Raw genomic sequence first — 143,837 nt, 5'->3', positions numbered from 1 at the left:
GCAAGAGATGCAGGAAACGTGGGTTCACTCCCTGGGTCGGGAAGATGCCCTGGAGAAGGGAAAGGCTACCCGCTCCAGTATTCTGGCCTGGAGAATCCCATAAACAGAGGAACCTCATGGGCTATAGTCCATGGGGTCACAAAGAGTAGGACACAACCGAGTGACTGGGCATGCACGCATGATCTAGAGCAGAACCTGTGTCCAGCACTTGTTGAGGTGTAGGGGGTGGTTTGCGCAGAGCAGGTGATTGTATTTAATGAGGTCTGATGATCTCTGTAGCCTAGAATTTCTAGGAACCCCAGATTCTGTGAACACAGTATAGTGGACATTGGTCTTCAGATTTGTGCATCATGCTGGAAACTAAAAAAGCTGCTTGTTTGGAGGTGACATCGAAGACTTCTAATGTCTGTGGTGGGGTCTGGATGGCTGTGATACTGAAGATGGCATTTGGGCTGCACTGGTGTGGGGGAACTCACTGAGCTTTACTTAGGGGATTTGGTTCAAACTCTGAGTATCTCTCTTTCCAGCTCTGTTATTTTTCCGGGCTTCACTTTCTCCGTCTCTGACACAGGACTGAGTTATTTGCAAGTCCTTTGCTCTGCCTACTTTAGAAAGTTGCACAAGCCCAAATTAAGCCCAGATGAAGGGCTTTGAAAGGTCAGTAGCGCTGTCTAAGTACACAAGGTGCAATGATTGTGATTGGTATTGACATTAAAAGGCTGTTTTTGGTCACAGGTTGTACAAACCAGTGCTTGACAGATGCTGTTCCCCTAGTGCTCCCAGGAGTCTTGTTACTGGAAGATTTTCCACGGACTGCAGTTCTCCTTCAAAATTTTGTTTTGAAACCAGAGAGCCAGTGAGGAGCCTTGGTTGATCCTGAACGTGAGCTGAACAACTCAACTAGCTGAGTTTGGGGCAGGCCCTTTATCTAGGCCTGGACCTTTGTGGAACCTGGGAAGAGATGCTCTTTTGGTCCCTAACCCAGCTTGCCACAGTTGATCAAATGTGAAAATTGCAGTTTCCAGACGTCTCTGGACTGAGTTGAGCCAGACTTTCTGCCTTTGTCTTCATTTTTTTGTTTTTTAAATTGAAGTCTAGTTGATTTATAATATTGAGTTAGTTTACATGTGGTGTTAGTTACATGTGGTTAGGTGTACATGTGGTGATTCAGTTATATATGTATATGTATATGTGTGTGTGTGTGTGTGTGTGTGTGTGGTGGTGGTGGTGGTGGTGGTGGTTTAGTTGCTAAATTGTGTCCGATTCTTTGCCATCCCATGGACGGTAGCCTGCCAGGCTCCCCTGTCCACGGGATCTCCCAGGCAAGAATACTGGAGTGGGTTGCCATTTCCTTCTACAGGGGATCTTCCCCACCCAGGGATCAAACCCAGGTCTCGTGCACTGCAGGGGGATTCTTTACTGACTGAGCCACCAGGGAGGCCCATATATATATATATATATATATATATATATATATATATATATATATATATATGTATATGTCTATATGGGCTTCTTCATTATTTTTTTTTTAGATATTTTATTTCTCAGTTCTTTTAAGAAGTCTGTATATTTATTTATGGCTGTACTGGGTCTTTGTTGCTGCAAGCATGCTTTATCAAGTTGAGGTGAGCGGGTGGGGGTGGGGGGGGCAACTCTTCATTGTGGTGCACGGGCTTCTCATTGTGCTGGCTTCTATTTGCGAAGCAAGGGCTCTGGGCATGCAGATTTCAGCACGCTGGCTCAGTAGCTGTGGCTCTTGGGCTCCAGATGTAGGGAGGCAGGAGGGGGAGGGAGGGAAAGAGGAGGAAGATCTTCGCACCCGGAGGCTGCCGAGGACCTTAAGGCCCTGGAGTCCACCCTCTCCCTGTTCCTGTGACCAGTCCTGACACAAGGTTCAGAGAGGTTTATCTTGTCAAGGTCACAGAACAAGTTTGGAGATAGCTGGGTGCAGAACACTGGATTTTCAACTTCTTGGCCTGGGGCTGTTTGCCACCCACAGAGACTGTTGACTGCTGCTTCCTGGAAGCCTCCACAGAGCTGGGGAGTGGGGTGGAGCCTAGACTCATTTGCTTGGACCTGCTTTCCTATCTCAATAGCTGGTTCCTCCCTTTGGTGTTGCTAGATCCTTGTTAGATTAGTTTCTCAGAAGCAGCCATGGGCAGTGACCCGGCTGGCGGCCCTACTTTGAAACGCAGTAGGAAGTTGATTATGGTCTGGAACAAGGGCACTGTGACACCTTCATTTTCTCAAGAGACCCACCACTGCCTGAAACTGCTCCCTTAAAGGCCCTCCTTGGGGGCTACCTTGCTAAGATTCCTCTATTTAAAATGTAAATAACCCTGGGAGCAGCAGCACTTTTCCATCTGACCTGCTTTTGTTGGCAGAGCCAGAGCCGCTCTGATCTCCAGCAGGTCCTGAAAGAGAATTGAACTGGGCGCTGTGAGGGGGTGGGGGTGAGGAGAAGATGGAAGTGACGACGAGGTGTGGGAAACTCCCTTCTTTTACTGCACAGCTCTGGTGAGGGCTGGTGGGCTCTGGGAGCCCAGGCCCTGCCTGGGTGAGGGGCATTGGCCCTTCTTGCCCAGGGATCTTGACCTGACTCCTAGACTGTCTGGGAAGCCTGGGGTGTCCTCACAAATGAGCCCACCTTTGACTCTCCTCGCAGACAGGGAGCAAGGGATTTTGGGGGTGGGCTCCACACCTCACGTGGGGACTACAGGGGGACAAAGGCCCAGCAAGAGGGCCAGCTGATACCTCTGGCCACTTTGGGGGAAAAGAAGGGCTCTTAATGGGTTGGGCTCAGAGCTCTGTGACGGTCATGAGAGGGCTTGGGTGGGGGTGGGGGGTGGGTCTTCGCAAGGGCAGAGGAGGTATCTCTCTTCCTAATGTGATTTCAGGGAAAATCAGAAGAAGCCAGGTGCCCAAATGTATCCTTGAGCCCCCTCACCCTGCCCCCTGCCCTCACTGGCTCTCCTTACTCACCAATGGATCAGCATTTCTTTCAAAAAAGAAAGACCATTAAGAAATTTGTCATGAATATCATAGAAAATCTAGAAATGCATAAAGAAAAAACAAAAACGTCTATAATCCTGTTGCCTATAGACAACAGACTGTAGCCCACCAGGCTCTTTTGTCCATGGGATTTCCCAGGCAAGGATACTGAAGTGAGTTGCTGTTTCCTTCTCCAAGGGATCTTTCCATCCCAGGGATTGAACCTGCATCTCCTGCATTGACGGGTGGATTCTTTACCATTGAGCTACCAAGAAAACCCAACCATCAGGTATTTGTGTCTCTAAATTCTTCTAGGAGAAAATTGTAGGTGATATGGGATCATGGAAAAAGCAAGAGAGTTCCAGAAAAACATCTATTTCTGCTTTATTGATTATGCCAAAGCCTTTGACTGTGTGGATCACAATAAACTGTGGAAACTTCTGAAAGAGATGGGAATACCAGACCACCTAACCTGCCTCTTGAGAAATCTGTATGCAGGTCAGGAAGCAACAGTTAGAACTGGACATGGAACAACAGACTGGTTCCAAATAGGAAAAGGAGTATGTCGAGGCTGTATATTGTCACCCTGCTTATTTAACTTCTATGCAGAGTACATCATGAGAAACGCTGGACTGGAAGAAACACAAGCTGGAATCAAGATTGCCGGGAGAAGTATCAATAACCTCAGATATGCAGATGACACCACCCTTATGGCAGAAAGTGAAGAGGAGCTAAAAAGCCTCTTGATGAAAGTGAAAGAGGAGAGTGAAAAAGCTGGCTTAAAGCTCAACATTCAGAAAACGAAGATCATGGCATCTGGTCCCATCACTTCATGGGAAATAGATGGGGAAACAGTGGAGACAGTGTCAGACTTTATTTTTTGGGCTCCAAAATCACTGCAGATGGTGACTGCAGCCATGAAATTAAAAGATGCTTACTCCTTGGAAGAAAAGTGATGACCAACCTAGATAGCATATTCAAAAGCAGAGACATTGCTTTGCTAACTAAGGTCCGTCTAGTCAAGGCTATGGTTTTTCCAGTAGTCATGTATGGATGTGAGAGTTGGACTGTGAAGAAAGCTGAGTGCCGAAGAATTGATGGTTTTGAACTGTGGTGTTGGAGAAGACTCTTGAGAGTCCCTTGGACTGCAAGGAGATCCAACCAGTCCATTCTGAAGGAGATCAACCCTGGGATATCTTTGGAAGGAATGATGCTGAAGCTGAAACTTCAGTACTTTGGCCACCTCATGTGACCAATGAGTTGACTCATTGGAAAAGACTCTGATGCTGGGAGGGATTGGGGGCAGGAGGAGAAGGGGACAACCGAGAATGAGATGGCTGGATGGCATCATGGACTCAATGGACATGAGTCTGAGTGAATTCTGGAGATGGTGACAGACAGGGAGGCCTGGCGTGCTGCGATTCATGGGGTTGCAAAGAGTCGGACATGACTGAGCGACTGAACTGAACTGAAATGATGAAATATCAGCTAAGTTCAGGCTTTGAAAGTGCATGGCTTGGGTTGGAGTGCTGGCTGGACTATTTATGAGCAGTCAGAGTTTGAACTGGTTATCTCCGTGTTCTGAGGCTCAGTCTCTGCATCTCTCAATGGGACCAGGTTGGGAGGATGAGTGAATATGTGTAAAGTGCTTAGAGCACTACCTGGCACAGAGTAGTTATCAGTTTGTAGCTATGCCAATAACCCATTGTATTCCGAACTAGTGAATAGCTGGGCAACACTTCCTCATGCAGAGAAATAAAAAAGAACCAGCCATCAGATCATCAGGGTGGGGGTGGGGCTGGGGTTGGCTTGCCCTTTTTCCAGTAGTCTCAGTCCATGTGAGATTCAGCTTTCACAGTCAGGGCCTCTAGAGGGTCTTTCTGCGTACTTCTATTCCAGTTCAAGCCTTTGAAAATGAAAATCCTCTGGGGGAAGGAGCTATTTTCACTGAGGTGCTAAGAGTTTATCAGATCTGGGCAGGAAGGGAGGAGACATTCAGTGGCTCAGAGAGGAAAGGAGGGAAAGAGGAAGGGGAAGAGAAAAAAGAGGCACAAGGTGCAGCAAAAGGCAGGAAGGAACACAGGAGATGGCAAGACCAGCCCTTCTGGACCAGACTGCACTGGGTCCCCCCAGCCCCTGACCTGGCTGCTGTCCCACAGGTCTCCCCTGCCTGAGATGAGGCAGGGCCTTGAAAGCCCTCTCTTCCCCTTCTTAGGTAGCAAATAATGAAAGGAGCCTCAGTTTCCTCACTTACAATATAGGAACAATAACCCTTCATTTGCTTGTCGTGAGGTTAAGCGCAATGTTATAATGTATCTGCGGAGCTTGCTAGAATGCCTGGCACAAAACATGACGACTGCATGTGCTCATGAAAAAGAAAACAAAAGGACCTTAATAGACATCTCTCCAAAGAAGACATGTGTGTACTTGTTTGCTCAGTCGCTTCAGTGGTGTCTGACTCTTTGTGATGCTACGGACTGTAGCCCACCAGGCTCCTCTGTCCATGGGATTTTCCAGGCAAGAATACTGGAGTGGGTTGCCATGCCCTTCTCCAGAGGATCTTCAAACCCAGGGCTTGAACCTGTGCCTCTTGTGTCTCCTGCATTGGCAGGTGGGTTCTTTACCACTAGCGCCACCTGGGAAGCCCAAAGAAGACATATGGATAGGTAATTAGGGTAATCAACACATGAGAAGATGCTCAACATCATTAATCATTAGGTAAATGCAAATAAAACTCACAATGAAACAGCATCTCATATCCATCAGAATGGCCATTATTATTATTTGTACCTGCACTGTGTGGCTTGTGGGACCCTAGTTCCCTGACAGGGATTGAGCCTGTGCTCCCTGGAGTGAGAGTGTAGAGTCCACTGGACCACCAGGAAATTCCCTAGGATGCATATTATTTTAAAAAAAAAAGACTCAGAAAATAATGAACGTTGGTGAGGATATGGAGAAAATAGAATCCTTGTGCCCTGATGGTGGGAACGTAAGATGGTGCGGCCGTTGTGGAAAACAGTATGGTGGAACCTCAAAAAGTTAACTACAGAATAGCCATTTGACTCAGCAATTCCTTCTCTGGGTACACACCCCAAAGAAATGAAAGCAGGGACATGAAGAGATACTTGGATATGCATGCTCACAGTAGCCTTGCTCAAAAAAGCTGAAAGGTAGAAGCAGCCAAGTGTCCATGGATGGATGAAGGGATAAACAAAATGTGGTAGAGATATAGAACATTGTTCAGCATCGAAAAAAAATGAAATTCTGATGAAAGCTATAATACAGATGCACCTTGTAGGCATTATGCTAAGTAAAAGAGCCGGTCACAAAAGGACAAATATAGTTTGATTCCACTTTTATGAGGTGTCTTGAGTAGTCAAAAGCACAGAGACAAGGAGTAGAATGATGATGGCTGGAGGGAGTGTGGAAGGGGAATCAGTATTTAATGGGTGCAGAGTTTCAGGCTGGGAAGATGAAGATGCGGAGACAGATGGTGGCAATGGCTGGACAACAGTGTTAATGTACTCAATACCACTGAACTGTATGCTTAGAAGTGATGAAAATGGTAGCTTTGATGCTCTGCATATTTTTCCACAAAAAGTAGCAAGACAAAACCAAACCAAGGAAGTTATATATATATATATACATATATACGTATATGCTACATATATATATAGTAGTATAGTAGTATATATATATATATATACTAGCAATGTTATTATTAATAACTATTACCGTTATATTTCTGAAAGTGGATCCTGTTTACTTTCTTAACTCTTGTCTTTCCTAGCCCAGCGCAGTTCCAGGCTCTACAATAGGAAAGCTTCAAGCAAAACAAACCTTGGAACATTAACTAAAGGAACAAAAACCACTGGTAGTTATAAGATCATCTTCTACTTTTGGTCTTCCTTCCCCATTTCCTTCTTTGGGAAGTCAGGTCCTGGGTCTTAACCCCATTTTATTTCCAGAACCTAGCTCAGTGCCTGCTTACTAGAATTTTCTTCAGTGAAAACATGATAAAGACTATTCCTAGGAAACTTGTCTCTGCTCTCCCACTTACACTCCTAGAAATGCAACTTGAGGCTCCTGACATGGGTTGTATAAAGTCAGCAGAGCAGCTAAGAAGCTAATAAAGGGACTTCTCTGGTGGTCCAGCGGTTAAGACTTGGTGTTTCCAATGCAGGGTGTGCAGGTTCGATCTCCAGTTGGGGAACTAAGGTACCATATACTGTGCAGTGAGGAGGCACCTCCATTCCACAAAAAGCTAATGGAGGGATCAGAGCTATCTCAGTTGATTGTGATAGAACCAGATAGGTGAAAAGTGAAAGCTTTGGGGGCAGAGGAGCCAAGACTTGGTGAGAGAACAGCAAGATTTCATCCCTTTCCAGAAATGCTGAGTCCTTAATCACTAACCAGAAAAACAGACATGTTTTCAATCCTTTCCAGGATTCAAGTTCACTTCCAAAGGAACTGGCTTCATTCCCTCAAGAGGAATAAGAGGCTTTCCTGGCACTTTGTTTTATTCATTGAACATTCCTTTGAAATGTTTTAATTTGGGGGATACACAGTAGCCATTCCTTGGTAGAGCAAGATTTATCTCAGGGTTTGAGAACCAGTAGATGAAAACCCTTGGAGACTGGAATGAAAGCCCTGTTTGATTGTCTGACTTATTTTCACAGAGTATTTGGAACCACTGTGATCCTTTCTCATCTCACAGGCCATGTGATTGGTCTTTGGAGTGAGAGGAAAAAAGGAAGAGGCAGAACTGGGGTGTCCAACCCAGGTGACAAGGGAAGCAGATGATTGCTTATTGCCTCTTTGTCCTTAAGAGAGTCTGGACATGGTTACTGCAACTTTCACTACCATTCTGTGCACACCAGAGTTACCAGTTATATTAGTTAGCATGTGCTGTGTAACAAAAGACTCTAAAACTTAGTAGGTTAAAACAACAGCCATTTATTTAGCTCATGAGACTAGGTGTGACTCCCTGCTTCTCTTATCTGGGCCAGATGTGACTTACAACGCTAGGTTCATGCATCTGTGGTCAGCTGCAGGATGGCTTGGGGGCTGGCTGGTCTTGGGTGGCCTCGGCTGTGCTGGCTCATCTCTGCTTCATGTGGCCTCCCATCCTCCAACAGGGTGACCCAGTCCGGGCTTGTTCCAGTGGCAGTTGTCCAAGACCTCAAGAGAGAGTGTAGAAGTGGACAAGATCCCTTGAAGTTCAGGCTTGGAACTGACAGAATGTCACTTCCACTGCATTTTATTGGTCAGAGTGAGTCACAAAGTCAGCCCAGATCCAAGGAATGGGCAAATTGATTCAAGGAGGGGAATGATGGCAGGCTGGTTTTGCAAACAATCTATCATTCTAACTTTACAAGTTTGCTATTATCTGGGACATCATGTGAATGGGAGAAATAATGAAACAGCACTTAACACAGCGCTTGCCATTAGTCATGCTCATGAAATGTTGGGTAAATAAATAGAAGCAATTTATTAGGCAGAAAAGATAAAAGTAAGAATAAGATGCTGTCCTTGTCCTCAAGAATCTCAGAGCCAAGAAGGAAGACAGATGCATAAACAGATCATTCTGATACAGCGCGGTCAGGGCGGCCTTTAGCAGTGTGGATGGATAATTGCAGACATCAATAAGAGATGGGCTCTCCTCATCCAGCCTGGGAGTAGGGGTGAGATGTAGAGAAGTCAGAGGCAGTAAAGTATAGTGGTTAAGGCCATGGTTTCCAGCCATTTTGCCCAAAGTGAAACCCAGCTCTGAATCGGGGTGTGATATTGGGCAAGTCACTTGACCTCTCTATACTTCTGTTCCCTCATCTTTAACATGCAGATGTTAAAAGCAGTGCTTACCTCATAGTGTTTGCATGAGTATCAAATGAATATTTGAAAAGTACTTATAACAGTGACTATATAATAAGCATTATGTGAGTGTTAGCTATTGTTATCAATTTTTTTTTTTTTTTGATAATGAGTAGGTGTTAGCCATAGGAGAACTTGGGAGAGGTCAGAGCATTCTAGATGTTAGGGGTTTGGTATAACCGTATTGCATTCTCCTCCCCTCTAGATGTAAATCAACTGAGAAAAGAACAGGGATCAGGCAGAGGAAAGGATCAGTTGTATACTGCTAAAGGTGGACTAGCGATCTCAGCTTGGCTTTGAGGATGATGTCATCTTCCTTCTCCTTACTACAAAGCTGGCATACAGTTAGTGTTCAGCAGGTTATTATTTGTGATTCCAAACCTTGAAGGTAACTACTGGATTCTTTCCGCTATAACTGAATTTTGAATCTAATGGAGATCAAATTTCTGAGAACTTTTCTTACTTGCCCCCCAGCTTCCTTTCTCCTTCCCTGCCTCCCTCTACAGAACCTAAATGTGCCTGGCGATTACTTTCAGCCTGCTTTGTAGATAAATGTAACTATATGACCAAGTTCTGGTGGAGGGAGTAGGCTGGGAAGTATTTTCATCTTTCATAAAAGGAGAGAAAGACACATGAAGGGCTCACCCGACCCCAACCTTTCTTACTTTGAAAGCAATAGTATGAGAATGTGATGTCTGGAGCTATAGCAGCCATCTGTGACCATGAGGCAATAACCCAAAGCTACAAAAAAGCCAATAAACTAAGAACGGTTCAGAAGAATAGAAAGAGTCTGTGTCCTTGAGGTCTTTTTGAACTGCTGAGCCATCTCGGGAAGAATGTACCTCCAGGCTTTTTGTCGTGTAAGATAATAATATGTCTTCATCGTTTGTCACTTTTACTTAGCTGTTTTGTTCCTTGCTGTTAAAAGCATTTTTATATAAATCCTCTCATGACAGGAGAAAGGTACATTCTCACTAAGGCTGTTCAAAAGAATGCACTACACACTAAAATGCTCTTCCCAGAAAATGTCCAGCAAGTGTTCTTCCCCCACCCCATGGTGAGTACTCTGAAATGGACACCATTTATTTTGGATTTGTGTGTCTCAATGTATTTTTAAAACCAGTCTCATTTCTTTATAGTTGCACACGTGGGCTTTAGCTCAGCTTAGTTCAATATTTACTTAGCGCCAGTTGTACCAAGCACAGTAATAGCACTGGTGATACCCAAAGAAAAAGAGACCCAGACTCTGCCCGGTCTAGAAGGGAGAACAAACAGATAAACAGTTTCAAAAAAAGGAAATTTCAATGGTGATATGAAAGTTCAAAGGAGGGGAACCAACCACATGATTGGGGAAGAGGATGGAGGTAGTGAATCAAATCAGGAAAGAGAGTATTTATTGAACACTTACTACGGGGTGTATGAAAAATTAAAAAAGTGAGAGTGTTAGTTCCTCATTCGTGTCAGACTCCTTGCATCCCCATGGACTGGAGCCTGCCAGGCTCCTCTGTCCATGGAATTCTCCAGACAAGAATACTGGAGTGGGTAGCCATTCCCTTCCCCAGGGGATCTTCCTGACCTGGGAATTGAACCTGGGTCTCCTGCATAGCAGGCAGATTCTTTACCATCTGATTCACCAGGGAGTATACAGAGTATATGAATATATGACTTGTATCTTGAATTCCTAGTTCTGGAAACCTACATCAGCTCATGAGAACTCCCTTCCTTCCTCATCTTTTCAGCATCATCATAGTAAGCTAGATTAATTTACACCTCCGTAAATGACAGATAGATGAGAGGGTAGCATAGCCAGCCTGGGCACTAATAACATACCTAGGATCACCGTATTAGGGGTTGCTTATTTGCATATAGCCAATCAGAGCAACAGCAACACTCCAGTGAACAGCAACACTCCAGTGAAACCAATCACAGAAAAGGAGCCAGGAACTATGAGCTTTCAGAGCTGGGTGGCATCTGTTGACACTGTACGGCCCACACTGTATACCTCTACATGTCCCTCTCTCACTGGCCTAAGTAACCCTTGAAAGTCTTCTGCCAGAGGCTCTCTTGATGAAAGTGAAAGAGGACAGTGAAAAATTTGACTTAAAGCTCAATACTCAGAAAACTAAGATCATGGCATCTGGTCCCATCACTTCATGGGAAATAGATGGGGAAGCAGTGAAAACAGTGTCAGACTTTATTTTTTGGGCTCCAAAATCACTGCAGATGGTGATTGCAGCCATGAAATTAAAAGACACTTACTCTTTGGAAGGAAAATTATGACCAACCTAGATAGTATATTGAAAAGCAGAGATATTACTTTGCCAATAAAGGTCTGTCTAGTCAAGGCTATGGTTTTTCCAGTGGTCACGTATGGCTGTGAGAGTTGGACTGTGAAGAAAGCTAAGCACCAAAGAATTGATGCTTTTGAATTGTGGTGTTGGAGAAGACTCTTGAGAGTCCCATGGACTGCAAGGAGATCCAACCAGTCCATCCTAAAGGAGATCAGTCCTGGGTGTTCTTTGAAAAGACTGATGCTGAAGCTGAAACTCCAATACTTTGGCCCCTCATTCAAAGAGTTGACTCATTGGAAAAGACCCTGATGCTGGGAGGGATTGGGGGCAGGAGGAGAAGGGGCTGACAGAGGATGAGATGGCTGGATGGCATCACCAACTCGATGGGCGTGAGTTTGAGTGAACACCGGGAGTTGGTGATGGACAGGGAGGCCTGGTGTGCTTGTGATTCATGGGGTTGCAAAGAGTCGGACACGACTGAGCGACTAAACTGAACTGGACTGAACTGGATCATGCTCTGATGAGAACTTTGGGACTGGATATAACAACAGTGATGGCTGAGACAATAGCTGAGGCAAGAGAGAGAACACTCATTTCTACAGGTGAGTGATTCCTGCAGGTACCTTCCTGAACATTCATTTCAGTTCAGTTCAGTCGCTCAGTCGTATCCGACTCTTTGCAACCCCATGAATCGCAGCACACCAGGCCTCCCTGTCCATCACCATCTCCCAGAGTTCACTCAGACTCAGGTCCATCGAGTCTGTGATGCCATCCAGCCATCTCATTCTCGGTTGTCCCCTTCTCCTCCTGCCCCCAATCCCTCCCAGCATCAGAGTCTTTTCCAATGAGTCAACTCTTCACATGAGGTGGCCAAAGTACTGGAGCTTCAGCTTTAGCATCATTCCTTACAAAGAAATCCCAGGGCTGATCTCCTTCAGAATGGACTGGTTGGATCTCCTTGCAGTCCAAGGGACTCTCAAGAGTCTTCTCCAACACCACAGTTCAGAAGCATCAATTCTTCGGCACTCAGCCTTCTTCACAGTCCAACTCTCATATCCATACATGACCACAGGAAAAACCATAGCCTTGACTAGACGGACCTTAGTCGGCAAAGTAATGTCTCTGTTTTTGAATATGCTATCTAGGTTGGTCATCACTTTTCTTCCAAGGAGTAAGCATCTTTTAATTTCATGGCTGCAGTGATTTTGGAGCCCCCCAAAATAAAGTCTGACACTGTTTCTACTGTTTCCCCATCTATTTCCCATGAAGTGATGGGACCAGATGCCATGATCTTCATTTTCTGAATGTTGAGCTTTAAGCCAACTTTTTCACTCTCCTCTTTCACTTTCATCAAGAGGCTTTTTAGCTCCTCTACACTTTCTGCCATAAGGGTGGAGTCATCTGCATATCTGAGGTTATTGATATTTCTCCCAGCAATCTTGATTCCAGCTTGTGTTTCTTCCAGTCCAGCGTTTCTCATGATGTACTCTGCATAGAAGTTAAATAAGCAGGGTGACAATATACAGCCTCGATGTACTCCTTTTCCTATTTGGAACCAGTCTGTTGTTCCATGTCCAGTTCTAACTGTTGCTTCCTGACCTGCATACAGATTTCTCAAGAGGCAGGTTAGGTGGTCTGGTATTCCCTTCTCTTTCAGAACTTTCCACAGTTTATTGTGATCCACACAATCAAAGGCTTTGGCATAATCAATAAAGCAGAAATAGATGTTTTTCTGGAACTCTCTTGCTTTTTCCATGATCCAGCAGATGGGTACTGATAAAACCTTTTATCTCAAAGGAGTAGATGAGTTTGCATTAATGCGAAGGTTTAGTCTAGACAGTTTAGGTAATTTTCTATTGGGAGACTTTTTAATGTTAAATAATCCTCTTTGTGTGTGTAATCTGAAAGATGTCCTCAGACGGGCTTTTAGATATGGCAGAGCCAGTGCAGTGAACAAAGCCCAGCTTGCTGTAGCCTGAAACCCCTGTAGCTCTGACAGGGTACTTGTAAACAGGGACTATGTCAGGTACTCCTAGAATAACATGGATGGAGTTTGCAGGATCCACTGTCTCTGCAACTCTGTTGTCAACAGGCTTCACTCAAGAGGCCAGGATCATAATCAAGGTTGTACTCTTTACAAATCCAGGAAAATACCTTAGAGGACAAGCTCACCTCTGGCCAACACTGTCACATGGGACTTATTTGCAAAAGTGATGGCAAGTTCTCTTTCACTCGCACTGACACTTCTGAAGCTCATCTGGGTATGCTTGAAATTCAGTAATTAGAGTTTCATCTTTTCGGCTAAAGTCAAACAGGCAATCTGTGCTTTGTTAAGTACATTTCTTGGAGAGTGAACTGTTACATTTACGAGTTGCAAAAGTGATGTTCTCATATTCCTGCCTCTCACTGGATGCTCCTGAGCAGCCCAGTATGATGTTTGATGACTATACTTGTTTAATTGATGAGGAAACAGAGGCCCAAACAGAAGCCGAAATCTAAACCCTTAGCTTGAATTTCAAATTTCTATGGGGGATGGGGGCTCTTGGGTCTTACATTGCTCATGTGAAGATCGGACACCATAAAACAGTGGCTGAGACTTCCCTGGCAGTCCAGTTGTTAAGACAGTGCTTCCATCGCAGGGAGCCTGGGTTCAGTCCCTGATCAGGGGATGAAGATCACACATGCTACGCCATGAGGCCAAAAGTAAATTAAAGAAAATAAAGGAAGGGTTATCATTAGTTTAAAAAAAATAATGCAATAGCACAGCTCTCGTGGATGTCATCAGGAGGACCAAATGAAGCATGCTCCTCTTTTGCTTGTTAGTTCTTTTCTTAAAAAATATTTTTATTTATTCATTTGTGGCTGATTGGGTCTTTGTCGTTATCGCGCAGGCTTTTGTCTAGTTGCAGTACAGGGACTTATCGCGGTGGCTTCTCTCACTGCAGCACATGGCTCCAGGGCGCTCAGGCTTCCGCAGTTGTGGTGTGCGGGCTAAAAATAGTTGTAGTTCCCAGTTCTAGAGCACAGGCTCAACAGTTGGGATGCATGGGCAGTTGCCCCTCAGCCTGTGTGATCTTTGTGAATCAGGGATCAAACCAACGCCTCCTGCAGTGGCAGGCAGGTTCTTTATCACTGAGCCACCAGGGAAGCCCCTGCTTGTTGGTGCTTTAGTCACATTTAGCAGGTGGTTCTCGGTAGTTCTGATCTGAGGGGCAGAGGGTTACCAAGATGCATGAGGAGTAACAGCTGCTGCCACAGTCGAAAATAACATCGCCCTTTAATCAAGCCCTTGTTATGCACCAGATGGAAAACACAGTTCAATATGGTCGTGCTGCTGACGAGAAAGCCTGTTGGAAACACACGAAAGCCAGGGGTGAGAACCAGAGTGCGAGTCTCCTGGGTGAAAATACTTCCCTAAAAGCCCTTCCAGCTTAACGAAGGTGTGGAGGGTCTGGTCTGCGTCCTTTCCAGAGAACATCGAGGTAGCTTGATGTTTGAAAGAGCAGGAGGTCAAGCTGAAGCCAGGCCGGGTTCTTCGTCCTGCCCTTTTTGTGGCTCACTATACTCTAATCTGGAGACCGATAGCTACATACAGTCCATTTCTTTAGAAAAAGGACATCGAGACCCTGTAATGAACCACATAGAAAGTGTTTCACAAGTGACTTTCACAAACATGCCCCCTCTTTTTTCACTTTGACAATGTCCCTGTGATGGAATATTATCTCCCATTTTATAGGTCACATGTTTAGTGGCAGACCTGGTCCTCTAACTCCATCTTCTACTCTTTCCATCACATCACTTCTCCCTGGATTCCTCAAGTTCTTTGAGTCCCTGTCCTAGGAGCTGGTCAATGTATTTTTCTCTGCCAGGCAATGTATATTTTAGGCTTTGATGATCATCTGGTCTCTGTTGAAACTACTCAGTTCTGTTTTTATAGCTCAAAAGCAGCCATAGATGTATGTAAATAAATGGGCATGGCCGTGCTCCAAGAAATCTTTATGTGTAGCATTGAAATTTGAATTTCATATAATTTGCAGATATCATAAAGCGTTGTTCTTATTTGATTTTTCCAACCACATAATAATGTGAAGATCAGTCTCAGCTTGTGTGGGTCACAAAAAAAGGTGGTGCGGGCCCCAGCTCTATCTTACTTGTAAAACTGGGGAGTGTGCATACCTCTTTCTTAGATTTTTATGGATTAAATTGGACCAGACAGGGGATACACTTTCGCAGAGGACATCGTTGCTCTTCTGTCCCACTGTCAGAGCATAGGCTTCCCTGGGCTTCCGTTCCTTGGTGGCTCAGACCGCCTGCAATGCAGGAGACCTGGGTTCAATCCGTGGGTTGGGAAGATCCTTGGAGGGGGGCATGGCAACCCACTCCAGTATTTTTGCCTGGAGAATCCCCATGGATAGAGGAGCTTGGCGGGCTACAGTCCATGGGGTCGCAGAGAGTCGGACACGACTGAGCGACTGAACACAAAGAGTGAAGAGCTGGCCACTTGCAGGCCTGGCAGTCTGCAAATTCCTACCAAATTCTTGAGAAAAAGCTCTGACTTCCTGCCTTCTCCTGGGCCTGAGGACATCCACGTCTCCTGGATCGCCCCTGAAACTCTCCGCTCTGCTTCCGTTTTAGCCAAGTTTTTTTTTTTTTTCCCTCTCAGTCCTGGTCATTAGTTAGTCTGTGCCTTGGATCGCCCTGAAGTGAACTAGATTTCTCCTGCCTGTTTCATAAAGATTTTCGTGGGCAGAGACTCGGCCGCTTGGTGGTGCTGTGGGAAAACGTTTCTACTCGTAATGCCACCTGGAAGTTCCTGACAGAGAACTTAAGTTTCAAGGTAGGGACATCAGAATTGGCATTTCTTGGGGGGAGGCAGGGAAAGAGATGTGGTTCATACCTGGGCATGTGTTTTCTGCTTTCGTCCACATTCTGTTAATTTGGGTATTCAGGGCTCTGGATTCTGAGGTTTCAGGAATCCCAAGTCAGACATATGCATTGGAGGGACCAGGGGAAGACATCTGGGGAGACTCCCAGTTCATCTGGATTCCTGGTTGGTTCCCAGATCCCTGCCCCACCCCCCACTTCTGTCTTGTTTAGGGAGGGAATCAGTCTCTCCTCCCCAAACAAAACATGCAGTTCTCTTTGGAGCCATTCAAATGGCCCTTATCTTTCAGCGAGCTGACTTTTTGTGACTTTTATAGAACTGCTGTTTGTGAGATGTGATGTTGCTTGGATACTAGCTGCGGTGGGGCCAAAATACCTGAGTTTGAGCCCCTGGTTCCCCATTTATGAGCTGTGAGAACTTAGATAAGGCACCCAGTCTCTTAACACATCCAGTGAAATGTCGGAAAAATCAAAATCTCTAATCCAAAGGAAAATATCATTATGAGAATGAAAAGAAGCCAGTCGTGTGAAGGCGTTTGGTAGACTGTCAAGCAAGCCCATGGGAGATATTAGAAACTTTCCGAGGGCAGAGGACTCTATTAGATGACTCTTGATCCCCAGTCCTGCCACAAGGACTGCCTCTTATAGGCGCTCAAGGAACACGTGTTGCATGAACGAACGGAAAAACACGGGGATGCCGAGATCGTGAAGGGAAGGGGAGACTGGCAATGTGCCTGGTAAATTAAGGGTTTCAAGAGATGAGGCTGCAGAGGGAGCTGAAGTGGCAGATCCTCGAGAGGAAGTTGGGGCGCGTGCTGCAGGTGCTGGGGAGGTGGCTAACACATCGCTCACCAGCCGGCTGCCTGGGCAGCTTGGCGCCAGGCCACAGGCCATCTGAGGCCCAGGGGACCGCTCTAGAGCAGGTGGGCCAGGAACTTCTGCCGTCACAGGCCTGCTGGTGCCACGCCCGGAATGCCCTTCTCCAGCCTGCGTTCAGTGCCTAAGTCCCTGGTGACCGTAAACATAACGGACACGGGGCCTGACACTGAGCTGCCCTGGGTCTTGGCAGGGCAGGGCTGAGGGACCCGTATCCCAGGGTTAGAAATACAAATAAAAACAAGACAGGTAAATACAGGCAATTATGTAGGCTATCTAGATCCCAAGGCTGTTTTTCCCTGACCTAGGTTTTCTTTCATTTGTTTGTTTGGGACACAATTACTTGGGAAATTGTAATTGCTTTACAAGGTTGTTATAGCTGATGGAATAAATGGAATAAAATGATTAATTAAACAGTCAGATAGCAGCTCCCTTTTTGTCAATGCTTATCACATATAGGTACCATGCTAAACACTTCATAGACATCATCTTATTTAGTCCTATAACATAAGTATTAACTCCATAGGATCACATTGTACAATACTATAAAGTGTGATAATGATATCCATTTTACAGATGAGGGAACTGAGGTTTAATCTTTACTTACTTACTGGGTTCATAGAGCTAGCAGATGAAAGAGCTGGAACTCAAATTATTTATCCATCCATTCATTCATTTCACAAAGAATTATTGAGCATTTATTATATACCAGGTCCTGGGGATTCATGAGCAAGTAATATAGATAAAAATCTCAGCTTTGTCCAACAAACACAACAAATAAGTGAATTGTATAATATTACATGCTTCCCAGGTGGCACTAGTGTTAAAGGACTCACCTGCCAGTGCAGGAGAGGTAAGTGATGTGGGTTCAATCCCTGGGTGGGGAAGATCCCCTGGAGAGGGCACAGAAATCCACTCCAGTATTCTTGCCCGGAAAATCCCCATGGACAGAGAAGCCTGGTGGGCTATAGTTCATAGGGTTGCATAGAGTCAGACACGACTGAAGGGACTTAGCAGGCATGCATCATATTATACACTGGTAAATGCAATAGTGAAGAATAAAGGGGGTAAGGAGCATCACTGAGGGAGTGGGGGAGGAGAGGGTGGGCTGTAGTTTTAAGCAAGATGATCAGGAAAGAGCCCATTGGTAAGGTGACATCTGAGCAAAGAGTTGAGCTGGGTTGTTGAGTTGTGTGGAAGTGGGTCAGAGAGTAGAATTTTAATGCCTTTGAACTTTGCCCATTGGGCAGCTTGAAAAATTGGAGTTCAAGGACAATTTCTATGGATTCACCTTTTTCTTAAGTTCCTTCTTTCTTTCTGGGGCTATGCATTTCCAGAGTAAGAAATAGGAAGGTAAACTAGAAAGAAAGTAAAGGTAGTCACATCCATCCATCCATCATCTTTCCAGTGTTTGTATGGCACTCAGTATAAGTCAGATCTATATTTCTGTTAGAATGAAGATAAAATCTAGCTCTGTACTGTTGGATACAATAGACATGAGCTACATGTAGCTAGTGAGTGCTTGAAATGTGGCTATGTGACTGGGAAACTAAATCATTAATTTCATGCAATTAATTAAAATTCAAAGCAGAAAACCTTGGAACAATGGAAAATCTTTTTTCTGTTAAATACAACTTAATTGTTTTGCTGGATTACATTTCAGTTTAACCATTGGAAACAAAGCTCTGAATTGAGATTTACAGTAAGAGTAAATTATGCAAGGGATTTTTGACATCTTAGCACAAAAAGAAGCTTGTCAAATATCTCATCAATGAGTTTTTTAATATTACAGTCAAGATTACATCTTGATTGCACATTAAAATCACATTTTGAACAGAATAGGTTAAATAAAATATAGGATTAAGATTAATTTCTCAGTTTTTAAACTCATTTTTAATGTGGCTGTTCAGTTCAGTTCAGTCACTCAGTCATGTCCAACTCTTTGCGACCCCATGAATCGCGGCATGCCAGGCCTCCCTGTCTATCACCAACTCCCAGAGTTCACTCAGACTCATGTCCATCAAGTCAGTGATGCCATCCATCCTCTGTCATCCCCTTCTCCTCCTGCCCCCAATCCCTCCCAGCATCAGAGTCTTTTCCAATGAGTCAACTCTTCGCATGAGGTGGCCAAAGTACTGGGGCTTCAGCTTTAATATCATTCCTTCCAAAGAAATCCCAGGGTTGATCTCCTTCAGAATGGACTGGTTGGATCTCCTTGCAGTCCAAGGGACTCTCAAGAGTCTTCTCCAACACCAAGGTTCAGAAGCATCAATTCTCTGGTGCTGTGGCTGTTAGAAAAGTTTAAATGCTATACAGGGACTTCCCTGGTGGTCCAGTGTCTAAGACTCTGTGGTTCGAATGCAGGGGGCCTGGGTTTGATCCTTGGTCAGGGAACTAGATCCTACATGCTGCAACTAAGACCTGGAGCAGCCAAATAAGTAAAGAAAAAGAAATACTAAAAAAAAAAAAAAAAAAAAAAGAAGAAGAAAGAAAGAAAGAAAGAAAAAGCATGAATTAGAAAAAATAAATGCTATCTGTGGCTCACATTATATTTCTGTTGGATGGTGCTGTTCTAGACCTGAATGCCCTGGAGCTTTCAGGAAACTGAGCAGACCTGGGCACACAATTGAGTAACTACAGTACCATGATGTAAGTGCTATAATAGACCCAGGGACTGAGTGCTCTAGGGACAGAGCCTTCTGTTCTATCTAGCACAGGATCAGAGGCAGAGTGACATCTTAGGCTCAGTGTCTGAGGGGAGCTGGAGTTTGTCACCTGGAGGGCAGGAAAGGGGGTGTTCTAGGCACTGGGTACAGCATGTATAAAGGTGGAGAGATATAAAATGGAGTGAGGTATCCCAGAAACAATGGACGTTAAGTGGGAGGAGGTGGTGTGGATATGAATCAGGAGAGGGCTTTTAGGGTCAGACCATCAGGGCAAGGGAAGCAGGCATTACTCAGCCAAAGAAAAATGCATGGCTGGGTACCTGTGAGCCAGCAACCATAACAGACGCTTTCTTCTATAGTAGCTTATTGGTTGAGTCCACACAACTGTGTTGAGTACCTACTATGTGCTAGGCATCATTCTACATGCTGAATATACAGAGGGAACAAGACGAAGTCCCTGCTCTCAAGGACATGCAGATAATAATATCCAGGACAAGGAGAAAAGAGAAGAAACCAAGATCAGAGAAGCTGAGTGACTTGGGTAAAATCACACAGCTGTTGATAGGCAGGGCCAGGATTCTGACCCGGGTCTTTCTGATGCTAACGCCGATATTCTTATTACCCTGTCCAGCTGCCCTGTATGTGAGGCTAAGGAGTTTGAACTTTGTCCTGAAGCCCACAGGAGATAGCAGAGGAGGGAGACAGAGGGTCAGATAGACTTGTGCTTTAGGAAAGACATATGGTGACCATGTGGAGGAAGGATGGCAGAGAGGAGATCACCTAAAGAGCCATAGTCCTTGCTTTGGAGTTCCTGTAGGTGCCTCTCCTTGGCCATCATCAGAGGTACCTCCCCAGATGCCTCCCCTCCCTCCTCAAGCCTATGTTCAGTACAGTGGTTACAAAGAGACTTTTCAAACCCACATCTGATTATGTCACTGCTCTAATCAGAATTGGCCAATGGCTTCCTGCCTGCCTTAGAATAAAACCCAGAACTCTCCCACCACTCCACAAAGCCCTATAGGATTGGGTCCTTTGGTTAACTCTCTGCCTTCAGCTCCTAGTCCTGTCTTCCTATTTCACTCTACTCACAGTGGAATATTCTGCTCTACTCACTGTTTCATCAATAGGCCAAGGATAGTCCTGCCTTGTGGCATTTGCATTTTCTAGACCTTATCACCTGAGAAGGTCCTTCCCTGGATATCCATATTGTTCCTAGAGGCCCACGTGGTCTATTCTCTTGCTTCCCTGGAGGCTTTGCTCAAATGTCACCTTATCAGAAACTCTTTTTCTTACCATCCTCATCATTCTGTACCTCTTTACCTGGTTTTATTCTTCCCGCTAACCCTTAATGGTTATAGGACATATAATACATTTATTTGTCTATCTGTAAACTGATAGGCTGAGCACCAAAAAATTGACGCTATCAGCCTGTGGTGCTGGAGAAAACTCTTGAGAGTCCCTTAGACAGCAAGAAGATCAAACCAGTCAGTCCTACAGGAAATCAACCCTGAATATTCATTGGAAGGACTGATGCTGAAGCTCCAATCCTTTGGCCACCTGATGTGAAGAGCAGACTCATGGGAAAAGACCCTGATGCTGTGAAAAACTGAAGGCAAGAGGAGAAGGGGACAACAGAGGATGAGATGGTTGGATGATATCATTGACTCAGTGGACATGACTTTGAGGAAACTCAGGGAGATAATGACAGAGAAGCCTGGCATGCTGCAGTTCATGGGGTTGCAACCAGTGGGACATAGTGACTGAACAGCAACAACAAAACTGAATTAAAGCAGGGACTTAGTTTTTGTTCACTTCTATATCTGCAGTACCTAGAATCACGATGAGCCCATGGTGAGCATGTAGCTAATGTGACTGAGTGTACTCGCCCGTACAGGGAGTGTATAAGGAATACACTTATAAAGCATAACGAAGGAAAACTCTTTTATTTTTATTTATTAATTATTTTTGCAGGGCTGCCTCTAATATCTTTTTCCAAAAAAGATTTATTTATTTGTTTGTTTGTTTATGGCAGTGCTGGGTCTTCATTGCTGCACGTGGGCTTTTTCTAGTTGCAGCAAACAGGGGCTTTTGATTGAGGTGGCTTCTCTTGTTTCGGAACATGGGCTGTAAGGTGCAGGGTCTTCAGTAGCTGCTGTAGGTGCGCTCAGTCATTGTGGTGCGTTGGCTCAGTTGCTCTTCATTGTGTGGGATCATCCTGGACCAGGGATCAAACCCACGTCCCCTGTGTTGACAGGTGGATCCTTAATCACTAGACCACCAGGGAAACCCTATCTCTAATATCTTGACTTTTAGTTTTTAACTTTTTATTTCACAATGGAGTACTGCAGAGTAACAATGTTGCGATAGTTTCAGGTGGACAGCAAAGAGGCTCAGCCATACATATATATGTATCCATCACCCCCTGGTGGCTCAGCTGGTAAAGAATCCGCGGAAGACCTGGGTTCGATCCCTGGGCTGGGAAGATCCCCTGGAGAAGGGAAGGGCTACCTACTGCAGTATTCTGGCCTGGAAAATTCCATGGACTCTGTAGTCCATGACGTGACAAAGAGTTGGACGCAACTGAGCAAATTTCACTTCACTTCACCCTCCCTGCCAAACCCAGACCATCCATATAACATCATAAAGAGTTCTTTGTAGGTCTACTATACAGTAGATCCTTATTTGTTACACTTTTAAATATAGCAGTGTGTACATGTCAACCCCTAACTCCCTAACTACCCCCTCCTCCCCATCAAGAATTCATTATATCTCCCGAACCTGCCCAGAAATCTCCATTCAACTTCCTTGAAACCCAAAGGCTCTTTCATTGTAGCCAATTAGAGTTATTCCCATGTGACCCCAGCGCGTCTCTGCATGTGACACGTGTACTCTCTCGACTTTTTGGCAGCCACTCTTTCCAGGGTGGTATGGTATTGTTTGCTCCTGCTGGAGGCCTGCCAGCGCTTTCTCTGTTGATGGGGAATTTATCACATTTCAGTTTCTTTTCTCAGTAACAGAACCTTCCAACGAATCCCTGCTGTTGTGTTCCCACAGGAAGCTGCTATCTTATTTTTCAGTATAAAGTTTAGGACAGAGAAAACAAAGCAAACGGAGCTGCTGCCAATCGTCCACTTGCCCCATTCACTTCACACGTGCATGAAGCAGGGAGGAAAAGAAGGAACATGCTGGGGATGTAAAACTGAAATCTCCAAAAGGCGTCGGGAATTGTCAGCCCTTAGGAGCATCTCACCTGATGACAGGATTCCACAGAGAGGTGGAGGTACCTGGCCAAAGTACCGGGGTATGGGACAGGAGAGACATGGGTATGCGTATGGAGAGTATGGGTCAGGAGCCCTGTCTCTTGTCCCACGGGTTGTCCCATTCTCCAGGGATTACCCAAAGGGATGCTCTTCCCAACAGGATTCTTCTGGCCCCTCAATCAGCAAGCAGATGAGAAGAATGGAAAGTAGGATCTCAACCTGGGTTATTTCAGTTGAATACTTGTAATATCCACCGATTCTTTTGATAATTCTTTTCCCTGGTGTCATGTCAGCCCCCTGAAATGGTTGTCCACTATATCCTTGTATACACAAAATGTCATTCCAGTGGGAAGGTGGCCAAAGATAGTAACAGCCAATTTATTGAGTGCTATCTCGTGTCATTTCATGTTGTTCTTAGTGCTTCTTATTTTTTGCATCAACACAGTCAATCCTCAACAGACACCCCTTGTGTTAGGTATTACATCCCCATTTTAAAGATGGGGAAACTGAGAAACAAAGAAGCTGCCCAAGACCACACAGTTTGAAAATGGTAGAGCCAGGACTTGAACTCAGCCAGTTCTGATTCTGAAGCGTATGCTCTTAACCACCATTCTTACTGTTTTTCTAGCCACTTGGCAGGGGAAGAAGCATAGGATTCTGTTTTGATGTACAAGGAAATTTTAGTTTTTAAGCATATCTTCCACTTTTAAATAGCCTGGGATCTCCCAAGAAGTTTGGTGGCTGGAGGTCAGTTGAAAACTGTAAATTGTATTTATTACCCACAGACTGGGTGAGTAAGATGTTCAGCTTCCTGAAGATGAGACCAGGCCTGTCCTGTTACAGTGCATTCTCAGCCCCAGATGTCTGGTATGAAGCGGGAAAAACAAGAAATATTGTTGAATGACTAAACTTGTTTCTTATTAAATCATTTTATGACTACTGAATACTATTCTTGTTTGGATCTTAGATACACGTAATACAAGGAAAATTAGAGGAAAAACTTCCAGTTCTAAATAATAAGCTTTCTCCTTAAATAAGCAAGCGGACAGAGAACATAGAAGTGGCATTTTGGGTTCCAACTATTGAGATTGTTGTTATAATCTCCTATTGTGCTTTTTATATGTAAATATGGTGGTATAGTGGTAAACAATCTGCTGGCAGTGAGGAGATGAAGGTTCCACCCCTGGGTTGGAAGGATTCCCTGGAGGAGAAAAATGGCAATCCACTCCAGTATTCTTGCTGGGAAAATCCCATGGACAGAGGAACCTGGCGAGCTGTGGTCCACAGGGTCACAAAGAGTTGGACATGACTGAGTGACTGAACACACACACAGTATAAACTGTATATATTTGTTAGGATAGTACTAACTGCTGTAACAAAGAAACTTTGTAATCTCAAGGGCTTAACACAGTAGCAGCTTACTTCTCACTCATGTACCAGTCCAGTGTCCTGGCCAGAGGTTGGCTTTATCCTTAAGGTGATGCAGGGACACAGGCTTCTTTTATTTGGTGACCTCACCATCTTCCGGGGCTTTGGAGCCTTCTGCTTACAGCTAGGTCAAGAGGGGAATGCATATCCATTTTTCAACACTCTGCTCTAGAATTAATGCACATCACTTCTGTTCATATGCCATTAGAGATAACCAGTCATATGGCCACACTGGGATGCAAGAGAATTGGGGGACACACATTCCCAGCAGAGCAGCTGTCTGTGAGCTCACCTGCTTGAGAAGCATGAATATTTGGTCGGCAACTAGAAATCTAGGCTTTCCAGGTGACTCAGTGGCAAAAAATCCACCTGCCAATGCAGGAGATACAGGTTCAATCCCTGGTCCAGGAAGATCCCCTGGAGAAGGGAATGCTGGCAACCCACTGAGGTATTCTTGCCTGGGAAATCCCAAGGACAGAGGAGCCTGGAGATGTCACAGAGAGTCAGACACGACTTTGCAACTGAACAACAACTAGAAATCTGCCACTGTGAAGAATAAACACTTCCCTGGGTTGCTTTTTATCATAAGGTGTCTACCAAACAACATACTTAAGTTAGAAATATTACAACCTTTGGTAACTTTCCAAAACCTCATCTAGAAAAATGTAAGACTTAAGTTAACCAAAGCATATGCATTCACGGATTTGAGCTGGGATGTCAGGCAGCTTGGAACAGGGATCAGAGGAAAGCTTGATCACAGACAGCTTAACCTTTTTGAGACTCAGTGTGAACAGCTAAGTGGCAATCATTAATACTCATCTTGCAGTTTCATGATGATTAGAAGAAGTGAAGTGAAGTCACTCAGTCGTGTCCGACTCTTTGTGACCCCATGGACTGTAGCCTACCAGGCTCCTCTGTCCATGGGATTTTCCAAGCAAGAGTACTGGAGTGGATTGCCATTTCCTTCTCCAAGGGATCTTCCCAACCCAGGGATTGAACCCAGGTCTCCTGCAGTATAGACAGACGCTTTACCGTCTGAGCCACCAGGGAAGTCCTCAGTGTGAACAGCTAAGTGGCAATCATTAATGCTCATCTTGCAGTTTCATGATGATTAGAGGTAATACATCTTAGTGAAAGTGAAAGTCACTCAGTAGTATCCAACTCTTTGTGACTCTCCAGGCCAGAATACTGGAGTGGGTAGCCTTTCCCTTTTCCAGGGGATCTTCCCAACCCAGGGATCAAACCCAGGTCTCCCACATTGTGGGCGGATTCTTTACCATCTGAGCCACAAGGGAAGCCCCCAATATATATAAAGGTCCTGGCAGACTGTAGATAGCAGATAAACCATAACTAGCATTATGAGGTCTTCTAAACAGCTATTTCTTAAGAGAGCAAATATTATTTTCTTTTCTTTTAAATTGCCTTGACAATGGAAAGTGTAATAAAAAACAAATCGTGTGCCTTATGAAAATATATGTTGTAGGACAGTGTGGATGTTATGCTTCCAACTGCTAATGTGATAACATTGGTCCCATATCCATAATGAAGCCAGAAATCAGAGTCTAATCAGGCAGTATGACTAACCTGCTTATGATTGCCTGAATTCTAGTAAGAGTCATGAGAAGGTGAAAAATGAATATAATCTTAATAGCCATGATTTACTGAGTATATATATTTCTTAATCCTCACACCAACCCTCTGAGACATACTGTTACCACTGCCAATACCACCTATGTTATTACCATCTCCACTTTGCAGATGAGAGAACAGAAGGGTAGAGAGGGAAAACAATTGTCCAAAATGCTCAATTATGAGTGGTGGAACAGGGATTTGAACCCAGGCAGTCTGACTCTAGAACTCAAGCTCTTAACCAAGGAGCCTGGGGGCTTGTTGAAGGAAACGCTTTATCTATGTGAAAACACTTGAGCACAATGCACGGTAACACTGTGTAAAGTGTGGTTCCAATTATAAATGCGATAGGAATTCAATCTGGAGAGGAACTCCCTGTTCTCGGGCATGACTTTGTGCCAGGCATTGTACTGTTTCCATCCTTCCCGATTAAGGAGAGGTAGAACAGCATATGTGGAAGAACACACGCTTGGGAACTGGACAGGTAGGGTTTAATTCCTGGCGTGGCTATTTACAACCTGTGTAATCTCAGGCCAATTACTTAACCTTTCTGATATGGTTTCCTCAACTGAAAACAGTTTACTGTCATAAAATAGGATCAGCACATGGTAGGTGCTATTTATTCGATACTGATTAAGTCCTAGGCACTGGGGAGGATCACCATCAGCCAGAATAAGTTAGATTATGCTGCTGTAACAAACAGCCGCTAAATCTCCCTGGTTTAACACATATTTAATATTTGCTCACACTACTTTTACAATGCAGGTTACTTGGGCCAGTTCTGCCATCATTACAGAGGCCTAGGCTGGATGAGGGAGGCTCTATCTCTGTACTTCGTGGTTGTTGTGATTGCCAACATTGCATTTTCAGGATTGTCAAGACATGGGCATTTACCCATTGGTCCTTCAAAGTTTCCACCTAAAAGCAATGCACATCATTGCTCTCATTCCATTGGTCTAAGTAACATGGCCACATTTAATTTCAAGAGATGGGGTAGTGGATTCCTACCATATTCATGGGCTTCCCTGGTGGCTTAGATGGTAAAGAATCTGCCTGCAATGTTGGAGACCTCAGTTCTATCCCTGGGTTGGGAAGATCCCCTGGAGGAGGGCATGGCAACCCACTCCAGTATTCTTGCCTGGAGAATCCCATGCCCAGAGGGTCACAAAAAGCTGGATATGACTGAGTGACTAAGCACAGCACACCACGTCCCTGGGAAGGGAAAGACCCAGGGTTAACAGTTTTAATTACCACTGTAGACATGATCCGTTTACCTGTAAAACAGATCCAGTAATCTACACTTCAAGAAAACACCGAAGCTCTGTCATTTGACAAATGTCACACAGCCTAGCCACTGGGAAGCCAGGCTCAACCTGCCTGTTATTTATACTGACTCTCTAATCTACATATGCAAAGTCTACAGATTTTGTATAAAAGCAGAATAGTTGCAGGAGGCAGGCAGGGAGACCCTGCAAGGGTGGAGGACGCGTATGGTGACTAGTGTTACAGGCTATTATTCTGGCACTGCGGAGGGGACTTGCAGGGAGGACGTGCTGTTGCGGGATCCAGGGTAAGGTGATAAGGCATAGACAGGCCTGAAGACAGCAGGAATGCAGAGGGCTGAACCTGAGAGCTGCGGAGTAAGGGCAAGTCCGGCTCACTGGGGAAAAAATGAACCACCAGGCCATCTGCAGAACGCACCAGACATTCCTCACCCCTCACTCTTCCCATCCCAGTCTGGTATACCACACTATTGAAAAAACTCCCGAAGCCGCCTTTTTCTCTTGCTTTCTTCCTTATTTTCCCTTGCTGCTTCTTAGAAGGTGGCAGCCTTGCCACCGTCGTAGGCCTTCCTGCCTGACCCTCGCTTGTGGGGGTGGGGTACTGGGTACCATCTCCAGGATCTGGCCATCTCAGTTAATGGAGAAATACAAACGGTCAAGGGGCCAAGCGGCCTGCCTGTCGCCCCTGGCTTAGCCAGTCTCAGGCCCTGCTCCATCCGAGGTCCCTGGTTTGCCCATCTCCAAACACAGCCTTGGCGGGCAGGGTAGGCGCCCAGCTGCATTCAGGCACCTCTAGCGACCCAAATCTCCTTCTCTCCCAGGCGGGAGTCCTGGATAGTGTCGGAGGGCGGCAGTGCGGCGACCGGCCGCAGATTCAGCCTCGGAGCCTCCCTTCCTCCCCGCCTTCGCCTTTCTCCGGCGAGGGCGCGGGGCCGAGGTCAACGCGCCTCTCGGGGTTTTCAGGGGCGCGCAGCTGCCCCGACCCCGGCCCGGGAGAGCAGCCCTTCGCCAGCCGGGATGGGGGTCTGCGAGGCGGGGGTGGCAGCCTGGGCTGAGCGCTAGGGGGTGCGCACCGCCGCGGGGGAGGGCGAGCCGTGACTCACCGCCTGTAACCCAACACCCGCGCGCCTCCCCTCCCCCAGCCTCTCCCCGTCTCCGGCCTGGCGGCCGCGGCGACACCTAAAAGAAAATGAAGGGGCGCCCGAGCCCGCAGCGCCCCCGGCCGGATCGCCAGCGGGCCCCGGGGGCCCCCGGCTCCGAGCGCTCTCGTCTACCCGGCGCCCGGGCTCGGCGAGCCGCCGCCGTCGCCGCAGCCAGGGCGCAAGCAGGAAGGGAGGCCGCGCGGCCGGAGCCGAAGTCCGAGGAGGCGGCGGCGGCGGCGAGCCCGCGGTAGCGGCGGCGGCGGCGGCGGCGGGCGAGCCGGGGGAGGGGGCGCCCGGGCTGGGAACCCCCCCGTCTCTTTCCCAGCCGAGCGAGGACAAAGCCCCCTGGCCGCCGGCGCGGCCTAGCCGGCGCTGCACAAAGGGCGAGTCGCGACACGCTTCCATCCCCCTCCCAGTTCGGGGTGGCCCCAGGCCCGGGAGGCGGGCGGGAGTTGGGGGGGAGCCCCGGCCGCGCCGCCCCTCGCCCCCCTCCCCGGGGGCCGGCCCGCGCGCCGCCCCCGCCCCCGCGCCCGCCCAGTCTGCGCGTCCTCCCGGGGAGGGGTCTGGGGGCGCGGCGCCCCACATAACACTCCCCCTCCTGCGCTCGGGGCCACCCCTCTCCCCTCCCTCCTGCGAACACCACCGCCTCCCCTGCCACCGCCGCCACCTCGCCCGACGCGCCGCAGCTCGCCGCGGCCGGTGGGCGGTGCGCGGATCGTGCGCGCCCGGGGCGCCAGATGTGCAGTCCCCGCCGCCGCCAGTGACCCAGCCGCAGCCCCGGCGGGAGCCGGCCGCCTACCCGATGCTGCGGGGGCGACCGTGAGCGCGCCCAGCTTTCTCTCGGCTGGGACCCCGACACCGCGAGCGCCGTGCTCGGTCCTGCCCTCTCCGGCCCTGCTCGCCCCGCATTCGGACATGGAGGGGGCCGCTGCGCCCGCGGCCGGCCCGGACTTGGGGCCGGGGGCGCCGGGCTCTCCGCCGGAGGCGGGTGCGATCGCAGCCCCCTCGGCGGCGGGCCCGGAACCCAGGAAGCCGCACGGTGTGAAGCGGCATCACCACAAACACAACTTGAAGCACCGCTACGAGCTGCAGGAGACCCTGGGCAAAGGCACCTACGGCAAAGTCAAGCGGGCCACCGAGAGGTTTTCGGGCCGAGTGGTAAGTTGGGGGGAAACCCGGCGGGCTCGGTCTAGACGCCGCTGGGGACGCAGCGCTCACGCGACGGGGTTTGGGGCGCAGAGGGGGGGGTCTCTGGTCCGAGAGGGGGCTTCTCCGGAACCCCTAGACAGATTCCTCACTCTCACCACCGCCCCCCACCCCCGGCTCCAGCCCCCCGTGGCTCAGGCGTGTCTTTCTCCCGAAACACTTGTTACATCCTGTCTCCGCATATTTTGGGGGTTTTGATCCCAGCAGCAAAGTAGTGTTTATGATTTGCAAACACTTTGCACCATCGGGACCGTTGGGGTCTCCCTCTCGGGCACGCATTCATGCCCTGGAATGCCTTATTGCTGTAACTCCACACAGAGCCACATCCGCAGTTCGGAGCTGGTTCGCCTCGTCCCGTATCCTATAGATGAATGAGACCCCCCGCCCCCCCCTCCCCTGCATCCTTCCAGTCGCTGTCGCCGCGGTGCTGAGGTCGCTGCAAGGGAGGACGGACTCCTGCCTGTTTTGAAGAGAGAAGGTTAGGGAATAGAAGTGAAGGTTCAACCCTCATGCCTGAGGGTTGTGACAGTTTGCTGCTGGTTTCTGGGAGGACTGAAATGCCTAGGGCATGATTAGCCACCCTGAGTTGCAGATTCAATTGCTTTTCAGGCCCCGGCTGCAAGACTGCTGTATTGTGTAAGGGGTCTGACCTAGCCGCCCCACTCTGTGACAGCTGTAACCCTGCCAGGGTCCTAAGGCCGTTTATTCAGCCCCAAGTAACATCTTGAGTGCTTTGGAGTCTTTGCATTGTCCCGACCTTGGCTTGTTGTCATTTTCCTTTCTGCAGAACAGGCCCTTGTAATCCAGGCTGCTTGTGGCTAGAGGGTTGGGTTCAAAGTGACTGACTATTGCAGAAAGATTTTGTGTAGTGTGTGGCAGAAAATTAACATGGTTCTTTGATTTTCAGCATATCAGATGGATTTTAATCGATTGAGGGCCAAAGTCAGGAAGTAATTATGGAACTCCTTGTGGACACTTTTGAGGGGTGTTTGGGGGCCCAGGGTTGCTTATAAACTTAACAAATGATCACAGGGGAAAAGCAAAATGGGCTGCTGAATAAGTAAGTGGTGGGTTGATGTCAGTGTTTTTCTTTTGCACCTGTGCAGTGACAGTTCTGTGGACAAAACCTGGCACCAATCAGAAAGTTCAGCCAGCTCAGTTCTCAAATATTGGTTTATCTGGATGATTCCTTCATTCTAGGCTTCACTCTTTGGGTTGATACAGCTTTATCCCAAATCCTAAAAATTAAAGTCCATTATCGATTAACTGGAAATTTGAGAGAATGTACATAGTATTTTAAAGCTGTCTCCTATCTACAAAATCTATAGCAAGTAGTCGAGAGGGCCGGTGCCATTTTTGTAGATTGAAAATTTTCGAGAGGAGATGCAAAAATGTCCTTTGAGGAGCACACTTGAAGGTCTGTGGAAGAGGAGGCTGAGAAACGTGCGCTTCATTCATGCTTTTTGTCTGAGGTGATATTCCCCAGGCTGGATGTTGAATAAGCAAAACCTAAGCCTAGCTCCTTGCTCATGTTGTCTTAATAGCTGTTGAAGAATCACGCTGGGAAGTTCGAAAGCGGAGTAATGAAAACCAGACGCGGTTGGAGCTGCAGGTTGAGGATGTGAGCTTGTGAGGGGTTGAGTGGTAAGGGTGTGTCTGGGATCTGTGAGGGGCACAGACTCCGGAAGGCTGAGTAGCTTGCCGCCAACTGCAAGAGTGAAAACTTGTCTTATGGCAGACATCTTTCTGAGCTTCACTGGGGCCTCAGGTATTCCCTCTGATAGCTGTCTGATCCACGGACTAGGATAGAGCGAAAGGGATTGATTGCATCAGTAGGCGCGAGCCTGCCTTTCTCTTGTGGTGGGTGTCTTTCTCCCTTTATTTCCAGCAACTCTGAACATTCCTTCGGAATTTAATCGAATGGCCACTAGGGGGCGCCCTGAGAACGGAAGAGGCTCATTTCACAGCAGCAAGCTGTTGAGTCCTGCTCTGTTGTCCAGCCCTCCGTTCAGTTTCCCATTGTGCTACTCATTACAGCTCAATCTCTTGTTTTACTCAAAGATTATGTAAAGATTCTCAATCAGGTAGCAGATCCACATCCAGAAACTGGCAATCCCCAGACTGCTTTCTACCTGATAGATAAGCTTAGGATGTTAGCAAAATCATCTAAGTAGAGGCAGTAAGCAGATGAGAAAATTGAGATTGGGTGAAGGGAAGGCTTCCTTGACTTCGAGTCCGTCCCCCCTCGCCCCCCTCGCGGAGCACACTGCTCACAGATGGTGTCAGAACTTAAGTGAGAAACAGAAATTGTCAGGTGGAAAATTCCCTATGCCTGACTGGACAAAAAATAAAACATACATAAAAGAAAAAATTGGTCAGCAAGTTGTTCTTGCCTGTACAGTGCTTGGTGACTCAGAATCTGTCAAGAGCAGCAAGAAATTTTCATCTGAAGTGTGACTTTGGCGTTTTCTTGTGGTTCCAAGGATACACTGAATATCCACTTGCTTTTGAGGTGCAATTCCAAATTCAGAGCATGTCGTCTCAATTCTGCCTTTTAGGTCTTTGGGTAGAATTGCGAAGTGATGCTTTATTTTCATTTGTACCCAAGCCTTTCTGAGCACTTTCCAAGAGGCGCCGTGCCTTTCAGCTGCTTTGCCAACGCAAGTGGCCCAAGTAGAGTGCTGGGTGTTAGGCTGCCTGAGATGCTATGAAATCAGCACCCTTGAGACAGAGAATTGTTTAAGAATCTTGTGGCTTTTAATTGCACGTCTGGAAGGGCCTTCTGAGTCAAACAGCACACCATGGAGCATCAACATTCTGTGAAAGGCAGTTCGGAAGAGAGAGGTTGCAGAATTAGCAACTTGGAGTCAGCTGGTCCAGCCCTCTAAGTGGTCTAGGCATTCTCCAGGCATCCTTTTCATCCCAAATGTAGTCTTGCTGCTACTGTCTGAGCATGTCTATGAGAAAGGACTCAAAGTGGCTTCTTCCAGAGTTCATAAGCTGCACAAGTGAGGCACTCTGGCAGAAGGACTAAGAGCCCTGGCTTATATTCAAATCCTGACTGACTCCTGACTAGCTTTGTGACTTTGGGGAAGCTATGTAACTTTCAGAAGCCTCCATTTCCTCATCTGTAAAATGGGCTAATATAGTACTACTTCATGAACTAGTTGTGAGAATTGAATAAAATAACCTATGTCAAAGTGAAAGTTGCTCAGTCGTGTCTGACTCTTTGCGACCCCATGGACTATACAGTCCATGAAATTCTCCAGGCCAGAATACTGGAGTGGATAGCTGTTCCCTTCTCCAGGGGATCTTCCCATCCCAGAGATCAAACCCAGGTCTCCCGCATTGCAGGTGGATTCTTTACCAGCTGAGCCACCAGGGAAGCCCTTAGAAAGCCTCAAAAGGGGAAATTAGCAAATTCAGTTACTTTTTTTAGCAGATTTTTTCCCCCCTTCATTTCACTTGGACTTTCATTTAGGTTTTAAGACCATCAGAGAGGCATGATGCATTGGACAATTGACTCACTCAGAGAGAGGTAGGAGAAATAATCAACTTTTCAGATTAATTAGGGAAGTGCACCCATAGGAAGCCAAGACTGTCAGCCAGATTCTGATAGGATCTGAACACATTTCTAAGGCCTTGAATTTGGGCTTTGTTTATTGCACAACTTTCGTTTTGATACAGTTTCGGGCAGGGCTGCAGAGCAACCCCCTGTGTTATAACATGGCATTTTCTTTGAGCCAAGCTCCCTGGACCCTCAGGCTGCACTGAGAACTGCCAAAAAATCCAAGAGCAAAAATAAACAACGTTTTGGGGAGATGTGTTATGCGATCAGCTCACCATCAGCTAAGTTCAAGTCTCTCTCTGCTCCAGGTTATCTCTTGTGAATAGTATGAGGTGTGGTGTGAGCAGGAAGGAGGTCTCTGGGAGGGTCTGACATGGGAATGGCAGGGCTGGTGGGTCAGTTGTGCCTCCAGATAGCTATGATGCCCTGGGATGGGTGATGGAGCATCCTCACCCAGCAGAGGAGCTGATTTGACTAAAAGTGGGTGTTTTAAGCACTGGCCCAAAGTTGTTCATAGCTTGATGCTGGAAAACTGCAGCTCAGGGGTGCAAATTAGTAAGCTGGCCTGCCGAACCAAGGGTGTATGACTGTCATATGCAGGGTGGCTGGGGCACCGTATTGCAGCTAAGGCCCAAACCCAGTTTTAAGGTATAAGGGACCTCGACAGATGTGTAGTCCAAACTTTTCATCCATCCTTGAGGTGAGAAAAATAAGGCACAGAATTGTCAAGTGACTTCTCTGAGGTTGCATAGCTAGTAACTGAGTAGGCTGAGTTTAAAAAACCTGATTCTTTGTTTGGTTTTTCTCCATAACTCATTTAATACATCTTTACTAGAATAAGACATGATCCTTAAAGAGTTTATAATGTAGTAGCAATGATGAAATGTACTTACAAATATTGAACTAATTCTGTTCAGTTCAACAAAGATTTATTACCATCTGCCATATGCTTCTTACCATGTTAAATTCTGGGGCATACACATGGATAAGACCTAAGGAACATATAGTCTGGTGGAAGAGACAAGAGTGAGCAGTTGCTAGGCTATGGGTACCTCTTCTGTACAGGAATTGATTACGTCTGGAGATTTTCAAGTTGAAACATAGCTCATTGAAGATCAGTTAATTAACTTGAGTGCCATGCACCCATTCCCTCAAATGCCACAATTGCTCTTATTACTACCAGCCGAGAGTTTGGGATATGGCAGGCTGTGCTAAGTGCTTTACAGATATTTTCTCATGTCTGATTGTCACCATGACCCTAAGAAGCACGCACTCACCTTAGACCCATTTAACAGATGGGGAAAACAATACTTGGGGAGTTTAAGTAACTTGCCCAGGGTTAAGTAGCAAGGAAGCATCAAACAAGGCTATTTTGAGACCCGCTGCTGCTGGAGACATGGAGAACCTTTTATCTTTGTTGCACAGTGGGTGACCGCCGGATTTGGATGTGGTGTTTTGCTCACGTTCCAGAGAACTAGCCATGGGGAGATGCTTCTCCTGAGAGGTTTCTCATTGTTCAGGAAGGGGATTGGGAGAGGGCCAGGGAATACGGTAGGATTAGGGAGGGCAAGGGCTGTTAAAGATGACCCTTGATTTGTATTTCCAAAGACCAAAATATGGAAGCTTTCAGGCAGAGGGCAGATTCCGGGGTGAGCAGGCCAGATCTCTTGGAATGTGGGCTTCATGCTGGGATGCAGTAGAAGGCAAAGCAGGTAAGATAGGAATAGGGAGGATAATAATAACATTTAATAACAATAAATAATAGCAGCTAATTCTTCTTGAGTGATTATAACGTGCCAGGTCCATTTAACTAATTTAATTCTCATAACAATCCTGTAATCGTCTCATCTTCCAGATGAAGAGGCTGAGCCACAGAGAGGTTTGCTAGCCTGCTGAGGTCACACGCTGCAGCAGAGCCGGGGTCTGGACTCAGGCAGCGTGAATGTGAAGACCGTGGCCAGCTCCCTTCCCCTAAGTGGGCTGAGCTGGGCTCTGATCACAGCGGCGCTCCCAGCCCAGGGGTCTGCAGTGCTGGCTTGGAGCAGGGAGCCAACCTGGAGGTTTTCGCAAGAGCTGAACTATGAGAAGATAAAGATCGGAATGGTGTCAGGGGTGAGGGGGGAGAGAGGTCTGCTTGTTGGGCCACGAGTCTGTTTTAATGAAGCAGGCCCAGGAGTGCTTCTCCTGGGCACACACTGAGTTCTTTGTGCCTTCAGCAGCCTCAGGTTCTGGAATCCTTTGGGGCCCTCTGGAGATCAGCTGGTTCACTTTCCAGCGACAGAAGTGCTCCCTCACCACTCTGGGATGTCTGATCTCACTTCCTCCCAGGAAGCTGCAGGAGATAAGGATTGAGTCAAGGTGTCTCATCTGCTGACAAGCCCCATCCAGCCATCTTGGACCTGCTGTCCATTTCTAGCAGAGTGCCAGGCACATAGGAGGTCCCAGGCAAAAGGCTTGTGGGATGGCACAAAAGGGATTACAAAAGCGAATAACTATTTCAGGAGGTATGGGAGCTGAAGGTCATCACCCCTGACCTCAAAGAGCTTTCTGATTTGTGGGCTTGAAAACACAATGGCTGGAAATGAATGGCGGGTAACATAGCAGCGTCTGCAAAGTCAGGCAGACCCTTCCCTGCTCGAATTCCCATTCAGTCTTGTGCTCGTGGAGAGGAGAGAGCCGTCCTGGCTGTGGCTTCCTGTCCTCAGTGGCTCCGGAGTCAGACAGCCTAAGTCTCATTTGTCTTTCCCACATGAAAGTCCTGGAGCATCTGTAAGTTATGATTTGCGAAGTATCTGCTTTAAAGCTGAATGCATTTATCATCCCACCGGCCCAGACGACACTGTGCAGTGCAGGAATGAGAAGATCCCAGGCCCAGGGCCCAGGAGGGGCCGGGCCAGATGACCCACCCGTGAGTAGAGTCTGGCTGTATTGATAAAATTCTCTGGAAATAGTCCAGAGGCAGCCAGATGTTGACTTCACAGTGAGGCTCTTCTGTAAACTTTTAACTGCATGTTCAACCCGGGGCTGGGCTAAAGATTCCCTGTCGTGAAGACACAGCCTCCACTAGGGTCGGCCCATCTTTCCCTTTCCCTCTGGCAAGGTATATTTCCCGAGGGCTTCCTAAAGTGCCCAGGATGGTGGGGAGTTTCAGAATAGAATATGACAAGTCTTTCTTGCCATGGAGGTACTGGGGACTTAGTTGGGGCGTGTCACGAACACATCTGGAATAACTGAGCACAGCACAAGGGTATGAATGAGAAGGAAGAAATGGCTGTAGAATCAGACAGACTTGGGTTCCTATTCTCCCCTGTAGCTCAGCACCTGGATGATCCTGGGCAAAGTCACATATCCTCTGAGCTTCTGTTTTCTCTTCTAGAAAATGCGGCTGCCAACATCCAACCAAGTGGGATTACCATGAGAAGTAGGACTGGGAGCCTTCCGATGCAGAGCTTGTGCATACGAGGCTCTTGGAAACCAGAGCTAGTGAGAAGTGCAAGCAACGAGCACCTTGGTGGCCTTCTTCTTGCTGGTTGTGGCTGTCCCTGCTTTAAACTCTCGCATGGGTGGCTGGGGACTTAAACTGAATTTGCCACATCCTTCAAGTCCTACCTGGCTGTCCAACTCTTGCTTCCATATCCTCTTGCCTTGGGCCTGTATCGGTTTCCTCCAGAGCTTGTGGCTTTGATGATTTGTCCACACTCTTCCCTTCCTCCCCCATTAGGAGGGAGGCAGGGCCACTGTCTTACCACTGCAGCCTGGCCTGTAGCCAGGCGGTGTAGTAGATGCTCAGTGTGAATGAATGAATGAGTGAATGAATGAAGAAACAGCTGCATGAAGAGTGCACCAGCAGTCCTGAGCGGGGAGGGGTCTGTGGAGGTGAGAGGCAGCAGGGAAGACCCCTTGGGCCCCCATCCTCCCCCTTTTCCGGGTCACCCCTCTCCTTACCACCCTTTGGACAGCTGTGGAGGGTGTCGGCCCAGCATGGCCAGGTGCCTCTCCATCGTAGCTCTGCGCTGAGGCTGCAGGGAGGAGGAAGGGAGCTGATTCCCACCCTTGGCGGCTGCTTCCCGCAGTTCTTTGCTACTCTCAGGCCTCCCTGGTCACTCCCACACTTCCGGGAGCCACCAGCAACCGGCGCCCCCTCACTGCATCCCCCACCCTGTCTGAGAATCCCTGGTGATCAGCTCTGCGAGTAGGCAAGCTTGAGATGCAAAATGCATTTGCAAGATTTTCAGAACATTTTCTCCCTGGGTTGTAAATCAAGTACTTAAAGAATTGTAAACCAGCTGGAGTGCAGAGTTAATGTATGTCTGGAAAAAAACACCGTCATGATTTGCTTTTAAAACTCGAGAAAAGAATTCCACTTGGTTTACTTTCATTAGCGGTATTGAGAGGCAGCCCGAGGTGTTTAGTGGGAGGGTGCTAAGAGGCCGCCATGGTTGGTTCCCTCTTTCCCTGGAAGGGAGCGGAAGGGCGGTGTCCAGACGGCTCAGAGGGCAGCTTGCATCTCTGTGGCCAAAGGGGCAATTCCCCACTGTAAGAAAAGGGAGCTGCTGCTTTGTCAGTGTTTCCTTACGGCCCCATCCTCTCCCGCTGGTGTCATGCTTCCTGTATCGCTAGTTCTTCTGACTCTAAAGCCACAAAGGCAACTGATGGGTGCAGGTTGGAGGGAATCCTTGCTGGCTGTTGCCATTTCATTGTGATTGGGCTCAGTTCATGCATGATTCACCCCAGCTGCCAAGGACACTTGTACCCCCAAAATCCTACAGGAAGGTGGAAGGAAAGTGCACAAAAGGAGTGGTTTTGAGTCTGCCTCTGCAGGCACTGGGGTTTGAGACCCTGCTCGAGCCTCCTGTGTAAATTTGAGACTCAGTTTCTTCATCTGTGAAATGGGGAGTGGTTGTGAGGATCAACAAATTGCCTGTCGAGTTCTTAGAAAAGTGTTTGGCCCATAGAGAAATGTTATCCCTGAAGGAGCCCTCTTCTTGGGAAAGGCAGGACAGGGGCTCAGCCGTCTTTGTACCTCCAGGAGCCTGGGCACGGGACAGCACACAGTGCTGAGTCCCTTTTCTTTACCTATAAATCGAGAGACCAAGACAAAATGCTCAGCAAGGTCCCTGCCAGCTCATAGGAACAGAATCCTGGGATTTGCTGAATGGAACTGATGAAACAGACTTCATTTCCTCTTGCCTGGTTTTTGGCAGGAGGTCTCTTTGTTGCGGGAAAGGGAAGTATCTTCGGCTTTCCAAACCCTTTTAAGATTGTTTGGTGCAGGCTTTGTCAAGTGTAGGGAGAGCCTGCATTTCCTTTCAGCTCGAGGCAGGCATTGCTTTTTAAGCTTGTTTATGAAGTGGGTTCTGGACAACCCATGTGAGTTAGAAAATACTTTCAAAGAAGCTATCAGTTTTCTCATCTATAAAATGGCATGATAGTAAAACCTACTTCCCAGGTTGTCAGGGACTGTGCCAAGAACAGTACCTGACATGTAGCTGGTTGTCAATAATTATAGGCTGTTATTATTCGGGACTCAGAGGAAGGCAGTCTCATGTTCTGCTGGGTTGCTTGACGGGATCTTCACTCATTCCTTGGGTACTTTGAGTTTAGGGGACTTTGCCTTGGAGGCTGCAGGCCTGCGGTTACCTCTGCTCTCTGTTGTGCATTTGGGTGTGCCCTTGCTTTTAGCAGTGATGGGGGCATTCGGCATCCAGGGGACTCCTTCATCTGGGGGACAGGTAGGTGGAGGCAAGACTTCAAGGAGGAGGCCCTCTCCCCACGGAAAGGCATGTTTTTGGCAGCCTCATTAAAAAGGCAGAATAGACGCTCATGGTTACTACTCTCTCATCCTTAAAGATGAAATCATGCCATCAGACTCACCTCTGTGGAGCATTTTATATCCGCCAGGCCTTGGGGTAAGTGTGTTGCCTGCATCATCTCACTGAATTCATGGTCATTCTTAGACCCTCCCTCCTCCCACAAGAAAGATGCTATCACAGCCCCCGTTTTACTGCAGAGGGAACTGAAGCCCCCAGGGATGCGCTGTCTGTAACGACCTGGGGATGATGGCTGGAATGAAACTCACGTGTCTGTCTGAGCTCTCGGCTATGACCCTAGATGGCTTCCAAGAAGTAGAAACAGTTGTCAATTTTCCTTCCGCCTATCCCAGGTCGCACGTTTAAACATATTTGTGCACGTTTTGGCTGAGCTCTTGTTCTGTTCCAGGCACTGTGTAGGCACTGGGGAGGCCGGGGCAAGGGGACAGAGTACAGCCTCTGCCCCAGAGGAACTCAACCAGCTCTGGGTTCTAGAACATACAGCTACCCTTTGTCATTTCTGCATCTCCAGCCTCCCAGCCTTTGTGGCGTACACTTAGCCCTGCTGCCCATCTATTGAAGGAGACCCATTCCCTGTTGTGTGTTTTTTTTCCCCTTTCTCTCCTCTTTTAGAATTTCATCTCTTTGTATCAGATACTTTCATTATACAGCCTTGACTTTCTTGTTATCAATTAGAAGAGATGCCAGCAAACTTTGAGAAGCTCTCAGTGGTCCTTGATGTAACATTCCAGCTTGTCTAGCTCTGGGTAGATTAGAAAGTGAATCTTTCTGCAACTAGCAGAAGCTGTGGGAGGGAAGAGACTGAGCCTTGGGTTGACCTGGTGAGCTCAGAGCCCAGCACGTGGATGTGTTTGAATGGAAAGGCAGGACTGTGATGCACCCGCTCAGGAGAACCTTACTTTGTGTCTTCCTCACAGTTAGTTGATCTCTGTTTCCCAGGGATAATCAAATGGAATGCTCTGGGAGGGAACCAGTGTGTGAGTGGGCATGCTGGCAGCCAGTGGTATCAATCCTGGAGACGGGAGGGATGAAGTGGAAATTTCCACTGATTCGTAGCCACCTTCTTGAATGTGTAGGAAGGTCCTGAGTGGAAGGACGATGCTTCCCCTAATGATCATAATAGCAGGAAACACGCATTGAATGGTGCGTGTGTGCCAGGCACTGTTCTAACCACTTTAGGGGCCTTCTCTCCTTTGAACCTGCATTATTAGTACGTTCGTTTTGCATACCGGGAAGGAAAGTCTTAGAGAAGTCACCTGACTTTCACAGGGTCATGGAGCTGGGCTCTAGGGCTGGGCTGTCTGCCTTCAGGCTCAAGGTGGTAATCGCTGGGCTCCATGGCCTCTCACGGGTGTGGATCCTTGGAATCTTCTGCAACTTCCTGCTTTGGTTCTTCACACACACTTGGGGGCCGGGGGTAGAGTCCCACTGAACCCAGCCAGACTCACTGTTGTCTCCAGGCTTGTGAACATAGCAACTGGAAGAACTTGTTTCTGTGAAGCCAGTTGTTCCATGTCTTACTCCTGGTACCTGGTTCCGTGTCTGGTGCACAAGAAGAAGGCGGTCCATGTCTGTTGAATGGCTGTGGAGTGTTAGGAGTCTGGGGATGTGGTCAGGAAGCTGGGGGGCTGGTTCCTCCATTGCCACCACGTGAGCCGCTTGACCACGGGAGAGTTATGTCCCTTTTTCTGTACTTCTTCAGCTACTTTCTCTGTGAGATGAGAGTTCTAGGATTGATTTGGACTTCCACTCCAGCCCTGTCCAGATTCTGCAATTGGTGAGTCTTCAGGTCTGGTCTCCAAATTGCTTCAAAGTGGGAGTCACTGAATCCTGCGTTGTTGGTCCTCCTTCCCTGGAAGGCGGGCTCTCCCAGGGCTTGGATTTTCACCAATTTTGTTTCCTGGTATAGCCCAAGTGCCTCACACAGTGCCTGGCAAATCAGTATTGTTGACCTGCCTGCGTGCACGCCTGAATGCAGGTATCTCTCTTGCTGATGAAATCTCAGGATATCAAAAATTCTGTCGCTCAAGCCCAAGAAGAAAATTACGGAGCCAAAGTACCATTTTCCAGGAAAAACACCCTCTTTATAAAGCCAAGATACAGCCAAGATGGGGACAGTTTATTATCCCTGCTAGCCAAGGGATTAGGGAGCCAGGCAGGATTCCTCGATTTTTCATCATCTGGTGATGCTTTTTGCAAACCACAAAGAAAACAAAACAAAAACAAAAGCTCTCCCACCCCTCCCCTCCCCACCCCACTGCCTCCTTTAACTTCAAGCCGAAAAGAGCCCTTGCTGCTTGAAACAGCTCATGAAGGAAGAAATTATAACAAATATTTTGCATTTCTCTGGTGGTGGCACAGTCTGAATTCCTTTCAGTCCTACAATGAGTTCTAATTTTATGAAATGTTTGGATTAGCCACCAATTTTCCGGTGGAATTTAGGAGGCTTGTATTCGTACTTATGCTTGAAGCGGAGAAATCTCGTAAAATCCATGCAAGGCCCAGTGGGACGTTGTAGCCAAGGACAAAATGACCGTCAGCGGAATGACGGAATGAGAGAGATCTCTTTGGCAGCTGTGGGCAGGCTTTGGTGGATGATGGTATGATCTTGAACCACGGTCTCTGGGGCTTGGCCGGGCTGCATACCACTTCCAACTGATCATGGCCTATAAAAATTCCAGCCCAAGTACAATGCCTTGTACCTGACCTTGTTCTTTCTATTCCCAGAGCCAGAGAATGTTAGAGCATCTGGTAATTGGGTGAGAGGCATTTGATAACACATGGTGCTTGACCTCCCCCCGCCGACCCCATAGCACTGAGTGCCTTGTGTTATAATTTCCCATTTACTAATCTCTTTCCTCCTCCAGACCTGCACTGTCTCTTGTGGACACATGTGCCTATTAAAATTAACATTCATTACAATGAAATAAAATTAAAACCTTAAGTTCCTTAAGCCACATGGTAAGTGCTGGATAACCCTATGGGGCTAGTGGCAACCATTGGACAGTGTGGGGAAGATAATTTCCATCATCACAGAAAGTTCTAAAGGATGGTATTGCTCTAGAGGCTGAGTTTAATGACAGCATGCTCCATCAGCTACCTCGTTTATTAGCTCCATTCATAGCTCTTGTCACCATCTGTAATTACCTCTAAGCAACCTCATTCATCATCTTTTCTGCATTTCCAGGGTCTAGTACAGTTACCTAGTATATAGTAAGCATGGTGAAGATTTTGAGTAAATGAATGAAGTTGTCTGTCTAATTTAGCATCACTTTGCATGTAGCTGCCATATAGCAGACCTTCAAAACAACTGACTGGATACTTACAGAGTTGTAACCCTTGAGTGGATTCACCTGATACCTGTCCAGCATGTACTGTATGTCAAGCATACTATGTGCAAGGCTCAAAGGCTGTGATGGTGAGCAAATGGACATGACTCTCTAGTTAAGGAACTTAGCCAGTCTAAGGGCTCTTAGATTTGCAGGGACATGGGAGTCTCTGGGTGTGCCTGTTAAAATGCACCATCCTTCACACCCACCCCAGAGAGCTTGGTCCAGCGGGGTAGGGGGAACTTATGGAGACCTGGGAGTCTTCGGCAGTTTAACCAAATACCACAAGGAAGCGTGATGGGGTTGGTCCATGGTGTGGCCTTGGGAAACACAGCAGTGGGAAGCTCTCTGCATTCATCTGAGGATATATCACCCCACTTTCTTCATTCCACGCCTTTTGTGATAACTAGAGCCCCCCTAAATCCCCAGACCTTTATATTGGAGCCATAGTTTGAGATCTCTTTGTCTGTTATTATCCCATGGAGGAATAATAATAATAGCAAACAATTACATAGCAGGAATTGGGTCAGGCAGTAGTCTAAGCTTGTTGAATCACTGACTTAATTCATGGTCCCCCTAGGAGATGCCCAGCATTATCATCCCCATTTTACAGTGGATAAACTGAGGCACAGAAAATCAAGTCACTGGCCCATGTTTATACTACTTATAGGTGGAATTGCAACCCTGAAGTGCTGCGAAGCTTCTGCTGTCAGTCACTGGGCCTTGAGCTGCTGCTCCCCGAAAGTCAAATGTGCCTCTGCATCCTCTTCTGCCAGTTACTCAGAATCAAAGCGCAGGCATATCTATGAAATGCCTGTCTAGGGACTTAACACATGTGGGCCTTAGGAGCTCTGTGGGTCCTCAAGTGCCATCCCTGGCTTCAAGGAGCATAATTCGTTCAGACATTCCCTTGGGCTTAAGATGACCCTGCCCTGTGTGGTGCTGGAAGGTGAAAGAGGCTTGCAGCTCATAGAGGAGACAGAGGCAGGGGCAGGGACCTCCCAAGAAAGTGTTGCCCCCAGGTTAGGTTGTCCTCTGGACAGGAAGAGCAAAGCAAATCTCAACAACTAGGTGTTCCCTCATTTTGCTGCTTGTGACTCCATTCTTTACATAGTTTTGCTGTAGAATATGCCTATTTTGGGGCTTCCCCAGTGGCTCAGCAGTGAAGAATTCGCCTGCAATGCAGGAGCCCACAGGAGACATGGGTTTGATCCCTGGGTGGGGAAGATTCCCTAGAGGAGGACATGGCAACCCACTCTAGTATTTTTTGCCTGGAGAATCCCTTGGACAGAGGAGCCTAGCAGGCTACAGTTCATAGGGTTGAAAAGAGTCAGACATGACTGGAGTGACTTAGCACACAAGCCTATATCACCCAGTAGGGGTTCTGAGTGTGAGTATTTTGTGTGTGTGATGGGGAGGGGGGATTCAGCATAAGGAACGGTGTGCCCTTTCCCTCCACCTAGCAAGGCAGGCAACCCCTTAGAGTTGAGAGATGCCAGAACTCCTGACCCTCTTGGGAGAACCTTGAAGGAAGGAGAATAAAGTGAGCTTGGTAGGATAATCACCCTCCATCATTCCATTTCACAGCGACTCTGTCGTGAAGTGACCATTTTCCTTACTTTGCACTTAGAGAAGTTGATCCTCAGAAAGGGTAATTCATCTGCTCAAGGAAGCAGGGTAGCACCCGAGTTAAAGACTCAGGCACATCTGACCCCACTGTGGGCTCTTCCCCCTACACTGTGGGTTCTCCATCCCACTGAGCATTAGAATAGCCTAGGGCCCTTTTAGAAGCCCTTGAGGGTGGGGCCCAGGCAGCAGCACCATTTTTGAAGAGATGCCTCAGTGCATAGCTGAGTCCATGGTGGAGCCTGTTGACGACAGGGGCCCTAGGGTCTGCACTCCTGAAGGTGTCCCCTCCGTGCCTGGTCACCCTAGGACCTTGCCCGCAGCAAGGCAAGGCCCCTCCCCTGTGTGGCCCCCTTCCTCCAGGGAGGGCTGGCTTGGCCTAAGCCATCCCACTGGACCTGAGCCGGGGACCTTTTGCTCTGTTGCATCAGAGGCTGCCCGTAAATCGGCAGCTGGCTTGTTTTCTTTTTAGGCTTCAATTGTAGCGACCTTTGTGCGTCTGTTTATTTCAGGGAAATAATTCCATCCTGCAAAATCGATTCCCTGAGTGCTACAGAAGTACATTTGGAGGGACTTCTTTTACTGGGGTGACCCGAATTGTCCCCTTTCAAAAGAGGCTACAGCTGTTCCTCGTCTCCCAACCCCCATCTCCCTTTGCCCTCTGACACCGTCCTCTTAACCTCGTATTTGGAAGGTTTTGCTGCAAGATTTTTACTTACACACATTTCTGCATATGGCCTATTTGTTAATAATAATAATTTAAAAAGCAGTTTCATAGCATGTACTGTATGTTGGACAGTATTGGGCATTTTTTATACATTGTCTCATTGCATTTTGCCTTTTCTTGGCAATAATGAGTGTAAACACTTCTGAAATCTGGGGATCTTTATCCTTGAGTGGAGGAAGTTACAGTTGTAGCCTGGCTTGCTGGTGTTTTTTGGAGGATGAGGAGAGGGGCTTCCCTGGTAGCTCAGTTGGTAAAGAATCAACCTGCAATGTAGGAGACCCCAGTTCGATTCCTAGGTTGGGAAGATCTGCTAGAGAAGGGTTAGGGTTCCCACTCCAGTATTCTTGGGCATCCCTGGTGGTTCAGATGGTAAAGAATCTGCCTGCAGGGCAGGAGGCCTGGGTTCAGTCCCTAAGTTGGGAAGACCCCCTGGAGAAGGGAATGGCTACCCGCTCCAGTATTTTTGCCTGGAGAATCCCATGGACAGAGGAGCCTGGCAGGCTGCAGTCCATGGGGTCACAAAGAGTTGGACACGACTGAGTGACTTTTATTCTTCACTTGCACACACTGGGAGGATGAGGTGTCCCATGGACTATAGAAGCTGCCATATTGGGGCAGTTGGCTTGGCTGGGATGGTGGTCGGTCATTGGCTGATTGAACGGAGGAGAGCAGGAAAAGCAGAAAGCAGCCCAGCAGTCCCTAGGATTCAACCTGCCATGAGTCCCAATCAAGAAAGTGGAGAATTCTCATTAGTCTGATACATTGGTCAAGTGGAAATACTAAAAAGTTATAATAGAGGGCTCCAAATATATTTTTTCAGGTAATTGAAACTCGTCATGTACAAGCCAGTTTTTAAAAAAAAAAAATTGTGGCCATTTCTTAAGGAACTCTTTCTCAAGATTTCTCAAGATGTGCACTTCCTTTCTTCTTAAAACAAAGTACCTCGAAGGTAGTTAAACATTTTCTTGACGTCTTTGGGGAACTTCTAGACTGTTTCCAGTGCCGTATTTTGGCCTTCCCATGCCTGCTATATTCATAGTTTCTCAATCTGCTCCTACATCAGCTTCCGTGACTTTTTGTGACCCTTTTACATGATAACGTCTTTCTTTCACCTCTAGCAAACATAATGCATGCTTGGTAACTGAAAACTCACAAGGCACAGAAAAGTTAAAGACGAAAGGTAAAGCTGGTTGTCCTGCCTTGATCCATCAGTGAGGCTGTCTGTAGTGGCTTCCTAGTTTCATGTTCCCACTTCCCTACAGATTTGCCATGACAAGCTTGTTAGAACTGTGTTGGCAGGAAGACACTGGGTGACCATATTCAGGGGCTCAGTGGATAGATTCTAGGCCATTTCTTGGGGTGGCTTTTCTAAGAGTTTATTTCCCTTCCTCATACAATCTTCAGAGATGAATGGGCCACGAATCTGGAAATGAATCTAGAAATGAACCTAGAGTCTAGAATCATGACAGTGAATCTAGAAAAGTACTGTTTTCTCACGTAATGGAATGAGCCATTTTGCGGGGAGTTGGGCCAGCCAGACTCACTCAGTTTAGTATGTGGGTAAGCTGGTTCTCTTGATTCAGGGTCCACTGCATTTTCCATTTTGTTCACATTTTGCCTGTGTTCCAGATTGTGGGTTAAGGGATAAATGACTTTGGAATATCTGGAAAACTAAAACCAGGAGAAAACCTACCTTCACCTCATTCACCTAGGTTGCTCAAGTGACAGATTTTTTAACTTCTGAAGGAGTAGGAAGCAGGATGCAGGGCTTTCCTGGTGGCTCAGTGATAAATAATCCGCTTGCCAATGCAGGAGACAGATTCGATTCCTGGCCTGGGAGGATCCCACATGCTGTGGAGCAACTAAGCGCGCATGCCGCAGCTATTGAGCCTGTGCTATAGAGCCGGGGAACCACAATTGCTGAAGCTTGCATGCCCTAGAACCCGTGCTCTGGCAAAAGGGAAGCCACTGCAAGAGAAACCCGCATACTGCAACTAGAGAGTAGCCTGGGCTTGCTGTAACGAAAGCCTGCACAGCCACGAAGACCCAGCACAGCCAAAAATAAATACATAAATAAAGAAATAAAATCAGTTTAAAAAAGAGAAGCAGGATGCAGCCTCCTCTTCAGCATGCCAGGCCTACTGTCTTTTTGAACATCAGTCTTAGATTAATACCGAGATGGACGCAGAAACACACTTGAAAGCAACTTGCACCAGTCTCCGTACATAGCTTACATTTTATGACCTGCTTAGAGATGCAGGGCACATAAATCTCGGGGAGGACGGTCTTATTTACTTGTTCGTGTTTTCTGCAGATGGGGTGCTTGCATCAGAGCCCGGCTGGCCTCAGATGTCGGCTCCAGGATATTTTAGCTGAACTGTATGAGTCCATTAAACAAATGTAAGAGTTTTGGGGCAGGGAGGGCTGTGTCTCAAACCAAATGTTTTACATGGAGAACATCTGGGGAATATTGGTATTTGTGTGTACAGTACATCAGAAAGCAGCTTGGCGGGCTTCAGCTGGGATGTTTCTGGCCTGTGGTTGCTGGATTTGACAGTTTTGTTGTAAGGGAATGGTTCTTATGAAGTGTTGCCATAAAGGCAAGGCTTGGTCCAGGAAGGGGTGTCCTCGTTTAGCCGTGCACTCAAATTGCTCTGATTAGCTCTCCCGCCAGATCGCCCATGGGGAATAGTCCTGAGCTAGTTTTCCCCCAAAGTTTAAATGACAGAAAAAGGAAGCATCGCAGTGCCAGGACTTGGGGGTGTTTCTTCTTTTCCCTGTGGTTCCATTTGGTGACACTTGGAAACAGGTATGTCCCAAGTAGTATTGGATGCACAATTCAGGTACCTCGGTTGAACTTGGGATGTTGCATTGATGACCTGCAGGGACTCGGGGCACTCCTTTCCCCAGTATTTCTTAGTTTCCTTCTTCTGCAAAATAAGTAGCCTGCCTTACGGGTTGTAGAGAGTGCAAAATGAAGTGGATGACATTGTATACATGGCAGTTGTCGTTTAGTCGCTAAGTCACGTCCGACTTTTTGTGACCCCATGGATTGTGTAGCCCGCCAGCCTCCTCCGTCCATTGGGTTATCCTGGCAAGAATGCTGGGGGGAAGGGAGCACAATTCAGTTTATAACAACTGGTAAATATTTTATAGGGGCTTCCCAGGTAGCGCAGTGGTAAGGAATCCCCTGCCAATGCAGGAGACTCGGGTTTGATCCCTAGATTGGGACGATCCCCTAGACTAGGAAATGGCAACCCGCTCCAGTATTCTTGCTTGGAAAATTCCATGGACAGAGGAGCCTGGTGGGCTACAGTCCATGGGGTGGCAAAGAGTTGGACACGACTGAGCACATACACACACATATTTTATAGGGGTGAACATCATTTGGCAGAGAATATAGTTGGATTTCCTGTACCTCTTTTGCAAGATAGATCAAAATGACCTGACTGGACCCCCCTGTCAGCCAGAAAAAAAAGGGCAGAACTCCGTAATAATTTACTCTGGCTTTATTGGGGTGTGAGAGGAAATTGTTGTAAAAATTAACCTTCCTGGGTCCTCATGATGGTATTTTGACTAGTACCAGTCAAGTGGAGTAGTCAGAGGTCCATCTTATACTGGAGGTGATGGAGAGTAAGCTCATGACAAGAGTGTGTGTACGGGGACAGGGGAGGGTCTCTTTGTTGGGGATGGGAAAATTCATACTCTGAGCATAGTGGGACTCATTTCCGCGTTTAGGAGCAAGAGTGAGACTCAGGGGTGGAGATGGGGAGTGAGGCAGGGAAGGACTTCTCACGAGGCCCTGCCTCTGCACACAGACATCAGTTTCTGCCTGTTATCTCACAAAAGAACCCTTTGGCAGGGACTCGGAGTCCTAGAAAGAGCATCTCCTTGGTCAAACCCTGGGTCATGTGTCTACTCATTGGCACAGGGAATGTGAAGCATCTTGTCTGGTAGTCTCTATAAAACTGTATCCAGTGGGGTATGGGTGATCCCCAGTGCAAAGTCAGGGTGCTCCTACTGGTGGAAGGATGAACAGGTGCAGGGCAGGACGGAGCCCACCTGTTCTTTGCCCTCCCCAGGGAATTACAAGCAACCGGAAGGGTAGGTCTGTGGTCTGCTAGACCTTGATCAGTGCCTTATCCAGAGCAGATTTCCCAGAATTGCTTGCTGGAGAATTGGCTCGTTGTTGCATCATTTTAGGGATGCGCTTCCCAGACCTTCCTGTCTGATTCTGCCCTTTGTTCAGCTGTGTTGACTGATTCCACAGAGAGCAGCAAGGAACAGCAGTGGTTGTGTTTTTGAAGATGAAATGATTTAAATGAAAAAAAAAAAAAAAGACTTAGTGTGGGGACAAAGCAGTGCAGTGGGTGGGACCACTGCACTGGGGACAAAGCAGTGCAGTGGCTTTGGTGGGACCTGTATCTCCAGGGACTCTGATTCAGCGCTTTCTTTTTTTTCTCTAAACATGCACTGAATGCCAGGCCCTGTGCTCCTTGCTTTGTCAGTGCTGGTACCGAATTTCGGAATGTGGTCTTTGGGTTTGGTGAGACCCAGCTCTCCTATTCATTAGTCGTGTGCCCTAGGGCAAGTTATTCACCTCCCTCAGACTCAGTTTAAATTCATCAAGCAAGCAGAAATAATGTTTTAGCAAGACTTTAATGAGTGAGCGAGCGGTGGAGAGGTTTAACAGAGTGGTGCCCAGTGCCTGGCACACAATAAGGGCTTGATAACTGGTGATTATTATGATTACCATTAGCTGTTGTTGTGAATTCTCTTCCAGCCCTTCTGGAGTGGGCAGTATTGCCACTCCATTTTAAAGACGAGGAATTTCAGGCTCAATAATTTGGGGATAAGTAGGGATTTAACACTTGAGAGTTCAGCAAGTTCAGAGAAGAGTCAGTGACAGGAAGCTGGGGGCTAGGTTGGGTGGAATAAGATGCCCTGTTATTGTTTTAGGGTTTTATAAAGGTCTTTCTGATATGCGGGGGGTCATTTCAGACACAGCTTTTTGGCATATACAAAACACCAGCCACCTTCTAGGCGCTGGAGACTTTGCAGTGAATAAAAGAGAAACGGTCTGTGTGTGAGTGAAAGCTACAAGTAATGGTGACTCAGGTTATGAAAGGGGGCCTGTGCGAGTGTCATGGGGGCGCATCCCTGTGATGAGGCCCCTGGATGTGGAGGAGGTGGTCAGCTGGAGAAGTTAGTTGCAGACAGTAGGGCCTGGAGGGATCTGGGCAGAGGAAATGACAAGCACAAATGTCCAGGGCCATGGACACACAGGCTGCTCCCTGAGTCCCTGTGGAGACCAACAGACCCTGCCCCAGTGTCCCCACGGGTGGGAGCTGAGTGATGGCTGTTGGGTGAGGGTCACGGAGGCAACCGGCCTGATGTGGTGGCAGACACAAGGGGACTGAGCTTGCTCCTTGAGAGTCGGGCTGTCAGTGCTGGGTGGGGTCTGTGTGTTTGTAGCTGGAGGTCCCGCTGTGACAGCATCCCTGGAAGGATGGTAGGGCGGTAATTAGGGAGCTGACAGCATCCAGATGGACTGTGGGGGTGTTTGTGGGGGCTGTGGAGCAGGGACCAGCCTGTGAACTCTCTGGCAAATGGACACTGAGAGCCGCTGAGAGCTTCCCCAAAAAGAAGCTGCTGCTTCTGAGGAGATGATGAGTGAGGCCTCTGGGGGGACCGACGGCAGCTCATCCTCTTGTTCCTTCCTGTCTGCTCGGTCTGTGCACCCTAATTGCTATACATCCCTTTTCAGACAAGGGGGATTGAATCAGGATAAAAATAACTTCTGAAGACTCCCTTCTTCCACTTGTCTGTGAAATCACCCATGGAAAAAATGTAAAACTTGCCCTTTCATTTGTGTATGTGTGTGTTATGTGTACCCTACCATCTTAAGACATTAAGAATTTCTTTTCTTTCTTCTGTTCACCTGGATCAGCCAAACTCACTTAGCTAATTTCCTCTCCCTTTGGAAAACTAATGTTGTTTTTTAGGTCTTTTGTGTCCCTTTTTCATTGGTTCCCGAGGTCAGTGATCCAGTGGGAGTCTGAAGTTAATATATAAAAGAAGTGTTTTCAGTGAATTAAGAAAAAATGGGATATTAACCTCCCAGATATGTCTACTCATGTGTAATATCAAATCAGGCTTCAGGAACTGGAGCAAGGTTTGGACTGTGTTGGATTGCAAACAGCGTCCTTAGCATGTCTGTGTGAGGACAGCTCCCTGGCATCAAATGGAATGAAATCATGTGTCGTGCTGTGAAACGGGTCCTAATTTGCCAGCACACTTACGAGTGGCTGTCCCTGCCCCCCCCATCTCAATTTATTAATAAAAGGAACTTCGTTGTGCTGGGGCCTGCTTTACATGTAAATGTTAATTTAAATCCCTTAAAATTTTTTTTATTTTTAATTGGAGGATAATTGACTTACAACGTTGTGTTGGTTTCTGCCATACAACATGAATCAGCCATATTTATACATAGGTCCCCTCCTTCTTACACCTCCTTCCCATCCCACCCCACCCTGCCCCTCTAGGTTGTCTCAGAGCACTGTATTGAGCTCCCTAGGTTATCCAGCAACTTCCCACTAGCTATCTGTCTTACATATGGTAATACATATGTTTCAATGCTACTCTCTCAATTAGTCCCACACTCTCATTTCCCCGCTGTGCCCACAAGTCTGTTCTCTATGCGTCTGTATTCCTGCCCTGCAAATGGGTTCATCAGTATATTTTTTTCTAGATGCCATGTATGTGCATTAATATATGGTATTTTGGGGGTGGCAGTTTCATTTCTGAAGCTAGCTGTGGTTTGGAATTTGTTAGGAATCCTCACCCTAGGTGTGTTATATCCCAGACTAGAGAGGAACTGAGGACCCTTGTTGCCGTTCCAGCTGCTGTTAACTTCGTGAACTTGGGTCTGTACTTTAACCTCCCTGGGACTCAGTTTCCTCAGCTGTAAAACAAGAGGGTTGGCATAGAAAATTCTGGGGTCCTTGCAGCTCAGACATCTGCTGGCAGTAATGATACTGGCTGTGCCAGTATCTGCAAGATGTGATCTGATCTGATCCCTACAGCCACCTTGTGGGGTTGGTGCTCTGTCACGTCCCTTACAGACGAGGTAACTGAGGCTGTGACATGGTGGCCCGAGGACCTCCCTGTGAAGGGGGGGCTCCTGGGCCATGTTCCTGTGACTGATGACAGGGCTGAGGGGCTGAGGCTCGCTTTCTTACAGGGCTGCTGGCTGGGGCTCTGCTGGGCTTGGAGCTGGATGAATCAGAGTTGCACAACCCTAAGCTTATTCAAGCTGTGGTGTAAACAGTGTCAGAGTGATCAGATGCTACTGCTTGAGGCTGTCCTACTTAGAAGTAACCTCAGCCCTCTGGTCTGGTCTGTCCTTTGCCCAGAACGATTGAAACCTGGAGCAAGAGCTGCTGCCCTTTAGATTTCCAAGTTGCTGTTGTATTTTATTTCTGAGTTGCTGTGGCATCTCACTTTCAGTGTGAGTCCCCAGATAAACCCTGTGGTCCCAGCCTCACATTTTCAGTCTTTCTGCGACTCTGGTGTTGCCTTTGTGGCATCTCTTCTGCTACCAGAAGCCCTTTCCTGCAAGGAGCCCTGGGGTGGTTTCTTAGAGATTTCCAGCAGATCCCAGTAAGAGGGGGTTCCTCACAGCCCCAGCCAGACCCTCTCTCACAGAGCAGGCAGGACTGGGGGCGGGGCTCCAGAGCTCATTTGCTCTTTCTTCCTCCGGACACATTTACTTTGACCCGGTGCAGGAGCTCCAGGTGGCCTGCAAAGCCGTAAGTAACCCATGAGCAGCCAGCGTCTGTGGTCTCCGGGCATCCATAGGCCTGCCTTGGGTTAGGACAGGCCCCAGATGTCCAGATGACCCAGATGTCCTCTGGGAACAAACCTTCCTTTTCCCAGGGGCAAATTCATTCAGGTCACTGAGTCTCCTCAAGGAAGTAACTTGCTTTAAATTCCTTTCTTTATAGATAGGCAGTTCATGAATTTCCCTGAATTACCTAGCTTTTTAAAATTATCTCGTTTTTTGGCTGCAAGGTATTTTCTTTTTTCTTTTGTTTTGACTCAAGCTCTATCTAATTCATTTTTATGTATTTATTTTTTATTTTTGGGTGTACTGTTTTTATTTTAGTTCTCTGTGTGTATGTGGTTGGCTGTGTCCAACTCTTTGTGACCCTGTAGACCATAGCCCGCCAGGCTCCTCTGTCCATGGGATTATCCAGGCAAGAATACTGGAGCGGGTTGCCATTTCCTATTCCAGGGGATCTTCCTGACCCAGGGATCAAACCTATGTCTCTTCTATCTCCTGATTGCAGCTAGATTCTTTACCACTGCGCCACCTGGGAAGCCCTATAGTTCCCTGACCAGGGATCAAACCCATGCTCCCTGCTTTGGGAGGGTGAAGTCTTAACCACTGGACTACCAGAGAAGTCCCCTGCATGGTTTAAATTATGGAATGAGTGCCCTTCTAGCCACATTAGTTGCGGTTTAAGGTGGTGGGTCTCAGACATCACTGTTGTAGGATCACCTGGGTGCCTACAGCTTGCCCTCATGCACGAATTCAGTAGGTCTGGGGCGGGCCCTGGAGTTCGCATTTGAACAATCAGCGTCCCCCTTCCTCCCCACCAGGGGAGGTGCAGGTGGTATTGCCGACCAACCTTTGGCAAAGTGCAGTCCCCTGGAATCTAACTGTGCACTGGGGGCAGGCTCGTGGCTCACTTTGGCATTGCTGCTGGCGCTAACTTTCCATCGGTGGCTCTTTTGGTTTCTACCTGGTCAGCCCTGGCCACTGTGTCCTGTTTACAAACCTCAGTGCCATATAGGGAGTGTAAATCTGCCCTTAGTTTCTTAGTCATTAATTCCACTTCCCTTGCAGCATCGCCACGTGTAATGATGACATGCTCTAGTCAAACCTTGAAGGGGCGGGCATGGAACCAGGGATGGCTATACAAGTAGATAGAAATGTCCCTGGGCCCTCTGAGGTTCTCCTAGGCGGGCCCTGGCCTGGTCAAATCAAAGTCTGGTTTGCCATTTTAGTTCTGGAGATAGAACACATTTTTCATGGCAGGAGAAAAAAAAATCAGTGTCATCTAAGGAAACAGCATCTTTTATGGGGAATTTTGATAAATTGAAGATTGAGAGCTGATTTACTTAGGATTATATTTTCATAACCTCTTGCACAATTAAAGGGCTGGTGGCAGCAAATGGTAGGACGCTTTTCTTTGAAGAAAAAGCTCTTTCTTACACATGCCGTGCGCCCTGGCATCAGGATGCCTCTTCTCGGAGCCTGTTGATACAACTCTTGGCTTCCAACCTGCTTCTGTCTGAAAAAACATCCATGTATCGACATGAATCAACAGGCCAGAGAGGAAGAGGCCCACAGGCCCTGCGGCGGAGCTGGCTCGCATCCCTGCAAGGCTGGTTGCATCACGGCAACTTGCAGGAGTGAGTGTTGTCTTGAGTTGGCCGGGCTCCTCACAAAATGCTGGGGGTCATTTAATGAATCAGGGGCTTTGGCTAGAAGGTGGTCTCCTGGCTGGCATCACCAGGGTCACGGCTGGGCATAGCCTTTCTGAATGGGAGTTCTTTGGTGATCCTGGGGAACTTTGGACCCATGGGTCCCACGAGGAGCTGTGCCTGGCCTTGAACTCTGACCATCAGCCAGACCAGGGCAGGAACCCCTACCTCTGCTGGCCTCCAGCTTGACTTGGCTAACCATTCCCGCTGCTAGTGGCCTCTGGGCCCCTTGGTAAGAAAAGATCCCCCAAGCTACCTCTGATGCAGTGCCCTGCAGCTCCTGTGGAATGTGGCCAGGTGTGAGATCATACCTATGAATGGCAGGGAAGTGGCCAGCTCCCGTTGCTGGAACAGAACTCAAACTTGTTCTCACTAAGTGAGACTAATGCCATATTTATGGCCCCATTTCTTCCCTGCTGCTTGGTCCCCTAGTCCTGCCTCCCCGGGACCTCACATGGGACCCCATACAAAAACTTCATCCGCTTGGAGGATGCTCTTCACACTGGGCTTTGGAGATTCTTTGGGATCTTCGGAGAAATTCTCTCACCTGCCATGTTTGCTGTCCACCCCAACTTTATCCATAACCTCAAGAATCAGCAGCTTCTGGGCTCAGCCAGAAGCCTGGGTTCAAATCTTTGCTCTGTCTTTTATAGGCTGTGGGATTTAAGGCAGTATTTATGTTCTTGGCGACTTGGTGGCTTTGTACAGTTGGGGATTAGGATTGTAGTTAGGATTAAATGAGATACGGTCCATTGGCATCTGGTTAACACATTATAAATATTAGCTGTTGTTGTTATTAGGAATATTGCAACTGTTTTAAGAATGTTGGTAACGTTAAGGCTCAAGGCAAAGTGTTAAGATCTTGCTCCTCAAAGTGTGGTCCCTGGGCTGACATCACTGGCTCATTAACTGGGAGCTTGCTAGAAATCCAGAATCCCCGGCTCCATCTTAGACCTTTGGATTCAAAATCTTCACTTTTGACATGAAACCCAGGACCCCTTTGACAGATACTGTTCTAGAACCCTCTCTTCAGACTGATATGTGTCAATCAGTGAGCATCATGGGAAGAGGCTGTGGAGGGTGCAGGGTAGTGATTCTCTTGGTTAGAGGCTCAAATATGCAGTCTGCCTGGGATTTCCCCCGCTCTTCAAAGCAGGCCAGGAAGATGGCTGGCTGCCCTGCTCTTTTGTAGGCAGGCAGGCTGGATATAAATTTTCACCTATTCTTGCCTCAGTACAAACATGGGGAAGGGGAGGATGTGTGTGGGAGGAATCGGCAGGGGGAAAGTCTATATGATGATATATATACTGGGCGCTTGTCACACCTTTAATGTGGCCCAGGACCCTGTATCATTGTATTGTCCTGTCAGGAGCTTGTCAGACCTTGTCACTGCCATTCAGTGAATACCTGAGTACTAGTCACTTTACTTACAGTATTTCCCCTCCTTATAACAGCCCCAAGAGTTAGGACTTGCTGACTCCATTTTACAGATGAGGAAACTGAGACCTGTGAGGTTTGGGTTCACCTGAGGTCACCCAGTCAGCAAAAGCCTGAGCTTTCATCATACTGCTTTGCTCTGCATAGCCCTTCCTACATCCCTGAGCTCTTAACATTCACAATAGCCACTGTGGAAAAGTGGGGTGGTTTTGGGTGATTATTCAAAAGAGAAGAAATGAACGCTGCAGAGAAGGCTGTTACATTAAAGAAGGGATCAGAGTTGGCTGGGCTATTTGCCTCTTAAACAGGCAGGTACCACGGGGCAGAATTTGCAGGTCCACAGCCAGAAGGTTTAATCATTAAACGATAAGGTGGCCTTCTTTAAAAGCAGACCATTTTATAAGGCACACGATGCTGTCTAGACTTGGGAACACTTAGGAAAGGGGCTGGGCTGTGTGTTGGGCTTAAACACCTGGGTTCCCAGCTTCAGTGAAATCTCTCCAACTCCTGCAGGAACAAACTGAACCTTTTTTTTTGGAGGGTTTATGATTGCAGACGTTTGGTAGTCTTTTTCTGCTGGGCCCTTTCCTCCTGTTTCTTTGTAGATATGGGTGTGTGTGTTAGTTGCTCAGTTGTGTCCGACTGTTTGCGACCCCATGGACTGTAGTCCATCAGGCTCCCCTCTGTGTTCATGGGATTTTCCAGGCAAGAATACTGGAGTGAGATGCCATTTCCTACTCTCAGGGATCTTCCTGACCTGGGGATCAAACCCGCATCTCCCGCATTGCGGGCAGATTCTTCACTGTTTGAGCCACCTGGGAGATATGGGTGAGGGTTGAGGAAAACTGGAGAGGAGGTTTGCTCCATAACATCGTGTATCTGCGGGTCTCTTTGGTAGCTTTTGGCCATGAGGGTGATCATGTAATTGTGTGAGTTTTGCTTATTGCCTTTGTCCTCTCATCCCCCACTCCCCAAGGGCTGGGGCAGAATCACTTTGCATCACGACATCTCAGCACTGTGCTCGGTCCCAGGTGGGCACTCAAAAGGATTAAGTCCACGAACAGTCAAAATCCAGAAAGGCTCAAGTGGATGCCATGAGTCAGACTTCTGTCTCTAAGTGGGAACATTCGATTCGCATGTTCACCTGGCAGCCACTGAAAGAAGAAGGGGGAAAATGGCCCTGAGGCTGTGTTTTGGATTCCAGTTGTTCCTCCTCCTGTCTGGTCTCAGACTCAGGAGCCATGATGCTCCCATGCACCCAGCTGCTCTGAGTTTCTGGAAGTTTCCACTGAGGGTACAATTTAAAGACCCAGGAGAGAAATTCTCGTTCACTTAACGCACTGTGAGAACAAAGAGGGGGTCCCCATTCCCTTCTCCTGCTGCCCCATGAGGAAGCAGGAGGAATTAAGTTTGTTCCCAGCGTGGAGGGTAAGGAAGGAAGGCTCTATTTATGGGGTGTTCTCTCCGCTTTAAACATACGTTGAGCACTTATCCTGGGCCAGGTATGTTCTGAGCCATTTATTTAATCTTCATAAGGACCTGTGAGACAGGTCCTGTATTTTCCTGCCTGACAGATGAAGAAACAAGTGCACAGAGAGGTGTTGCCACCTGCTACAGGTCACACAGCTGGCACGTGGTTTCAGCCTGGACTCAAAGTCATGTTCATAGCCCATCCTGCCATACTGCTTCACCGTGTGCTGCCCTCCATTTATACCCTTCCACTCCACAAAGGAGGCACTATGTTACGTTATAGGAGCAGCATTTATGAGCTCATTCTCCTCTTTCAACAACTCTGCAAAAACGTGACAACTGTTCTGAGCTCTCTGGTTTCCTCTGGAAGCATCTTGGTAGCTGGATTTGGCTTCCGGCTGAATATGCAGCAGGCTAATTTCATATTGTGCGGGAAGGGAGTGAGAGGGTAGGGGAGGAGTGGCCTAAGCAGCTGGAGGGTCAGGGAAGGTCTCCCTAAGGGATCATGGAGCTGAAGCCTGAATGTTAAGGATGTAAAGAACCACGGTCTGATGTCTGTACCATATATTAAGTGCCTCTTGAATGCCTGCTATTATTCTTATCCTTATTGCTCTCATGGTTGGCCAGTAATTGGATCTGTGACCTTGGGTGAGTCATCACACCGCTCTTGGGAGTTGAACTGAATGTCTTCCCTCTGTCCTTGACAGTTGCATGGTTCTAAGTGATTTCTAGCATTTGTCTCCCACTATGCCTTTGACTTAGGGGCAGAATGAGCCCTCTTTTACACTTTCAATAGAAGACTCATTGTCAGATAAGGAAAGCTTTTGTAGAGGGACAGCCAATGGCTGCTAACATATATGGAGCCCTTTTAGTTTTCTCAGTGCTGGAGTGGGGTTTGCTTAGAATGTGGGCACTTTCCTCTCCACACTGGGCTGGAAGCATACGCCTGGCAGATATGCCGTGGGACCGTTGGCCTCTTACTGGACTGTTGGGGAGATTGACAGATGGGATTATTTTCTTACCCCCGAGAATGTCACTACCCTTGCCTGACCCTGAATGGTGAAAGAATTTATTTCTATTGTCGTTTGACAATAGGGCCTCCTCAAGGCCAAGTTCAGCCTGCTCCATAATCACAGGGGTGGTTTCTCCCCTCAGCCCATCTTTAGTTCATAGAGGAATGCAGGAGTTGATCCAAGAGCCACCCACATCCTCCCTGGCCTGTGTGTGTTCACTGTCGGCTTCCTTCAGAGCAGGCTCCCAGGACTGCAGGCCCCGCTCAGATAAAATAAAGCCTTCCAGTCATGTCTTTACGTTTGACGTAAGCAAAGGCAGGCTTTTCTTTCTGTGTCCTGAATGGGGCTGAGGTGAGGGCCCGGGTGAGCTCGGGGGGCTGACACCCTGGTGAAAGGGGGCCTTGAAGCTGGAAGCTCATTCATCTCTGTGCAGCCTCTTTGTCTCCAGCCGTGTGGTCCAGCCACAGTGCTGCCTGCCCCTGGGTTTACAGCCGGGCATCATGTATTTTTGCTCTGCTTTCCCCATTCCTCGATTGCCCACGTAGGTAGGATGCAAAGAAATCCTAAGCCATCAACCTAACGTTCCTGTCTTGGTGGTGATGTTCGACTGGAATGGTCCCTCCTTTTGTGCTTCAGTGCAACTGTCACTTCCCTGGTCTGGCTTCTCAGCCATCCAGTAGCATCAGCGCCTCCCCGTTGTCCACTCTCCTCTCCTTCTCCCTTTCCTTCCCTCTCCCTGCCTGCCCATGCTCAGGGTTTTCGTAGTCCTACCATGCACCCGGCCTGTTGCTAAGCTCTGGAGCTAAAGCAGTGAATAAGATCCCCACTAGTGTAGTAATGACACCAATATGGATTTAACAACAACTGGGGAAAGTTCTACAAAAGAGAAATCTGGGGACCTGCTGGTTGATTTAACCAACACATAGCAAAATCAAGAATAATGAGAGTTTCCTAGTTCTCTTGGACTGGTTGTATTTTATGGAAGCATCTCCAAGTCTAGGGCTGCATGTGTATCTGCTGCAAGTTGGAAGTTGCAAATGTTCAGAGATGAGTGCATTCCTGCGGAGACCACCCCTGCTTGACTCTGAGATAGGCGAGGTGTGACCCTGGGTGGCTGCTAACAAGGACTTTTTCTCCAGAGTGCTTTGTGCCTTTGCAATCCGAGGGGTGGTTTTACTTCCTTTCCTCCAAGAAAGAGTGCTAAGTTGAGGGTTGAGGTCACAAGAGGACCAGTTTGGAGGGAACCAAGCAGGCTTTCAGAGCTGGCAGCAAAACCCTTGGCGAGCTTTCCCTCTTACCTAACCCACCTTCCCTGCCCCAGACAAAGTAGTTTTTGCCCCCCTTAGAGCTAGGGCAGATGAAGTTATCAACCAACTTGTTTATGAGCAGAGAATCCATTGGCAAACAAAGTTTTTCCCTATAAGATTCGCATTGTCATTTAATTAAAAAAAATTGAAAAAAAATTTTTTTTATTTCTGTGATTCTTTTGAGTAAGTGCTCTGTGTCATGGCCCTGGGAATTCTCTACAGTTTGGATTTGCAGACGACATTGGCATGGAGCTTTGGGATCAACCGGGGCCAGGCAGGGAGTCTAGCTTTGTTTTCTTGGATTTACTCTGATTTTTTTCTTTAGCAGAGCCTTTTGGTCATATCACATGCTATCAAAGGTGCCTTAGTGAGAGGAAGGATGTAGAGAGGATTTGGCTTCTGAGCAATTGCATTAGCACAGCAAAGGCTAAAGTCTTAAAATCCAAGCTTTAATCAGAACTGGCCTCCAGACAGGCCATGCAATAAAGCCTTTTCTGTCCATCACTGTGGCAGCTGCACGGTGGGGCCGACTGATGCTAATTTCATCTCTTGGTGTTAGTCACCCACCTCCTGTACACCAAGCTCTCCTTTTTTCTTTTTCTTTTTTTTCAAAAAGGATCAGGATTCCTAGAGTAAATGGATCTGGCCCTGTTGAAGGAGCCTTTTGCTTTGTGGGGGGAAAACACCATCCCAAACCGAGGCTGTTAAAACCTGATGTTTTCTATTGTCTGGAGAAGGGTGTTTTTGCTATAAATGAAAGACATGATAGGGGTATTTCAAAGTTTTGTTTTGGTTATTGTCAGTTCTGCCAACAAGTAACATCTGTATTTATTTTCTAAACTCTCCCAATGGCTGATTTGCATCTGTTTAGGTCTCTGAGTAACATTTCATTTCCTGACTTTATAGGTGGCTATAAAATCCATTCGTAAGGACAAAATTAAGGATGAACAAGACATGGTTCACATCAGACGAGAGATTGAGATCATGTCATCCCTCAGCCATCCTCATATCATCAGTATTTATGAAGGTCAGTGGTTTTTTTTTCACCCCCGTATCAGTGACCATTTCTCATACCATGGGGCCTGCCAAGATTTTTAGGTAATTGCCCTTCTGGGCAGGAGCCAAGTATTTTTCCTCATGATGCAAAAATAGCCGGGTGTTATCTCTTATTTGGTTACCTTGAATGCAACCAGACACACGTAGCACAGTGTGCTTTGGTCATAAAATAGCTCTGGCTGGTGCCTTCTTCCATCTTCCCAGTTTCTTGGCAGTTGCTAAGCAACCCACCTCATTGAAAGCCAGTATGTGAGACACCCATGGTTTCTGGAAAAATGGCAGTTTTCTGGGTGGCCAAGTAACGGTGGATGTGCTATAAATGTCATCCCCCAAAGCTGACGCTTCAGGGGTGGTGTCATTAGTTATCGAAAGTTAGCCTTTTTGAGTTAGGAATTTCCAACCGGTCCAAGAAATACCAAGAAAGAAGAGGGATCAGTTGGTGTGTCAGGTATTTTACAAATAGAACGTATGTTGCTGGTGTTTGGTGAAACACTGGGAGGGAAAAAGCTTATATATGTGCTCGTGCTTCACTTCTGTGGCCCTTCACAGAAGAAATAAACGTCTCACATTAAAAAAATAGCCTTTAAAAAATTACAAAAGCAACGTGTGTTTATTGCAAAAATGATCGAAATATAACTGTTAAAATTAACATAATTATTAGTTTGATAAATAGCTCTGTATCCATATTTAGATTTTTATCTACTTCTCTATACATGTATGTGTTTTTTTATCCAAAATTAAATCATACTGTTTATACTGGGTTTTAGCTTTATTGTTTTTCATTTTTTATATCATATATCTCTTCCTATGTGGATAAATATTCCCCTATAAGGACATTTTTGAAAGGCTTTGTAGTATTCCATTTATGGGCATACCATAATTTATTGGCTCTATCTCCTTTTGTCAAATATATAAATTGTTTCACATTTCTGGTTATAATAAACAGGGCTTTTAATGACTTTCCTTGCAGATCACTTTTTACATTCATTTCTGATTATTTTCTTATGAAATAGTCCTAGTCCTGGACTTACTGAGTCAAAACAGTTCTACAGAATATTTTTAATATATGATTCAGAAAAATAAACCATTTTTAGTTTCTGGTCTGTTCATCATAATTTATACAGTAAGGGCTAAGAGGAAACCAGATGGTAACCCTAAAGTTTTTCTGATATTTCAAATTTTCCTTCTTCTGGTTCCCTGTTGATTTTTGCTATTGTTCCCCACCACCCCACCACCCCCACCCTGGTATTTCTGTTTTTGCTCCTCATCTAGAAGTAAGTGCTGGTAATATCTTTTATCTTGATTTTTCTAAAGCTCATTTTTTGGGGCCCTTGGTGATAGGGTTTTAGGGGAAATTTATATTTATTCAGTCATTTGTTCATTCCACAAACATCTCTTGCAGTGAGTCTCTGATTTCAGCCCCTGGACCAGTAGCAGCAGCATAAATTGGGTTTGTTAGAAATGTAAGAGTCCTAGAGCCTGCTGCAGATATGTAAATAACATATTCTGGGACCATGGAGACCTAAGCTTAGAAGTTTTCATGGAAACATATGGCAGCCAGGCTGGGCCTTGAAGGGAGTTTTTTCTTGAGGAAGAGTTGTGAGCCTGTGTGTGTGCTCAGTCGTGTCCCACTCTTTGCGACCCCATGGACTGTAGCCCACCAGGCTCCTTTGTCCATGGCATTCTCCAGGCAAGAACTGGAGTGGGTTCCCATTTCCTCCTCCAGGGGATCTTCCCGACCCAGGGATCAAATCCACATCTCTGTGTCTCCTGCATTAGCAGGCAGATTCTTTATCACTGTGCCACCAGGGAAGCCTGAGGAAGAGCTGACAAAAGGAGAATTCCAGGCTGAGAGAAACAAACCTGAATATGTCTGGTAATTGAGTGGAATTTCCAGAAGTGAGAAGTGAGTCGAGATACAAAATGCAGGATGAAAGTGAATTTTATTAAATGTGGAGTGTTTTTGCCCAGTGTGGCCCAATTGCCATGGAAACATGGAAACCTGAAGGCCACTGTGCATGGCATGGACCAGTGTGGGTCACGTGCTCTGTGCGCACTTCTGTGTTTGAGATTTTTTGGCTTAGAGCTTGAAGGCTTCTTTGCCGGAAAGGCAGAGAGAGTTTTAATTCAGCATGAAGTTTCCAGTTCTTTATTTGGAAGACAGTTTGCGGTCACAGAAATCTGGCAACAAGAAGCCTGCTTCTTCATTAGCATCATGCCCTCCTTGGCCTTGGGAATTCTTCAGGCTGAATGGGAAACTGGAGTCTATCTACTTCCTAAAGGAAGACCAGAGATGAACCTCAATGGAATAATATACTATTATCAAGGTCAAAATGGCCTTAGTTCAGCCGTTGCTGGTGGCTTCCAGAAGAGAAGCCTTTGCTTGTAACTTTAAAAATGGGTATCTGCATGAATTAAAGTTCTTTGGGTGACTAGAAAGAATTTCTACCAAGGCCTCAGGCGAGAGCTTGGGCTTCAGTTTCTAAAACCCTTTGAACTGGTCTAGGGAGTCAAGGAAGAGCTTGAGGTACACTAGATGTGAGACTTTGGGCAGGATGGTTGGCTTTGCAGTGCCTCATAAAATGGGGATAGCCATTCTACTCCTCTCCTAGGGTTTGGCAGCAGGATTAAATGAGATGATACATATACAGGTAGGTTCCAAAACGTCATTGATGTGAAGTCTATATCAGCTTCATCCCAAGTGGTTCTTAATGTGTGGTCTATTGACAAGGGTGTTTCAGGAGTGAGCAGCAGGGGTCTGTAAATCCTCTGGAATAGTATATAAATGTATTGTCTAAAACAGAAGTCACTAGTCATAGATGGATATTTAAATTAAAATTAATTGGAATAAATAAAAAATACTGTTGCTCTGTCACATTAGCCACATATCAAGTGGCTCAGCAGCCACTAGTGGTTCGTGGCTGCCATACTGGACAGCATAGATAAAGAGCATTTTCATTATTGCAGGATGGGACCATGTTGGTATATAATGTTTTATGTGTTAAGTTCATGAGTTATTTTTCTCTAGGTAGGGGGTGAATGCATAGCTTTCATCAGACTCTCAGAAGGATGAACTGTACAGTCCATGGAATTCTCCAGGCCAGAATACTGGAGTGGGTTGCTGTTCCTTTCTCCAGATCTTCCCAACCCAGGCATTGAACCCAGGTCTCCCACATTGCAGGTGGATTCTATACTGTCTGAGCCACCAGGGAAGCCCTTCCTGACCTCAAATAGATTAAAAAGAACTATATTGCCTTCAAGTGTTTTGTGACCGGCCGTGTACCTTACAAATAAAAGGTATTGTTTTAATCCAGAGAACTCCCAGGAATTTAAATATGCCTTTTTTTTTTTTTTAATTTCTTGGAGATCTCCAGTTTCTGTTCTGTTCTCTTTCCTTTCTCCCACGCAAGTTCTTTTTCTCCCACATCCACACTAAATAACTGTGGAGGAGGTCAGCTCCCCTCCCTTCCCAAGGGGTTAGGAACAGGTGATCCCCAAAGTGTGATTACAGCTGTGACCCTCCACCTGTGACCCCAGAGTCTCCAGGTCTTGTGACTTTATCTGTCCCCTGTCCAGGACCTGAGAACGCAGCGCCCAGAGTAAGGACATCCTGATGTTATCTGTAGAATTCTGCCTTGTGCACAGAGCTCTCCTATACCTACTCTCGTTTGATCCCTGCAGCCTACCCAGGAGGTAATCAGCCCAGGTGTTCCCATTTTGTGGTTGTAGAACCTGAGGCAGGTTCATGACTTGCTGGGTGTGTTGGCTTGCCAGGGCTGCTACTACAGACTGGGTGGCTTAAACACTAGAAATTTATTTTGGCTTTGGAGGCTGAAAGTCCAAGACCAGGGTGTTGGTAGAGTTGGTTTCTTCTAAGGCCTGTCTCCTTGGCTTGTAGATGGCTGTCTTCTCTGTGTATCTTCACATCTGTATGTATCTGTATCCAAATTTCTCCTTCTTAGAAGGTCACTAGTCATTTTGGCAACCCCACCGATTGTAGCCTGCCAGGCTCCTCTATCCATGGGATTTCCCAGGCAAGAATACTGGAGTGGGGTGCCATTGACTCCTCCAGGGGACCTTCCCCCAGGGATTGAACTCATATCCTGCACTGGCAGACTGATTCTTTACCACTGAGTCACCAAGGAAGCCCATTTTGGATCAGGGTCCACCATAATGACCTCATTTTAACTTAATCACTTCTTTAAAGACTCCAAATAGGGTTGTATTCTGAAGAACTAGACTTTGACATATGAACTTTTTCAGGGGGGATATTCAGCTTATACCTGGAAGAGGGCATTGCAACCCACTCCAGTATTCTTTCCTGGAGACTCCCCATGGACAGAAGAGCTTTGTGGGCTATAGTCCATGGGGTTGCAAAGAGTTGGACATGACTGAACAGGTAAGCACAGCACATTCAGCTTGTAATATTGAGTGTGCTGAGTAGTTGATGGCCCTAGCACAAAGTTCTTCTTACTGCATCTGTTTTTTCCCTCTGCCAGTCCTCAGCCCTGGACCTCTGGCCTCATGTCATATTTTGCTGGTTCTGCAGCCCACCACTGTGCTCCAGGCATCCCCCTCAGCCTGGCCTTTCCCCCCCTCTTTTGAACCTTGGAGCATGGCAGGGGCAATGTGGTGACAGCAGTGGTGATGAAACCCGAGTTTATCAGTTAATACACTGGTCTCTCTGCAGCTCGCAGAGTGAAAGGGGAACCTTCTTCTTGACAGCTGATTGTTTGATGAGCCAATCAGAAGCCTTAGCTTAGTGCTGAGATGCATTAATTTTGGGGGTGAAAAATCAGTGCCCAAGCATCTAAGTGGCTGTTGGGACATTAGCCAAGTGAACTTTACAATTTCTTCTTAAACAAAGACCTTTGTGATTAAAAACACACACACACACAAACATACACACCAGACATACCCTAGCAGCAGTAGCAGAAACAATAATAGCAGTCATGACAAAATTCCTGGCCTTCATAGTGGTTACTGTCTTAAATATGTGAGAGCGTTCAATCTCAGCATGGTGTGTACCTTAGAAAATAATTCTGCATATATCTTAAGAAGAAGCTTGGGTCCCCAGTCCGGTGAACTCACTGGTCAAGTGTTTTCTGAGCTTTAGTTCATGGGAATGTAAGTTATTTGTATACTATTCTCAGTACTTGCAGCCTGGCAGGCTGTAGTCCATGGGGTCGCAAAGAGTCAGACATGACTTAGCGACTAAACCACCACCACACAATATCTGCAGGCTCAGAAAATCTGCAACTTCACTGAATCAGTGCTGCTGGTCACCAATTCCCCCAAATAATTCCTTTCAAATGTTTTTTTCTTAAACCAGACCGCAGGGTTACTCTCGTGTTGACTTGTAGGTGAACGTGATTGACCCTCAAATTTGTCAACTCTGTGTAAACACAAACTATCACTGGCTCCTAATGCTAAGTAAATAAAAGGGGATAGACATCTACCTTCTAGCGTGTGATGCTAAGGGTAACCTAATCAAGAGAGAAAAGGAAGAAAGAAATCACTAGTCCTCTCTCAAGATGGACCCCTGTTTTCAGTCAAAGGGATTCCATTCTCTCAGCAGGGAGGTAATTGACAATAAGGAAAGAACAGCTGAAAAGGAAGTGCCCGCCTGAGCACTCAACTTGGTTGCCTAGGATGGAAGAGATAAAAACGGTTTTTGCCTGGGGTTCTGATTTCAGGACCCAAGTTCAAACATCAAAGGCACATTGTCTCACCCCCATTTCCCCTTTGAAAGCCCCGGAGATTCAAATCTGCAAAACCATGCAAGAAGCAGTGTCTTGCTGCATAACACTTCAGGGAAACAGCACCCCATCTGGTAACAGTCACACACCTAAAAGCAAAAAGGTGGGGAGTGGGGGAGATTGGGTTGCTGCTTTCATTTTGATGCCCTTGGGTATTTTCATTCCTGGAAATCTCTCTTCTTGGCCCTGAAAGATTACGTCTCTCTCTTGGCCCTTTGCGGTGTGATATTCCGGAACTGGCTAGCCTTTTCATCACATCCCTTGTCTTAGGTAAGAGGGAGCCTGGCTTTCTGGGACAAAGTAGGATGGATGTTTGGCATTTGTCAGCTGCCTTTGGGAGAGTCTCTCAAACTTCAGAAACAAAATCGCAAGCAAATGTGTCTCTTGATAATCATGCGACTTTCATGGCCTGGCTCCATCTGCCTTAAACCTGCTGCCCATGAAAAGATGTGAAAGAGACTGTATTCTACTCAATTCTCAGAACTCCTACCATAGAGATGTCTTGCGTGAGTTTACATCAGTTAAAAGTTCCTTCCAGCTTCTTCGAAACATAATATGCTTTCTCAAGCAAACTGTGCCTTCTGAGATTCCATTAGATCTTTCTGGAAGGGGATATGGGCTTCTCCCATGGCTCAGCGGGTAAAGAGTTTGCTTGTCTCTTAGTGAAGAATCACTGCTTTAAAAATCCAGCTCCAATGAAGGATGTTCCTGCCTTCTCCTCCCTCACAACTTGTGGCCAGAGACAGTTGGGCCAGTAAAACGTGTTTCCACGAACCCAGCAAAGGTCCTGGAGTCAGAAACTGTTGCTGCCCTGGGAAAGAACCCCTTGAGGGTGACAGGATCCCAATAAACTGCCAAATAATACATCTGAGCATGGTTCTCTGACAGAGACTCAGAACCAGTAGCATCAGTGTCTCCTGGGCCCCGCCCTAGACCTATGGAATCAGAACCCTGCAGGTGGGCCTGGATGTGCTGTGTAATAGCCAGTCCCCTAGGTGACTCTAAAGCACTCTCGAGTTTGAGAAGCACCATGTTAGAATAACCATTGCTCAGTAGGTTAGATTAGAAACCAAAGCAGGGCTGCGCTGTGAGCATCAGTGGTTTAGAAACACCTGTAGTAGAAGCAATTAACACTTTTCTCCTTTAGCAGAAAAAACCTTAATCTAGGGTTTTCAGGCAGAGAAGGCAATGACACCCCACTCCAGTACTCTTGCCTAGAAAATCCCATGGACAGAGGAGCCTGGTAGGCTGCAGTCTGTGGGGTCGCTAAGAGTACGACCTAAGATACGACTGAGCAACTTCACTTTCCCTTTTCACTTTCATGCATTGGAGAAGGAAATGGCAAGCCACTCCAGTGTTCTTGACTGGAGAATCCCAGGGAGGGGGGAGCCTTGGTGGGCTGTCGTCTATGGGGTCATACAGAGTCGGACACGACTGAAGCGACTTAGCAGCAGCAGCAGCAGCAGGGTTTTCAGGCAGTAAGCAGATCTGGACTTTGGCCCTTTTGAAGGCAGGGAACAGCTGAATTGATCTAACAAGATCTGTGGGTCACTAATAGTACCCCATGCTCTTCTTCATTTCCGTAGTAATTCATTCTTTCATTTTCCAAAAATGTATTAAGCACCTATGTTCCAGGTACTGGTCTAGTAGTGTGAGTATGTATTTCTTGTCCAAATGGGCTTAGATTTGAATGAATCAATTGCCTTGCAAATTACTACTGTGTGATTTTGGGATAGTGACTTAACCTTTTCTGAGGCTTGGTTTCTTAGCTATAAAATGAGGTCAATAGCTAGCTACTTTATAAGATTGTGAGGATTAAGCTAATGGGTAGGGACTTCCCTGGCAGTCTTGTTGTTAAGACCTCACTTTCCAATGCAGGGAATGCAGATTCAGTCTCTGCTCGGGGTACGAAGATCTCACATGCCTTATGGCCAAAAAATCAAAACATAAAAAAACCCCCATAAGCAGTAAGGTAACAAATTCAATAAAGATTTTAAAAATGGTCCACATTTAACAAAAAATCTTGAAAAAAAGATGATGAATAAAATTGCTAAGCATGGTCTGAGGTCCACATTCAATAAAGCCATACTAGTTATTCTTGATGTGATGTTAGAGATCTGAGAGGTCATTGCTGGCTGGAGTAGAAACTTTTGTTGGGTGGTGGTGGGGTTGAGGCCAGATTGCCCAAGTCTGTGATTCTGAGCTCTGGATGCACATTAGAATCTCATGAGGTGTTTGTAAGAAGGAATGCTGATGCCACCCCTAGAGATTTCAGTTTAATTGGCCGGGCTGAGAAAGATTGGCTTGATCCTCCAACTAGGGGGAAACGGTTGTCTTGGTCCGATCATTTGTCATCAGTGGATTCCAGAGCAGAACATGCGTCTGGCAGTCGTCACCACTGAGCCGTGGGCGATACCTCTGGGCCTGGGTTTCCTTCCTCAGCCATTTGGTTGCTGCCCTCATCAGGGACTCAGAGCCCCATGAAACAGTTTGTTGAACTTGGCAAAGTGGTGTGTTATGCTTGTGTTTACTCTTCTGAACCCGTGGCGAATTGCTGAGTATTTTAACACACTCCCTCTGCTGCCAGATTCACAAGTTCCACATGAAGTCTCTCTCATCAGACTGGATCCAAATGGAGGACCCACCCCCCATCAATCGCACCGCCCCCAGAGAGTTTTCTTCACTTAGAATCAGATGAACAAGCTCTTGGGCTATGAATCTGTCCAGTCACGTTTTTAATGAGTTTCCTATGAAGTTAGCTGTTTGACCTTCAAGTGTATTATTTTCATTGTTTTCATTTGATTACACCCAAGTCATTTTTCTAGAGGCAGGAGATTAGACATAAAACAACCAAACACGAATGCTACTCCCTGGCTGTCCAGCCTCGCCCTCTTGGGTTTCCTGGAATTCAATATTTTCTAGTGCCTCAAATAATACCACTTGTACTTGAAGCTAATTTTTAAAGAAAAAAAAAAAAGGAACTGTATTGCCATGTAACATAAGGTCTTTTGAAATGAACTGGGATGTCTCTGTAAATCTGCCAAGGCTGCAACTATTAGGAAGGCTCATGGAGTGTAGGAGACTTGTCTTTACAGTGGCCATACCCTCCAGGGGCATTTGGATCCTGAAAGGGGGATTGGACTTAAGAAACTGTAATTTATGACTTTCAGAGTCTGCGATTTCTTTGATTTGGGAATTTGTGCTCTGCCCACTCCAATACAGAGTGGGTTCATCTGGTAGGTGTGACTCCAAGATCAACATTGGTGCTTTGGGACTCCACTGGGAACTGAAGAATGGACCCTAGTTAAGAGAGCCAGGCTTGCCGAGTCCTTTGATACCTTTAAGTGTTAGTTCACCATCTCCTCTATTCTCGAACCCCTCTCATCCAAGGGCACAAAAGCAATCTCAGGAGTGGATTCTGCCAACACAGATTCATAATAATCCTGGATTTGATCCATGCATGTCTTCATTTGTTCTTCATTTTTAAACTAAGACCCGCTGCCTAATAATAAAAGCTCACGCTTACATGTCTGCTTACTGTTGTGTGCTTGGGTAATCCTTACGATGAGGTTACAAGCTTCCATTTAACAGATGAAGAATCTGAGGGAACAGAAAGGTTAAGTAACTTGCCGAGGTCACTCAGCTGGGTAAATGGCAGACCTGGATTTGAACCCAGGTGGCCTGGCTCTGGGAGTCGGGCTCTTAAACTCTGCATTCTATTGTCTAATGAAGCAGACTAGGATTTATGGTTGAAAGGAAAGTCATGAGGCACTCCTGGAGGGTCAAGCAGTGACTAGAACCAAAAGTGTGATAATCGCAAATCTGACCTTTCCACCCTAAGTGATAAGGGTGGGATGAACCTGAAAGCTATCACAACACTGTTGATTGGCTATCAGTTCAGTTCAGTCCCTCAGTCGTGTCCAACTCTTTGTGACCCCATGGACTGCAGCACGCCAGGCCTCCCTGTCCATCACCAACTCCTGGAGTTTACTCAGACTCATGTCCATTGAGTTGGTGATGCCATCCAACCATCTCACCCTCTGTTGTCCCCTTCTCCTCCTACCCTCAATCTTTCCCAGCATCAGGATCTTTTCAAATGAGTCAGTTCTTCACATGAGGTGGCCAAAGTATTGGAGTTTTAGCTTTACCATCAGTCCTTCCAATGAATATTCAGGACTGATTTCCTTTAGGATGGACTGGTTGGATCTCCTTGCAGTCCAAGGGCTATACTCCAATACAAAATTGTTGTTAGTCGCTCAGTCGTGTCCAACTCTCTGCGACCCCATGGACTGCAGCATGCCAGGCTTCCCTGTCCTTCACCATCTCCCGGAGCTTGCTCAAACTCATGTCCATTGAGTTGGTGATGCCATCCAACCTTCTCATCCTCTGTCGTCCCCTTCTGCCTTCTATCTTTCCCAGTATCAGTGTCTTTTCCAGTGAGTTGGCTCTTTGCATCAGGTGGTCAAAGTATTGAAGCTTGAGCTTCAGTATCAGTCCTGACAATGAATGTTCAGGGTTGATTTCCTTTAGGATGGACTGGCTGTCTTAACTAGAGTCCATTCTTCAGTTTCCAGTGGAGTTCCCAAGCAATCTCGGAGCTGCACGTACCAGATGAACCCACTGTCAGGAATTATAGGAGGGGACAGAGCACGTATTCCAAAATCAAAGAAATCTCAGACTCTGCAAGTTAGATCCTGAAGGAATCCAATACAAGATAGAAATTAAAAAAAAAAAAAAAAGGCGGAATGAAACCATATAGAGAAGTCCTACGGTGATTTTCAGGGGAGCGAGATGAAGGTTGTTTTCACAGAGAAGCATGCTTTTTCCTAGAAGTTCACTGGAGGAGGGTGGAGTCCAATAGTTGGTCCAACATGGTTCCCTGACTGGCGTCCTTCTCCCACACAACCCCTCTTTGCTGGCTGTTTTCCTGCCATCCCAGTATTTGCCATTGGTCCCTTCAGATAACACTGATAAATAGTTCTTGGCCAGGCTTTTGCATCCACTCTTCCTTAGGTAGTTTATACACTTTCTTTCATTTCATTTGCCTTCTGTGGAGTCCACTGCTGGCTGTGGGTGGCCTGATTGGCTCTGGTTCTCCTTGGGCATGCCAGCCAACATCCAGAGTTTTGGTTTAAGAAAAGACAATGAGTGAATTAAAGAGCCTTTCATTGTCCAAACCAGGAAACACATTTGAGTCAACTCTGACCAACTCACGGACAATGGAGAGCTGCCAGTTTAGGTTATTTTTCTCACTCTCACTGCCTTAGGCTTTCTGATGTAAGGGATTAGAGGACCGTTTTATGAATCCATCAGCCCATGAGGTGTTTGGAATTTAGTTCTGGGGAGGGAACTCTGGAAGAATGAATTTTGTATTGACTAAATGACCTAATTAGGCTGCAGACAATTCTTGCAAAGGAAAGATCACTCTATTTCTGAAATGAAAAAGAAAGAGGCTTTCTGCGAGGGTCCTTCTCAACTTTAATAAAAGAGCATCCCTGAGGAGTGGAATGGTCTGAGGTTTTAGGAAAGTAATAAAAACGCTGGCAATATGAGGAGGCCCCACCATGGAGGGAAGGGCAGCATCCTGGAACTGATTTAGAAAATGGAGCTAATGGAAGGCAAAGGCGTGAAAAGAATTCTGACTGATCCATTTTAGGCCCTTGGCTTTTTGCTTAAAACTAACAAATGAGCCTTCCTCTTTTTTTTTAAATTTATTTATTTGGCTGCGTTGAGTCTTAGTTGTGGCATGTGGGCTTATGCCCTGAGGCAGGTGGGATCTTAGTTCCCTGACCAGGAATCGAACACAGATCCCCTGCATTGCAAGGCTGATTTTTAACCACTGGACCACCATGGAAATCCTGCCTGCCTCTCTTGAGGTTACATGTAAAGCAGAATGATAGCTTCTAATTTTTATAACCTGCTTCTCTTGGAACATTAAATGATTCCTACCCTCTCCCTTCCCAAGCCCATTTTCTTCCTAAATGGCCTCTTTTTGGCTCTAAAGCAGCCAGTGGATGGTTGAAATCCCACGATCTCCTCACTCATCAGCATTTCTCCCAGGCCAGGGCATTGTTTTTATCATATGCATTTTCTCAAGTTCTACGAGTTGTGTTATTAACCCTGAGGGCAGCAGGAGGGAATGGTTAGGAGTCGGGTAATTAGGGAGATTGTGAAAGCCAGGCAATCAGAAGGCAGAACTGGACTGTCAAACCCAACATCTGATGAAATTCAGAATTAATTGGGAGAAGTAGCTGTTACCATAGTAACCAATTCCCACTCTCCCTTGAAATGGAAAATAAACAGAAAACAGGACAAATACTTCAAGTGAGTGTCTGGAAAGAAGGCCCTTCTGTGGAATAGTAGGAGAAAAAGGAGAGAGTCTGGATATTTTAGGATTTGCTGAGACAATGGTAAAACCAGTTCGTGCAAACACAGTGCAGGGCGTTTTTGATGGTTCAGTTCCACCCTTGTTTTCTCTAGTAATCTCTGCAGGCCCTTTCAGACTGCCTTTCCCATCTTCGTCTCTGATCATCTAGGTACTTAAAATCTGTATCTCACAGGTTAGCCTTTGACTTGTAAGTACTGGAAGGGAAAGGCAATCCACTCCAATATTATTGCCTTGTTGGGCTACAATCCATAGCGTTGCAAAGAGTCGGACACAACTGAAGCAACTTAGCATGCATGCATGCATGCGGTTTTATTCAACTAGAAAGCAACTCCTCCAAAAAACAGTGTCTTATGCTCTGTTTGTATCCCCTTTATCATGTAGTGAGATGCTCAGATAAATGCTTCAGATAAGCTGATAAACAAGCATTTTCAGAAAAGGAAGTGATGTTGGTTAATGAAGAAGAATGTTTATTGAGTATTAGGCAAGAAGGGTAAACCTATGATGGAGGAAGGTGGTGGGGAGTCATGACGAGAACATACGCTTTTGAGTCACACACATTTGGGATCAAATCCTGACTGGTTATCTTCCCCACAGAAATGCATACAGAGCAGCATCAAAAGACATACACAAGAATGTTCATAGCGACTTGGTTCGTAGTGACCCTCACCTGGAAACAACCCAAATGTCTCTCACCAGCAGAATGGATATGTTCACAAATTGGAGTACTCTACCGCAGTGAGGATGGACAGTCTTTGACTCCATAGAGCAGCATGGATTAATCTTACAAATATAATGTTGAACAAATGAAGCCATTCACAAAAGAATATACTACATACTGTGATTCCACTTTTAGAAAACTCAAAATCCCAAACTAATCTGTGATAGTGGCCTGTATACATACCCCTGGGGAGATGGTTAGTGACCGAAGAAGACATGGGGAGTGCTTGCAGGGTGCTGACCACATTGTTTCTTGATCTGAGCGCTGGTCCCCTATTCATGAAGTAGGGATAATGTTAATCTCATAGGATTTTTAGGATTGGATGTGACAATCCATGGGGTGTAGTAATTGCTCAATAAATGTTCACTACAGTGATTATGATGAACTTCCCTGATGGCTCAGATCATAAAGAATCCGCTTGTGATACTGGAGACCTGGGTTCAATCCCTGGGTCTGGAAGATGCCCTAGAGAAGGGAATGGCAACCCACTCCAGGATTCTTGCCTGGAGAATTCTGTGGACAGAGGAGCCTGGTGGGTTGCCATCCATGGGGTTGCAAAGAGTCAGACACGACTGAGCGACTAACAGTGCACAGTGATCATGGATCAGCCTTCTTGGGGAGGAGGGATCACTGTCTGGAGAAGTCCTCGGGGTGATGCGATGAAATCCTGCACTGTTTCGTGGGTCCAGAATCCTAGATGCCACCCTGTCCCTTGTTCCATCTGTTTCTTTTTCTTGGCAGTGCTCAGTCACATGTCTGCTGAGCTCCTTGTGGGCACTCAAGGGCTCTGTGTTCTGTTCACAGTCTGCTCCTTCTTTCTCTTGTCTTAGTCTCTAGCACTGTCCACTCTGGTGATCCTGCTTAACACGCTCCTGGTTCCCCCTCACTCACGCTGCTCCTTCTGACGGCTGGTGTCCCTCCCCTTCTTACGCTGGTAAAGACTTCTTCCACTATCCCCTGTGGGTGCTTTGTAAAGCTCTGTTGCTCTCTTAAAAACCTGGGTCTGCACCACATGGACTCAGGCCCCACACTGCAGGCTGACTCAAGCTGAGCTCAGTTTCTATTCAGGGGTTTAATTTTCCTGGTAGGCCTGGCTTGTCAAGGGCCATAGTTTTCCTTACCATTCTGGAGCCACCAGGCTTCTGGGTAAAACTGTCTGGCCAAGAGACACAGGCTTTCATTTTTCAGAAAGGAAACCCTTCCCAACTGGTGGAAAATAAGCTTTTGCTTAGTGACTAATAACATAAACACAGACGAGATTTCTGGGCTTATAAATAACCAGTTGTAAAAGTGCCCAAGGGAAGCGGCCCTTTTTCGCCCGAAGAATGGCTGAGAGTGTTCCTATCACCTGGCTGGTAGAGACCTTACAGTGGGCAAGCCCGAGCCGTGGGCTGGGGGTGCGGAAACCGGTCATTCTTCAGCACGAATTCCCAAGGCCTTGCTCTTATGTGTGATAAATCTTGGGCTACTCTGGAAAAATAACAGCTGATCTCTAAGGTTCTTCCTGCTCAAAAATCCTGTGATTCTGAAGCAGCCACCGCATGTTTTAAAGAGTGATGCCAGTGGGGAGAGGAAAGTCTTAGGGTTTTGTTTTGCCAGAGCTGCCTAAGAAGCAGACGGAGTAATTACAAGAATAGCTCACAGTGACTGAGCAGTGGCTTGGGCACCGTGCTCAGGGGGCTAGGGCCTGTAAGCTCACTGAATCCCCCCTTGCTGTGTGAAGAGGTTCCTGGCCTTATTTACTGATGAAGAGACTGAGGTTCAGAGAGGTTGATGCATGTGGATAGTAGGATAGGGGCTAAGAGCGTGGAGTGTGCAGTCATTCGAGGGCTCAGGCCTTGTATTTGCTCTGCGGCCATGGCAGTCACTAACCTCACTGTACCTGGGCTTTCTCATCTGTAGAACAGGGATAGTCACAGGGCCAAAGCCATGTGATATAATTCATGCAATATTGGCACAGTGCCTGCGCATAGTAGGCCTTCCATAAATGCTGCTATTATTAGGAAGGGCTCAGAAAGCTTCATATATAACACTTTATGGCCTCCTTGATGAATCACTGATGCTCCGAGTCTAGAAATGTTTGCAGTTACCTTATCCAGGGTTGCAGTTATGGCCTTGACCCCGAGACTCCAGCTGCTTCCTGCTGGAGGACTGAAGAGTGGGGTTCCAGAGCCAGGCCTGGTCACGTGGACAGTTCTCTTAACCCAGCTGCCCACCAGCCCTGCCGGCAACAGTGGGGCTCTTGCCTCATTCATTCAGCATTTCCCAAACTGGCTCCTAGTTAGTTCAGTAGGAATATTGAAATGGCCAAATCACCCTGCAAAACTCAGGGTTAAAGAAGCCAGGTTCTCCAGGGGTGATCAAGTATCAGCATTTTCCAAATATTTTACCGATGTTTGACCGTGGAACCCTTTATTCCTCTGAATGTCTTGCGGGACTAGTGCTCCATGAAACATGTATTTGGAACTGTTCCCCAGCCCCTCAAACACAGTCAGCAAAGGAACAAGAGTGAAAGGATTGGGGGAAATTATTAGGAAAGGGATGCCTGGGAACGTGAGACAGAACCAGGGTCTATTTTAGAGGTAGGAGCAGCAGGACTGACTGTTGGAAGCTGTTTAGTAAAATGTTTGGCACATTGAACTATGTCAAACAGAACTGTGTTTATACCTCCTTGACACCAAGTTAGCCAGTTGGAAAGGGACACGCCTGGTCACTGTCACAGGCCTTTTGTATGCATGCAGGCAGTGATCACACCTTCTGCTGGTCACTGAAGGGACCAGTGGCTTTGGCGTCCTTTAAGCACGTATCAGGCTCATTGGAAGTGTGAGGCTCCGTGTTAATTTCCCTGTCAAAGTACTTTCCCTCTCTCCCCCTTAATTACCTCCCCCAAAACCTGCTCTGCCACCCCAACTTTTAAAATTAGAAAACCCTTTGCCCTCTCCGCTGGCCTGTCACTCTGTCATTTTTTGAGGCTGAGCCATGCATCTTGCGGCAGGTTTTCCAGTTTCCAGAGTTTATTGTTAATGAAAAGTGCACAACAGGCTGAAATCCCCAGCAGGAGCCAAGACCGCAGGGTGCAGCGAGGCCGGGAGACTTGGGAGCAGCCAGTTTTATCTGGCTGTTCTCTCTCCTCCTCCTCCCTGCCCTCCTGCTTCTCCCTTCTTTTTTTTTTTATCAGAGAGGTTTGGCTGGACTTGAAGGAGCCAAAAAGGAACTGGAGGGGCCTGAGCTTCTACAGCCAGTGACAAGGTGTGGGAGGACAGGGGACCCAGGCAGGGCACGTTCCGGTTCGCTGAGTGTGTCTGTGTGTCTGGCCCAGTGCTAGGTCCTGGGGTCCAATAGTATTGATACCAACAAGAATAACTAACATTACTGAGTGAAAAGGCAGGCCTTGTTATAAGCATTTAAAATACCTGATATCAATAAATCCTCCCAACAATTCTAGAAGTACGTACTGATATATTCACATTTTACCCTTTACTAAAATGAGGCACAGAGAGGGCAAGCAACTCTCCCAGAGTCAGATGGCAAGTAAGAGGCAGATCCAGAAATCTACTTAGGAGTGTCTGGTTCCAAAACTAGTTTTTACCTCTGTAAGTCTAGGCTCACAGTCTAGACAGAGGAAATAAACATGTAAGTCAGCAAATATATCTGCGAAGTTTGAAAGTACAGTAAGAGGTAGAAAGGAGGCAACCTGGATGCCATATTTGAGTTTATTTTTGCCTGGTGAGTTGGAGGGGCCCTGGTAGGTCAGACAGGTGGGAGTAAAGAAAGAAGGAAGAGCATGGAGATAGGAAACAGCAGTGTGTGTGTGTGTGTGTGTGTGTGTGATAGTGAGAAACAGTGAACAGGCTGGCATCAGTGGGCATAGGGGACAGGGAGTGGCAGAAGCTGATGAGTTGGAGGGAGGTAGGCAGGTGTCTACCTGGGAAGGAGGGTCTTGGGTATCCTACAAACATTTTTATACTATATCCTTTGGGAGTGATGGATTTTAACACAATGATTATTTTGTTCTTGCTCAAAAGACATCATATGTGAAAGCCCCAAGCTTTCTGCTTATAAAGCAGCAGTGGAGTGGCTTTGGCTGAGGTGGAGCTGAGGACCTGGAGCCCGTCTTTCATGGCCTCCTCTGACCTGCCCCCATGGGCATCTGACTGCCTGGGACTCCTAGGTCAGTCTAGCAGAGTTTGAGCATCACTGATAGAGAATATCAGGGTTGAGCAGAGAGAAGCATTTAGTGCCATGCAGTGTTTTACTGTAACGGTCCAGAATGCATTTATGAAGTTTTGAGTCCCCTCATTTAATTTTAACCCCCTTGCCAAAAGGCGGTGAATGCTTGAGATACCTCAGTGAATAAAACAGCCCAGCCTACTTAACATTCTAATGGGACAGACAGAATAAATGCACAGATGTGTAACAGGGATAAGAAGGGCCCATAGGACCTGTCGGACCTGGGGGCCACATTTGGAAGCTTGGGTTTTGTTTTGAGTAAGATGGGGAGTCTGGAAGGTTTTGAGTAAAGAGGTGACAAGTTCAGCCACCCGTTTGGGGATCCAGGTAGCTGGTCCATATCCAGTGATTAATAAATGGTCCTTGTGTTTGTTATTCCCCATCATCCCATCAACAAGGGAGATGCAGAAGTGGGAGGGGCTTGTGAGAAACGAACCTGGTGAGGGGGGTGGGGTCCTCAGAAGAGAGGCACTTATCCTACAGCATTAGCAAGGCGAGTCCAGTCACAGCAGCGATGATGTCACTGTCCACCTGGCTGGGCAACTTGCCCGTCTCCTCGTCACGTTGATGGCCTGACTGGTCTGCCCCCTGTGCGGTGACATCTCCATCGTCGCCTCTCTCCACTGTGCTGTCTGCAGTCCTAAGTGAGCTTGGCGGTTAAACAGGCTGTTTGTGTGTCGCTGTTGCCCCCGCAGTGTTCGAGAACAAAGATAAGATTGTGATCATCATGGAGTACGCCAGCAAAGGGGAGCTGTACGACTACATCAGCGAGCGGCGGCGCCTCAGCGAGCGGGAGACCAGGCACTTCTTCCGGCAGATCGTCTCCGCCGTGCACTACTGTCACAAGGTATGGCCGCCCACCACCGCCTCCGCCGCAGGTGGTTTCCATGGCGCCACGCGATTCTGTTCATGTTATGAAGGTGACCTCTGTTCTTTGTAGTATCAGTTCAGTTCAGTTGCTCAGCCGTGTCCAACTCTTTGCAACTCCATGGACTGCAGCACGCCAGGCCTCCCTGTCCATCACCAACTCCTGGAGTTTGCTCAAACTCGTGTCCCTCTAGTCGGTGATGCCATTGTAGTAACTGTAGTATATACAGAGAATTTGTAAACTAGAAAGGAGGAAATCACCATCACCTTGAATCCCACAATCCAGGAATCACCCACTATTGACATGCTTGTTTGTTTCTTTCCAATCTTCTTCCCTCTACTCCTCACATTTATTAAAAGCTTATTTAATAATTTTAGGTTTATAGGAGAGCTTCCATGAGAGTACAGAGTCCCCATGCACCACACTCAGTTTACCCTGATGCTAACATCTTACAGGATTGTTGTACACTCATTAAAACAGAGACACCCACATTCATATACAGTGATTAACAAAACTCTCTCGATTTTACTTGGGTTTCACCAATTTTCCTACCAGTCACCTTTTTCCATTCCAGGATCCAATCCAGACACCACTTCGTATGCATTTTTACATTTCTGTCTTGCTACATTTTTCACTTAGGATTTTAATTTAAACAAGTTCCTATGTTACTAAATATTCTCTATCATTATTGTGATTATTGGATGTTTAGATGTTCTAAGTTCTGGTTATTATAAATAATGATTGACATCTTTCTACATTAACCTTTTTTCTATCATTTGAATAACTGACTTGAGAGAAATTCCAGAACTGGAATTAGTAGACCATAGGTTCTGAACCTTTCTATGTCCTGGTTTCTTTCCCTTGCATAGGTTACATCCACATAGGTTATTTACAAGTGTGCGAGTGTGGGAAGTCACTTCAGTTGTGTCTGACCCTTTGTGACCCTATGGACCATAGCCCGCCAGCCTCCTCTGTCCATGGGATTCTCCAGGCAAGAATACTGGAGTGGGTTGCCATTCCTTCCTCCAGGGGATTGAACCCAAGTCCCTTAAGTCTCCTGCATTGGCAGGTGGGTTCTTTACCACTAGTGCCACCTGGGAAGCCAGGTCATGTACACACATGTACAGTTTATTGCAGCACAACTAATGGGATGCACTCTTAATCCCCCCAGTTTAGCTACCCTTGTCCTCTGCAGAAGGGAGTGAAGTACACAGATAACTCCAAGCTGTACTTCACCCAATTATTATTTATCACTTTAGCCCTGATTTTCATCCCATTCATACTTTTCCACAGAACTGTCACACCCGGAACAGTCCCTCACTTTGAGGACTGTAGTGACTTGAATCCAGCATAGCCTCCAAACTAGAGTCAGTTTCTTCACTGAAGTGATTGCAACACAGGGCCTTCTGGTTTGTTCAATATTCCAGTTAATTGAGAGTAACTCTGGGATGACCATCTTCTAATGATTTACAGTCTAAAATCCTTAACCCATGAACATTAGTTGACTTCTTAGCTGACTCAAAAGGCACTTATGATTCAGATTGTACAGTGTTTTGTATCTTATCATCATGCATTATCATAAAGCATCATAGATACTATTTTCATTATTTAAGAGTGTGAAACTTGGATTGTGTATGAATGGGGTTTCCATCTTATGAAAACTAGGAATGCAGCCGTGTAAACCAAACTACTGCCAATGCTTAAACAAAATCAGCCATCTTGTGATCTGTATCTTTTGTCCAGGAGCCCTGTTTTGTGCATTTCTGATTTCAGAACACATCCCTGAAGGTTTGAATTAGAAAGAGTGGTAGAAATACATGTTTTCAGCCTCTTCGGTCAGTGTTTTTGGAGAAACTAAGAATTGTCAAATGGAAAGGAAACTAAGCAATAAAGTACCAGCTGTGAACATGCAGATTCTGAACTAAAGGAATCCTGAATGAAAGAGAATTCCTAGCCAGTTGGTTTGCCTAAGAAGGCAGCTTCAATTGCAAAGGTCTTTTATGCTGAATGATGTTAAAAACATCTCCCCGTCTGAGTAGCTGGTTCTTTCAGTTCCTCTTCTCTTTCCCTGCCCACCCACCCCCTTAAAAGATCATTGGGTTTTAAAAAGAATTGAACTGGACAGTTGTTACTGCTGTATAGACCAGCGGCCTATTGGTTAAGGATTTCTTTTCACTGTTCAACTGGCTGGCTGCCTGTCACTGGGCTCAGCAGCCAGCCTCGCCAGTGTTTGCTTGAATGGAAAGGTCCTGCAGTATGGCAGTGGCCTGCTTTGGTCTCCTTGGCCTCTCCGCCTTTCACTCTTCACCCCACATTGAGTTTTGTCCAGCAGAGAGGGATTTCCAGAACCTTCCCTCCCAGCTGCTTAGGAAATAACCCTTGGAAGGGCTTCTGTTAACCTCAGGACAGTTGTGCATGGTTTTCTGGGTCCGAAAAGGTTGAACCCAGTGTTGGCGAGACAGGTAGACAGACAAGCCAGGTTGTGAGCCCTGCATTCTGAGCCGCCAGCAGGGAGATCTGCCTCTTCCCTGGGAATCGCCATCACAGACAGACGGTGTCTGCCTCTGCCTGGGACGATACTGCTTTCACACGGTGGAATGACATTCCCACAGAGAATCCCCCCGCTGTTTTACAGGCTCTGGGGGAGAATGGATTCCAGTCATTTTTCCCTTAACCACGCAGCAAGTGACTAATGCTCTCCTGTCGCTGGTGCTGGTCGCTGGCAGGGCACTTCATGACAGTGAGAGAGGCCCCCGAAGGATGGGGGCGAAGACCACCGGCGCTGGTGCACTTTAATCTGTCAAAGATTTTTCCCTTTGCTCACCTTCCTTCCCCTTCCTCCCTACTCCCCACATTTCTCCTTCATACCAACTGCTCCCATTCAGTTCCCTCCATGTCTTCTCATTTCAGAATGGTGTGGTCCACCGGGACTTGAAGCTGGAAAATATACTGCTCGATGACAACTGTAATATTAAGGTAAAGCACTTGCCTCGCTGATGGATGTGCCAGACCTGGGGATTGTAGCTGGTCGGGGGGCAGAGGGGTGGTGGTTAAACACTGCTCCAGGCTGCAGCCTACGAATAAGACAGCCACTTCCTTCCCTGGCTGGTGGGGTGGGGAGCATCACGAGGCTTGAGCCCTCAGTTCGGTTGAATTCATGCAACGAGCATTTATCGGTCTCCAACTCCATGCGAGACATTGTCCTAGGAGCTGACTTAAAATACTGCCCCTGCCCTTGGGAAGCTCATAGTCTGTAATGATCACTGTCAAAATACTTACAATAGCCCAGGGCATTTGTATGTCACATCATATTTGCCCGATATCACTTAAATAGAATCTTCACAACAGCCGTGTGAGATAGAGATTGTTATTTATATCATTTAACAGATAGGGAAACTCAGGCACAGAGATGTTAAATAACTGTCCTGAAATGACACAGTGGTAAGCAGCGGAGTTCGGGGTCTGAACCCACGTCTCTCTGATCCACTGAGCCCAAGTTCGAACCATTCTGCTGGGTTTGCCCGCAGGCCCCCACTTTTGTTATCTATCCCGGTCGCCCCTTTGTCACTCCCATCCCCTGTCTCCTACTTCTCCCTTCACCCGCGCCCCCACCCCAGCTGTGGAACTGGGAAACTGAAATGCCATTGGGAAAAGAACATACCAGCAAGTGATGGGGTTGACTCTTACGGGGAATATTATTGCTGGCTGCTGCTGGAGCTGGAGAAAGCTCTCCTGGCCAACAGGGTTCCAGTGCCTCCCGCAGAGCACTCCAAATGGCCTTTTGATCATGGCTACAAAATAAGCAAATGCAGTTTCAAAATAAACGGGAGCTCGCTGCATGGGTTTCATTATGAAATGGCCTTGGTACTCCCGGCACCAGGGGTCCCTCTCATTGGCTGCTGGTGACGTTAGTGCCTCATCCCTGGTCCCCAAACCAGGCATGGGAATGACCTTGCATCATCCCCTCCTTGGGTTGTTGCTCTCAGTTGGGGGAGTGCATCACCGGGAGACTATTTCCTTGCCGGGGAGGATGGAATTGCCTTGCTGTTTGGATTCTGTTCGTGGATCATGGTGGCAACCATTAGTCACCCTAGTCCTATGAGAGGCCCCTGGAAGACACATCAGGGTGATCTCTCTCTCTCTCTTTTTTTTTTTTTTTTTGGTGAGTGGTTGGCTGTGATCACATATTTCTCTGTAGTCCATAATGTAAGAAGGAAACAGTTGGTCAAATTAGTCTTTCTAGGAACAGGAAGTGAAATCTCAAGGTTTCTCCATTTCTGGCAAAGTGGTTGGATGATTCTCGAAGGAGCAGTGGCTGCAGGGTTAAAAAGAGTTCCATCTTGTGTGGTTTACTAGCTGCTTGACCTTAGGGGAGCCACTTAACCCTGTTTCCTCAGCCATAAAGCAGGGAGGTGGTAATGCCCACAGGCTTGTCTTGAGGACTGAACAAGATACTCTGTTTAGCTTTATCTGAGCACTGTTCAGTGAGTCAAAGTTAAGAAAAGCAGCTTTGGGGTTGGATGGCCTGGTTTTGTAATGCAGCTCTGCCCCTGGCTGACAGCAGTGTTTTAGAGGAATTGTTCATTTATCTCAACCTCAGTTTCCTCATCTGTCCAGTAGAGATGCCAGCCCATTTCTTCGGGGATTGTTGGTTATCTCTTCATTACCATGTGTCAGGCCCTGTGCCTAGTCCTGGACAATCCATGACAAATGTGAGGAATTTAGGCAGTCAAAGCTCTTAGCACTTGACTCTTCATATCCAAGGTACCTGCTGATAAGGCTGGCTGTCCAGGAGGAAGTTGAACAGGAAGTCAGCTGCACTGACGGCGCCTGGGGCTTGGCGGTCAGACCTCAGCTAGAGCACTGGGTTCTGCTCCAAGGGACACATTCTAAGGGTTTGTGTCTCCCACTCCGGCAACTTTCTCTGCAGGTTCTTCCTGCTGTCTGCTCGCAGAGCTCTCAAAACAAGACATAGTCTTTACAAGGCCTGGAATGCAAGCCTGTCATTCAGGGATTGGGTTCTGTGGTACAGCTTGACCTCCTGGTCCCATGATGTAGTCGCAGAAATGATAAGGTGCATAGCTTCCTATGGAGTCATAGAATTCCCCAATGGAGGAGAAGAATGGTTAGCATTCAGAAAGCAATTGTGCTGGGAACAATGGGCAGGAGGCCTGAGAGAATGGCTCATTTACATAAAGCAAAAGGGCAGTGATATAGGGCCTCTCAGCTCCCAGGACCAAGTCTTCCATCCAGGGTCCCTGACCATTATGTAGGGAAAAAGCAGATACATTAAATATTATGAAAATTGAGGTTTTGGTCCTTTTGCCTTAGGAGTCTTTAAGAATTTCTACTCCTGGCATTTACCAAGCTAAAATGCCTATGTTGAGAGTGAGAAGAGTGTGTGTGCGCGCTCAGTGTCCAACTGTTTGTGACCCCATGGATTGTAGCCCACCAGGCTTCTCTGTCCATAGAATTTCCCAGGCAAGAATACTGGAATGGGTTGCCATTTCCTCCTCTAGGGGATGTTCCTGACTCAGGATTGAACCCACTTCTCTTGAGCCTCCTGCATTGGCAGGCAGATTCTTTACCACTGCATCACCTGGGAAGCTATAACCTTCCCTTTCTCTGATGCTAACCCTTCCGTCTGCTTGTTCAAGGACTCCTAAAAGGATCTGAGAAACCTAGAGCTTGAAAGAGTCTTTAGGTCATTTTCTGACTGCTGTTTTAACCAATGGCCTACAAAGTCTGATTGCCTCAGTACATCACTGTATCTTTGTTTCCCTGGAAAGTGGCACAGAGCTTGTCACACAGTAGGTACTCTGAACTGTTGGATTTTGCAGCGAAGGGATGACAGCCAGGATTAGAATTCACATGTTTGACTTCCAGGAAGATTCTCTTTTCATCATCGCACACCCACTTCCAAGGTTTTTGAAAATGTGTTTCAGCTGCTGTTGATCTCTCTTCTGGCTGCATGTGCTCAGCTCTTCCTGACTCAGCATTTTGCTGGAAATATATTTAGAAAGGGCACTTGTAGCAAAGACAGACAGACACATGGCTGCAAGCTGGCCTCCGAGTTCAAGAGATCCCATGTCATCAGTGTCTGGATGGGGCGGGGGGGGGGGGGCGGAAGGGGTGGAGGTGGGCATTGACCTTGAAGGTCTATTACCAGTCAGCAGAGTATGAGCAGCAGGTGCCTCTCAAAAGGTGGGTCCATCTTCTGTATTTCAAGGGTAAAGGGCCTTTGCCCAAGAAGCCTATAAAAATGTTACTGGTGGAAACTTGTCATGTGTTGTTGCAATTTTGGTGTGAGCCATAGCTCTTGTTTCATTCCTCTTCCCTTCCCTGCCTGATGTTGACTTGCAAAGAGCACATCTGGCGTTGGGAATTATTTATCTGGCCACTGCGCAAGGGTGCGGCTTCTAAAAATATTCACACAGTCAGTCGGCAGAAAGAATGAGAGCAATGTGCTTCTCTGGGTTGCATTCCATCCTCTGTGGAGAAGCATGTCTACCAAAATAGACACCCAGCATAGCATTAATTTGCAATTAATAAAAACGGGCCAGATTCGCATCCCACTCTCTGGGAGAATGGAATGCCGACAATTCCCATAGATGGCTCCTGTTAAAGTGCCTGACAATGAGAAGAGGGCCCGGCACCAGGGTCAACCGACCCCCAGGAAAGAGGGCTGGGAATTTGGTGAGCTCCCAGAGCTCAGAGAAGAAGGACGCAGGGGAAATGGCCCGTTGCCCCTGATGACAATGGAAACACCCGCTGCTTGTGGATAAGAGTGGCTCTGAATGGCCAGGGCTGAGTTGAAATGGAAGGCCCGAGGCTTAACAAGACCCGGATGGGCAGCTCAGGGTATAGGCCTCTGGGCTTTGATTATATGAATGTGAGGATGCTGCGTTCATGCATTCACACATCCACTCATTTGCTTATTCATTTGTCCACTTGTGTGTGTGTGTGGGTACATATATACCCATGAATGCCTGTATTCACTCCTCCATCCTTGCACTTATCCGTTCAGCAGATTGAACATCTCCCATGAGCACTACTTATTCGACCACAAGTATTTACTAGGTTGCTACCATGTACCTGACGTGGTGCTAGATGCTGGGAATTTAATAGTGAACCAGATGGCCAGGTTCTTCTCTTCTCGGAGCTCAGGCTCTAGCAGTTGTTAAACTAGCTGTAGTAATAATGAGGCATGAGAAGGTTACGGAGGTGAATGAGGAAGGTAAGGTACCTGCCCTAATGGATTTAGAATTCCATTTGGGGTCACAAACAATAAACAAACATATCATGTAATTCTCTGGTGGTAATGAAAATCCATGCAGAGTGAGGCTGGAGGATGGGGGTGTTATTTTAGCTAGGGGCCAGTGGGGATGGGGGCAGTCAGAGACAGCCCCTTGCAGAGGACTCAACTCAAATTCACTAGGCTTTTTGGCCTTTGTACACACAGTTCCCTCCACCTGGAATGCTATTCCTATTGATCTTTACCTACCCATCCTTAGAGTCTCACCTTCAAGTCCTCTTCTTCCAGAAAGCCTTCTTTGGTCCTTATCTTATCTCTTAGCAGGCCCAGATGGCTCTGCTGTGTGCATTATAGCACCGTTGTGACCTTCCTGTTAAAAGGAAGCAGTGGGTCTGAACTATGGGAGGATCAGAAAGCCATTGCTCTGGTTGTGGTGACTGAACTGGGTTTTGATGGATAAGTAGGAGTTCAATAGCAAGGAATATGATGACAGCCTTCCAAGGGGTGAAACAAAAAGTGTAAGTCTCTCAGTTGTGTCTGACTCCTTGTGACTCTTTACAGTCCATGCAATTCTCCAGGCCAGAATACTGGAGTGGGTAGCTGTTCTCTTCTCCAGGGGATCCTGCCAACCCAGAGATTGAATCCAGGTCTCCTGCACTGCAGGTGGATTCTTTACCAGCTGAGCCACCAGGGAAGCCCAATGTGATGATGACCTTCCAAGGGGAAGAAGCAGTAAACACAGGAATAGGGCACGTCATGGAGGCTAGACTAGGAAAGTAACCTTTTCTGAGCCCCTGCTAGAGGCCAGGACCCTGTGGCAGAGCTTCCACATGCCTTATTTCATTTGGTTCTGAGAATGCCTCCGCTAAGGTGAGTCTGATTACCACCATTTGACAGATGAGGCTCCCATAGCTGATAAGCAGTGGGGCTGGCTGCCATCCTAAGGGCTGTTTGACTGTGAAGACCAGGCACCTGATAAATTCTCTAACTCTCCCACCCAAATTTGCTCTAAATCCCAGTGCATCCTCACACTTACAAGCGTTCTTGCTTCAGCTGCCTGACGTTGTGTGTAGGTGGCCTGCAGATAGCAGGCCCAGGGGGAAACCCTCCAAGTGCCGATGGTGGCTGTGGCCAGAGCAGCTGTATGGGGAAACCATGGTTGAACGCGCCTCCCTGAGAGGCTGCTTCATGGAGCTTCCTCAGATGGCTTGGGGTGCGTCATTTCCTGTCTGTCTCGGGAGGAGGTGTGATCTTAGAGCTTAAGATAGAAGCCAAGCCCACTTACTCCTGCTCACTGGTTCACTCCCTACCTTCACTCTGGGACAGCTTGAGCAAGGCTGTCATGGGAAGAGCCACAGTAGTGAACTCCAGGTTCCAAGAGAGCTATGGAGTGTGTCTTCCTGAAGAGTGACACAGAGAGCCCATGTCCTCTTTACCCCCCGAGAGCCATAACTCCCCCTTATGTGGAGCTTTACAGCCAGCGCGGCTCTTCACCCACATCTCAGTCTAGCCACATTCCTTCCCTTGGCCTCAGCTTCCTCATCTGCAAAATGGGGATAACAGTGGTACCTGGCACCTAGGGTTGGTGTGAGAATTTAGTATACATACCACTCACACAATGGCAACTGTTGTGTAGCAATGCTGCCATTATATGATTTTCTCATTTAGTCTGATTTTGCTTTTCACAACAGCATGTGGTTGGGGCTGTTGCCATTCCCTTTTCCAGCAAAGGAAACAGACTCAGTTGGAAGTAGTGATCGCTAACATTGACTGAAGGCCTGTTATGTATAAGGCATGGTTTAAGGCACTTACCATCTACCAATTCATTTGATTTCATATCAGCCCTGTGAGGTAGGTTACATCGTAACCATCATCCTCTAACTTACGCTGAAGGAACCCAGGGTCAGAGTGGCTGATGTCCAGCGAGTCCCCTGAGGATCTCGTGACAGTGCAGAGGCTGACACTGTAGGCTCTGGGTGGGGCCTGGGAGCCTCGGTTTCCAATGGGTTCCCAGCTGGTAGGTGGCAAGGCCAGGATTCGAGCTCAGACACTCAAACCCAGCATCCCTTGCTTTTCCCATCATGTGATGCAGCCTCTGTAAGGCTGGACATGCTTATTTTGGAAATGGATGTTAATCGTTTCTCTTGGCTCTTTGGTGGACTCTGAGCAAACAGTTGTTTAGTAAACCAAACTATTGGCATTATCCTAATGGCTGTAGTTAATGGAGTTGGCCAGTACTAGGGCTATTGCAGGGCTTTACATACATGTCTTTAATCCTCACAACGGCTTTAGAGGTGGGTTCTACTATTATTCCTGTTTTGCTGTTGAGGAAATTGGTGGCAGTTCCCACATCACCTGGCCGTGCCAAGTCTAAGGCTAGCTCCAGGTTCTTCTGGCTCCACAATCTCTGATCTGTCCAGTGCACGTCCTCTTAGTCCCTGCAGTTACTGTCTGACTGTAGCTTATGTTATCAACATCAACTTTCTTTCTCAGAGGTTAACCATCAGCAAGCCAGTACTTCCTTTTTCATTGGGTGAACTCCCAGGGATTACTCACAATAATCTTTAAAACAATGGTGGTAAAATGTATGTAACATAAAGTTTAGCATTTTTAGGTGTTCAGTTCAGTAGTGTTAAGTACATTCACATTGTTTTTCCACCACCACTTCCATCCACCTCCAGAACTTTTACATCTTCCCAAACTAAAACTCTGTTCCCATTCAACAGTAACTCCCCATTCCCGCACCCCTGACCCTGCACTTCGGTCCCCCACCCCGATCCTGGCATCCCCGCTTCTTGACGAACTTGACTCCTCTTAAGTACCTCACATAAGTGGAATCATGTAATATTTATCCATTTGTGTCTGGTTTGTTTCACTTAGGCAAATAGTGTTTTCAAGTTTCATCCATATTGTAGCAAGGCTAATTCTTTTGAAATGTGTATAATCATTTTCCAGTTTGTGTCTCTGATTTTGATCCAGCAGGGCACACCTTTAGAAAACAACAAAACTCCAGAAATTAAGGACATGAGCATTGACGTCTTTTTCAGAGTTCAGGCTGAATTGAACAGAGGTGGTTCTGAACAGGGCAGAGCAGCAGTCCATTAGCAGTACAAATGCAAAGTGGTTACCTTCCTCCAAAGCTTACCAGTGTGTCAGCAAAATACAACTTTGAAAGCAAAACCAGATGCCTCCTTGGTGGAGAGTCAGTCTCAATACACAACTGATGTTCTGCTACAGAGAGTCTTTCAGAACCCAGTGTTCACATGGGTCTTCTGTCTCTGATCTTCAGCAGAGATTCTTCTTTTTTAGATTGATTTTTACCCGAGCATAGTTGGTTTAGAAGCTTGTGTTAGTTTCTACTGTCCAGCAAAATGAATCAGCCATACACCCCCTTCCTTTTGGACTTTGCATTCAGGTCACCACAGTGTACTGAGTGGAGTTCCCTGGGCTGTAAAGTGGTTCTCACTATTCTATACATTATCTTCTTAAGTCCTCTAACCATGTGCTTCACTTCCAGAGCAGGGGGCAGGACTAGCTCCATTATGACTTTTTCAGGTTGGAGCCATTTCTGGGATTCTTTTTTGTTTTATTATGTTTAAAACAATCATTTCCCCAAATCCCCAAATATCTTTTATTTCATTCTCTTTATGGATTTTGCCTTTTTCTAGTATCTTCTGTGCTATTTCACTTTCATATTTTTTTGAGTTCAATTCACTTAAAAAATCCTATGTATTTGAAAAAGAAACCTTACCTAATTACTTCCAAGGGAAAACCAGTATTGCTTTGAGTATAATGAAGCTAATCAAATTACCTATGTGGATTTAAAGGGGGGACATGTATTTGAGCTCCAACTTTGTCAAAATGCTTAAAATGGTAATTGGGACATACATTATGTCATTTAATTTTCACCAGGACATCGTGGGGTTGGATATTATTCCTACCTCCATTTTACACGTGAGAAATGGAGACTTTGAGAAGTTTTGTAACCGGTGGCCATTCCCTGTCTTATTGTTGTTATACGCTCCATGCAGTGTGGAATTTTAGAGCTGCAGCCCAAGTTTCAGTGGCTCAAAGATGGAAAAGTGTATGTGTTGATTAATATTGCTTTTCCATTGAAGTGCCAGGAACTTGGACTAATCTAGATTTCTATTAATTTTATGTCAGCAGCAATGACAGTTTTACTGGGAGAGGCCGATAGACATCAGTCTGTAAGGATGGGAGTGGGACATAACATAAACACGCTTCTCAGAAGGGCTATAAGGAAAGCAAGGATGCCTAGACTTGGAGCGCTCGGGTGTGCATGTGGGGATTTGCACGTAGTGGTGGTGGATGTCTCGTGTGTGTGTGTGTGTGTGTGTGTGTGTGTTTGGAAGCTCACGCAGTGCCCCAGATGCCACCAGCATTCACAGTGCTGTGTCGGCTCCTGCCTTAGCCAACTTCTTGGAATGTTCCAGGGCTGCAGCTGGTCCCTTTGTGTCCTGATTGACAGGGCATACTTCATAAAGCTTCTAACCATCTTCCTGTAAGCCAGGCAGGGAGGGGCCTTGATAAGAAAGTGAAATTCAAGGCAATTAAGTGCAATCTGAGTCCCAAGATGCATTTTCTGAGTGCGGTTTTGTGCCAGCTGCTTTCTGTGCCATTCCATTATTTGGGGCAACTTTATAAAACTGGCTTCTTGGCGCTACATTCAGAGCCTCAGCTGGATGGATGAAATCACTCATCCTGTTTATAAGCCTCCAGTGGAAATGTGTGTAGGGTAGGGCAGAAGTCCTCAGAGGCTCAGCATGGAAGGCAGTCTTAGACTGGCTGAATTTGCAGATTGCCCATGGGTAGCACAAAAGGCAGCGATTTGAACCTTTAGAGACACCTGGTTTACAATTGTCACTTGCTAGTTAGCTCTCCTGAGATGAATAACCTAATTTTCTTAAACCTCAGTTTCCTCATCTGTTCAGTGGGTTTTTAAAAAATTGTGATAAAACATCCATAATGTCAAATCTTCCATTTTTGATATTTTTAGATGTACCATTCAGTGGCATGAAATACGTTCACATTGTTGTGTAAATGGGATTTTAGATAGGATTAGATTGGAGAGTGTAAGGTACTAAGGTGCTTAGAACAGAGCCTAATAACTGGAGGTTGTTCAATAAGTGTTAACTAAGTTTATTATTATTATTTTGTATTATCTACTAATTATCTTGTACTTTTCAAAATATAAGGCCTATTCTGGTGACAGGTGTTTCTTGGATGAGGACAGGGGCTAAGCAGTGGATGATACAAAGATGAGGGGTGGATGTGGAACCTGCCATCTGACTCGGGGGATTCAACCTAGTATGCAAGGTGAATTTATATATATATGTATATGTATATTTGTATATATATGTTTCCTGACATATACATACACACATAAGTAGTATATAGTATATATGACTTTATATATACTACATACTTATGTATATGTTAGGATATATGTATATACAAATTTACATGTACATATGTAGTATATATGAATGTATGTGATAATTCATACATGCATAATATGCATATGTATGTGACAATATGTGTATACATGTAACATATATACCTTATATGTATATGTGAATAGGTGCACACACAAACACACAGAAGAGCACTGCCATGAGGGATAATAAAACACTTCAAGAAACCAAAGGAGAAGAGAGTGATTCCAAGGGGTGTGTGATACAAGAGAAGCAAGGTTAAGAAAAACATTCGGCTGGACTCTAAAGACTTGAAAGTTACAAAGCACCTTGGCCTTCACAATCTCACCTTGATTAATTTTTTTCTTACCATTCTCACAATAGTCCTGCAATCTAGAACACAATAGGGATCATGGGTTTGCATTTTCTTGTAGGTAGACTGAGGCTCAGAGTGGCTAAGTGACCCTGCTCCATGGCACACAGATGGCTGGTGGTGGAGTGTGGGCTGCACTATGGTGACACAGAGCCCGCTGCTCTGGGTCCATTTCATCTAGAGTTCCAAGGTGTGCACCACACAGTTCTGATCAGTGTGTAGGTGATGTCCGGTGCACAGGTAGGCGCATATACCACATGGATGGATGCCGCGAGATTTTCAGTAGGCTGCAGACAGTTCTCAGAGTAGTAACTATACACTTTGTGTTCATCAGAAACACCAAGCATGTGATTCTGTGGGTATTTCTCAGGGCACATCTTTACTGATGTGAGAAGAGAGTCCTTGCACAGAGTGATTTTTAAGTAATGGACCATGCAGTGGGTGCCAAGCACTGCAGTCGGGAGTCACAGGCCCAGTTGTATGAACTGGTCCTTCTGTGAAAGCTCAGGGCTGGAGAGCAGAGGACGACCCAACCCAGCTGGCAGAGCCAGCCAGGGGCACCTCGGATGCTCAAGTCTGGGAGGTGTGAGCGGAGCTAGTGCAGACAGTGACTGCAGTGCTAACAGGCTCTCTGGGTCTCACTTCTCTTTGTAGATTGCGGACTTTGGGCTTTCCAACCTGTACCAGAAGGACAAGTTCTTGCAAACGTTCTGTGGGAGCCCACTCTACGCTTCTCCTGAAATTGTCAATGGGAGACCTTACCGAGGGCCAGAGGTAAGCAGCTTGCCTGATGTGTAAGGTGGGGGGCTTGAGGGAAGGAAGGAACTTAACCTAGGAATACTTAAAAAAAAAAAAACAATAAAAGCAAGCAAGCAAAACCTTATATGATTATAAAAGCCATAATATATATGTGTGTATATATATCTGGAAGAAAAATCCAGAAAAGCCTAAAAGAGAAAGTAAAGTTGCCTCCAATTTCCCCATGAGAGATAACCACTTAATATTTATGTGGTTTTTAAAAAGAGTTTCCCGCCCCCCGCCACAGTGTAGATCTCATATTTCTAATTGAGATCACTATATACATGTATATCTCACCTTTTATTAACTTAAAATTGTCATATTTTCTAAATTTGTTATTAAAAACATGGTTTTTAGTGATGACACACTTATTTTATGCATATACCATAAATTTAATCACTTACCTAGATTTAGACAGATTGTTTTTAGTTTTTGCCTATTATAACAAAACAGGCAAAACAGAAAGCAAACTCTCACTCTGCAGTGAATCTTTTTGCATGCATTTTGGACAGCATGTATTTTTGATTAAGGAAACACGTTTTAATTGCATCTTCTGACTCATGAGAAATGCATCTCTCTATATGCCTAAACTTATCAGGGCCAATAAAAGACGTGTATGTGAGAATGTCCTTTTGAAAATGGGTGAGTTGTGACTGATTACTCATTTTTAGAATGATAGTTCTATTTGCAGAAAGAGTCATCTACTTAGGATCCTTTAAATAGCAGCCATTCAGTGGATTGAAATGTTTTCTTCCAAATATTTATCTGTTTGAGAGTGTTTAGGGGCAGGGCAAGAGGGTAGAGAGATGGATGCCAAGAGCCTCCGTCAACTGCAGTAAAGTCTTTCTAAAATAAGAATGTAAGAGAGGAGCCTAGGATCCAATTTACAAAACTGCAGAAACTCGACACTAAATTTATCATAGATAACGAATGCTCCTGTGATCGCTGATGGTCTGTTTCCGAGGTTACAAGCTGGCAGCCTGTGATCTGGCCAGCAAGCATACTTTATTTGGCCACGTTAGTCTTTCTAAAAAAGTGAACAAACAATTAATCAATGGGCTATTTCACATAAAAGTCTGTTTTCTGACTTCTCTTGAAAAGCCAGAGGCTCTAATAGTGCTGGGCCTGTTTGAGTAAGTGGCCCCTACTGGCCAGCAGAGGCTGCCTGCTTAAGGTGGGGACTGCCCTCCACAGTTTGCCTTCAAACCAGCACTTGTCTCTTCAGCCCCACCTTGTCTCTTGCCTTGTTCATTTTGTTGCCTGCTTGGCTGTTGTAGCCATTTGGGTCTGTAGCCTCTGAGCCATTGGAAGAAGCTGCAGGATTCCTGAGTAAGGAGTCCAGAGGCCCGTGTTCCCGTCTGACCTCCATCACTGGGATGGGGCGTCTCTGGAGAAACCACTTAACTCCCTTGGGCCTCATCTGTCAAATGGAGCTGAAAATAATGCAGGGCCCTACCTGTTTCCCCAAATTATAGTGAGGATCAAAAATCATCTATTGAAGAAAGTTCTATGAATTAGGACTGTTTGAAACGAAAAGGTCAGGCTCTGAAGCAGGCCCCAGGTGCACTGCCTATCAGGTGTCAGGCCATGGTGGGAATCTGGCTGCCAGGTGCTAAACTCCCTTCCTGGGGTCGTTGTGGGTGGCTGCTCATGGTCTGTGATGCTGATGTTTGGGAAGGGAATCTACTTGTCTCTCTCTGCTTCAGGTGGACAGCTGGGCCCTGGGCGTACTGCTTTACACTCTTGTTTACGGAACGATGCCCTTTGATGGTTTCGATCACAAGAACCTCATCCGGCAGATCAGCAGTGGTGAATATCGGGAACCCACGCAGCCCTCAGGTGCGCGCCTGTGGACGGCCAGCAGCTGGGCCGGGCGAGGCCAGCTCACATATCCCACTTTTGTGTTGATGTCTGTAAGGAAGACACCTGCTATTCCTCTTCTCCCCAGATCTTTGCTGAGCTGACTTGTTAGTCCGCTTTCCCCAAACCTTTTCACTGTGGTACCGGCAGATCAGTTGTTCTACAGAGCAGGCTAAGAGTCCTGTTTGCTTGCTGTGCAAACTTGGGCAAGGCTCTTACCATGTTTAGATTCTGTTTTCCGCTATTGGTGCACAATTTGGAAAAGGTATTACATGAAATCCCTTCCAGTCTGTAGACATAAACTCCCTTGGTAGACTCTGAGTGCAGGAGGGTGGCAACTACTCTTTTTCACACCTTGCCCCGCTGCGGGTGTGGTACATGAGTGTTGTTTCGTTACCATGGCTGAGAACAACTTTGTCCCATTGCCCCCACCTCCTAGCAAATTCAGTGGTTTAAATGACTTTGATGAGCCATGTCTCTTGGTTCCCTGGATTGGCGAGAGCTCCTCTGGCCTGGCTGGGGTTTCTCCTGCAGTTGCAGTCAGATGGTAGCTGAGGTTGGGGCCAATTGTGGGGATATCTTGGGGTCCCTCTGTGTGGGCTGTCTCTATGAGCAGCCTCCTCAGGCCTGTCCCTCCAGGGGGTAGCCTGGGCTTGTTACGTAGCAGCTCAGGGCTCAAAGATGGAGGAAGAAGTAGCTGCCAGGTCTTAATGTCTCCTTGGAAGCCAGATAAGGTCACTTCTGCCATGTTTTATCAGTCAAAGTGACCAAGGCCATAAGCTCCATCTCTTGACAGGAGAGCATCATGTGGGTATAGAAGGGGTGTGTACAGGTAGTTGATTTTAGAATGTAATTAACAGACCTTTCATATACACACATCCCACATGTGTGTACACACACACACACACACACACACAAGTTGATTCTCATTATTTGCGGCAATTCAGGAAAGTTGCTGTGAATGCTGAATTCATGAATACTGAAGCACTGCTCCTAGGAAGATACAGGGCTCGACTCCTGTGAGCCTCTGGTCACAACGTTTTTGTCAATGGATCACTCCATATTCTTGTCTTATGTACATTTCTGTTTAAAGGTGCCTCTTTTAAACTATACTATTGATTCACGAACATCAAACTCACAGCCAACAGCGCTTTAGTTCATGCCTGGGAGCAGCTTGTCTGACACTTGTCTGATACCTGCCTGACATTCTCTCTGCATGGCGCCTCACCGTCTTCTTGCCCTTACAATCACCAGACAGCACTTCAGCACCACACTTGGGGGCCGTTCCAACAGTGAGATCACCAACAAAAAGGGCAGCAGTGTGAAAAGCATGGACTAAATGGGTTATGAAAAGGACACTTCCAGCACAGGAGCAGAAACAAGAAGACAGTGCCTTGTTGCCTGGTTCTGGCTCAGCTGGGAACACACATGCACAGTGGGGGCAACTCATTTTTTCTCCTCTGTGGAAAGCACCCTGAGTATTGATTTGGGGGTTACAGTTTAGCTTAGTGAGTGGGCAAGTTTATAAATACAGAATCTGAATAATGAACATTGACTTATTTTATATAAATAGATATAGATATACAGACATATACATCTGTATATATTTTTCAATGAGCCAACCTGTGGGGTTTGTTGGAGAAAATTCAGGGTGACCTCTATGGTAGCCTTTTTGGCTCAGTAGCCAAATGGTGCCAACAGTTTCTGGCACATTACAGGGGTCCAGAGACTATTTCTTGACCGAATGAATGAACATCCTGTTGCTGTACAGAGGTGTGTCTCACCCCCAGCACCATTGCCAGGCCCCTGCCAGCTACTCATTAGCTGCATAAGTAGCAGAGGGGAGGTGGCGCCTTCCTGGGATATAATTCAGCTCCCACTGGGGAAGCACAGTTTGATCTTAAAAGGTGATTTATAAGCTGCGAGAGTCAGTTGGTTCCTGTGGCCTCCTCAACATCCCTTTGGGGCTTTCCCTTAATTCTTTGGCAGCAGAAATTTGCAAATGGAATTTTTCAGACGGGCCATAAATGGGTAGCAGATAGAGATCAGCTCTCTGATCCGACAGCTGGGTAGGCTGTGGATTATATCAGAGAGGGACAGGAGGTGAGCACTGGGTGTGGGTCTCAGCCTGGCTGAGGCCCTGGGGTTCAGGCCAGCCTTGAGCACAGTACCTTTCAGTGCCCAGGTGTGCCAGCTATGAGCACCTCTCCATCCTTCTCTGCCTCTCCCTCTCTGATAAGAAGCCTCTTTTTTTTTTTTTTTTGCCATTTTAGCCGTAAAATTTCCTCTCTGTGCTGACATACTTTCCCAATGACCCAAGCAGTGTATATTTATATAAGTCTACCTTTGGAGAACTAAAGAAAGTCATGGTAATCTACACCTGTTTTCCCTTTTGGTAAGATGATACCCACCAAAAGAATGGTGGGGCCCTGCTTGGACTTGGGCCTGGATTCTTTCCTGGTTACCTGGGGAAGAATCTTCCCCATTTTATAAAGATCTGAGTTGATGGAAAGCTCAGCAATTCGACATTGCGTTACCTGTGTGAAGAAGCATGCCAGGCTGTGACGGCCCCCTGGCCTGTGGCTCTGAGTCTGGCTGGTGCTTTCTGATGTCCAGTCTGGAAGGCTACAGCTTCCCGCTCCACAGTGTGGCTGAACTAGGGCTTCCTCTGGATTTTCCTCAAATGAGTGTCTCCTGGAGTGTCAGCCCTGTGGCAAAGCCCAAAGCCCCCATAAATGTATTGCTCCTAGAATTCTCTGGTGATCCAGAGGTTAGGGCTCTGCACTTCCATGGCAAGGGGCATGGGTTTGATCCCTGGTCCAGTAACTAAGGTCCCGCATGCCATGCAGGGCATGGCCAAAAATAAACAAAAAAATGTATTGTTCCTTTTGCTTCTTGTCCCGTAGATGCTCGAGGCCTCATTCGGTGGATGCTGATGGTGAATCCCGACCGCCGGGCCACCATCGAGGACATCGCCAACCACTGGTGGGTGAACTGGGGCTACAAGAGCAGTGTCTGTGACTGTGATGCCCTTCACAGCTCTGAGTCCCCACTCTTGGCCCGCATTATTGACTGGCACCACCGTTCCACGGGGCTGCAGGCTGAAGCCGAAGCCAAAATAAAAGGCTTGGCCAAACCTGGGGCCCCCGAGGTCGTGCTGGAGCGTCAGCGGTCGCTGAAGAAGTCCAAGAAAGAGAACGACTTCCCTCAGTCTGGCCAGGACTCGGTGCCCGAGAGCCCATCCAAGCTGAGCTCCAAGCGGCCCAAAGGGATCCTGAAGAAGCGGAGCAACAGCGAGCATCGCTCTCACAGCACTGGCTTCATCGAGGGTGTCGTCAGCCCGGCCTTACCGCCCACTTTCAAGCTGGAACAGGACTTGTGCCGGACTGCCGTGCCCCTGCCAAGCCCCCCTGAGGCCGAAGTGCCAGGTAAACTCAGCCCCAAACAGTCGGTCACGATGCCCAAGAAAGGCATCCTGAAAAAGACCCAACAGAGAGAATCGGGTTACTATTCGTCCCCGGAGCGCAGCGAGTCTTCAGAGCTGCTGGACAGTAATGATGGGCTGGGCAGCAGCATCCCCTCCCCCAGCCCCCCGGACCCTGCCAGGGTGCCATCCCACAGCCTCTCCTGTCGCAGAAAGGGCATCTTGAAGCACAGCAGCAAGTACTCAGCGGGCACCACGGACCCAGCCCTGGCCAGCCCCGAAATGCCCACACTGGAATCCTTGCTAGAACCAGGCGTCCCCACCGAGGGCCTCTCCCGGAGCTACAGCCGGCCTTCCAGCGTCATCAGCGATGACAGCGTCCTGTCCAGCGACTCCTTCGACTTGCTCGACTTGCAGGAGAACCGCCCCACCCGCCAGCGCATCCGCAGCTGTGTCTCTGCTGAGAATTTCCTCCAGATCCAGGACTTTGAGGGGCTCCAGAACCGGCCCCGGCCCCAGTACCTGAAGCGGTACCGGAACCGGCTGGCAGACAGCAGCTTCTCCCTCCTCACGGACATGGATGACGTCACTCAGGTCTACAAGAAGGCTCTGGAGATCTGCAACAAGCTCAACTAGCTCCCGGGGTGCAGGGGTGGGGTGGGGTGGGTACGAGGGAGAGGAGTAGGAATGATGACTGGGCTTTGGAGCTGGTTACCTCTTTGCTGGCCATGACAATAGACTGAGAAAGGGATTGGTGCTGTTTGGCTTTGGCCAAATTTGAAAGCTGAGTCAGTGCCTATGTGGGAGAGGTGGGCAGTTGGCCAGTCCTGCTGACTGCCAGTTAGAATTGGGATCCTAATTGGCATTTTGCTTTATGGCATCTCCTAGGGGACCAGCTGTCCAGGGGAGGTGGTGTTGGCCAGCACTTCCAGGATAGGGAGGGAGCATATGGGAGAGGGAAGCATTTCTCTAGAAGTCATCCACATGCTTCTGGAGGAGGGCAGAACAGACTATAGCCATCTGTTGCAAAATCACTCAGAGCTTGCTCTTTCTCATGTTATTAGCAGGCTTGGTCTGACTGCATAGGGTGCACATGTCGATTTTAGTTATCTGAGCTTGAATCAGTGATTGATTGATAAGGGCTGCTGGGTGCGTTGGTTTGAGTAGCCCCGTGGGAAGGAATGCTGTGATTGATTAGTAATGGCTGTCATGGGGATGGGAAGGGGTACAGTAGCACTCATGCCTTGTCGTTGTCATCCTTGACCTGGCTAAGCCCTGGGAGTGTTAGTGTAGATCCCATGGGATCTATGTCGTCTCTTTTATGCCACCGTGGGGCATTTGTTAATTTGCTACTCTACCTTGAATGGAAGACAGGGCCTTGGTCAGAGAAGGAATGCTCTGGACACTGCTAAGGACTTAGAGCCAGCCCATGGTGATTGTTTGGCTTCTTGTGGTCTGCCTCTTCTTTCCTAGTGTCTGCCTGGCTCTTCAGCACAACCTCCCAAGGGTGGGCAGGGGGAAAGCTGGTGGTGTCAGAGGTCAAAACTATGGTGTAGGACAGTGCTCGAGACCCTCTGTGATCTTTCTAAATGAATGGAAATTGATCCATACCAGCAAGGGGGCAACTTGTCAATTTCTTTAATGTCTCAATATTAACTGGAATGCTGCCTTCTGGATTCTCACCTGTGTGAATGTTTTGAATTGGATGTGATACTGTACTACGGTCTCCAAAGGAGTAACTGAATCAACTATTTACCCCATTTACTCACAGTAAACAGTTTCCTCATCCACTCAGTGGAGAATCCTCAGAGGTAGGCGAGTTTGCTTCTGGGAGTTAGTGTGTAGGTGGGATATTTGAAGGAGGAAAGTCAAGTCAGGCAGAAGGTGTTTTCCCCCTCAAATCTAGGTATTCTGTGTCATGGGTTTGAACTCCTAGACTTTGAGGGAAAGGTTTCAGCCACTCAAGTGAATAAGCTGCTGAAAGAGCAGAGGGGGTTGGGAGGAAGAAAGTGGAAGAGGGAACATTTCCCTGGACGTCTTCCTGATGGTTCTGGAGGAGGCAGACAAGAGGTGTGACAGGACTCTTATCTTGAAAAGTCACATAACTCACTTATGTAACTTCTGGACACCCAGATTGCAAGTGAGAAGACATCACTCCCACAATGGGACATCTTCAGATACTGAGTTTGGGATTGATGGTCATATTTGGGAGTTTGGGAGGACCTCAGATTCTACTGGCCCCAGCTAATTGAAACTCTTGTTTCAAGATGGCCAACTTCTGAAAGCCACCTGGATATTTAAGGAGAACTAGTCTTGGGGGGTGTTTGGGGGAAAACCAACGTGGGAGATGAGAAGGAATTTACCTTCAGACACTAAGAACATTGATTAGAATGAAACTGCCCTTTGCCAAAGGAGATGGCTCCAGTTCTCTCCTTGTCACCAGCTCTGGGGTTTTAGCTTGTGCATCCCTTCGGGTTGAGCTGAGTAGTGTAATATGGGAAGCTTTGTGGGTTTCCTTTCATTCAATTCCACCTTCTTCCTGAGCTCCAATATAGGTTCAAAGGGAAAAAAGCCTATAGCTAGCAAATTGTATGTGGGGTATGTGGGTGCGCGGTTGGCATTCTCCAACCTCTAAAGCTCCTTCTTCCTTGTATCACTTTATGCAACCTTTTCTGGACAGCCTATACTGCCACATTGCTGGTCCCTCATGCATGGCAGCCTGTCTAGTTGGTAGCTGTCAGTGTGACTTAGGTATAACATCTACCTACTGGTTGATGTAGTTTCCTTTTGCCCAAGTGATTGTGTCTGTTTGGTATTTTCCATCCTTATAATCTTTAAGTAAAAGTGACACTATTAAGGAAAGTCATTCTATCCCTAGCCTCCAAAAGAGAAAACATTTATTTTCTCTTTCTCAGTAGACCCAGACAGTGGATTGTGGCAAAGACAGTTCTCCATTCAGAGGCAGAGACTGCATTGAGTCCTAGTCTGCTGGTGATCTTAGGCACCTGCAGTATTTCAGGGGCTGAGTTTTCTCTTCAGCGAGGACTGGATTAGCTGGTCTCTCAAGTCCCTGCCTAGTTCTGACATTCTGCTAACATCCTCTGATTCTGGATATGATGTTGACTCTGTCCTTTCAAAAAAAGAAAGAAAAAACTTGGAATAGAGGGAAAAGACCACAAAGCAGCTCCCTTCCTTCTTAAGTAAGTCCTCTCATCCCTTCCAGCCAAGGAAATCATGCTTGATTTATTTCCATGGAATTACAAGTGAGAGACACTTTGATGACCTGGTGGACCAAGCAGGAGGTTCGAAGTCAGCTCTCCTGGTCCTTTCCTTGCCTCTGGGCCTTTCAGTGTCTTAGTTTACACATCTGCCAAAGGAGTAGAGTTAATACTTCTTTTTACAGGTAAATTTCAAGGCATGATCAGTTTTCAGGAAGTGCTTCAAGACCCCAGGTGAAATGAAAATGCCAAGTGCTCTCTGAATTTCCATCCCTGTTATAAGGTGCTGCTTCTGCAGATGGCAAATAGTACCTTTTGGGGTGAAACTCAGGTGCGTGTTGGCCAAGCCTGTTGTCTTGAGTACAAATGTGAATGACTGACTGACTGCTTATTGCCAAACTGGAAATGTTCTGTAGGGATTTACTGGCATGGTATCATTCCTAGAAGAAAAAAAAAAAGAGAAACTTGACTGCACATTTTTTTTTAATCCATGTTGTGACTTTTATTTAATTTCTATTTTTTTTTTGGTAATAAAAAGTTGACTTTTTTATTTGAATTTGTCTTTTTTTATTTATTGGTCTGAAAGGCATTTCAAAGGTATAATAATAATATATTGGTGTAATTTAATTGGTGCAACATGCTTTATGGCTCCAGTCAAAATTGGTTTTCATTCATTTGATTGGTTTGAGCCCAGGGCAACCTATAGGGGATTAAAAAAAAAGCTGGATAACCACCCAAAGTGTTTGTATTTTCATTGGAAACTGATTTTGTTTTTGTTTGTTTTTATTTTTAAATTAAATAAATTGCCATGAACTGAACTGGAAACTTGCATCTTTATTTGGTTGTTTTTCTCTTAGTTAAGAGATAGATTGGGTATTAAGTAACAGAAACCCACCCATTAGCTTAAGCACAAAAGGGTCAAAGTTCTCAGAAGAGGAAATGTAGCTGGCAGTGCAGTTGGAACCAGGAATTGAAAAAGTAGGATCCAGGCCCTCTTTTCTGCTCCTTCTCACAGTCCGATTTTATTATTCTGTTTCCATAGCCTTACTTTCTCCTCCCAGGTTTTAATGACCCACCTTGGCTTACCTGATAGCTTACAAATTCACATGTTCTCAGTTCTAGTTTCCAAAGAGTTGACCAGGTTCCTGCAACCTGTACTAGAGATAGCATCAAAGGTTAACTCAGCCACACTTGCTTCCCATGTCAGCCTCCTCTGCCTGCCCCCTGCCAGGGTTCTCTTCATCTGGGCAGGTGTTGTCTAGTTGCAAAGAAGTGTTGGACTCTTTTGTGACCCTGTGTACTGTAGACCTCCAGGCTCCTTCTGTCCATGGAATTTCCCAAGCAAGAATACTGGACTGGGTTACCATTTCCTTCTTCAGAGGATCTTCCTGACCCAGGGGTTGAATTCGTGTCTTCTGCATTGGCAGGTGGATTCTTTACCACTGTGCCACCTGGGAAACCCTGTTGTAGAGGCTGAATCAAATGTGACATGTAAGGGGTAGCCAGAAAACAGAGCTGGCTGGATTGCCACAGCTAACATATTGTCAGCTATGTCACTGAGGTTATGTGAGGTTAATGTAAAGTGGTAACTTTCAGGAAAATCAAGAGAATTACTATTTATTGAGCTTCTACAGAAAACAGCTGGCTGGATTGCCACAGCTAACATATTGTCAGCTATGTCATTGAGGTTATGTGAGGTTAATGTAAAGTGGTAACTTTCAGGAAAATCAAGAGAATTATTATTTATTGAGCTTCTACATGGGTGCTTGCTTCATCCCATTCAGTGGCAAGTGGTATAAACCCAATTTAGACCATGTCAGGGCTTCCCAGGTAGCTCAGCAGTGGAGAATCTACCTGCAATACAGGAGTCATAAGCGACTTTGGTTCGATTCCAGAGTCAGGAAGATCCCCTCGAGGAGGATATGGCAACCCACTCCAGTATTCCTGCCTGGAGACTCCCATGGATAGAACGAGCCTGGTGGGCTACAGTCCATAGGGTTGGGAAGAGTCAGACACAATTGAAGCGACTTAGCATGCACACATGCAGACCCTGTTACCTAACAAGACATATTTACTGCTTCACGCAACTGAGAGGTCCAAGATGTATGTCTCAGGCACAGCTGATCCAGGAGTTCAAGTGATTCCTCGGTCTCTTTTCTACTCACTGTTGCCGGATGTAAGCTTTATTTTGGGGCAGGTTCTCTCTGCATGGCAGCAAGAGAGCTCCAGGTAGTCACAGAGTTATGTAGTCCTCTTAGTGTTTGATCCTAGAGTCAAGAGAGATGTTTAATATACTAGCTTTTATGTGCCAAGAAGGGACCGTGATTGGCTTTCTGGGGTCACATGTCTCACTCTGACCCAATCACAGAGTCCACGTGGAGAGATGCTCTGACTGCTCTAGCCTGAATCATGTGTCCACCTTTGTGGTATACTTGAGTGACAGCTCCTTCAGAATCACAGAGCTGGGGAGGGCCACTGTCCAAAAAGAAGGGATGTAAACCTCACAAAAAGTGACCTGTATTAGTTGCAACTTTTGGACATTAATTTCCTCATCTATAAAATAGCATTAAACGATCCTAACTTTCAGAGTTATTGTAAAGACTAAATGAAATAAATCACTTAATACAGAATCTGACACAGAAGATTTTTAATTTATAAACGAAATCAGGAAAGGTAATAATATAGAAAGGAGATATATATATTTTTAGGAAGATTTTTAGCTGTAAAATCAGGTATAACATCAGAAAATTCAGTTGAAACTGGTTTAAATACTACAGGGGCTTTAGTAGTTCATATATTTGGAATTTTAGATAGGGTGGATATCATGGTTACTTAGGTCTAGTGGGAAAAATGGATAGTAAATAACAAACACCAAAAATGGATAGTAAACAAACAACCCCTCCCCACCCCCGCAGACAAACACCACCCCAAATTAGATTGTAATAAGAGCTATAAATTAAATGGACAGGGCCCAGAATCAGAGAATTAAGGGAGGGCTACCTCTTGTAGAAAGAGTAGGCAGGGAGAGCATCCCTGAAGAGATGACTCTTGGGGAGAGGTCTGAAGATGAAGAACTAACTATATGAAGACTGATCATTCCAGGCAGAGGGAACAATGTATGCAAAGGCCTTGGTGTCTTTAAACAGAGCTTTATAGGGTTAAATTCAGGTCCATTTGTATAGCACAGTCATGATCCAGGAAGTCTGGTGTTTTGCTAAACATATGTGGCCACGTTCTAATGTGAACTGGCTGTGATCATTTATGATTCTGTGTATCCTTAATTACAAATGGCTGCTTCCTCTGACAGGTGGTCCCCAGACGAGACATATGCCAGGACATGCAATTTTCAAGGAGAATATGTTTCCACTGCAGAAATTCGCTGCCAATGTATTGACATTTATGGAGAGGGTTTTTTTTTTTAATCCACAGAACCATGTGAAGTTTGGGGCATGGAAGCGGAGCAGTGATGTTTTATAAAGACCAGAAAAATGCAGACTAAAGTTTTCATATCATAAAACATGCCCCATTCTATCACAACTGTGTGGTTCCAGTAAGGAATTGTGTAGAAAATTAGCAATCCATTTTCCTTTAAAACTGACAGTATTTTCTTACTGATAAAAAATTTACACTTCCTGTCCCTACCTGACTGGGAATAGCAACTCTATCTTGACCAACTGGCTCTTCTGTCCACGCCCTGCGCTAGTTTTCATTTTTTAATAAGTCTGGATGGGCTATGTTATATTAAAGTAACCAACCCTGAAATGTGGGTAATTCAGTGGCCCTTAGTCCCACCAAGTGCAATATAACTTGGGCAGCTCTTCCTAGCATGCCATCTCCACGTGGGCACTCCAGGATATGAGCTTCTTTCATCCTGTGGTTCTGTCATCTTGGGGTCCTTCTTTTCTATCTATTCCAATGAGGGCAAGAGAGAGCACAAGTCAGGACTTCTTAATGATCAGGACTGGATGTGGTGTTCATCATTAGAGATCAGTCACCTGACCCCAAGCTAACTTCCTGCACAGTCTTCAAGTTTATAGTACTTAAAGTGAAAAGTAAAATAAAATCAGATGGACCCATAACAATGGCTCTGTCATAACTTCCACCTGTTTACCATGGGTGAGCGGGCAGCATAAACAAAAATCAGTATTGTTAATAGCAATCAGGTACCTACTGAGCTGCAGGCATTGAGTCTTCCCTTTAATGCTTCACCTTTAATGTTCCTTGTGTTTCCTTATCTCTGGTTTTTAAAGATGAAGGGCTACCTTGGTGGCTGAGAGTAAAGAATCTGCTTGTAATGCAGGAGACCCGGGTTTGATCCCTGGACCAGAAAGATCCCCTGGAGAAGTGAATGTCTTACCCACTCCAGTATTCTTGCCTGGAGAATTCCATCGACAGAGGAGCCTGGTGGGCTACAGTCCATGGGATCTCAGAGAGTTGGACATAACCGAACAACTAACACTTCAAAGATAGGGAAGCAGTCTTGGAAACATACAGTAGCTTGTCCAGGTCATCCAGTGGTTAAATGTGGAGCTGGGTTCAAATACAAACCAGACTGACCAGCTTCTGAGTCCAAGACTTTAATTGCTCTGTTGTGCACCTGGGATGATCCTTCAAGTCAGGCTCCTTGATCACATGCCCCATCCTGTCACCACTCCTGTTCATGGAAATGGCATTTTCCTGCAGAAGCTAAGTAGATACCATCAGAAATGAAGATGCTGGCCCAAGTCTGTGCATTCTCCCAACAAACACAGATAGGAGAGCAATAGTCCCCCAACACCCCATTGGTATCAGATTCTAGAAGACCTGATATCAGTAGATGGAGTTAACATAGTTGACTCAGAGTTGTTTATGCTAGAGCAGCATGGGATAAACAGTGAGTCTTTTCCATCCTGAGAACCTGCTGGGCCTTAGAACTCAGTAGACAGGACATAGGCCTTCAGTGGCCAGGTCCCTTCTGTCTAAAGCTATGAAATCACATGTGCCCCCAAAGAGAGCTCCACACATTCTTTCTTGTGCTAGTGTGCCTAACACAACCCTGCTCCTAGAGAACTGAGAGCACAAAGCAACTTCTTGGAAACATATGGAAACACAGGATGTCAGTCTGGGCTGCATGGATGTGCTTGGGGTCATGCACGGCAACAGCAACTTCAATCACACAAGACGCAGAGCATCACCATGTCTTCAAAGCCTAGAGCAGGGCCATTGTACAGGCATGGTTCCAGTTGGACATCCAGAGGAACTCCTTGCATTTAGGTGAAACTCAGGGTGGAAACAATTCATTTAAGAGGCAATGGAGAAAAGAAGCTCCCCAAAATGGCCACCCTGAGAAAGTCCTGCAAATTGGAATTTGTGAATCACTGAAGCTAAAAAACATCTGATTCAGCAGTGCCTAGGGCATTCCAGAAGCATCAGCCATCAGGCTTTGGAGACCAGACAAAAGATGCATGCAAAGCAGAAAGCCAGATGTGGACCTCTGAACCAAGCCTGCTGGTTAGCTCCAAAGAGGCCATGGCTGTGGCTTTAATCCCTATGAAGTACAGATGGTCCCAGGTAGTGGGTGCTGCTTTAGGCTGACTTCTCATAAACACCGTATGGGGCATCATGATGATGAACTAAGACACTTGGGGAAAAATGCTTCCCCTTTGAGAGAAACAACTCACAATCACATGCCCAGTCCTTTTGGGATCCAGAATCGTGGTGGGTCGGAGGAGACAGGCAACAAACAAACAAACACACAATATGACAGATGATGATGAGTCAATGGAAGAAATAAAGCAGGACAAGGAGATGGGGATGGGATGAGGAACAGTATTTTTGGTAAAGTTGTCAGAGAAAGCTTTATTGATTAGGTGACAGTTACGCAGTAAGCCCTGCAGCTGTGTCCTGAGAAAGTATTCAGCCAGAGGAAGCATCAAGTGCAAAGGCCTTGAGTAAGGAGTACATTTGAGGAACTCAAGAAAAAACAAGGACCGGGGTAACTGGAGCAGAGGAAGTATTAGGAAAATGACTGGAGATGATACCAAGGAGGTAGACGGCTGTGTCATCCCAAGCCACAGAAGCCCACATGGAATATATGGAGAGATTATTTTCCTGAAACTTGCAAAGAGGTGGCCCAAGGATGGCTAGAAATCCCCCAGATCTTCGCAACTATGTATCAGAGCGAGGACAGATCTTTTTTTGGTAAACTGATGGCTCTACAATTTACTGCATCCAACTTTAATCACAGTCTACCTTCAAATAATATTATGCCACTTGATATAACATAAAAGCTTTCACGTCCCCTACTGTTTTTACACATTTTACTTTTACATGTTTGAAACCTCACAGTACATTACTGTTTGTTTTAAATTATCTTGATATTATGTTTAAAATAGAATTATCTTAATTAAAGAATCAGACCATATAATTTACGTTTATTCCTGATTTCACGTTTGCTGTATTTTTTACTACTTTGTTGTGAGCTAAGTTTCTCTTTCTGGTATCATTTTCCTTCTTTATGAGAAACTTTCATTAATATTTCTTCTAGTAATGATTAGCTGGTAACAACTTCTCTGAGCTTTTGTCTAAAAAAAAAATCTTCAACTTTAGTTTGGAAAGATATTCTCCAGTTATAACATTTTAGGTGACAGTTTTTATTTTTTGTTCTTTAAAGATATGCCTCTGTCTTCTCGTGTCCATAGTTTCTGATGAGAAGTCTGTGAACATTTTCCTCTTTGTTCTCTGTGTCTAGCATGTCTAGCATGTCTTTTTTTTCTGAACAACATTTCGTATTTTCTAGTTATCACTTTTTCTTAAGCAATTTGATTGTGATTTCTCTTGGTATGCTTTTCTTTGTGTTTATCCTTTGGGTTCATTGAGCTACTTACATTTATAAGTTTATTGTTTTTGCTAAAATTTCAATTTTAAAATTGCCATTATATATTCAGATACTCTTAATATTTATTCTCTTTCCAGAACTCCAGTTACATATGTTATACTGCTTGATATTGTTCACACATTTTATTCTTTCAAACAATGAGGTGTTTTTGGCCTATTTTTTAGTCTTTCTGTGCTTTGTTTTGGATTTTTTTTTTTTGCAGGGGGAGGGGGAGTATGTCTTCAAGTTCACTTTTCTTTGATAGCATTTAATCTGCTATTAATTTCATCTAGTGAAATTTTCAGATGTGTGATTTTCAGATATTGTTACTTTCATCTCTAAAAGTACTTTTGGCTACTTACATGAATTCATCAATGTCTCTGTACTCTGGCTGGTGGGAATTTGAGTTATTTCCAGCCTGGGTGAGCTCAGAAGTTGTTTGGTTTGCTGCTCCCGAGAAAGTTCTTTTTCATGTTATTTTTCTTTGCTCACTTTCCCCCTACACATTAGCAGATTAGTATTTAAAGACTCAAAGTGTCCCTGTGCAGATTTCTGAAGATCTTTCTTTGCATAGTGCCCTCCTCTCCAGCACTCTGCATCCCCAAATCTAGTTGCCTTAGTCTTCATGGGCTTCCTGAGTACTGTCACTTTCTCTGTTTGGGTTCCCCTTCCTGGTGATTCTCACCAGGTGTTCCTCTCCTGGTGATTGCCCTCTGGTTAAATTCTTACCTCATTTTTTCCTTTCTATTGGCGGTTATAGTCCTAGGTTGCTTATTATCTAATGTCTGCAAACAACTGTTTAATATATTTGCTCTGTCTTGCAGGGTTTTTTTTTGTAAAAGAAAAAAATGTAAACAAAACAAAAAAGAGTGGGGCAAGGTGTATCCCACAGGAGTTTCTCCTTCACAGATAGAAGTTGAAGTTTAGTCATTAGTCCAAACATAGAAATAATTCATGGTAGAACTGGATCTTAGACTCAGATATGACAGAACTTAGAGCCTGTGGCTTTCACTGTTACTAAGATCATGTTCCTCTTCACCATTCCCATCCTCTTTTTAAAAACACACTCCAGAAAGCAGGCAGGTAAAAATCCTGTCTGTGAAAGGCACGTTGATTATTCTGCTTACTGGTAATTCCAGTAAAGAGGATTAGTCCAGGAGCTTGCCATTGTAGTTGGCTACTTCTCATAGGTGCCCTGCCAAAGTGAGCTTTCATTTATTATTTTCACTTGTGACTGGAGAATATGCGGGGTGGCTCTTCACTTAATTTGCTCATTCATTCACTCTATCATTATTTATCCATTCAAGATTATGGAATAACTACCACAGTCCAGACACTGGGCTTTTCTTCATGCTGGGGGACAAGAAGTAACTCCCCTCAGGTTCTCTTTTGCTTTCTTCTTCCTCTCCTTATTCATTCTCCCAAAACTTTAATGTGATCATGTGGGAAACACCCAGATGGTGACATTTTCAGAATGTCTCCCTGGACTCTGGTGAGGTCTCTAGTGGTTAGGAGAGAAGTTAGGGTCTCCTTCTGATTAAGCACCATAACCCCCAGGAGGAATCACGTATCAAGCCACTGAACACGAGCCAGCCATCAGTGCTTCAGGAGAAATGTATTAAGGGCTAACTGAGAATAAGAATGCAGACCAACATGGCTCCTTGGGAAATGGGACTGGATGAAAAAACAAAGAAATTCTCACAGGAAAGGTGGCAAGGATACACTCTGAAATTTGCCTCAAGCTGAGCCCCTTGAGGCAAGCATATATTTCTTGCCTTTTTTGGTCTGGGTGTCACAATAACAAAGCAAGTAACGTTTATAGGTTACAGCAACGGTACCCAACATTTTGGTACCAGGGACTAGTTTCATAGAAGATAATTTTCCCATGGATTGGAAGGAGTGGGGGATGGTTTCAGGATGACTCAAACACATTTCGTGCACTTTATTTCTGTTATCATTACATCGGCTCTACCTTAGAGGATCAGGCATTAGATCTTAGAGGTTGGAGACCCCTGGGTTCCAGGTTCCCTCCATACTATCTTTTTCCTTGAAGCTGCCTCTCAACAGGCCCTGGAGGTAAGCATTAATCCCACTGAGAAAATGGATGCTTGGAGAAGGGAAGCCATGGACTCAAGTCATTCAGCTGGTAAGTGCACAGCCTGAATCTGAACTCAGGCCATGTAACTCCAGAGACTCCAATCCTAAAATCTGCTCTGTCATCTAAGCATGCAAAGTGGCTTGCTATAACCGAATCATCCATCTTCATTACTCGTGCAATCAATTGAGCATCTTGCTTATGCAGCCCCTCCGCAGAGCACCAAGCTCTGTGCCAAAGGTCATCAGGGCTCTTGCATGTCATCCAGATGTTTGTTGCCAAACTTAGGAATGAGTTCTTCCCCTATGTGGCTGGTTGATTGGAATGGAAGCGAAAAGCAAGTCTGGCCAACAACTGCCCAGGAGACCAAGAAATGACAAACAAAAACATACAAAGATGTTCTCATCTTAAAGCTCTGCACTCCATCTGGGCAACTGCATTGGAAAGAAAGGACTTTTGAGGAGAGGCAGGACTTAAATGATGGTCTATCACTAGGTCTGCCACAGCTGGAAAGCAAAATGTAATGTATTTGCAGGGTGAGGTTGCAGAGCTGTTCCTAAGAGAGGCTTAAGCAGGCCTTAAATGAAGGCTACATGGGTTAATGAAATAAATGCATTTCCTGCTTCTCCATGATTTATATTTCTAAGGCTGCACCACATTGTAATTCAATAAGGCTGAAATGGCAAGAATGTCTGGCAGATATTTTGGGAATATGATACTTGGCTCGTTGTGGTGGTTCAATGTCAGTATCTGGAAATGAGTGAGATGCAAAGGGATATTAGAAACCCAGACTTTTTTCTTTTCTCTTTTCAGTCTCTACTACCTCAAACATAGCCCACACCTTATCAACTTTATTCATGTCAACATAAAAGAATATTTACTGAAGGCTTCCTGAAGCTTATGATCTATTTGAGAACGATGAGGTATTCACTGTCTGCCAGTTATGGGCCTCGCAATTAGGAAATTTATGCTTCAGTTCATGGTTTGTCTTTTCCACCTGATGTAATAAGAGACTTCAGCTTTGTTGCCTAAGTAATAGTGGGGTGATCTTCCTCCACTTTCCAAGGATCCCAGGACTGTTTGAATCCACTTCCTGGTATGTGAATGTATGGGCCAGTGAGATAGGAGAGAGAGAAAAATATACTGGTTTTAGGAGAAGACTTTTTGTTTCCTTTCTACTGGCTTTTATTGACTATCAACTCTGTGCCACTTATGGTTCCCAGGTGGAAATCTGCCCCTTTTGTCATTTCTGCATGTTCTCTGTCACTTCCCTTTGGGGAATAGTCCCTCCTAAAGCAACGTGACTCCTGTGAGGCACCACCAGCTGTAATTACTTTCTACACTGCACAAGTGAGTGCTTTACCCACTCTAATGAGTCAGAATTCTCCTTCTCCTGGACCCAATGATGGGTCCCAGATTTACCCCCAAACCCAAACAAGGTCAGTCAGTGTCATTTGGGTAATCAGGTGTGAATATTGGGAGAAATATTTTTTCCTTTTCTTTCTGGAATTATGGTAAGAATGAGGTAAACCTAGAGATACGTAGGGTGGCAGTTTTATAACCAAGTGATAAGAAAGACGACCTGAGAATGAAGGCAAGTGAGATAAAAAAGGAACCAAGAAAGTGAACGAAATGTGTGCTGCAGCATTGTTTGAACTTCTGGGTTCGGCTGTCCCTAAAGCAAACAGTGGGCTTCGCAGGTGGTGCTAGTAGTAAAGAATCCACCTGCCGATGCAGGAGACACAGGAGACTTGGGTTGAATCCCTGCGTCAGGAAGATCCCCTGGAGGAGGGAACAGTAACCCACTCCAGTATCTTGCCTGAAAAATTCCATGGAAAGAGGAACCTGGCGGGCTGCAGTCCATGGGGTCACAAAGAGCTGGACACGACTGAGCACAAAGACAACAGTAACCCAAGGCTTCAGTTATAAGAGTTAGTCTCTTGGGGGGCAGGCTTAATTAATTTGATTTGGATTTCTGTTACTTGCGACCAGAGAATTCTTGTCTGATACAGTTTCTGAGCATAATCTGGAAGAAAAAGCCGAAGAGAACTCTTAGTGGTACAGTGGTGATCAAGACAGACTTGGCCTCTGCCCTCACGTTGTTCATGGTCCAAGAGGTTGTCATTTCAATGGCTGTATCAGTCAGAGTTCTTAGCTTCAAACATTAGAATCAAATTCTGGGTCTTTTATGTAGAAATGGAAATTATTAAAGGCTATTTTGTAAACATAGAACCTTTGGGATGGCCAGACGTTAAGACTGCAGGTATAGAAATAGTTCTGCTGTAGATTTTATTAGGTAGAGATTCCCCAGCCAGTTCCAGACATTGCCCCTTGCTCTGCCGACATCTGACAAGGTGATGCTGGGGACAGGACACTAATGATAAAATATTTGTCACAGATGCCACTGAAAATTGGAGATAGCAGCCACCTCCATTTCCAGAATATAGACTCCATGTGGGATCTGCCTGTGGGTCAAAACTGGGCATGGGTTTGTCTAATTCATGGGAACTGGGTCACATGCCTGTACCCTAGCAGCAAGGGATGTGACTATCTGGTTTCTATAATAACCTCTACCTTGCACTAAGCCTCGTAAGATGAGAACTTCTTTGGACAAAGGGTGAGAGTCCAGAGATGTTAGGCAGCTAGGTGGATGACAAATATCCACAGTGTTTACCATATTAGGGAAGGTTAAGTTTGAACTTATAGCATCTTTGGCCCTAAGAACTTGGTGTATACTTTAGAGGAAGACTAAGATTTGACAAGTTTTGCAAAATAGGTTCATATGGCATATTTCCTCAAAAAGCCAAGCAATGGATGCTGCTTCTCTTTTGTTTGCAAGTTATTTTTTAGTAGAATAACAACAATAATAATGATGATGGTGATGATGATACCAAATCAACTTCTAGTTTAAGATAGGGTAACAATTTCACTTTTTCTGAAAACTGCCCCAGGTATTAGCTTTATCATTAGCTATATTGATGATCAAGCAAAATTAGAGACTACAGCTTAGCCCTTAGACCATATGGAGCCTTTTTGCATCTTCTCTTCAGGTGAACGTGAAGCAGTGAGAGGCAGAGAAACTGCTGAACATAGCTTCCTCCACACAGGATGCCTCACCTGGGACCAAGGGAAGAACCCGAGGCTTCTGTGGGTGGATGCTGAGCAAGAGAGTGACCCAAAGTGTCCTTAGATGACCTTGCTCTGTGCCCTTCTTCTGTTCTCACTAGCTGATCACTCTGTCCCATAGGAAAGAGGGGTGAAGAGAAGGATAAAACATTCCTGCTATTCCCTCTGTTAAGTAGGAAAGTAGTTCCCTCCCTTTTGTCAAAGCAGGAAGAATAAATACTTTCCTAGTACTGCCATTAGCTGGGGACTTCCTCTGTGTCAGACACGTTACCAAGCACTTTACAAAAATAATCTCATTAAATTTTCACAAAATCCCTATGAAGTAGCCTAAGAGCTGACATTTAGTGTTTATACCAGAAAATTTTTTAAGCCCTTGGCATCTTTTAATCAATTCATCCCTTATCAGCTTTAGGCAGGGTCCTGGCATAAAACAGGATGATACTTTAATTAAAGGACAATTTCCGAAGCCCCCAAGGGTAGTGAGGTCGGTGTGATGAAGAGGGCAGATGCTGAACTCTGGAAGGACAGGAGCTGTCATCAAGGGAAGCAGCAGCTGGGGGGACTGTTGGGAAAGTTGGTCTCCGGCCGGCCGTCTTTCAACCTCCGCTCAGCTGCCTAATGATGGCTTCCTTCATGAGAAAGGGCCCACCGCACCTGCGCTGGGCCTCCCACTCTGTGTGGGATTATCTTTCCCTGCTTCAGGTGCGATGGGTGCTTTTTCTAAAGCGTGTGTGTCACATGGCACCTGGCCAGCAGCACTGTTGGACCTGTCCTCGGGGAGGGAACAGGTTCCTCCCACGGTGGCACAGAGGAGTCCACATAGGCCAATTGCCCTGTATCCACCACCGAGAGAGACCTGATGGCCAGGGGGGACCCACACCCACTGTTGGGAGCTGACCTTGTCCCATCTCTTCTCTGTGAAAGTAAAGCTTTGCTCCATCCCGTATTTGACTGCACTGTGTTCTCGAAGACTCTGGTAACAAGATGCAGTGAGGGTAGAAGTGTCTAGAATCTTCCCCTGGGACTGGCGACCTGGGCACCATACTGCTCCACAGTGACCCTGAAGGGAGGGAGCTTGGCACTGACCGAGCCAGCACTCTTCTCCCTTCCTCTGATCTGCCAGTAGCTACCCCTCTCCCCGACCCCGCCCTCAGCTGAACTTCAATGGGACCCACAGGGCAGGGACATCTGATGTGATCAACACCTTCTAAGGGCTCAGAGCACATGGCAAAAGGTGGGGAGTACTTCTGGAGGGACACATGGTAGATCCTCAGCATAGGCATGAGCTATTACTGCCTCTATTTCCTGGACGAGGAAGACAAAGCTCAGAGAGGATAGACAGACGACGAGCCCACAATTACATACTCCTTCCTTCTCATTGTAAAGCTTGTGCTCATCGCTGTCACTCTGGCCCTGGAGCTTGTGGTTGTAGCTTTACTGCTTCTGAAAAGAGAGGCACAGGCTGTGTGTCAGGCAGGACATGGGGATTGACCCTGATTGGGTTTCTACTTTGCACTGTATTAGACAATTTACTCTCAACAGGCCTGTTGACACCAGTATTGCTGATTTCTTTCTCTGTGTGAAGAATCTGAGCCTCAGAGAGGTTAAGAAGTTGCTTGAGACTGCACAGCTGGTGAAGGTACTAACCTAAGTCTGTTGGGTTCCTGAGTCCATGATCTTTCCACTGCTTCACGGGGCAGAGGCAGGAGGAAGGAGACAGATAACGGGCTGCTGCGTAGGCCGTTTGGGGATGGGAAGCAGGAAAAGAGGAGAATGCAGGGGCCTGGGAAGTATAACTGACTTCCCAGAACTGACTCATTGGAAAAGACCCTGATGCTGGGAAAGACTGAAGGCAGGAGGCGAAGGGGACGACATAGGATGAGATGCTTGGATGGCATCACTGACTCGGTGGACATGAGTTTGAGCAAGCTTCAGGAATTGGTGACGGACAGGGAGGAATGGTGTGCTGCAGTCCATGGGGTCGCAAAGACTTGGACACGACTGAGCAAATGAACTGAACTGGGAAGCATAAGGCGTGCAGGCAGGCGTCCCAGAGTGCCATCTGGAGTTCCATGAAGTCCCCGCAAGCAGCCTTTATCTCTGCAAAATCAGGCCAGCCGGCCGGTGCCAAGCTGCAGCTTTGCTGGGAAGCCTAAGAGCCTTGTGCTTTGGGAGCAGTGGCTGGCGTGGATGATTAGGCAGCAGATGGGAACTTGAAGTCACATGTCGGACAGAGCCCAGCCGGCAGGATCTGAGTCCTCCACAGCACTCTCACATGTTTGAGACGCTCTGAATTCTCCCTCCTTGACTGTGCTTCCCACTCCCTCCCAATCCCTCCTCCCTCCCTTTCCTTTCGCTGTTTTTGGCTATAACTTTTGTTTTCTCAAGTCCCTCTGCCTTCTCCTGGGACCTGGGGATACATGCTCACTGTGATATTTTTCAGGCCTCTCCCATGCAACGCATTAGAATAAAAGCCACTTTTTCCCCACCCAGAAAACCTGCTTTTCTTCCTCTCTAGTTTCCCCCTTTGCTTGAAGGCATCAGATGAGGACGGAACCTAGGAAGAGCCGGCTCTCCACCTCCGTCTCCAGTCGGTTTCTCCATCACCCTCCATGCCATGTCTGCTCCCACCTCCAGCGTCCTGGTTTTCACCCTTATCCTCTCCCACACCAGCTCATCTTTCTTCCTTCCTTCCCCACTCCCTTCTGCATACTGCCTTCTTCTTTCCTCAGTCCCTCCTGCACACTGCCACCACAGGTGTCTCTCTAAAACACAGATCGGATCGCGCTTGTAAAACATTTTCTAGGACAGATCCACAGTCTTAGTGTTACTGAGCAGGGGCTCACTATGTGATGCACAAAGAAGCCAATATTACGACACTGGCTTTTGAGAAAAGAAGAGCTGTATTGGGAGGTCGATTGGCAAGGAGACAGGAGGCCAAGCTCACAAGTCTGTTTCCCTGATCCAGAATCTAGGGTGAAATTTAAAGGGTTCAGGGAATTTAAAACTTGGAAGCTGATTGGCTGGTCTCCAATCAGTCCATATTAGCTACTCGGGCTGCTGGAGACCAGATTTTCCTTACTGCAGCACTCCTCGCTTTGTAAAGGGCTCTGGTGGCAGTATTTCTATTCTTTGAGCTCCATAGACTGAAGGTTCTGGGTTCCGGGTCATTCTGGAGACTTGGAGTCCCAACTTGAACAGATGCAGTGCTGTCTGTGAAATAACTCAATCAATCTGTTTAAGGGAGGCAAACCTCTTCCCTGGAGGCTTACATGGTAAGTAGTCTGCCTGCAATGTAGTAGACCCGAGTTCGATTCCGGGGTCAGGAAGATCCCTTGGAGAAGGAAATGGCAACCCACTCCAGTATTCTTGCCTGGAAAATTCCATGGACAGAGGAGACTGGCAGGCTACAGTTCATGGGGTCGCAAAGAGTCAGACACGACTGAGTGACTTCACTTGCTTCCACTTTTTCCTTTCTTTCCAAACCTGGCTTAAGCTGATCAATGAGCAAGGAGAAAAATTTAAGGCTTGGCAGAGTAGGTTAGGAGAGAAAGGTGTGGTGGGCAGAATTACAGCCCCTATAAGACTCCAGTCTTAATGGCAAAGGGACTTCATAGATGTGATTATGTTAGACTCAGACAAGGGATGTCTGAGCCCTCCTGGTGAGACTCCCCCTGCATGAGGAAGCCTCACCCTTCTGTCTCTCCTATCTACTCATACCAGATACCAGCTCTCCTGTCCCCTTGGCTGTCTTTCTCCACCTGGCATTGCCAGGAAATGGGATGGAGTCCTCAGAATCCCACTCACCCAGGAATAGCCAGCAGTCACAGCATTCCTTGGGTCTTGGGACCTACCTGGTGCTTTCAGCACTGCAGGTACTACCTAGCATCCTTACGGCATCCTTTCTACTTCTACCATATATCCTCTTAGCTCTGAGCCAGGCCAGCACCAGAAAGAACAACAGCAAAACCTGCTGTCGTTTGCAGCCCATTTTCTACTCAAGATTTTTGGAGCAGAAGAGGCACTGGCCAGTGATTATGAGGTTTAAGTCACTATGCTGGTGTGAAGGCCGAGCTAAATGGAAACAACTAAGCTCAGACCCCCAGAGGGGGAAACCCCAATTCAAAACTGCCTCGGGTGACTCCCCAATAAGTTATCTTTGAGGATGACTAGTGGCACTGACAAGAATTGGTTCATGGAGGCATTTATTTATGATAAATAATCAATATATACCTATATATTCAAACCAGTCTATCCTAAAGGAAATCAACCCTGAATATTCATTGAAAGGACTGATGCTGAAGCTGAAGCTCTAATACTTTGGCTACCTGATGTGAAGAGCCAATGCTTTGGGAAAGACCCTGATTCTGGGAAAGATTGAAGGCAAAAGAAGAAGGTGCCAGCAGAGGATGAGATGGTTAGATAGCATCACTGACTCAATGCACATGAATTTGAGCAAACTCTGGAAGATTGTGAAGGACAGAGGAGCCTAGAGTCCTGCAGTCTATGGGGTCTCAAAGAGTTGGACACAACTTAGTGACTGAACAATAGCAACCTATATATTCAATAAAGATATAAATACACATTCAATATTCAAAAATACATGAAACAAATGTTCAATATATAAACACTTGCTATTTGGTGCACACCTAGGGTTACACAGTAGAGCACAGGAATGAAGCACATAATTGTTGAACACCTACTATGTGCCAAGCATGCAACACACATGACCTCACTCACTAGTTACTGCAGCCCCAGAGGTGGTCTCACCACTGCTATTTTACAGATGAGGAAATGGAGGCTGAGAGCATGAGTTAGTATGAGGGAGATTGTTTTCATACCTCATGAAGCACAGAGGATAGATGATTAGAATTCCTGCTATTATGATCAATCATTTAATTAGCAATAGTACTGACTATGAAATATAGAAAGTCAATGGTTTTACATGCTCTCTGGACCACAGCCTGTTAGGCTGACAGGAGGACAAGACAGCAAGAAGGACAAGATAGTGGACTGGGTCCTTTATCCAAAACTGACTTCCTATATGTATTTAGACACACCCTGTCCAAGTGCTTTGTTCACATAGCTCATCCAGTCCTAACGACTATCCCTAAGAAATAGAGCCTATTATTATCTTCATTTTACAATCAAAGAACGTGAAGCATAGGAAGAGACTAAAAACACCAAGTAATTATTCAAGGTCCCATCACCTGTGGGGATTTGAACCTTTGTACTCAGACCCTGGAGTTGGCTTGCTTTGCTGCTAGACCATACAGTTTCCTGGCTAATTGTTAGCCTTTATCACCTGAGGGTGTAAGAGTGCCAGTTTTCACTAACAAAAATACAGCATGCACAATTCAATTCAAATTTCAGCTAAGCCGCAAATAAATTTTTAGTATAAGTGTATCCCATGCTCTATGGTCATATATTGGGTTGGCCAAAAATTTCCATATGATCTTATGGAAAAATTCAAACAAAGATTTTTGGTCAACCTATGAATAGGTGTGCTAAGTCTGCTAAAATACCTAGCACATGATCTGTGCTCAAAAAGCCCATTTCCCTTCTCCTTTGGCAGACGCTGCTATTGCCTACCCAAACTCCTGTTGACGCTCTCTCTTCACTAACAAACCATCATTTCCAGTTGGGTGCATCCTCCAGAATGAAGGATGGTATTTCCTGGGTTCCCTTACCGGGCCCTAATATCTAGGTGTGCCCAAGTGTCTAAGTTATATCAAATGAAATGTAGTCACAGTATACTGTTTTTTGGTGCTTCTGAAAAGTTTAAAAGGGAGGGGACAAAGTGTTTTTTCTTCCCTTTGGTCTTTCACACTTCCCGCTTTATCTGGCCTGTAATGTAAACGCATCTGTGGCATTCTGGCATTTGTATTGGATCATGAAATGACCTTGAGGCCAAAGCCATCAGATGAGGTCAGTGGAACAGGAAGACAGATGCCCTGTTCCTAGTGACCAAGAGAGTGAAGTCACACCCATCTATTTGGAGTAATCTGATTGGTGAAAAGTGGTATCTTGGAGATGAAAATGGCAACCCACTCCAGTACTCTTGCTCTGGAAAACCCATGGACAGAGGAGCCTGGCGGGTTACAGTCCATGGGGTTGCAAAAGAGGCAGACATGACTTAGTGACTAAACAACACAATGGGGGAGAAGGGTATCTTACCATGGATTTAATTGGCATTTTTTTGTTATTATGAGTAAAGGTTGTAGGTCTTTTCATGTGTTTCTGGCTGCTCGCTTATTTTGCATATTAATACCATCCCTTTGAAATCTATCCACTCTGCTCTGCTGCTGCTGCTGCTAAGTCGCTTCAGTCGTGTCTGACTCTGTGCGACCCCATAGATGGCAGCTCACCAGGCTCCCCCATCCCTGGGATTCTCTAGGCAAGAACACTGGAGTGGGTTGCCATTTCCTTCTCCAATGCATGAAAGTGAAAAGTCAAAGTGAAGTCGCTCAGTCATGTCCGACTCTTCGTGACCCCATGGACTGCAGCCTACCAGGCTCCTCCATCCATGGGATTTTCTAGGCAAGAGTACTGGAGTGGGGTGCCATTGCCTTCTCCACCACTCTGCTCTAGGGACGTGTAATTTGTCACCTCCTTGTAACACTATGTTCCATGGGCCACTTTCATTACATTTAACTTTATTTCCCCTGGCAACATCTATTACCATAAACCCTTACTGTGAACCAGAATTTCTCTGGGATATATGTACCCAGGAGGACATAGATGCATTTAATTTAACTCAGGGCTGATAGATTGCTTTTGGAAATGTCTATAATCATTTACCTTTCCACCAACAGGGCATAGAGTTTTTACTTTTTAAATTTACTCATTTTACAGATACGGCAGTGAGGCCTAGATAGTGGGTGGGGGCTTGTCATAAAGTTCACCAGTAAGAGCCAGGATTTGAGCCCCAGTCTTTTAAGTGCGTATTAATCAGAGAAGCTAGAAATGTTACTCCAGGGGAGGGAAAGAAAGTTTCCCTTTCAATGGTGAGAAGTGCTTACTGATACAGAGTCCTGGGCTCTGAGATTTGTGGAAGGTTCTAGGGAGGCTGTCTTGCACTGGCCCTCAAATTGTTCACATACCACAGATATTTGAGGGAAAGAGTTGGCGGGGGCGGGGGCGGGGGGCGGGGTGCTGTTGAGGAGGGAGGAGGGGGAAAACACAGTGGTACTGTAACCACTAAAATCCTATCCTTTTACCCAGCGTGGTGCAGTGGTTAGCTGCACAGGGTGTGCAGCCCAACAGTGTGGATTTATTCCAGCTCTGCCCTTTACTGTGGGACATAGCGCACATCCTGTAAACTCCCTGCATTGTATCGTCATCATCTATAACATGGCAATCATGGCATCAACTTTAGGTGGTTACTCTGAGATTTAAAGAGAGAGTATCTGTAAAATGCCTGGAAGGTAATAGACGGTCAGTAAAACTATGAACACAATTCAACCTTCCTGACATGGTCTACAAGCCCCACATGCTCTGGTCCCTCATATCTCTCCCGCCCTGGCTCCTCTCCTCTCCCTGCTGTTGATTACACACTGTTGCAAACACCACTCTTCCTCTGCCTTTTCCAACATGCCAAGCCTGTTCCCAGCTCAGAGCCTTTGCCTGTGCTATTCCCTCTGCATGGAGAACGGCGGTGGTGGTTTAGTTGCCAAGTCAAGTCCTACTCTTGCGACCCCATGGACTGTAGCCTGCCAGCCTCCTCTGTCCATAAGATTTTCCAGGCAAGAAAACTGGAGTGGGTTGCCATTTCCTTCTCCAGGGGATCTTAGCAACCTAGGAATCAAACTTGGGTCTCCAGGGAAGGCGCATGCACGGAGAATGGTCCTCACACACTTTCAGCTTCATGGCTCCTTCTTATCCCTAGATTATCACCTCCAAGGATGCTTCCTCCCATCTCCTTATCTAAACTTTCTCCCCGCTTGAGCACCCAAGCTTCTCCCTACCACGTCACCCTGCCTTGTCTCTTTCAAAACATTTATCATTATCTGGTGTTTTCTGAAATTGTTTCATTGTCACTCTTTGATGAGGATGGGAGCTCCATGAGGGCAGAAGTCTCCTCTGTGTTGCTCATGCTGTAGCCGCAGTTGTGTTGAACACATAGCTTGTGCTCAATAAAATCTCCTGGAGGAGAGGATGATGATGATGATGATGGAGGTGATGAGGGCTTGTTAATCTCCTCCTTCCCAGGCTTCACAAATTCTATTGTTTTCTGACCTCCCTCAGTTTCAGAGCCTCTCTCTGTGTCTTGCAGGCGTCTTAAGGATAACAGGCAGTGTAGGTCGAAAAACACACAACCCAAGGGGTAACATTTCAGAAGGAGGCAACTCAGCCTTTGGGAGATAATGATATGAAGCAGTTGGGTTCTCTTGGTCTGAGACTTGAGATTCTGGAGAGAGTTTACAGAATGCTATCCAGATATTTTTGCTGCTCAGTCACCAAGTTGTCTGACTCTTTGCAACCCCATGAACTACAGCACAGTCTTCCCTGTCCTTCACTATCTCTTGGAGATTGATCAGACTTATGTCTATCAAGTCGATGATGCCATCTGACCATCTCATCCCCTTATTACTGCTTGTTGTTGTTATCATCTATATATCTCTTCACATTGTCCAGGATCTTTTACAATGCCTTATTATCAGATTTGCAGAGAGCTTTGTGCACATGTTTTATTGCCTATTATTAACCTGGCAGGGGTTTCCTGTGTCAAAAATTGGAATGCTTGCATTTTATGGGACTGGAATACTTTTCTTTCTCAGATGTCTGACTTCATCTTTTCAGCTGGTTGTGTAAATATAAAAGAAGAAAATGTCAAGGACAATGTGAGCTTTTTGAAGGTAGGAACTACATCTGAATCATCTTTTTATTCTCAATACAAGACCTGATGTGTAGTAGGTAGTTAGTAAATGTTTCTTGAATGCAATAAATGGAATGAACGTAAGTTAATAAATAATTGAGAACTTTCTGGTATAGACACACATCATGATTGGAGGGAGTGATCGTCAAAAGCCAGATCCCCTGCCTGCAAGGTTTAGCTTTACCCTCTGTCCCTGGGCTGTGTCCTGTGGGCCCTTCTTTGTACCCACATTCTTCCTCCCCATGCTGACCAATCCAGGAACAGGAAGAAGGGCTTAATCCTGCCAATGGCAAATTTGCAGGTCTCTTTCTCCCTGACACTAACAACTCAAGCCCAGGTCTCAGGGTTGAAACTATTCTTTTGTTAACTGGCTGTTGATCAACTTGTATATCACTGTGTTACAATATAATTTTCAGAATCTCAAAGATTCTTCTAAAATAATAGAAAAAACTTAAAAATATGTTATGTAAGTAACACGTCTCTTATAAAATAGTTAATAAAGGGAAAAACACCCAGAAATCACCCATAAGCCTACCATCCAGAACTAATTACTGCTATTTATCAAGGATTTAAAGATATTTATAAATGAATAAATCAGTAAATAAATACCTATAAATACACCTGTAAATTTTACATATGTGTGTGCGTGTGTGTGTGTGTGTGTGTGCGTGTGTGTGTGTGTGTGGAGAAGGAAATGGCAACCCACTCCAGTATTTCTGCATGGGAAATTCCATTGACAAAGGAACCTATAGGCTATAATCCATAGGGTCGCAAAAGAGTCAGACATGACTTAGTGATTCAGTTCAGTTCAGTCGCTCAGTCGTGTCCAACTCTTTGTGACCCCATGGACTGTAGCACGCCAGGCCTCTCTGTCCATCACCAACTCCCGGAGTCCACCCAAACTCATGTCTATTGAGTCGGTGATGCCATCCAACCATCTCATCCTCTGCCATCCCCTTCTCCTCCTGCCCTCAATTTTTCCCAATCAGGGTCTTTTCCAATGAGTCAGTTCTTCACATCAGGTGGACAAAGTATTGGAGTTTCAGCTTCAACATCAGTCCTTCCAACGAACACTCAGGACTGATATCGCTTAGGATTAAACAACAACAAATATACGTGTGTGTTTGTATATGTGTGTGTATTGTTGTTCAGTTCACACTCTGTCTCCAAATAATATAACATTCTGAGGTTCTGGGGTTTTGACATGTTTCATAATTTTGGGGAGAGGACACAATTCAATCCCTACCAGTTCCCAATCACCACCATAAGGACAGTTGTCCATACATATCTTCCTGGAAGTTTTGCTGTTGTAGCCTGCTGTGCAAAAAAAAAAAAAAAAGACATCCATTGAGGACTTGAAAATTAGATAATATATGTGAAAGTCACTTACAGTGGAATTTCTAGGTCAAAGATGTCCTTTGAATAAAGATGAGCCTGATGAGAAGAATTTAGTCAATGAGGGATCAGGTGAAGACGAACAGTTTCTGGGCAGATGAACAGCTAGTTTCATAGCAGGAAAAGCTTGGGAGGTTTGGGGTTTGTTATTCAAAAATGGAAAGAAGACTGAGGATAGCAGGTAACAGGAGGATCCTGGGAGAAAGTTGGAGATGTAGACAAAAGCCAGATTGTGAGGAACATTGTAAACCTGGAGGGCAAGCCTATTAGATGTCCTCCTCATCCTCCTGGGCACACAGACTACCATTTCCAGCCTTCCTTGAAGTTAGGTGTGGTCACACGACTGAGTTCTAGGCAATGGCACCTCCATTAGCCCCATACTTGATGCTCTTTCTTCAATATGATAACATTAGAAACCACATTTTAAGATGGTGGAACCATAAGATGGAAAGAGCCTGAATCCTGAACCATTGTTTAGAGGCCAGGTACTCTTCATTCAGGAGCACCTGTCTGGACTTTATCCATGACATGGCCAGCTTTGGCTGCCATAACAGAACAGCACAGACCGGGTGGCTCTAACAACGGATGCTTATTTCTCACAGTTCTGCAGGCTGCAAAGTCCAGGATCAGGTGTCTCTCTTGCAGATGGTTGCCTTCTTGCTGTATGCTCTATGGCTCACACACACACACACACAGACGGAGGGAGAGAGAGATGGCTGTAGTCTCTTCCTCTTCTTAAGAGGACAGCAATTCCATCCTGGGGGCTCTACCATCACGATCTCATCTATAGCTAATTACCTCCCAAAGGCCCCATCCCCAAATACCATGACATAGATGATTAGGGTTTCAACATATGAATTTGGGTGGGCCAGGGCTGGAGAGGGGGTGGACACAAACATTCAGTCCACAGCACAGATGTAAGAATTAAACTTCTATTGGGTTTGGCCACTGAGATTTGGGCGTGTGCTTGATACAGCTGCTAGTGCTGCCTTAACATCTGGATAAGGATGTATCCATGATTTTTTTTAAAGTGCATGGGAGACCATTAGAAGATTTTCAGTGGTAGCATAAGAGCAGCCAACTTAAGGTGTGACTGATTTAATATTTCAGATGTAGTTCGTTTGCTGACTGAGTGAGGAGCTACTGTTAATGAAGTGAGTGAGCATTTCATTTATTACTGCATCTGTGGGTTTCATTTTATTTTTGCAGCCAGAATGCTATCTGGCCACTTCTAGAGGGACATTGAGGTGGACATTGAGAAACTCTGCTCAAATCATCTTTCTTAGTGGGCAGACTATCCCAAGTGTCCAGTCTCCTGATGGCTAGTCCCTGCTGTCTCCAGGATCAGCACTGTAGCCTTTGTGAAACAGAGAGCAAGTCAGGCTATGACCTATCCCAGCCTATAGTGCAGTCAGAGAAGAGAGAGGACGTGATGGCCCAGACATCAGGGGCTAGGACATGTCACTGTGGGAGCAGGTTGGAAGAGTGGCCTTTGTTCTCTGGGAGGGGACATTGGTGAGCACACTTGAGCCCCACCTGGGGCACCCACAGCTCACTGTGGGGAATCTGATGGTGGTTGGATCTCCCCTGAGAGATGTGTGGGGTTGGAGCCAGAGAAATTCTGTTTGTTACTGGTACTGGGTAGAGGGGAAAACTGTGGCTAAATGACAAATCCTCTTCTTGAAGGGAGGTGGGGTATGGTGAATGGGACTGAGACCGAGAGAGGGGTAAGGAATGCTGATTTCACTTGGTCCTCTGCAGGGGGAAAAAGTCAACCCCACAGGACATTTTTGTGGGCCAGCTGTATCTAGTGATCTTGGTTGTGAGGGACTTTGGGGTTTATTGGCCTTCCAGCTGCGTCAGTCCATGGAGCGTTTGAGGTGGGGAGGTTTTGGGTTGTGTTGCGATGTGGGGAGGAATCTTTACTCTGGCCAACTGGTAGCTGGATGCTTTGAACCAAGAAGCCCTTCAGGAGAAATTTTCCCTCTTTCCTCATGTTTCCAGGAGGTGAAAGTATTTGGAAATAATGCATTTTCCACCTTTGCTCACTGAATCTTCCCTCAAGGGATGAAGAGGATCTAATCTGATTGGCCAAACCTGGAGAAAGAATGAACAAATATGCCCACCTCTTTCTCTCTTTCTTCCTTCATTATGACCTGTCTGTAGGACGAAACCTTTCTCCCAGGGCTCCCACATATAGCTGCTCATGTTGTGCACTGCAAAACTCCTCACAGCCCTTTGCATAAAGGGGCAATGGCACTCCCTAGAGTTGAGCAGGGTGTTAGCCCTTCATTCTTCTCCAACTCCAGCCTCCGGTGGAAAACACCTCTGGATCAGGGCTTAGAGAGTTTTTAGAGGCAGGTCTGCAAGTGCATCTCTTGCTCTCCTCATTTAGGCTGTTTGTGGTCAAAATAGTGCCATCTCACTCCCAAAGATATCCACATCCTAAACCCCCAAACCTCCAAATATGTTACCTTACATGGCAAAAGGAACTTTGCAGATGTGATTAGGTTAAGGATCTTGAGTTGCTCAGTGGGTAAATCATGTCCAACTCTTTGTGATCCCATGGACTGCAGCACATCAGGCTTCCCTGTCCTTCACCATATCCTGGAGCTTTCTCAAACTCATGTCCATGAGTTGGTGATGCCATCCAACCAGCTCATCCTCCGTCATCCACTTCTACTCCTGCCTTCAATCTTTTCCAGCATCAGGGTCTTTTCCAATGAGTCAGCTCTTCACATCACAGGGCCAAAGTATTGGAGCTTCAGCTTCAGCATCAGTCCTTCAAATGAATATTCAGGATTGATATCCTTTAGGATTTTACTGGTCTGTTCTCCTTGCTGTCCAAGGTACTCTTAAGAGTCTTCTTGAGATGCTTATTCTGGTTTATCTGGGTGGGTCCAGTTAAATCACAGAGTCATTATAGACAGAAGGTGATGTGATAAAGAAAGAGTCTTGAAGATGCTGTGCTGGTGTCTCTGAAGATTGAGGATGGGGCTGTGAACCAAGGAATGCAGGAAAGATTCTCCCCTAGAGCCACCAGAAAGGAACACGGCCCATTGACAATAGGGTTTTAGCCCAGTAAAATTAATACATGTGTTTGTGACATTCAGGACTATAAGATAATAAGTTTGTGTTGCTTTTAGCCATGAAACTTGGGTGATTCGTTACAGCAGCAGTAAGATACTAATACAGACTCAATTGCTATTAGGCAGCAATTCCCCTTCTTGCTGTGTGGTGTCTGGCTCATCTTCATGGGCTGTGTTCCAAGGTCTAGAGCTGTGTTGTTCACATCAGTAGCCACTAGCCATTGGTGGTGATTTAGTCACTAAGTTGTGTTCGACTCCTAAGACCACATGGACTGTAACCCACCAAGCTTCTCTGTCCATGGGATTTCCCAGGCAAGATTACTGGAGCAGGTTGTCATTTCCTTTTCCAGGGGATCTTCCTGACCCATGGATTGAACTTGGGTCTTCTGCATTGCAGGCAGATTTTTCAGGAATTGAGCCACCAGGGAAACCCAGTAACTAGCCATATGTAGATATTAAAATTAAATACAAATTTAAAATTCACTTCCTCCATTGTACTAGTCACATTTCAACTGCTCAAGAGCCTTACATGGCTTATGACTACCTATTGGACAGTGCAGGTACAGGACATATTCATCATCATAGAAAGTTCAATTGGATGGCACTGGGCTGGACATTTGGGGAAAGTCATAAGAACCCCATTAGCCAGGAGCTATTAGCTGTGTTCTCCAGCCAGACAATACAAAATCAGCACTTTACCCTCCACCTGACTTCTGTGTTTATAGTGCTAGAGGTATTTTGCCCTGGGGGCAGGGAGCAGAGGCAAATTGGTTCTGTCACTCAGTCGGGTCCAACTCTTTGCGACCCCATGGACTGCAGCATGCCAGGCTTCCCTGTCCATCATCAACTCCTGGAGCTTACTCAAACTCAAGTTCATAAAGTCAGTGATGCTATCCAACCATCTCATCCTCTGTCACCCCCTTCTCCTCCTGCCCTCAATCTTTCTCAGAATCAGGGTCTTTTCAAATGAGTCAATTCTTCACATCAGGTGGCCAAAGTATTGGAGTTTTAGCGTCAGCATCAGTTCTTCCAATGAATATCCAGGACTGATTTCCTTTAGGATAGACTAAGTGGATCTCCTTGCAGTCCAAGGGACTCTCAAGAGTCCTCTCCAACCACAGTTCAAAAGCATCAATTCTTTGGTGCGCAGCTTTCTTTATAGTCCAACTCTTACATCCATACATGACCACTGGAAAAACCATAGCTTTGACTAGACGGACTGTTGTTGGCGAAGTAACGTCTCTGCTTTTAATATACTGTCTAGATTGGTCATAACTTTTCTTCCAAGGAGTGAACATCTTTTAATTTCAAAGCTGCAGTCACTATCTGCAGTGATTTTGAAGCCCCCACAAATAAAGTCTCTCACTGCTTCCATTGTTTCCTTATGCTATGAAGTCATGGGACCAGATGCCATGATCTTAGTTTTCTGAATGTTGAGTTTTAAGCCAGTTTTTTCACTCTCCTCTTTCACTGTCATCAAGAGGCTTTTAGTTCGTCTTCACTTTCTGCCATAAGGGTGGTGTCATCTGCATATCTGAGGTTATCGATATTTCTCCTGGAAATCTTGATTCCAGCTTGTGCTTCATCCAGTCCAGCATTTCACGTGATGTACTCTGCATAGAAGTTAAATAAGCAGGGTGACAATATACAGCCTTCATGTACTCCTTTCCCAATTTGGTACCAGTCTGTTGTTCCATGTGCAGTTCTGACTCTTGCTTCTTGACCTGCATACAGATTTTTCAGGAGGCAGGTCAGGTGGTCTGGTATCCCCATCTTTTTCAGAATTTTCCATAGTTTGTTGTGATCCACAGTCAAAGGCTTTGGTATAGTCAATAAAGCAGAAATAGATGTTTTTCTGGAATTCTCTTGCTTTTTCCATGATCCAGTGGATGTTGGCAATTTGATCTCTGATTCCTCTGCCTTTTCTGAATCCAGCTTGAACATCTGGAATTTCACAGTTCACATACTGTTGAAGCCTGGCTTCATGGCAGAGGAGAATGGATCCCTTCAAATCCCAACTCAGCCAAGCAAGGACAAGGGTAAAACAGTCCAGAAACTGGACTGAGGAATGAGAGGGGGACTAGAAGGGAGAGACCCAGCTGCCAAGGACCAATACACATTAGGAATTCTTGACCTCCCAAGAGATCTGGGGCAGAAAAAGTGGTCAAGTCTTTCAGAAACATAACTCAGACAACAGCTGGGTTTCTGGAACCCTTGAGATCCAGATAAGATTGGTTTGAAAACTAATCCCATTCTCCAGGCAGTCCAACTCTCTTCTCCAGAATTCTGAATATTCCTGACTTTCTCTAGGCCATTTTTGGCCTTGAGATGAACCTCTCTGAGCTACATCAACCCAAACCTAACTTTCAGCTCCTACTTTGATTTCAATGCAAAGCACCCCCTCTCCCTCAAAGGTTTGAGAGGCAGTGTGGCGTGGCAGTGAAGGGCAGGGATCCTGAAGTCAGACTTCCTGGGCCTGTCACAAGCTTTGGGACCTTGGACAATTTATCTACTTTCTCTATGCCTCTGTTTCCTCATCTGTGGAGATTAAGTGGGTCAATTTGTGAAAATTCCTAGGACACTTCCTGGTACATAATAAGTTTTAAAAGGGGTTGGCTAATATTTGTAGGTATATTGAACATTTCAGATTCACCAAGGGAAATCTGTACCCTGCCATAAAAAATTCAATAGCCAATTAGCCATTCTTGGCTAATTACATCTGTTCAGCTTCTACCACTAAAGGTTCTAATTAGCCTGCTACTGTTTTATCGGTCCCCTGGTCTTTCTCTCCTTTCTTTGGCAGGAGGTCCCCAGAGCGGGAGTTTCGACAGGCTGTAGCAGGGTAAGGGGGTTTAAATTGCAAGTCCCTGACTGTTATTGTGCAGTGGCTAAGTCATGTCTGACTCTGCAAACCTGTGGACTGCAGCACGCCAGGCTTCCCTATCCTTAACTATCTTACAAAGAGTGTTTTTTTCAGACCGAGATTTATCACTCTTTGTGTGTCTACACCAGGGCATTTCAGGCTAAAATAGCCATTGTTATCTCTTTCAGAGGAAGTGGGAGATAGGCGCCTCCAGACACTGTCTGTGAGCAATCGGCTGCGGCTGTGAGTCAGGAATTCCTGGTCCCCTTTCTGCAGGGTCTAGGCTGGGGGCTGTCCTGGAGCTGATCGAAGATTTATTCTGGACTGTTGCTTCAGCCCAGGGCAAGCATCACCCCTCCGAGAGAAGATGAAAGGACCCTGAGAGGATCTTGGAGTCAAAAAGATCCACGTTTTTCTGCAGCTCTGCTCCTTACCAGCTCTGTGATCTTGGGCAAATCACTTCACCCCTCTGGGTCTCAGTTTCCTTACAAGCAAAACACAATAGCTACAAGGCTGCTAGTACAGTTCAGCATGATAATAGTTTAAAAGGTAATGTGGTGCTGCTACTGGTAAAGAACCTGCCTGCCAATGCAGGATATGTAGGAGACACAGTTTTAATCCCTGGGTTGGGAAGATCCCCTGGAGGAGGCCATGGCAACCCACTCCAGTATTCTTGCCTGAAGAATCCCATGGACAGAGGAACCTGGTGGATTACAGCCCATAGCGATGTAGAGAGTTGGACACGACAGAAGTGATTTAGCACGTAGTGCATGTAAGGTATGAGGTATGTACTCAATAAACAGTAGTTATAATATATGCAGTGCTCAGGACATTATTATGAGGAGGGTGTTATTGCTTCATTTTGACAGAGTCAATTGCCAGAGCTCAGAAAGATGATCTAAGTTGGAGCTAGGATGACAGCTTGACTGATTTCACATGTTATTTTCTTTGTCTCTTACATGGAATATACAACTGCACTCTTTTTGTAAAAATTCAAAAATTCAGAGGCATATAGAGTGAAAAGTGAAAATTTCCCCTTACCTATTGGCCTACTTTCAGTGATAGCTCTTATTAATGCTTCATCATGGATGAGTGTTACTCATTTTCTATGGAGTTCACTGATAATTTTCACGCTGCTCCTTAAATGTGAGTGAGATTTATCATCTCACATCTATCCCATTAGTTCTGTGACTCGTTTTTGACACAGCTCTATGTCTTAGGAAATTTTCTCCACCTGTATACATATAACTTTGCATTACTTTTGGTAACCAGTACTAAGATTCCATATAAAATTCCATACGTAAGGCTTTGGTCCATGGGGTCGCAAAGAGTCAGACACAACTGAGTGACTGAACTGATCTGAACTGAACTAAGATCACATCAAAAGACTGGATGGTAAATTATGTTATTACATTTATTAGTGGTTACTTTAGTGCTTCACCTTGGAACTTCACTTGCTGTTAATGTAACAGGGCCTTCTCTTTAAAAAAAAATATTTTTTCAGTTTTTCATTTATCTTTAAAAAATTATTTATTTATTTTTGGCTGTGCTGGGTCCTTGTTGCTGTGTGGGATTTCTCTACTGGCTGAGAGTGGGGGCTACTTTCGAGTTGCGGTGTGCAGGCTTCTCATTGCAGGGGCTTCTCTTGTTGCAGAACACAGGTTCTAGACATGCAGGCTTCAGTAATTGCAGCACATAGGTTCTAGAGCACAGGCTCAGCAGGCATGGCACAAGGCTTAGCTGCTCTGCTGCATGAAGGATCTTCCCTGATCCAGGATGGAACTTGCATCCCCTGCATTGACAGGCAGATTCTTTACCACTGAGCCACCAGGGAAGCCCTGTTGGACTTCCAACTGTAGTGCAGTTGTATCTGTCAATCTTTTCTTTACAGATTCTGAATTTGTGTGTTAGTTACAATGGACTTCTCCCCAGATCAAGATTGTAAAAATATTCTCCCATGCTCTCTTTAGGTATACTAAAACCCCGTCATGTTCCTAGAAGCGGGGCCCAAAATATTGTCACTTAAGAGGTGGGGCTGGTGTTCAGGCCCTGAAGATGAGAGTTAATTGCCAATCATTGGTGCTTTATCTGAATTCATTTGTTATGGGACATACTCTGTAGTTTGGGGTTTTATATTGAAATCTAAAGCATCTGGGATATATTATTTTGAATAGCATTGAGTAGGATCTAGTTTGATTTTTTCCCTTTGTAATTGAGCTATTGTGTCAATATCATGTATTGAATAGTCTTTTTCCTTTCTGAGTTATATTGCCTCCCTTTTCGAAAAAGTATGGTATGTCTCTAGATATCAGTCTGTCTCTGGGATCTCCTGTTCCAGTTATATATTTAGCCTTAATCATGGTCATCCATCTATTTTGTTCTATTGCTCTGTACTTGAGCCAGTCCTACATTGGCAAAGAGTAAGTGTTCAAATAACACGATAAGTATTTTTGAATGAGTTAATGTAATACGTTACAATCATAGATGTCTTACTTCATGACTCTTTCCATGACTGTGTTTCTTTTATTACAGTGCTAAATCTGATGTTAATATTTATTTGGAATTTATCATCTATTTTAGTGAATATGGACTATGATTTTTTATTTGCATTTTCTCCATGTTTAGTTTTGGCACAAGTGAACCACTGCTGGTTTTTCCACTGGATCACACCTCCTCTTCATTGCATTTCCACATATGTTAGTGACACATTTTGTTCCAGCTATTGTGACAGACCTATATTCCTGGAGCATCAGTAAGAAGTTTTGAATAAAGAAAAACTCAGGTCTTGGTTCTGGATGAAATCACTAGGCTCTGGGTGTGTAAGGGAGGGGGTCACAGGCTGGAAGACTCAGTTCAACAGAGGAAAGCAGGCATCAGTTCTAAGGGTCTGTGCTGTGAAGCTGCCTGAGGGGTAGTAGTGGTTTAGTCACTAAGTCAAGTCCGACCCTTTCCAACCCCATGGACTGTAGCCTGCCAGGCTCCTCTGTCCATGGAATTCTCCAGGCGAGAATGCTGGAGTGGGTTGCTATTTCCTTCTCCAGGGGATCTTCCTGACCCAGAGATCGAACCTAAGTTTCCTGCATTACAGGTGGATTATTTACTGACAGAACCACCAGGGAAACCTCTCCCTAAAGGGGTGCCAGGTGCTAAACTCTACCAGAGGTGAATGTGTCTTTTTGTTGTGTATCCTGCAGAGGTATTTGTGTATGTGTTCATGATAAGCCTGGGGGCATGACGTGTCTGTGAACATATGAATGAGTGTAAGTACGTGTGTGTGTGTGCCTGTGTAAGAAGATGTGCTTGTGTGGAACTGTTTGTCTGTGTATTGAAGAAATTTCTGCCTCATTCCAAGATGCTCAGACAGGACACTGCAGGGATCACTTCTGGGTTTTGGGGGCGGATGGGTCAGGGGGCCAAAATAAGGCACACTTGGAAAGGGCTGAGGCAGGGAAATTGAGGCACGGAAATGGCCGTGTGGCTTTGAAAAACCAATTTAGTCTGTTTTAACCTCAGTGTCCCTAGGTAGTACATGGAAGAGAGTCCCTTCTGCCTGGTCCCCTCCTCCCGTCCTTGGGCTTGGGGGAGACGCGAATGGAGCTGCCGTCTGTGAAAGCCTCTCACAGGTTAAAGGGGAAGAAATGCTATGAAGCTCTGATTTCTTGTTTCCCAGATGCGTTGTCACCAGCGAGTCTGGGGCGGTGACGTGGCAGCCCAGCAATGGCTCTGTTTCGCTTGCACTGGGCTGTCAACCAAACACGCGGGATGTGCTTTTCCCAGGAGCTGGTGCACCCCAGCCCCGTGTCAGGTGGTTTGGCCACTCTTCAGATCAAGCTGGCTTCACTTCTCTGTGTCCTGTGGATAGAAGTGCTGGCTCCTTCTCAGCGCAGAGGAGCCGAGACAGACAAACTGCATCTCTCTCTGGAGCAGACGTTGGACCTGTGGTTGCAGCTTTGGAAGCCAGCTGTGGGAGCGATAGAAAAAACTTTGATCCCTCCCTCAGGCTGAACCTATTGGGCTGGCAGACTCCACCAACTTTCCCTCAGATAAGTGCCTTTGCAAGTTTTAAAGGTGCCTGGGATAGACTTAAGCAGAGCAGCCCTGACTTGGTTTTTCCCGCTTTAAATGCTGTGGTGTGGGTCATGTGCTTTGCAGAGGCCTGTAGGCATGATACCACCGATGCCACTTGGTGGCTAAGGACTGGACAACAAGGAAGAATGGCAACTTTTGAGTATGGAGTAATGTGGGAGGATGCTGCCCAACGGTGACCCATCTGACCGAATGAAGCCAAAAATATTCGGTCAGGTTGTGTATCTTATGAAGTGTATTAGGACTCTCTTTGACAAAAGTTACAACAACAACAACAAAAATCCACAACCACCCAAGCCAAATTAGCTTAAGGAAAATATAAAATGTAACTGGCAAGTCCAAGGTAGGTTTCAGGCATAGTTGGATCAAAGCCTCACTCAGTTTCAGAGTGCTTTATTTTTCTTCATCTCTTTGCTCTTTTTCCTTCTCTGCATTGACCTTATTTTCTCCTCCTATAGATAGGTTAACTCCCTGTGATAGAGGAAGATTACCTGGAAGCTGTAACTACCCATCCTCCCAAGAACCCCTGTAACAGGAAGTTGTCCTCCCAGATAGCTTTAATAGAAAAGTCTCAGTGAAGACTGATTAACCTGGCTCAGGTCACGTGTCCACTTCTTGTCCAGTTCCTGTGGCTGCAGAGATAAAGTGTTCTGGTTGGCTATCTTGGATTGCTGGCCCACCCCCGTAGCTGGAGATGGGGTTGGGAAGACTGGCAGTCCCTAGATAGTGCTTGGAGTGGCTTAAACAAAAGACATTTAAAAGGGCCCTTTCCCTGTGTCCTCGCCTGGAGAACTGTCTGGTAGCTATCTTTTCTTATAAGGACACTAACCCCACTGGATCAGGGACCCACCTTATAACCTCATTTGCCTTAATTACCTCCACAAAAGCCCTATCTCCACTGCTGGCTGGGGCATCAACATATGAATTTTGGGGAGGTAACAAACTTTCAGGCTAGAGGAAGGGACAGCAGATTTATTCTTAATCTCAGTGAATCTGTCTCCCGTGATTATATGTCAGAAACTGGACTAAGTGCTTTATGTGAATTATCTTAATTAACCCTTCAGTCTCTATGAAATAGATATTATCGTTACCTCAATTTTACATAAGAGGCAACTGATGTTGAAGGCAGTTAAGTTCGTTATCTCAGGTCACAGAACTAGTAACAGCATAGCAGGAACTTGAGCCCAAATCTGCCTAATTTAAAAACGTACACTATCATGTGTCAAATAGATAGCTGGGGAGAAGTTGCTGTGTAACACAGGGAGCCCAGCCTGGTGCTCTGTGACGACCAAGACGGGCAGCATGGACGGAGGGGAGGGAAACTCAAGAGGGAAGGGACACCTGGCTGACTCATGTTGTTGTACAGCAGAAACAAACATGACATTGTAAAGCAATTTTCCTCCAATTAAAAAATAAGAAAGCCCCTAAACCTATACTTTTAACCATGATGGTCTCAGCCACTGACAGTCTGCCCAGTGAGGGTCCAAACTGTAGTTCTCTTTGAATGTCCAGGTTCCTTTGAAGAATTTGGGCTTCAGTATCCACCTATTTCTTGAAGTATCTAGCTTTAAAGTAGTTTCTTATGGATAGAAGAGAGAACAACTTGGGGAATCAAAATCCCTTGATGATTTGGTTTTGGAAACAATCTTACTTGCTGTCATTCACATTCAGGTATCCTCTGCCCTGCTCAGCATGACTAGTTAAGCCATGCTCTTATTGACAGTCGAGCTCTGAAGTTAGGCAGCATCAGGTTCTTGGTTTGATGAAATGACATCAGGAAACAAAATCTGGAAAACTTAGGAGTTCATGGTCTTATGTCTCCATCAGAGATGAGTTTCAGTTCAGTTCAGTTCAGTCGCTTAGTCGTGTCCGACTCTTTGCAACCCCATGAATTGCAGCACGCCAGGCCTCCCTGTCCATCACCATCTCCCGGAGTTCACTTAGACTCACGTCCATCGAGTCCGTGATGCCATCCAGCCATCTCATCCTCTGTCATCCCCTTCTCCTCCTGCCCCCAATCCCTCCCAGCATCAGAGTCTTTTCCAATGAGTCAACTCTTCGCGTGAAGTGGCCAAAGTACTGGAGCTTCAGCTTCAGCATCATTCCTTCCAAAGAAATCCCAGGGCTGATCTCCTTCAGAATGGACTGGTGGAGTTTACCATGAAGCTAATGAAGGTCTGAGGGCCCCCCAGTTGCTTAGGTGTGTCCCTGGCTTCGTGTTCACCTGGCTGTGGGCTTTCTAAAGCTGTCTTAGCTGCAGTGGGCTCCGCCTGCTGCTCTCTTTCCGCCCCACTTCATCTTCTCCACACTCCTGGGCTGAGCGGACTTGGGGTGACCAAGGTGGTACTGAATGGTGCTCCTCCGAGGCGGCATTGCATATTCTATGCGCAGAGTCTCGTCTGGTTTTGCCCGAAGAGGACCTCCCCACCCCCACCCCAGTCGTATAAGCTTTGTGTGTGTGCGTGCTCAGTCGCTCCGCTGAATCCAACTCTGCGACCCCATGGACTGTAGCCGGCCAGGCTCCTCTGTCCATGGGATTCTTCAGGCAAGAATACTGGTGTGGGTTGCCATGCCCTCCTCCAGGGGATCTTCCCAACCCAGGGATCGAACCCTGCATCTCCTGCATTGGCAAGTGGATTCTTTATCACTAAGCCACTAGGGAACAAGCTTGAGGCTCCTCAAGCTAATCTGTCTCTTCTTTCTTCTGCTGACTGGTTCTAGGACTCAGGATTCTCTTTCTCATAAGCAGTCAGTGTGAAGAGATCACAGTGCCTCTGCCTTCATGTCACCCTTGGGGTTCCTTCCAGCTCTAAGAGCAGAGTTGACAGCCAGCAGGGCCCGAGTGACTGCCTGACCCAGGGACTACTCAGGAATGAGCCTATTATTCATTAACAAGCCTGGTTATTTTATGGGCCAATTAACTCGGGAGGACATGGAAGGGAAATTCCAGCATTGTGCAAGGTTGCCTCTCCACTCCTCATCTTTCTCCCCACTGCCATTTGAGTTGCTGCCACTGTTTAAATCCAAGCTGACTTGCTCTCCTAGCATCTGTAGTTTGTTTTTTTGACTATGGCCTGGCTCTTAATCAAACCACTGGGGAGCCCACTAGCCAGTGATTAAAACTGGGCCATGATTATAATGGTTTTATTTTAGTTGGGCCTCTTTTTATGGACCCGCTAGTATTAGAGTGCAGTGATAATGTATGAGGTATTAGCCTCATAGAAATAATCATGTGAAGCAAGTGGGATGAGAAATGCCAGGCAACGCAGCTGATTATTTGGCCAATATATCTTTCCTTGACCTTTCCTTCTGTAGTGAAAGGGAATGTATGGAAAGAGAGGAGATTGGCCATTATTGAGCACTTAATGGGTGTTAGGCACAACTTCAGCATTTTTCCATGTTTTATTTCAAAATGACCCAGCAAGACAGCATTGTGAGCTTATGTCTATTTATAGAAAAGGCACAGAAAAATTAATAAAATTTCCCTTAGTTGCACAGCAAGCAGACAGAGGAGGCATACGTGCAGCAGAGTCTGTGACTTCAAGGGCTGTTTCTTCCACTTCAACCTGACTGATGTGGACATACTAGTAGGGACACTCCCAGCCCCTCTGAGCCTTTTTTTTTTTTTCTTTGTTTTTGGTCTAAGAGTCTCTGGGGTAGGTGCTACCTGGCTGGAGGAAACCATGAGGAGTTAAGAATTTGGGTGGAGTCCTTTGTAGGAAGAATCACCAGGATGGTTTTGGAGGCAACTTGAGGCTGACCATTCTGCTCAGACTTCTAAGTAAGCACAATGCAGCCTCATGAAACAGACAGACTTACCACGTGGGAGCATTGTCTAATTTTAGCTGGGTGATGATTTTTGTGTGTCTGCAGGCAAGTCTACTCCCTTCTGTCTCTCTGGTCTCTACTTACCACCGACCATTCTCTATCTTGCTCAGGCTGCTTTGGCTCCGTAGGATGCAAGTAGTTTATTTAGTAAGTGATCCCTGGAAATGTGGATGAGGGACATGGAGCAGAAGACAGGGGGGAGAAGAAAGGCGATAAAAGGTGAGTTATTCAGTATGACCCCTCTGGGCACCTGGGGCTGAATCCTGCTTGGGCATCTGGGAGCACATACAGAACACACACTCCTCATCCTCCCCAAGGGCAGAGTGACCTTCTGGAACTTTGGAGAAAGCCCTCGAAGAGTTGTACTTTCTGGCCTCTGGAAGACTGCCTGGTGTGCACAAGAAGTATCCACTGCCAAGAGGATATGGGGGTGCCACAACAAGATTCTGATGCAACGAGAAAAATAAACCACAATTTGTTTAAGCCCCTGGAGAAGGGCTTCTTGTGACCTGCAGCTAAAGGGATTCTCAAGGTGAGCATTTGTCTAAAGACACCTCACTTTCATTTAGTCCCCTGAACATGTCACTCTTTTTCTTGTGTTAGATTGGGACTCGCCTTATGCTCTCACCTCTGCTTGGTCCTCATTCTCCTCACGCTCCTCACCCAAGGCCTTTCTCCATCATTTCAATGCCTTGGTGTTTCCCAAAGGGGCTGTGTCTAACCAACCAATCGAAAATGCTTTCCTCTCTGCTTTTTGAACCCAGGTCTGCCCACATCCAGACAGAACAAAAGTCCAACTTTTTTAAATTATTAGATTCAAAAAAACCACCCCAAGAAAGCTTCTTAATACTTACTCTCATTTTCTATACTGACTGGTAACAAACAATTCATTCTCCAGCCCTGGGCCAGGGGCCACACTTTGTGTAGTTATGTTTCATGCAGTTCTGGCCACTGCGTGCCCATCGAATGAGGCTCTGGTTAGCTTTCAGTTCAGTCGCTCAGTCGTGTCCGACTCTTTGCGACCCCATGAATCACAGCACGCCAGGGCTCCCTGTCTATCACCAACTCCCCGAGTTCACTCAGACTCATGTCCATCGAGTCCGTGATGCCATCCAGCCATCTCATCCTCTGTTGTCCCCTTCTCCTCCTGCCCCCAATCCCTCCCAGCATGAGAGTCTTTTCCAGTGAGTCAACTCTTTGCATGAGGTGGCCAAAGTACTGGAGTTTCAGCTTTAGCATCATTCCTTCCAAAGAAATCCCAGGGCTGATCTCATTCAGAATGGACTGGTTGGATCTCCTTGCAGTCCAAGGGACTCTCAAGAGTCTTCTCCAACACCACAGTTCAAAAGCATCAATTCTTCAGCACTCAGCCTTCTTCACAGTCCAACTCTCACATCCATACATGACTACTGGAAAAACCATAGCCTTGACTAGACAGACCTTAGTTAGCAAAGCAATGTCTCTGCTTTTGAATATGCTATCTAGGTTGGTCATAACTTTTCTTCCAAGGAGTAAGTGTCTTTTAATGTCATGGCTGCAGTCACCATCTGCAGGGATTTTGGACCCCCCCAAAAATAAAGTCTGACACTGTTTCCACTGTTTCCCCATCTATTTCCCATGAAGTGATGGGACCGGATGCCATGATCTTCATTTTCTGAATGTTGAGGTTTAAGCCAACTTTTTCACTCTCCTCTTTCACTTTCATCAAGAGGCTTTTTAGCTCTTCTTCACTTTCTGCCATAAGGGTGGTGTCATCTGCAAATCTGAGGTTATTGATATTTCTCCTGGCAATCTTGATTCCAGCTTGTGTTTCTTCCAGTCCAGCGTTTTTCATGATGTACTCTGCATATAAGTTAAATAAGCAGGGTGACAATATACAGCCTTGACGGACTCCTTTTCCTATCTGTAACCAGTCTGTTGTTCCATGTCCAATTCTAACTGTTGCTTCCTGACCTGCATACAGATTTCTCAAGAGGCTGGTCAGGTGGTCTGGTATTCCCATCTCTTTCAGAATTTTCCACAGTTGATTGTGATCCACACAGTCAAAGGCTTTGGCATAGTCAATAAAGCAGAAATAGATGTTTTTCTGGAACTCTCTTGCTTTTTCAATGATCCAGCAGATGTTGGCAATTTGATCTCTGGTTCCTCTGCCTTTTCTAAAACCAGCTTGAACATCAGGAAGTTCACGGTTTACTGCATAAAAAGGTCACTATTAAAACTTCCTGGTTTAGAACAATTATTTTATTATTATCTCTCATGATTTCTTCAGAGAAGGCAATGGCACCCCACTCCAGTACTCTTGCCTAGACAATCCCATGGACGGAGGAGCCTGGTAGGCTGCAGTCCATGAGGTCGCTAAGAGTCGGAGACGACTGAGCGACTTCCGTTTCACTTTTCACTTTCATGCACTGGAGAAGGAAATGGCAACCCACTCCAGTGTTCTTGCCTGGAGAATCCCAGGGATAGAGGAGCCTGGTGGGCTGCCGTCTGTGGGGTCGCACAGAGTCGGACACGACTGAAGTGACTTAGCAGCAGCAGCAGCAGCAGCATGATTTCTTTGCATTTTGGAAGAGGCACAGTTGGTCACTTCTTGTTTGGGGTCTCTTGTGCAATTGTTGCTGGAGATGGCTGGAGTTGTTAATAGTGCTGGACTGGAGCAACTGGAGGTTGATCAGACATCTCTCTTTCTCTGTGTAGTTTCAAGGCAATGTCAAGAGATCTCTCTTGTGAGCTAATTTGGGCTTCCTCTCACCATGGTGGTCTCAGAACAGTCGACTATTGGTGTGGACGCATAGATGGAGACTAGAGGTGTCAAGAGTGAGTGTCATAGTGAGTAAAGGGTTATCTGAATCACCTTTTAGGAACTAGCCTCAGAAGTCATATAGCATCATTTTTGCATACTCTATTGATTGAAATAGTAACAAAAGCATGTCTATAGTCAAGAGAAGGGATATTATACCCTACCTTTTGATGGAGTAGTGGCAAGATTCTAGAAGAATGTATGAGATGGGAGATACTGTAACCATCTTTGGACTTTGCAATCTGTCTCCTATGAGACAGAAGATGATGGCAGAAAGCCCTATTAGCAAGCTGGTCTGGGTGAAAAGTGGAGTTGGATGTCAAATAAGCAGTAACAAAGAGGAGAAGAAGAGGAGGGCTTGATTTGTATTATGTGGGAGGTAGAAATCACTAGAAAATTGTGCTCAGGAAATGAGGAGTAAAGGAGAAAGTGGAGCAAAGATGTGCCAAAGATTCCTGGCTCTGCCGTTTGGGTGGATGGTGGGTCCTTTGCTGAGCTGGAGAACGTAGGAGGAAGAGCAGGAAGCAGGAGGGGGGCTGTTGATGGCTTTGGCTTTGGCCTTGCTGAGTTGGACTCACACTGCCTGATTTGTGAAAAGTCTTCCCATGTAAGAATGAGCAACAGAATGGAGATTGGAAAAGGCTATATCCAGCTCTTAGAAACTCTGCACAGAGATGCGTCAGGTCCCTGACAAACAGGAGGGCTGGGTTCTGGGGCAGGTGGACACACCTGAGCGAGGAGGCTGGTAACTGCAGTGCAGTGTTTGCCAAACCACCTGATTGTCAGAATCACTGGGGGGAACTTGTTAAAAATAAAAATTCCCAGGCCCCACCCCAAACTTACTGAGTCAGAGCCATCGGAGGAGGGGCCGGGGGTGCCTGTTTACATGCCCCAGGTGATTTTGGTGATCAGGCAAGTCCGGCCAATGCTGGGGAAGTGCTGTTGTGCATTTCACAATAATGCACAATGGCAGGAGGATCATCCACATAAACAAGATGTTAGCACTACCCCTGGCACTGTGCTCAGGCTTTGGAGATAAACAAATCTGAGTGTAAATTTGGGCTCTATGACTTCCTCCTGTGTGATTGTGGGTGTGTGAATCCACTCGGCCTCAGTTTCTCATCTCTAAAATGGGAATGATTAAAACGTATATGTATAATATCGATTCAATGATTGATGCATTCCAACAGCAATTCTCTGCCAACAAATGGGTGTCCCACAATTCAATTCTGACACTAACTACCTGGAGTTAGCATCAGGTTCCACAAGTCAGGTCCCCAACAAGACGGCTGTTACTTCAGATGTGAGAAGCAAGTGGGAGTCTCCAGGCTACACACATCCTACCTGACTTGGCTACAAATTCAGCAGTCCCCATGATCCCTGGGGCTTCCTTCGTGGCTCAGACAGTAAAGAATCTGCCTGTAGTGCGGGAGACCTGTGTTTGATCCCTGGGTTAGGAAGATCCCCTGGAGAAGGGAATGGCAACCCATTCTAGTATTCTTGCTGGGAGAGTTCCATGGATAGAAGAGCCTGGTGGGCAACAACCCATGGGGTCAAAAAGATCTGGACACGACTGAGTGACTAACACTTTCACTTTTTTTTGTTTTTGTTTTCCCATGATCCCTAGGCCCCAGGTCTGATAATTCACTAGAAAGACCTGATGGAACTCAGGGAAACTCTATTCTGAGTGATGACCATTTAAAGGACACACATGAGCAATCAGAGGAAGTGGTACACAGGGCAAATCTGCAAGGGTCCCAGTGCAGAAGCTTCTGTCTCCAGGTGGCAGTGATGTGTGTTGATACTGGAGAAGCGCTGCCCTAGGGCCACTATGTGAAGAAGTTGTTTGAGCTGTGAGAGGGGTAGGCCAGGGACATAGGATCAGGACGTGGCAGACACTGTTGGGTTCCTACCCATCAGCCACCCTTCCATTTTGTACTTGCTGCCAGGACAAAACTTAGTGTGAGGTCATGGGTGGCTGTGTTCTGGTGAGACTGGACACTTCCAGCCTCAAACCCAGACTAGTGAAAGCCAGGGATCCTCCTTGCCGCCGCAGTGACCCAGTGCTGGCAGGGAGATAAGAGCGGATGTCAACAGGGTCTTTGTGAATAGCTCCTTGTGGATTAAAAAGATAATCACTCCCTCTTCTGGGGCTTCCCCAGTGGCTCAGTGAAGAATCCACTTGCAGAAGCCATGGGTTCGATCCCTGGGTTGGGAAGATCCCCTGCAGGAGGGCATGACAACCCACTCCAGTATTCTTGCCTGCAGAATCTCATGGACAGAGGAGTCTGGTGGCTACTGTCCATAGGGTCGCATTCCCGACTGAAATGACTTAGCACTCATGCATGCATGCACATTCCCTCTTCTGTCCCCAGACTTTGGAGTCTGGAAGGTGAAGCAGCCCTCTTGGGAACATGAGTGGAGCCAGCCTAAGCAGATGGACTAACACAGTGAGTTTGGCATTGGGGATGCCCCAGTCCCTCTCAAAGGGCCCTTGAAGCAGGGTTGAGGTACTAGATGGATCCAGTCTAGAGCTACTCTCCCTCAGGGGCTCTTAATAAAAATAATAAAGGACAGATGTCTAATGGGACTTTTTTCTACTCTTGACCAAGGTCCCAAACCTGAGAGGCACCTCTCCACTCCCCCCAACATTATATAAAGGGAGGTACAAGGCCAAGTTTCTCCATATCTTGGCACTATTGACATTTTGCACCAGCTAGTTCTTTGCTATGAAAGGCTGTCCTGCTCATTGTAGAATGTTTAGTAACATCCTTACCTCTCAGCCCTCTAGATGCCAGTAACACTCCTCCAGGTGTGACAACCTAGACACTGTCAAATGTCCCTGAAGTGGAGGAGGGCACAAAATTGTTCCTGTTGAGACCCACTGTGCTAGACCATCCATGTACAGTGTGGTCCCAGACCAGCTCTGTGACCTGTAGCCATCACTCATTTCAGCCAATGCTCAAGAGAAGACTTTTGAGAGTCCCTTGAACAGCAAGGAGATCCAACCAGTCCATCCTAAAGGAAATCAGTCCTGAATACTCATTGGAAAGACTGATGATGAAGCTGAAACTCCAATACTTTGGCCACCTGACTTGAAGAACTGACTCTTTGGAAAAGACCCTGATGCTGGGAAAGACTGAAGGCAGGAAGAGAAGGGGATGACAGAGGATGAGATGGTTGGATGGCATCACCAATTCAATGGACATGAATTTGAATAAACTCCTGGAGTTGGTAATGGACAGGGAGGCCCGTCATGCTGCAGTCCATGGGGTCACAAAGAGTCGGACATGACTGAGTGACTAAACTGAAAGATATGAGACAGAGCAAGAAAAGAAGGGGAGGGGGGGTTTTGTGTACAGAAAGCTGTCAGAGCCTGGGAGCTCCCCTTCACAGAGAGTAGAGAGGGCCACCAGGAAGCAAACAAATATGCCCATTGCCCCCATACTGGCCGAGTTGTGCAAACTCCTGGCCTCCAGGCCTCCATTGGGTTGGAGATGAGTGTAATTAGAGAGCTCTTGGGAGAATTTGGGGATGTCTGGGGATGTTTGGAGAGATGCAGGGACTGTTGCTAGATTCTGGCTTGGAGAAGTTTAAAGGCGAGACGCTGGTTTGAGTGGCTCGTGATAGGATAGCCAATGGAGAGGGGAGCAGTGGTGGAGAATGGATGAGGGAGCCATGGCAGACCACCATGGCAGGATTGACCCCTCTCCTTGGAACTGTGAGGTGAGCTGCGGGCTGTGCGGGGTGATGGGAGAAGGCTGTGGTAATCAGTCAGTCGGGGTGGGTCACCTAGGCCAGAGAAGGGCTAGAGAGAAGTACCAGGGAGAGAATCTCCAACCACCACAAAATCATTCTCATCTGCTGCACGGCTGGCCACCTTGCAAGTACCAACCAAGTCAGAGCTTCCTTTAGCTCCTGCTCGCTCCCTGCCCCCGAGGGACCAGAAACAGCATTAGGGAGTAAGAGAGGAGCTGGAGCAGGGCGAGGAAAGATCCTCTGGTCCCCACTCCTCAATGGGAGGAGTGTGGCTTGAACTGAGCACTGGG

At 46.2% G+C, this 143,837-nt stretch overlaps 2 protein-coding genes across 2 annotated transcripts; both read left to right on the top strand.

Moving 5' to 3' along the window:
• Window positions 1-27,389: 27,389 nt before the first annotated feature.
• On the top strand, window positions 27,390-29,147 carry LOC138436379 (proline-rich protein 2-like). Its single transcript, XM_069581981.1, has 2 exons — window positions 27,390-27,469; window positions 28,325-29,147. The coding sequence occupies exons 1-2, from the start codon at window positions 27,390-27,392 to the stop codon at window positions 29,145-29,147; spliced, it is 903 nt and encodes a 300-aa protein (XP_069438082.1).
• On the top strand, window positions 28,891-101,590 carry NUAK1 (NUAK family kinase 1). The gene is made up of 7 exons (XM_069581072.1): window positions 28,891-29,482; window positions 60,297-60,417; window positions 78,237-78,388; window positions 81,320-81,385; window positions 92,127-92,246; window positions 93,977-94,109; window positions 97,037-101,590. The coding sequence occupies exons 1-7, from the start codon at window positions 29,240-29,242 to the stop codon at window positions 98,188-98,190; spliced, it is 1,989 nt and encodes a 662-aa protein (XP_069437173.1). The 5' UTR covers window positions 28,891-29,239; the 3' UTR covers window positions 98,191-101,590.
• Window positions 101,591-143,837: the final 42,247 nt, after the last annotated feature.

Source organism: Ovis canadensis, chromosome 3, assembly GCF_042477335.2.
Source record: "Ovis canadensis isolate MfBH-ARS-UI-01 breed Bighorn chromosome 3, ARS-UI_OviCan_v2, whole genome shotgun sequence".
NCBI lineage: Eukaryota > Metazoa > Chordata > Mammalia > Artiodactyla > Bovidae > Ovis > Ovis canadensis.
Note: the sequence above shows the minus strand (reverse complement) of the source record. Positions and strands in the feature narration are given on the sequence as shown.

What these genes read in the sequence shown, in the direction of transcription:
- LOC138436379 (XM_069581981.1), top strand. Translation starts at nt 27,390, where the DNA reads ATGGTGACTAGTGTTACAGGCTATTATTCTGGCACTGCGGAGGGGACT. An exon ending in GTGCTGTTGCGGGATCCAGG is followed by an intron (nt 27,470 to 28,324) that starts GTAAGGTGATAA and finishes CCCCTCCCCCAG; the next exon opens with CCTCTCCCCGTCTCCGGCCT.
- NUAK1 (XM_069581072.1), top strand. Translation starts at nt 29,240, where the DNA reads ATGGAGGGGGCCGCTGCGCCCGCGGCCGGCCCGGACTTGGGGCCGGGG. An exon ending in TATCATCAGTATTTATGAAG is followed by an intron (nt 60,418 to 78,236) that starts GTCAGTGGTTTT and finishes TTGCCCCCGCAG; the next exon opens with TGTTCGAGAACAAAGATAAG. An exon ending in ATGACAACTGTAATATTAAG is followed by an intron (nt 81,386 to 92,126) that starts GTAAAGCACTTG and finishes TTCTCTTTGTAG; the next exon opens with ATTGCGGACTTTGGGCTTTC.